Below are 144,179 nucleotides of genomic sequence, written 5' to 3'. Positions count from 1 at the left end.
TTGAGACAGAGCGCAGTGGAAAATGGGTGTAAGTGACAATCTTGTATACAAAAATTGTTCAAATATTATCATGTCTTTTAATACATGTATGAGGGGTTTAGTGTAACTCATGATTTGGTCTAAAAGTCCAATTTACCTTCATAATACACACAGGTTATCATGTACAAGTAAAAGTTTATAGTTTGGCCTCAACAATGCTTTAATTTAAACAACACTGGACAAACATGTTGACTTGAGAAACACCCACTTGCAAATTTCACAGGGGGAAGGAGAGGGAAGGTTTTCTGCCATCTTAGCCATGTTTTCTTCCAGGAAGAAAGCAAAATTTGAACAGTTCTTCAATTTGCCCCAACAGAGTTGCTGCTTATAACTTCTTCCTCATGAACTGAAAAACTGTAACCAGTGAATTATGACTGATTACTTTAATTTGTTCGCTGTTTGCAACGAAACAAAAGAAATCAATCAATCATTGAATTTTCTTTTCTCCTGGTTTGTCGAGTTTCTTGCAATAAGTTAATCTGTCAATTCATGTCTTCTTAAGACTGTGCCCCCATTTGCTACAGGGCATATGGGATGGTCCAAGAAATTGATGATTCTTAAGTAATGTGCTTCCTAACACAAACTTTAAGGTCTTATTGCACAGCTTACATGTATGACTATATATATAGATGTGCAAAAAGCATACCTACACATTTAAGCAAGGGCTATACTGAAAATTAATCCAAAAAGAAACTGGGGATACATTGTAACCACACATTTTTGACAGATGGTTAAGTTTCACTCTGAAAAATTTGACATTATTGTATGTATTTTTAAGCTTCTAATAAAAATTGTTGTTGTAGAGTATTGGGACAAGGTTGTCAAGAACACTCACTTTCCACCAAACCCTTCAACTGGTTTTGAGGAGAAGATTGATGAAAACATAATGCAAACAAATGGACTGCAAAAAAAGGCTAATTTCAAACCTCTATTTTTCGTCCATCCACTATAGTCCCATTCAGCTTTTCTCTCGCTTTCAAGGCATCGGCAGAATTCACAAATGTCACAAATCCAAAGCCCTATATATACAAACATTTTTGGTAGAATCAGTGATCCCAAGCTAGAAAGCATTAATTTTATATTTTAATATAAAAATATTAAATTCTAGTAAAATAATGATTTAACAGTAAAATGTCACTGTCTTTGTCCCAATAATATTATTCAGCATTAGTCAGTTAAATAAATAAATAAATAAACAAAGAAATAAATAAATAATCAGAGGTTTAGCCCCCAAGGAATAATTCTTGTTTAAAAGAACAAAAAGGAAGAAAGGATTTTTTGGGTTTGATATTCAACCTCAGAATTGAAAACTTCACCCAGTACAATGCACTTTTTTTAAATGAGATTCTGACCGTTATTTTTTCGGATAGTAGTAATGGAAGCAGCAGTAGGAGTAGGAGTAGCAGTAGCAGTAGTTCTCAGCTGCTCCCGTGTTGTTTCCTAGGCAAAGAAACGTTATCTCTCGTACCCAAGGGGGTAACCCAGCATATACATTTGGGTTGGATGATACTCCTAGTTACTTCATTTGACAGAGACAGGGCTAAGTTCTGGCCAGTGTGTGTGTAACCTGTGACTTGTATGTGACTTCACTATTTTCTTAGGGGTGGTTCAGTTGCCTGGGTATTGTTTGGGGGAGTGGGGGGGGGGGGGTTCTTGTCCATGGGGATTCTGGAGGTTTTTATAAAAGTTTGGCTTCATTTTCTCCTACCCATCACTTTAATATTGATACACGTATTGTACATAAATTTCTCGCAGCTACAGGATACACACCTTGGACCCTCGTTCATTGTAGATTATTTCACAATCTGCTAGACTACCAAATTGCTGTAAAAAAGATTAAATGAGTAGTAAGCAAAGCCTGTTTATCATACATCACACTGTACATGTATGTCAGGAAATCCTGAAATTAAATAATGTAATATTCTATTTAAATATCCACTAGCTGAGAAGTCACGTAATTGCAAAGATTCAGTTAACTTCATTTTGGGAAGTACAGGGATGACACTTAAAATTTAATATGTAAATACAATCACTTTTAATTCGAAATAAAAGATTATTGGTCTTATTTGACAATAACTAACCAACACTTCACAATTGCATTGTATGCTTTCTTTTAGTTGGTTTAATTTACATTTGTAACTTGATACATAATTTAAGCGATTTGGGCTACGGGCCTACAGTAACAAGCTCCAAATGATTTGAGTCTAAATAAAGTATATTTCAGATTATCACGTTAAGATGGTGAGGGAAGAGCTTATTAATTAACCGTCATTCAAATGAGGTAAATTATTAAAATAATATGAAAAGCAGCAAGGTTTATATCCAACAAAGTCAACTCCAGCCAAGCCAGGTCGCTATGCACACAACTGTAAAATGGGATATTTCCTACAATACATGTAAGTATTAAAGGCAATTCAAATTACCTGTATAATTTCAAATCAAATTACTTACTCCAAACATTTGCACTAAATCATGATCTCTAAATCTGAATGGAATATTTGTGACATGTAATCTCTTGGGTCCTGTGTCGCCATTCTGTATGAGGACTTCAGTTGGCTGAAGTTGGTGTGTCTGTGTCTGTAACTGTAATTGATGTGTTGTATCTATGGATGGCGGCACAGCAACTTCTGCATATGGTTGCACAGCTAGAGGCTGAGTGTATTGAACACCATTGCTGACCTGTTGAAAAGATTAAACACATCATTAAATAATAATTATAAGTTATTTAATAATTATATTACTTTTATAATAGTTGAGTCTTGCTCAGATAAAAACTGTAAGAAAATCTTCATTGTAAGGACACCAGCCCTGAAAGCTGTCCTAAGGAGACCAAACTCAAACAAGTTCTACCAATGTGACTAATCATTAAATAAAAATTATTTGATTAAAAAAGCCTAAAAACATTAACATTGGATTAAGTTTCCTTTTTGCTGGTCTAAAATTATTAATACATTCACTTTCATTTTAGGGCAATCTTTACATTTCAGTTTAATGTACACATTTTTTGAAAAGGTTTGTTACTAATTAACAAAACCGAAACAATATTATTTCAATGTTTCTAAAGATAAGTGTACTAATATATATATCTCTTGGCTATTCAAAGTGACACTACCATTTTAAGTTAAACCATTGATTATTATTAGTACAGTACTTAGCTGGACCAAAACTACAACCATACACATGTAGCATAATAATTCTAAGGCAGAGTGTGCTAAGGGACATTGTCTACCATCGTACAAGTCTCAGTATCAACATATACATTCTCATCACTGTTCTCCATGTTGTTGTTTTTTTTATGGTAATTATTACCAGGAGAATGTGTTTAAACATAAAAAATTTATCTTGGTGATCATTTCTTTGTTCTCATCACCTGTTTGTTTGATCAAGTGAGATTGTAAGGAGAAATTAGATGATGATCACTATTGTGGTTATAAAAGGGTTATAATTATTTCAAATACAGTAGAGTGTACCTCATACCCTAAAATTAACAGGCCAAAAGAAATACAGATGACAAAATGTAACATTTAATCAATAATCGGTTAAAAGGTTATTTCCTTTTCTTCTTTTTTTTCTTTTTTTGGGGGGAGGGGGGCGGGGTGGGGGTGGGGGTAGAAAACAAAATATTTAATGTCCATTTATTTCACATTATTTTAAGAAAGGATTTAAATTCAATATTTTTTTATGGAAAAAAGGAAAATACAAATTAAGTTAAACCTTTCATTGAAGTCTGCAAACCCTGTTAAATAATTCACAACTTCTTTCACCCCTTTGTGTCAAGAACAATTTCTTACTAACAAATGTTAATAATTAACAGGTAGACAAGCCAAAACTAACATAATTACCTGCCCACAGTAGTTTCAAGTCAAAACATATTAGGTCACTATAAATTAGATTGCTAAGTTCAATTACATGTAGGTGGACTTCAAGATATTTTCTCTCACAAATTAAAACAACTTCATTCTATCCATCAATTGTTGTAAAAATTCATTTAATAGGAGGGCTCAAAAACTTTCCTTTCAACGGAGACATGCATGAATTGCCAATAAAGTCAATTATATCAGTATACCCTGATTCCTTGTGAAGACAATGCAAGTATAGTTCCTTTCTATTCAAACACAAGAATAAACAATGAATTTGTATTTTCATCTGTTATAATATTGCAAATCACCCCTGCTAGTACATTCATTTGAAATTTATCAAGCAAAACTATGTTATGATAACACTTTGTCACAGTTAGCTCTATATCAAGAATTAGATTATGGTCTTTATATTAAGCTCTGCTTGGTTGATAAGGTTCTTGTCAAACAAAGATATGATTTTGGCGGCCCTGAGGAAAAGTACCGTAGGGAACTGGTCTATTAATTTAAGTGACTACAGCATAATAGAGAAACAGAAATTAAACAAGTATACCATATTTTCCACCGCTCAAACTGCGACATAATAATTATTACCTACATCATTCTGACGTGAACCATTCTATCCAGAGGATAGAACACAGATATAAGCTTCAAACAAAGATCCTTGCTTATATACAATGGTTCATGAACCATACAGTCATGTAATTTAGGTTTACACTAGCTCAAAAATACAACACTATCAGAGAACACTATACCTCCATGATAAAAATCCTGAGTTTCTTCCCTGACCCCTGCATGCACATGTAGTTTAGAACACTGCTAAACTCTCTAATGTAGTTTCCCCACAACATGTAAATAATTTAAGACCAGTGCCCCTACCAGCTGCTTCCACTTGAAGATTTAAGGTTCATTAATGTCTTGACCATTTTTGTCACAAAACAAAGGATGCTGCTACATTGAGCGTATTTTATTCCACAAACATACATGAAAATTATAAATTCTCAAGATTTTCAAAAACTTCAAATATAATCTAAGTTAAAAGTTGTTTAGTTTGTAATAGAAAAATGTTAATTATAAATATTAAATATGTACCGTAATCCAGTTCAACATTTTAACACAGCAAAAAGAGACATAACAGTACAATTAATTTCTTGTCACAAAACAAAGCTTAACATCACCATGATGTTGGTAGAATTTGCAGTGAATCTTGTGAACAAGGAATAGTTATACTCAGAAGACACAGTTACTACTTTTTGTGTACATAGCAAAAAATATTCAATAAAATGTAATTTACTGTGTAAAACGTGACGACCGCAACAACGTAAGTCTTTGTATGACAGCAACTGTTTTTCTTTTTTACATCTATAAATGAACTATTTTCACCTAGCTACAACACTTATTTGTGCTAATGAGGTCTATTACTGATCATGGAAAGAAATTAGGTTAGAAATTAAAACTAATGTTCACTTGATGTGTCTGCAATTACATTTAATGCGAGCAATTAAGAAATAAAATATAACAAAAACATTTCACTCGACCAAGATTCTTGTCATAAAAAATCAATAACTTCCATTGGAAAAAAATATAACGATTTTGTTTTGCATTAATCTGTTCTCTTTGCCCTCCAAATTAAACAATAATAATAATAATAATAATAATAATAATAATAATAATAATAATAATAATAATAATAATAATAATAATAATAATAATAATAATAACAATGATATTTAATGATGGGGTCCAACTCACCAAGGCGGTTTTCAGTGGAGCTCTCCTATATATATTACAATCACTGAATTCATTTGTACTTTTCTGTCCTTCTCTTAATTTCTGATAAGTTCAATACACAATCAACAGAAAAAACAAAGAAATACTATGTGGTACAACCAAAGATCTGCCATGGGGACCACCCCAATAGCATTCCAATCCCAAACTTTCAGTTATGCAGTCAACTCTCACCTTACGGACACCTCGCTATTACAGACACCCCAATAATATGGACAACAGCTAAATCCCTGGCAAAAATAGAGTACAGACGTTTGACTGAAATAAATTCCTGTTATTATGGACTCTTGCTATTAAGGACACTAACTCGCCATCATGAGGGTGTCCGCAATAAAGGGAGCTGACTGTACTTGCAAAAATGCCCCTTCAAAAAGAAATTTGTCACCATTGTTGACAAGCATTGTTTTCACAATGGATGAAATAGCTCATTATACTTTACATACATTGTACATGTATATAGCCAACTTATTCACAAAGACTACAGTCATAATCTCAAACCAAATTAAAAACCCATAAAAGGATTATCAAGCTGAGTACATTTTTATCATATTAAAGGTGATTTCGGTTAAAAAAAATCCAGACTGTGGGATATCAGCTTACAAGAGTTGTAACAAAAAGGAGTTGTTTCATTGGAGATTTTTAAGTCATTGTTACATTCTAATGTAGCTCAAATGATTTACTTGAATCAACAACCAATGGTAAGCCCACTACAAAGAACTCACTAGTTTAAGCCTCAAAAATTCCAAAACCAGTGTCTTTGTGTGAAAAGATAACTACACTGGACATGTCTAGTAAAATAAATTTTCTTTCACTTAATTTCAGTGATAAGAGAACGGAAATAGTGACAAAAAGCATGCATTATCCAGTAGAATGCATCAAAAGCCTTTTCCTATGTGTGAGAATTTTTTTATCTGATTGAACTGTAAATGAAAACAGCTAGTTGAAGAATATTCATGAATGTTATTCTTAAAAAGACCTCAACCATGTCCAAGCTTAATAAAACACATTGAAAAGAGATATGATCAGTATTAATGGTTGAAGAAAATAGGTTTTTTTTGCCTCATTCTATTTGTAAATTTTCCTTGTATATACTGTAATTGGTCTGATTCAAATACAAAATTAATGAAAGTTGTGGAGGAAACGTTTTGCATTTTACTAATAACGTTACGCCTTAACAAAATCCCTGCTTTTCATTCCCATCAACTAAATTTTCCCAGCAAATACTAAAACAGGGTTAACTACAGATCTGACATGAATTTACATAGGCCAACTACTCAACATGATAAATTCATTACCAAGACATAAAAAGCACCTAGAAACTGTAGGGTTATCTTGGCCAAAAAAAAAAAAAAAGAAAAAGAAAAGCCTAAGGCAATAGCATTGTGATCGCAAAACACACAGACAGAATTAATGATCTGCTGACATAGCATCAGGACATTTTACCATAAAGTTTAAACAAAATTCAAGACTTACATAAATGCTGTAAAAATCCATGTTGTCTATCAACCAGGAAATCAGTTTAAGAATGACAAAGTGTGAATGAAGTAAACAGCTTTTAATAATTAGGAAGTAAATGAGACACAATTACGCCTCCAGTTCTCATTACTTAATTCATTGCAAATTAGTTTCTGAGCCAATTACAGCAGGGGGTGAAAAACTAAGGTATACAGATGTGACTGAGGTCAACTAAATTACATACCAAGAGGGAATATAAGTACAGAGAGTGAAGTGTGAGACTTCATCCTCAAATACATGTACATTATACAGTAAATGCATTAAAGCGAAAAACAAAATTACTGTATGCTAATCACTAACTTAAATTTCTTTGTATGCTTAATTTTCTTTCTTGTTTTGCAGATTTTGGTTTATATACTTAATTTTAGATATTTGTTTTTCTTCATGTGGTTTTGTCATTTTTGTACAAATGTAAACTACAAAAACATAACATTCCAGCATGAATTCCAAATACTTTGATGCCATTGTGAGACAATAATAAAAACAACAGCAATTACTTATTCAACTCAAGGAAAACATTACCATGTACTTCTTAGCTTGAAATTATGTTTAAGCTTAATTTTGTGCTTATGCTTATGAAATATTAATTAAAATAACACCAAAAACAATATTTTAGATCATTAGATAAAAACTGTTCCTAATTAAAATTTTACACATGAAAAGCCATCCTTGTACAAATATTATCATTTTTCTAAAATCATGAAAGAAATATATTTTGCTTGGGTAGAAGATTGGAAACCACTGCAACAATGAAACTGCTATTTAATTTGAAACCTTCAACACATTTCAGAAACTGTTTAAATTTGGGTTACAAGTCCTCTTAGAATAGATGTAAGCACCCAAGTTGTAGCTTAAACATATGACTAGAATTTTATCAGATACATGTACAATAACATTTGAGTGTAAGTGCCCTCCACTACCCCCCCCCCCCCCACGGCCCACCCCCCATACATGTATACCCTCAAATCTCACATACAAATCCCCCTTCCAACACCAATCACTCCTGGCAAGATTTTAGCTTGAAGAGTATCCAGGTACATGTATCTTACGGGTGCTCACTTTTTTTAACAAAAATAAAGCTAAAATTCTAGGATTTGATACACTATGCTGCGGACAGAATTTTGAGCATACATGTACTACAGCAACTGCAGCTGGAGCACCAGGCATTACGCCGGCAAAATACTGACATTTTTGCAGCATAATACTGCATATGCATGTAATTTACAGCCCAGACGACAGTGTTACACTTTTGACAAAAGAAACTCATGCAATGAGATGTTAAAGGTACTACTTTCATGGACAAGTACTGGCCATGATTCTTCCATAAAATGCTATTCTACAACAATTTATACCGATAAATTGATTGCTGATTTCATTTTCTTACAGAAGTACATGCTCATCCAGTTAACTTGCAAACGGTTGCAGCAAAGGTTGGAGCGTGCAGGGGAAGACCCTGAGAGAGGAGGCATAATTTTTTGTCCAGCATTTCTTTAATTCAAGCACGCTTCTTTTGCAGCATAAAACAGTGCAACCCCATGTAACAAAATGCTAAGTGACCACAAAAATGTGTTCAATGCAACAAGGGTTTGTTATAAACGAAACGCCAACAAAAACAAATTTGTTGGTAGGTTGGAGCATGTAGGGGAAGAATCTGAGAAAAGAGGAATTTTTGTCCAGCATAGTTACTCGAATGCAAGCACAGTTTTTGGTTAGCATAAAATAGTGCAACCCCAGTGTTAAATGAAGTGCCATGTGACTATGAAAATGTGTTCAGTGTAACAGGGGTTTGTTATAAATGGAATGCAATTAAAACAAATTTGTGGGAAAATTAACAAAATCTTTGTTATATTGGGGTTTGGTTAATATTTATTTATTTGAGAAGTTGATAGAACCATATTAGAGACAGAGGTGATGAAGTGGCATACATGTCACTATGGTGCAGTCTTTCCTAACGAAATATGACAGATTAGAGATTTCCATCTCTACTAATCTGTTTTACCATCAATTTCAGCTGCATGATGACATGCATTTTTATTTTTTATATTTTGGAGCAAAGAAAGGTATACTAAATATGTTTAACAGGTTTCTGGATTGTGCTTGTTGTAACAGGGATTTCATTGTAACTGTATAACTTTAGCCGGGCTGGAGAAGTTGTTCATTATACCTGACACTTTGTCACATATTTGGGGTTCCACTACTGTACTCTGGATCTGTTTCCTATGGTGATGCCAAACAGCATAATAATTGATAATTTTAAGGTTATGTGTATCAGCATCTAGTCTAAGAATTCAACTAATTTTTTACAAATTTTAAGGAAGACAAGCGTGATCCCTAGCCACTCCAGGTTTATTATTATGGGACGTTTATTTAAACTAAAGTGAACATGTATATGGACACTACGTTATGGTTCCAGTCACATAATAAAGTGTATTTCGCACCTCTCATACATGTAAGTGGGCACCTCGTATAAGTACATGTAGACACTTGAATATCTTCAGAATCATGAACATTCAATTAAAGGCAGATTGACTTGTAAGTACAGTGGAACCTTGATTTAAAGAACTTTTACATAACAAAGTTCTTGGTATAACGAATGATATTCTCCAGAACATCAATTCAGCGAATCCTTGATACAAGGAATCGACTTCCCCAGTCCCTTGTCAATTCGTTAAATTGAGGTTCCACTGTACCTGTATAATTTGCCATTATTGTCATTCAAAACCCAAGAAGTTTTAGCATTCTAAAATGTAAGTAGTGACGCACCCAAGATCCTTGATCCTTCAAAAATCTGCCAACAATGATATCAAGTTGCTGGATTCTGGTCCCTTAGTGATTATTGTATATAATTCCTGTAAATGTTGTCAGTGTACTTTATGAATAATTATGTCATATATAAATGCAGATGTTACCAGGAAATTAAACAGAATTGTCTCGAATTCCAAGACTCATTAAAACCTGATGTTGATTTCAAAAATCGTCAGTAATGTCAGTATTACAAAATTTGCTGTTATGTATAAATAATTCTTGATCTAATCCTTACTGAATTCAGAATCCCAGTCATCTTTAAAGCTACTATTAACAGCACAGTAATGAATAACTGTATTTTTGTCTAAATGTAAACTTTTCTAACAAATCACGCACCGCCGCTGTCTGACAAGTAATTTTAACGTTGTTTGGCGATGCACAAGAATGTTTATGATTTCAAACCTGGTACAACTCTTGTGGCGGCATTGAGCTCCTACAAAGTTTGCAAACGTATTCTGGAACGTGCTCCATCCAAATCAAGTGGCAACTCAAACGATCAAGTGGTAAACAAACCAATATTTTGCCGCCTATACAAGTACGTCTGCGATTCTGTTTTTGATGCCTCGGTAATGAATACCGTTGAATGCGGAATTGTAATGAATATTTTCCCTCTAAATCGTGGACATTTGATATATGTCTGGGTATTAAAGTTCAATGAGGATGAGTTTCGCAGGTTATTTCGGTAGGCAAGAGATGCTTTTTATAACAGATGAACACGAAAGATAACTGGTTCGCAATTAGCTTTAGTTTGGACCCTACGATCACAACATGTCGATCAAGTTGGCCGAAGACAAAATTAAGTCGAAGCAGGCCAGCTGCAAGCTAGTAGCGGATGATTTGCTACAGGTCGTATTATCTACAGGTTGAGATAATATTTTTATCCGTTATATTCTCCCTGAAAATATCTGATAAGAAAAAAAGAGAGTCCGCTTATCGATGGATGCAAAGGATGCGGCCTCGATATATTTCACTAATCGATTTTTTGATCGCTTGTTTCTTGTAAACAGTACGTGAAACGCGGTAGAATTTGCAAAATGCGGAAATGCACGCCGCATTTGCCTTCACTGCCCAGATAAAGAATTCAGTGTCAAAACATTTTATTCCCAAATGCCTTTGAAACTAATGAACTTGAAAGGCAAGGAACTCATCATCTGATATATTAAATGTATGCAAGTCATTGAACGATCGATCGATTGCAAAAATAAAGAGCTTCTCATCATTTCTTCGTCGGTATATCAGAACATTAGTGCGTAAATGCAAATGTGTCAAAACACAAGTAACAATATTTTCAAAACAGTTTACAAATCTTAATTTGCCCTTGCAGCGGTTAAAAGATGCCAATTTGCAGCTGACTTCTTTCCGGCAATCGTACGCGCGCGCCTACGTGACCAAAAGATCTTCTAGAAATGAACATTTCCAGCACAAGGGGATTGAAAACATGGACGCCGATTTGAAGCTTTCTAATAGCACTTGACAGTTCTCTGTTGTTTTGAACCTTTGACAACTGTATGGTACTAGATCATGGTTTTTCTACGGGTTGATGAACTACGATAATTAACCAAATGTCAAAAGATAGAGGCAGCTGAACCGCAGAAGTCTTACCGGTTCTTGAGAGTTCGACGCGATTTCTGCGGCTCCATTTACCGATGAATCAGCCACAACCGACAGTGAGGGGACACCTTGTTGTTCCATCGATAATTCGGACGGAATCTGTCCGCAGCGACCGTAAAATGCAAAGAAGAAACCGAAATTTCCTCCTTGTCTACTTGCATGCAGACTCCACTCAAACTGTCCGGAATCGCGCCAATCGCCTTCCGCCGACCACATGGAATAGCAGTCACAAGTGATGATGGTAACTGAGGGAGGGGAGGGAAAGAGGGGTTATTTAGTTACGTTTGAAGATAGTTTCCCTTCGGTTTTAAAAGCGCAGCTAATCTACCAACACATTATTTTAATTAGATAAACGTCATGCACTTTTATAAAAGATATAGCTCTTGCCTTTTTATTTCACTCTGCTTAGTATTAAAATTTATATCCTCTCCATCCCCTGCAGAGAAACTGTTGCTACCCAAACCAACTTTGATGACACCTGCCCCGCGACACAAGATTACTGTATCGTAAACAGACGGGATTAAATGGCGAATTACCATACCGCATATTACTGGATTGTTTGCCTGTTTTGACAGCACGCTGTGTAAATTCAGCCAAAAATAAAAGAAGCCACTAACATGAAATATTTTACAGTTAACAAAGGAAAAAGGGTAAAATGGTTGAGCGGCTCAGTTGAGACAGTTCACTCGCCAAAACGATAGCAAAGATAACAGAGTGCTTTGTTTGACTGGGACTTTGCGTCAATATCGCTCGTTTCGATATATAAATATTTATTTTTATTATTTTCCTCCTAAACCGGCAAGTGTTTCTCGTTTTTCTTTACTTTCAAAGCTTTCTTTAACTTTCTAACTTGAGAGTCCAAATAATTCCAAAAGCTACCATGCAAAAAATAAATAAATTTGTGTGATAAGAAAGAAATATGAGGGCTCCAAGCCCTTAGGCCCCTTCTACGATCGATAATCCGGAAAATTTGAAAACGCATTTTAAATTGCCTTTCCGGCTTGGCTCTCCGCCCACGCTAAAACGCCTTTTTGACACTGAAGACGGATTCTCCAGGAAATCACAGGCAGTCCAAGCTCGGCAATAATAAAAGGATTTACATGATTTCTTCCTTTTTTCTTTTTTGTCTTGTTGAGGCCGGTACTTTCGTTCAGTGTTGCTTTTTTTTCTTGTAGTACGTAGCACGCACTGTTTTATACCATTTGCTTTTGTAGTGTTACGCAACATCGCCCACCGTTGCGATCTTGAAAAGACTACGAGCAGGCTCCCAGTTCTTCTTCTTCTTCTGAGGCCTAGGTCTGTAGCGCGCGCGGACGCGTGCGCGATAAATCTTCCCTCCTCTCCACTATTCTAATTTGCATAATTTTGACGGCCACTTTGCGTGGGTGATCTGAAGGAAACATTACGACTGCTCGCAGTCTAGAATTTGAAAGAATTTCTGTTGGAACGCATCGTATTTATATATAAACTAGATCGTTTACTAACTATAGCTGAATAAAATTGACTTACCTTAAATCCGTCCTCACGTTTTTATTCGTTTTTGAACAGTCGAAACGTGACAGACAAAAAAAAAAAAAGAAAACAAGAAACACACACAAAAAAACTTTGTTTAGTAGTCAAAAGTAAAGCGTTCATAATATACAAATCCAAACCTGATAGTCGGGAAGGGTTTTGGAAAATAAGACAACCTGTGGACCTAAACGTCCAGAACATTCAGACGTTCAATTGATACGGAGCACGCACAGGATGGACGTGAGGCTTGAGCGTGCGCTTCTTGTTCAGTGTGGAGAAAAAGTATTTCAAGTCAAGATCAGCACGTGTTTATGAAAACGTACTTCACGGCATCTTGCTTTGAACTCGTTGTTCAGAACCTCAATTACCAAGAAATACTAAGAAAAAAGGTACGTCTTGCCAGTCTTGTTTGCCGTTGTTTGTTTATTTGTTCAACAGTCAACTTAATATAACCCTGAGAGCTTTAATTCCGCCTTTTCGCAACTGTCAAGGTTAGGTCTTTTTCCTATTTAGTATAATTTCTTTCCGGATTTGAGTTAGCTGAAGATTTTCCGTTTGTTTAGGCTTTGTTGTTATGGTTTCTTTTTCACTGTGACCGGCGTTGTGAAAAAAGTTGCGCGCCATGATTCCAAATGTTCAACACATACCAAATATCGCCTCAGATTGGATTAGTTTAAAAAAGAAAATCTAAAGTTTTCCTCGGCAAAATGTCCATTCAAAATTTCTTATCACTGGGGCAAATGTAATGACAATTACAATGACAAACAATGGATAAATCGACAATAGATTTTTAAATGCGTCAGTGGAAGCCCGTTACCATTATTTGTGAATATATAGATACTATTTTGTTTATTCGTACTTTCTGCCTGCTCTAAATATTGACCTCACCACCGTAAAACCCTCTATCCTCTCCTCCCTCCTGTCCCAATCATGGAAATAATAAAAAAAAAACACTTCTCCTATAGTTATTCTTGGAATAATTGTAAGAATAACTATGGGAGAAGTGTTTTTCAATTATTGAGGTCTACTGGTGACTTTGACTGACGTTTCGACAACCTGTGCGGAAGTCATCTTCAGAGTTAAGTGAATTGTGGAACGTCAGTAGGTGGTATATATGCCTCTGGTTGTTAACCTGATTGGTCCACAAGGTCAAGATGTTATTGGTCGTTTGTCAGTAAGCCGTGATCTTATTGACTGTGAAGACTGTAAAAAGTGATTGGTACGTTTCGATTCGTCTTTTGTTTGTCAAAAGGCCGTGGGTCTATTAGTAAAATGTCTATTGTTTGTCTGTTCTGTTGATGTTGTCAATAAGTCGTTTGTATGGTGCAGGTAGTTGTAACGGTTGAGTGGCGTTTGTTCTAAGTTAGTAAACCAGATTTCTAGAGTGAGTCGTTGATAGTAATTTCTGGCTCGTTTGTAAATGGTGCTCAGCAGTGTGATTGTTAATATCACCATTTCTAGATGCTCGTTTGTGTTCAGTCAGTCGTTCATTTAAATTTCTGCCGGTCTCACCAATATAAGTGGCCTGGTAGTCGCAGCGTTTGATCTTGTAAACTACTCCCTTTGCTACGTTTGACAGAGATCTTCAAAGTTTACTTTCCTTGAGAAATTTAATGACTGTTTCACTGCTATTTCTTGAATGTGAAAATCTTTGCTGATTTTCCAAACGCTTTTGGTATTAATGATGAAACTAATTAAGTAAAAATAATCATTGTTATAAAGTACGGTGATGCCATTCTCATTCCCAGCCCTCATTGCACTAATCCAGCAAACTGAGCTTTATCTTGGAGGCCTGGGGTAGAGCATGATGCACTCTTTCCCAGTCAGCTCAGAGGTCACATTCAGTTGCACCCCAGGCCAAGGACGGCTGGAGATGAAGCTGCAGAGACGCAATGTTAATGTTCAGTCTTAACATTAAACAGATTAGGTGGCTTGACCTGTGTCTTTTATTAAGGTCATTACATTTTGTGGCAACTCAATACATGTAGTCCAGTAAATTAAACATTCTTTACTGAATCCTTAAAACTATTTATTGCATAACATTTGCCTTTTTTTTTTGGCTTCTTGCTTGAACAAGGTCAAAGCCAGAAATTTGCTTCTTTCAATAGCATTTTACAAATGCACAAGATGGCATTGGTAACTTGTTTCTCTGGATGTTTTTCTTGCATTTGCTCTCAGAAACAGGTTCACTTTGTATGATTGTCAAGGTAACATGAAGCTCATTTTTTTGCATCCTAAGTCAGTACTCCATATGTTTCTAATGTGAAAATTTAACAGTTCCAAGAAATGGAGAGAGCTCTCTGACATTACTGGCAATGTAATCTACCTCTTCCTGGCTTGGCAAAAAGGACAGTCCAGAAACATTAAGTACTTCAAGAGATGGGCAAGCCAAATTGATGTGATCCATTAGTAGGGACGTACAGGAGACAACATGTACTTCTCTGAGATGGTCACTACTCAAGTTGAGCTGACATGGTCCATAACAGTTCGTCAAGGTCAGTGACTCAACCACACCACACTGTTGAATGAGATCACTCACAGGGCAGTCAAGATTACAATACTCCAGGGATATATGCCGAACATTACACTGGGAGAATACTAGTGCTTTGAGATTACACCGCTTCAAAACAAGATGGCTGATTTTGACAGTGCATGATCTGTTTTTAAAATTCAGCTTTGTAAATTCAGCAGGTTTAACATGGTCCAACCTCCTTTCAAAGTTTACTTCAAGGTACTTGACTGTGTTGGCATCAATAGTGACTTTGCGAAGGTATGGTACATCATTAAGTACAACCTTGTTGACATCACGTGAAGATATTGACACAGCTTTTAAAATGGTGGACCTTGTCATTGACTTTCTGATCAGCAGATACTGCAGTTTGGGACAGCGAATGTCAACTAACGTTAAACGTTCACCATTGTCAAATATAGTGATATTTTCCAGTGAAGGAGCTGAATGCTGATCTAGTCGTAAACTTGTCCAGTACACCTCAAGCTCAAGTGATTTGATGTCTGGGTTTCTAACCAAAAGACTGATCAGTTCAGCTGGAATAAGAGCATTGCATCTTCTAAGTTTCAACTCATGCAAGGAATTTGCAGAGATTCTATTCAGGTTACGCACCTCAACACAGAGTAGTAGATGTAGTGTTCTTAATGAAGAGGCATCAATGTTCAGTTCACACACAGAGGTACATCCATTCAGGATCATCTTCTTTAGATGGGGGAATGCAAAATGGAACTCAGCAAAGTCCCCAATCTGAAATAAGTCCATTTCTGACAGTGACTTGGAAGTCAACTGAAGTTGCTGAATGGATGGCAAACCATGAATTTGATCATTCCCGTAACTAAATTTTTTCAGTCCTTGTAATTTCTTAACAGTGTCTTCAAGATCAAGGGCCTCCAACCGTGCTCTCTCTAGCAGCAGAGACGTTATATGACTGCTGTACTTGGAAGACACAACTTCCTTTACGGCATTTACTGAGTCTGACTTGATCACTGAATATTGCAAGCTGAGGTTTTTCATCTGAGGAAAACTCTCAACAACGTACTTTAAATCAGCCTCATTAAAAAGTCCATCTGGAATAAGTGAAGCTTCCAAAAAGACGTTCCTCAGCGATTTCTGGCATCTCAGCTCTCTGAGAAGTCTTTTAGACCAAGACATTCCAGCAATTTCAAGTGTATTCAAAACAGAAAGAGAAGAGGCGTACAGGAGGAGAATTTCGGAGAAAAGTTCGTGGCATTTTTGCAGGCGAATAACCTTCACAAAATGGCCAAATCTTTTGATGATGGTCTTGAATCTAATGAGAACACTGCTTTCGTAGCTGCAGTTCCTCGCATTTCGTAGGGTGACGTTTTCCCAAAGAGTAGGATCTGGATTTGTGAAGATAAGGCTTAGCCAATTCTTACACACTAAACTCAGGGCAAAGAGATCATCGTATATGGGGTGAAATTTCTTGAAAATAGCCAGCCAAAGTTCTGATGGTAAAGTGATTCCCACGTCGATACCTTGATCACCATCTCGCTCTACGGTGGCCATGCTTTTTTACCACCCCCCGTCTTTCATTCAAGATCATGTTAAGCCATTCATTTCATGGAAATTTCTGTGCATGATTTCTCGAAGGAAGGCGATGAAAAAGACAACAAGAGCAATTTTGCTACAGATTACTCAAGGGCGCCATGTTTACAGTCAAGCCTCGTTTTAAAGATTCAATTGAACTCCACTCTTGGGGAGAAGCTAAGCCCGTAAGTTTGGGCTCATACACATTCAACAGTTTATCAGACATTTTTTGGGTCAATTAGAGTGTGGCTTGAAAATTCATAATTAATTCATTTCCCTGTAAAATTTTTTCTTTAATTTGTGGAAAACATTATTTTTGTGCTGAGTTCCCCGTTGGAAGCGCAAGCCACCCCTCCCTTATTTAGAAGGTTTTCCATTGTCGGATACATGAAGCGGGAGTTACAAACCTCCACTGGTCGCCATCTTTTATTTTGTGCAAGCGCGAGTCAGTTCATTGTTTAATTGTCGCCGACAACGGCATATAATGTTTCGTTCATCCTTTGTCGAGGATACTGGAAATCCGTGGTCACCGTCTTCAACATATATTTACGTCGGATCTTTGCAAAATATTCAAACTTTTGCTGAAAAATGCGGCCATATCGACAGGGTAAGTTTATATTATTCAAGCTTAATAGGCCTTATCACGGTTTTCGACGCCATTTTGACGGGTAGGCAAACAGGCTTGAAATAACAGTGTTTGTATCGGAATCCAATGTCAAATAATTTTCATAAAACATCGCTTCTGAAAAATTCATGAATTGGAAACTTTTTGTACTAGGAAAAGGATTTTAAGAACAAAATTGGAGGGATGTAGCTGTGACAGAAAGCGTCCAGTCGAGTTTTGAACTTCCCATACATTTCCCTGTATTTTTTCCCGCGAACTATTTTTAGCAGCAGCTCACGGCTGGTTCGCCATACAGACAAATGTATGGAAAGTTCAAAACACGGCTGGACGCTCTCTGTCATAGCTACAGCCCTCCAATTTTGTTCTTGAAATAGTTTCTCTAGTACCAAAAGTTTCGAATTCATGAATTTTTTAGAAGCGATGTTTTATGAAAATTATTTGACATCGGATTTCCATACAAACACTGTTACTTCCAGCCTGTTTGCCTACCCGTCAAAATGGCGTCGAAAACCGTGATAAGGCCTATTGCATTTAAGCTTAAAGCTTACTGCTCGTCATTTTGTGCATTCTAGATTTTATTTGCAAGCCAGATATCAGAAAAGACAACGAAAGACTAGACTATATTGTTATTTCTACATGTCAATGATGCCAACCTCTGAAGATCTGAAATCTGGAGATTTTTTCTTCTGAGCACCCCCCCCCCCCCTTTATTACCCTCCCATCCCCCCTAAGCAAAATTGATGCACCTACCCCCCCCCCTCCCACCTTGTTGGCACAAAATTCGCACAACGCTAGAGCTTTTTTTGTCCTGCTCTTTAATTGGTTGAACGTTTATCCAATCAGAAAGTCGTTTATATTGCAATGATGACAAAAGCGTATTTTCTTTGGTTTCCGTCAAAGCTTGTGGCAGACTGGGTAAAACAGGTATGGGAATGAAGCCATGACACAATATTTCTTAAATTTATGGAACATTTGAGTTGAAATACTGGCCTATTATACAAATAAGCCGCCAAGTCGCTATTATCCGGGAGGTTTAGTCACCCGTACGGGAGACTAGGAGATTCGTTCCGTATCCGGGAGACTCCCGGATAATCCGGGAGAGTTGGCATGAGTGCATGTAGATACATGTAAGCTCAAAGTGCATATGAAGAGAAAATAATTTATGCCGATTTGAAAGGCCTTTCAAAGATATATTTTACTTGCAAAAGCGCTTTGTGTGAGCCATTGCCAATTCAGATTATCAGAGGTACATTACTGATGCCAAGTTTTAGTAGCATCACTTCAATATTTCCCCAGATATTCTTGCTTTTGTGATTTATCTTTGAACAAAAACAAAATATATCTTGAACTAGAGAAGATAATTCAGAAAAGAAAACGCCATTATTTGTCATTTTGAAAGGCCTTTAAAATAAGCATAATTTATTTCTTACTACATAGCCACTTTGAAAGCTTGTTTAAAGCTTAAAGGAGAAGTATCACGAAAATTAATGTCATTTCAAAATCCAAAAATGTTTGTTTGACAACAAAAACAAAAAATTATTGTCAAGTTTTAGTATAAATTATCACCCCAGTGCAATAAAACTGTCGATTAGTGCCTCTAGCCAGAGACAGAGTTGGTCGGAATGGATTGAAACTTGAAAAATCTTAGGCTAATGTTTTTCAAGTTTTCATATTTTTGTTTCCAAAATGCGCTAGAAAAGAGTACGAGTTTTTCTTGTCAAGAATTAAGTTGATTTCTCTCCTCTCCATGTTCTAGAATTATTTTGTAGGAAAGTGAAGGTCTTATTTCACCATTTTTGACGGAAGAGGTCAAAAACCCCATGATACCTCCCCTTTAAATCATTTTCTTCAAAGTAAGTAATTTTTTTGTCCTGCAGAGGAAGGTAAATACTGAAGAGATCACAAGAAAAGCAGATACAAGCTCTCCATCAGTGGCACTGATAAGATTGCTGAGAGAAATCACAAGACTTGGTAAAGCTTTGGACAAGGTAACCCCAATGGTTAATGATCACATATAGCATATACAACTAGTTTGGTTTACTTTGCATTTACACAGGTTTGTTTGAATTTTTCCTTGAAAATTTGGCATTATAATGCCCGGGGGGGGGGGGGGGTACTCAAAAAAATTCAGTATGGGGAGGCTCTGCCCAGAGGTCCAACCCCTAACCCTTTTATGTACCCCTTTTGTATACCTTCCATTGCAAAATAAGGAAAGGTCCTTTTAAGTACCTAAATGACAGATTTCCCAACCCTTTCATATACTTCGACTCGTGAAATCCCTACCCTTTCATATACCTGAAGGGTGAAAAAGGTACCCCTTTTGGGCGGAGCCTCCCTGTACAGGCCATTATAGAGCGTACCCCCCCCCCCCCACCCCCCGTTATAACGAGTACCAAAGTGGTGACTCACCAAGAAAGAACATCATGAAAACCTCCACTTGCCCAATATTAACCTCCTACTGCAATTTGTGCTGTGATATGGGACTTTTAATGTGTATTTTTTAAATATCAAAACACTTTTTTATTATCATAATTATTAAGCAGTAATACATTTGTAAAGACGTAAATTACACTACTAACACTACACGGCTTGCAATACTTTGCTTAGAATACTTGACTTACAATGAACTTTGTCTACAGCTAACAATACTTTACATCTGTTACCAAAAGCTATCTACTACTTACAAAATTATGAAGAGATTTTTTTCCTATTTTTTATTTGTTTATTTTTTCCTTTTCCTTTCCTGTGTTTATACAATACTTTTCTTTAGCAAACAAAACAAACAAACAAACAAACAAACAAAGCACAACTAAAAACGTGAAGACGGACAAAAGTACACGGCGTCACATATACTACTAGCCTTATAGCACTGCACTGCTGCAATTTTTGCTGTGATATGGGACTTTTAAGCTTTTTCCATATAAATCTCTCATTTTGCACCAGTTCAAAACTGTGGGAATCAGTGCAAGATTAGAAAATTTGTATGGAGGATTTATGACTTAAGGACGGTGCCTACTTTTGTTACTGCGCATACATTCTCCAAATCTCGAGATACTAGGGTTTCATATGGGTGGTGTGTTTTTGTGCAGTTTAAAACTATGAGGAGAAAGCAGGACTTAAAAGCATGTGCTCTTGGTATCCAAAAAGAATATTTGGGGTAGCAATGCATTTTTCAGAGATACAGTAATAAAGCTTCAATTTGGGAAAAAAAAATCTCTAAAAACTGCATGGTTACCCCCAATTTTCTTTATGGATTTCAATAGCCCTTGCTAAGGTCTGCTTTCTCTGCATAGTCATAAGTCACACAAAAATACATGTACTTCTTTAGTAGTAGGCATCATCCTTAAAAGTGCCCATATCTTAGCCTAATTTTGGGATGTTTCTCTCTGTTGCGCAGTTGGAGACTGTCACTAGTCACATGCATGTAATGACAATTTTTTTTAATCCATCTGTTCACCCTCCTACATTAAAACACTAAAAATATACAACAAAACCAATTGCAAAACAGTGTCAAAATACCATACCTAATAATCCCCTAGCATTACAACTCTTACATGTATTTTGTAGTTAAGTTTGCCATTCGTTTACAAAGTGAAATACAGGTACATAATAGAAATTTACTGAGTGAGCACTTCTATGGGTGAAATAAATAAATGAATAAATGAATACAGAATGATATATTATTTCAATCAGTGACACAGGCATACTCTGAAAAAAGAAATCTGAGTTCTCCTTACAGTGGTTGAAACCATGACCTTCCGATTACAAGTGTAAAATTTTATGCTCTTCCACTGTGCTACAGGAGACTCATGAGAGGAAGGCCATTATTAAAAAGTACGTTCATGTGACAAACATCCTGCATACAAGTACTGTTAGGATTTGCCACACTTGAAAAGAAGAAATCTGAGTTCTCTGAACAGGAGTTGAGCCCACCACCTTCTGATTACTTAAGTGCAATGAAAATAAATTAATGTTCAGTCTACCACTGAGCTACAGGAGACTCATGAGCAGGAGGCCGCTATTAAACACTAGGTTCATGTGACAAACATCCTGCATACATGTACTGTTAGGATTTTTCATACTTGAAAAGAAGAAATCTAAGTTCTCTTTAACTTGAGTTGAAGCTATCACCTTCTGATTGCTAGATTGGATGATCTACCACTGAATTGGGGCGTTTTGGGAACTAGGTTTTTGTTTTTCTAGGTTATTCACCAGGCTTACAATATACCATCATAGTCATTCTATTGCTCACATGCCACACATTGACATTGAAGTCCTGGCAGTTTGCAGGATCTTATGTTTGAGAGATAGCCAATAGCCTGTGATAACCGCCTCCTAAGATATAAAAATTGTTTCAAATATCAGGGACTGATTTAGATAGTGCAAGGTAAATTATTTTTCAACAGAATACACGAATCTGGGTTTGGGTTCTAAATACTAGTATTATTAATAGTAACAGTAATGTTATTTAAGAGATTTCTGTCTTGATGTCACACTTTTTTTACTTCCAAAGGTAAACCTTGAAATTCAGTGCCATTTAAAAGAAGCTGAAACTAAGGACATTACTCATGTGGACATACTAGGTAGGCTCAGTTGTTGTTTTTTTCTGCCATAAATTCAGTTCATTCGTCTTAAACTTGCAAACAGGAACTACTTCTAATCAGTATTGGTTTCCTCCATTTCTTGAACCAAGTTAACAAACATTGACTTCCATCAGCTTGTGCCAATGAGTGAGCTAATCAACCTCGCAAAGTGGGTTGAATTTATTCCCTGATTAGCACTAATTGTGCTTTCAGGAAGAGATTATATTGTAATCAAATGAGAAATGTTATTCCTCTAGGGTGATTTAACTATAAACTGCTGCTAATTGGCTTTCTACACTATAGCAACTGATGTTTAGGTTGTTTTTAAAGGGGACGTATCACACGAATTTGATATTTCAAAACCCAAAAATGTTTGTCTGTCAACAGAAACAAAAACAAAATTGTCTAGTTAAATTATCACCCCAGTGCAATTTTTAAAAACTGTCGATTAGTGCCTCTGGCCAGAGACAGAGTAGGTCGGAATGGATGGAAACTTGAAAAATGTCGGGCTAATCAAGTCCTCACATTTATGTTTCCAAAATGCTCTAGAACAGATCACGAGTTGTTCCTTTCAAAAATTGAGTTGATTTCTTTTCTCTCGTTGTTCTAAAATTAATTTGTAGCTAAGTTTTTAACAAAACTGGTCAAAAACCCCGACACTTCCCCTTTAATAATGCTGTGAGGAATATTATTTTGATAGCTTCAAAATAATGAAGCCAGCAAATATTTCTGACGCCAATGCACAGCCATGAACAGCTTTTGGTAATTTCAAGTTGTGTTGTTTTGCAAAACAACGTTAATGTGCTCCTCAAAGTAACAACATTATTCACCGATGTACAGGACAAAGATGCCATCAGTTAGAACGGATCTCTAGCCAGTTGTCAGCAGTCATTGAGACAAAGGATGAACTCATCTCCAGACTGCAGCAACCGTTTGTAGGTGAATTCTTGGAGATAGATGCCGCCCATCACAAGTAAGTAAAAAAAGTTTAAAGGGAAGTGTCACGTGGAGTTTGACCTTTTGCGGTTAAAATGTGTGCAATAATACCTCAGTTGCAAAACAACATTAGAACACCGAGCAAAAGAAATAGAATGAATTCTTGAAAGGGACAACTAATGATCTGTTCTAGTGCATTTTGAAGTCGAAAATTCAAGAACTTGAAAATAAATGACCTAACCTTTTTTCAAGTCGCAGTCCTTTCTGACCCAGTTCATCTATGATCAGAGACAATCACGACAGTCTTGTTTCAGTCAGTACACTGGAGTGGCACTTTTCGATAAAACTGGACCATTATTCTGTTAAAGGGGCAGTGTCACCAGTTTTAGCGTGCCTTCGTACAGCGTAAAAACATATTTGTATTGATGGGAATGTTAAAGTAATGGTTTAGTATTGTTAACAAATGCCCTACAAGAATACATAAGCTAGTATTTGTTATCTTTTGCCGCGGATGGCTTGGATGGAAATGGATTACAACTGAAAGAATTGGCCAATTTTTTCAAGTTCTTTCTGTGTATTTTGGAGAAACTGCTTAAAACAGGTTTATTGTTCGTTCTTCATTGAAGGATCAGTTGATATTTTCCTCCCGGTGCGAGTCTACGAACAATTTCATGTTAGAGAAAAAGTTCTACGTTAAATGTTTGAGTAATTTTGGTCAAAATACAGCAAAATCTCCGTGACGGTGCTCCTTTAATTCAACAACATTCTGTGTTTTTGAAACGACACTAATCTCAGTGATTCTTGCCCTTTAAAGATAGATGACCTTTATTTATACAAAATAAAATTTTAAAGCTTACAAGCTTGAGGGGTCGTGTAAAAATGTAATGCTAAAGCTAACTATTAGAAGACTAGAAGGCCTGGTGATTTGTCAACATATTATGCTTTTCGTAACGCCAGCTGCATCTGGTGGTACATATCCACAAAGCTCTTTGCATTTGTTGAGGTGACCGTCATTTAACACTGCATGTAGTGATGTTGAGGGACAGCCATCCAACTGATCCCTGTTCATAATAACCACAAGTAATTCCAACACGACAACGGTGATAATTGCTTAGTTTTATGATTAACATCAAGATTCCGTACGGTGCCAAGCAGTTTGATCTTAAAATAATTCAAACTGTAGTGTTGTTTGATTGTACATGTAGGCATCCAAACTTCTGGAATTTCAAGTCCATTCTCCCTGTTGATTTCGTCAGGGTAGAGTCTCATGATCATTCTTTGATTTTTTCTCAATAGGAACACAGCAGAGATTTTGCCTTTGATTTCCTCAAACCTTGCCAGTTTTCCAACATTACTAGAAAATGTTTCATGGATAAGAACGTTCTCCCTGGCAGATGGCCAGCTGGTAGGTGGATCATTTATACCTTTTTGGTCGAGTTTTTACAACCCTGCAGTTATTCTATTTTCCTTCCAGAGTTTAAACTCATTCGTCAGGATTTCCTGGCTAGTGTTTACTGGAGCAAATGGAAACTTGTCAAGGCTCACTTAAATAGCAACCAAATTTTAGCTGTTCTTCTCCATGCAAGTCTGTACAATTTCTCCTTCAGTTGGCAAAAACGGAAAACGACGGTGGTTACCATTAAATCAACCTGTTTGCTGTTCATGTTCGGAGCGATCCATGTGATTGATCGGCCGGGGGTTGCTGTCGTGAAATTCCAAGCGTATCTGCGAGGTGTTTTTTGGTGTTTTTTTGTCTGTTGTACTGTACATGTTTGTTTTATGTTTTAATTGTAGGTGGGGGTCCTGACCTCTATTGAGTCTTCATTTGCTGAGATTCAGAGCTTCTATCAAGCTTTGTGCCAGAGTAGAAACCTCATGTCACGCCTTCAAGAGGAGAATGCACTGTAAACAGTTACATCAAGCCGTATGATGTGTATATCATAGTTATTGTTTTTCAAGACTGATCTGTTGCCATGAATACTGTAGCTCAAATACAGTAATTAAAGGAGTTTTCAGGGAAACAGTAAAAGGTTTTATCAATTTATCTCTCGCCCTCATGTTGGCCTTTCAGTCTAAGGCAGACGTTCAACATATATCTAGGCGATTCATTGGTTATGCCAAGATTTTCTGTGGAATACACTGTACATATATCTTATTAGACTTTTTGGTCTGTAGTATCGCCTTTTACAAGTTGTGCTGTGTTGGCGAGGCTTAATACAATCAACGAGTAAATATAGAGCTATACCACACAGCCAAATGAACATCTAATAAGAGATTTATTATCAAAGTAGAGTGATTTCCAATTTTGATAAACAGTAAAGAATTATTAGGTAAAACTAATACAAGATGAGCGTGCGCGTAGGAATAACCAGCAAACCGGACCACCAAACCGGTTTTGTACTGCACAAATTACTAAGTGGTCGAATATCGCGCCGTATTAATTTCTACTCGTTTCGCACGTTATTCGAACAGTACTAAGTGGAGTTGGATAGTAAAGTGGACTGTTTTACGAGAAATTAGTATTATTTGGTGTACAAATATTATTGATTTCAAGACTGGACGTTTATGCCCTGGTTAGTACAAGGATCATGTTCAAATGATCCAAGTTCTAACCACTGCTCTACAGAAAAACCGTTAGTGAGCTGGGGTATTTTCTAGCCTCATAAATGTGTTACACGTCTTGTATGCTGCTAGGAACAGTTATGTGGTGATATCTATGTGCTAACTACTGAGCTCGTGACGAACTAGGTTATCTACAATGTTCATTGTATTTTTATTTCTGTATTTTAATGCTCCGAGTAAATATGACATCAAAGAAAATATAAAATTAATTTCAAGGATCCAAAAATAAGAAATTAAATTACACAGAGGCAGGGTGAATGCAACAGCCAATGGGGGCCAACATTAAATTAAACTCATCGTTAGTGGATGAGCTTGGGGGTTGGTGCCTGAAAGACCGGTGGTGCCACAGGTGAAGTGAGCTAAGCGAGGTGCGAAACCATGGCAACCCTGTGAGCGGCAACCACCCAGACCTCGCACTCCAAGTGCTTGGAGGGCGAAGGACCCGCGAACAGGAAAACGGAAACGCAACTGTTGACTACTGACAGAACCCGTCAGGACAACCATGACAAGCACCAAACGGTAGAGGAAAGGGATTTTCAGAAAACGACAACCTGTCACCAATAGGCCATGTGCTGCAGGTCCAGTTGATGGCAGCACTGAGCCACGAACCCCCCAAAGCAGGGCTGCTGAGAGCAGAAACGGCAGCTACAAGGAACGAAGGGTAAACGCAAGCGGGCCCGTCGAACCCCCACCACACGCCCTTGCTGGCAGAAGGGGGGTGGGGGCGTGGGGCGTAAAAAACCTGACCCGATGGCCAGGGGAACAACACCGGTGAAGCTTAACTTGCGAGCTGCTTAGACAGCGTAGCTAACGACTCTGTTGGAGTTCTGATGTACAATTGATAGGCATTGCTTGACCAACGGCCCAGAGCCTGAATGAGATGATCCGGGACCCCATTTCGTGCTGCGACCGTGGCAGCGCCGATGCGGAAACTGTGGCTGGAAAAGTTGCCTTGGACTCCCGAGGATGACAATATGCGGCGAAGCCAGTCGGTCAAAAGGACCCGGGACAAGGGACGACCATCGCAAAGTAAAAATAGAGGGTCCTGTGCACCTCCCCGGATAGCTAGGTACGCCACCAATGCTCGGATGGCACACAAAGGATAGGAGCCTCGACCAATGTGTAGAAAGCACCCCTTTCGGAATGGGTCGGTCTTGGACGCTTTTATCCTAACCCTCAGGCAGGTGGGAGCAACCACCGAGTCAAACGCGATATCGGGCACCCCCAGATGGGTGTCGAGGGAAAAACTGGAAAGGTTCGGAACTGTGAACTCTGCAGAACGGAGAAAGCCAAAATAGGCCAAATTGCAAGCGGCCCAAAACATGCAGTGGTCTGGAATGCTCAGGTCCAACGACTTAAAGATGACCAGCATGATGTGATCTGTGATCGGTAACCGAGAAGTGGAGGGGCCACCTTGGGATCGCTTGATTCCCCGCAAAACCCGTTGGAGTCGCAAACAGTTGAGGAGAGGATCTGGAAAGCCTTGTTCGATGTGCAAGGACCGCACTGCAGATAGGTAAACCTTAATGGTGGTGTGCTGTACTGACCTGGCCAGGAACGTGGCAAACAAGCACAGGGTCCACTCATCAGCTGGGCAGGGAGAGCCAGATGAGTGAATCTTGCCCAACTGATGGCAGAAGTCGTAAAACTTTCTCTGTCCTGAAGCGTAGGAGTTTCGGGTAGATGAAGCCAGGCCCTTAATCAGGAACTCACGGCACTGGTCTTCTAGGCTGGAAGGGTCAATTCGTCCAGTAGGCTTTGCGGGATTGGAACTGGAGACAGCGAGGCCTGTGGAGCTAACCGTCTGAACTCCTGCCAACGAAAGCGAGAAAGGGCGTCAGCAATGTGGTTATGAATGCCGGGAACGTGTTGCGAGGTAAAGGTAAAATTGAAACGGGCCACTGATGAAAGCAGCTTACGCAAAAGCCGCATAAGCGCGGGGATCTTAGAGGTCCTGGACTGGAGGATGAAAACCACTGCCTCATTGTCGGACCGAAACAGAACGTGTTTCCTGAACCATTGGTGGCCCCAGACGCACGATGAGACAACCACAGGAAACAGCTCTTTGTACGCAATGGACTCTGGGACCTGGGATGGGCCCCAAGCGCCACTGAACCACTCATTCCCAAGGTAAGCCCCATAACCGAGGGATCCAGCAGCGTCTGAGGTGACTTCCACGTCCGTAGCGGCTGAAAGCCCGGGGAAAAGCCAAAAGCTGACTCCATGCCAAGCGGAAAGGAATTCGTGCCACCAAAGGAGATCTAGATGGAATTCCGTGTTTAGCCTAATTGGGTGATCGCGTTTGCGGAAGCAGCAAAGAAGGTCAATCATGCGCCTCAAGAAGGTGCGGCCTGGCCAAACAACTTTGGCGGCATGGTGTAGATGGCCTATGAGGGACTCTAACTGGCGCCTGGTACACCATCTGCGGGACCGCCAGGCATGAATCAGCTCTCTTAGGGCCTCCAGCTTCTCTGCTGGTAGCCTAGCAGCCTGCTGTTCTGAATCGAGCTCAATACCCAACACCACCATGCGAGTGGCGGGACCCACGCATTTGCCTGGGTGAAGCGGTAAGCCAAGCGATCCACAGACGGATAAGGCCGTACGTAAGTTAAAGGCGCACTGCTGTGCCCCTGGGGGGCCGGCGGTAATAAAGTCATCCAGGTAATGCATTAGATCTGAAACGCCATGTGAATTCAGTAGGATCCATTCCACCATGTCCGCTACTGCGCTAAAGATGTAGGGAGCCGAGCGAAGGCCGAAAGGCAGGGTTAAGTCCACGTAATATTGCCCTCACCACTTCAGGCCTAGTAGGTAACGATCAGCTGGGTGGATAGCAATGTTGCGATAAGCGGCCTCAACGTCAAATTTCGCCATCATGGCTCCCGGGCCGTACTTAGCCACCATTTGAATTATTTGATCCACTTTAACGTAATGCATAGCAAATTCCTCTGGGTCAATGCCATCGTTAACACTACTGCCGCTCGGAGACGATAGGTCCACAATTAAGCGCCATTTCCCAGGTTGGCCCTTCTTGGGGATAACTCCAAAACTGCTTACATGCAAATTAGGGAAGGGGGGATGTGAAAAGGGGCCCGCTACCCTATGAAAGGCAACCTCATTGGCCAAGTAGTCATCTATAATTTTTGGGTGCTGGAACGCTGAAAGTTTGTTCTTTCGGGCAGAGGACAGCTTCCGAAGGGGCCGGAACCCTAGTCTAAAGCCGTTCCGGAGGCCATTGAGGACGTAAGACACCTGCTGTGGCTGGGGGTGAGCTGTCAACTCCCGAGCAAACTCTGAGACATTCAAAGGACTTATAACCGTGATAGGCGGGAAGCACAAAGGCACTAGAAGGAAAAAATGCACATGCTTAGGAGACGCAACCCCAACGAGAAAAAGATAGGTATATACAGATAAAATAGCCAAAAATAAAAAAACTTTTATTGGCAATCACCCTATACAATGAGGTACAGATGCCCAACAAAGGCCCTAAAGGCCAAAAGCACAGTTGCGAATGTTGGCTCTATCGAAATACAAGTAGGAGACACATGTAACTAGCGAGATGGTGAAAAATCAAGCAATACGAAGCAAGTAACCTAAAATCGAAGTGAACTGCCATGGTGGCATACAAAAAGGCCCCTGCCACTGGAGAAACAACATTAATAAAGCAGAGCGGCGCGGAAAAAACTGGGGCAAGAAAAAAAAATTGCAAAGCTACAACAGTACATTAATCACGCCGGGCCTTGCTTGAAGCATGGCTAGGGGTGGGCGAGCTGCCGCGACGCTTGGCATCCCCTCGATCAGCTTTCTCGGCGCGATCATGGCACGTGATAGCCCGGTGAGAACCTGAGCACAGACTGCAGCGATGCGCGTAGCGACAGGGGTTGACTGGAGCCGTGCACCGCCCCCTGTTCCATGACTTGCACAGCGTACTTGAAAACGAGGAACCGGAGGGCTCAGAAGCCTCAGCTGGTTGGGCATATGACGATCCGCGGGACGACGAGCCAGCTGCGTGGAAGTTAAACAGCTGCACGTTCATGCAAGACCAATCGGTCAACTTTGTCGCAGCCGCATGTTCACGGAACGCTCGGTCATAGTTCAGCCACACCTTACCGCTAAAATGGCGATGTGTGCGCAAAATGAGGAGCTGGTATTGAGTTAAATCTTTCCAACGGTGGGGAAAGTTGGAAGATAGTACGAGTGAAAAGATGGAAAACGCTTCCATCCAGCTAGCAATGTCCTCGATGCGACGGCGCTGCCGTTTTGGTTGCGACGTCAAAACGAGTCGGCCATCAAACATAAGTTGCGGTTCGGGCTCTCGTTGTTGCAGGTTGGGGGCCAGGAGATCACTTAAATCCACGTATTTGCCGCCCACGATCTGAGCCACGAGCTTCGCTGGAACAGGAGAAAAACCTGGCCCGACCACGAACGACTGATCCAGGAGCGAAGCGGGTTGAGTGGCGAGCGCCGGAGCCTGTTGAATTACATTGCTTGGCGGAGTAAACGAAGGTGCAAGCGACATGACGGGCGCAGCGAACGTTTGCACAAACGAAGGGACAACAACACAAGAAGATGGCCTACCTTGTAACGGCTGTCCAAGAGGAATTGCACCGCCCGATGCCAAGAAACTCGCAGCCGAAGCATCTAAGGAATTTGAGGCAGGAACGCCCCCAGTACTCGCGGTCGGTACAGCACTCGGTACCGCTTGCACTTGTTCAGATGCAGGAATTTTTTTCGGCCGCCATGGCCGCTCGAACCGTTTGCGTAATCAGTGAAATCATCTCGGGCGATAAAGTGGGCGCCGCTGAAGCCGCCAAAGTCGTACTAGCAGGCGTGGAAGGCCGAGACGTCTCAACAGCAGGCGAACTTTCACATTGAATACTCGACGAACCATCCGCCGTAGATGACGCGTCGCCAGCGAAAAGCCGAGCCTGTAAACTATTGTGGGTGTTTCGGGACATAACGAAGACGTAAAAAGAGAAAAACTGGACGAAAAAACAGCAACAAACTTAAACAGCACAAGCTCCGGCAAGCGAACAGATGCGAAATGAATTGGCACAAACATGTGAGCTGTAAGAACCCAGGCGCCCCTGAAAAGTAGGGTGGCGGCCCCGCATCTCCCAGCCATGCGGGCACCGCTGACCAGCACTTGCCTCGATTTTAACTTTGCCTAAATTACATTTAGCCACATTAAAAAAGTGCGTAAAATACAGAAAGTACGTTAAATCAAAAACAGGAAGCAATAGTTAGACTGCGAATGATGTTACCACCAGTAGGCAAATGGTTTTTAACGAGCATGGATTTTCAGGATCATTGTTGATAGTTTAAGCGCTAGCATCATGAAAATAATTGAGAAGAGCAGACTATTTCGTCAAAATTAATATTAAATTAATAAACCAAAGTGTTCTAAGTCCTTGTAGCTCTTTTATATCTATTTCAAAAAGATGATTTCTGGAAGGTTGTCAGTCTTACATTTACAAGCAGTAGACTGTGGAAAGCTTGAATTTACGCTTAAGCGAGTAAATCTGCTTGTGTTACGGATTGCTGGTACCACAGAAGGATATATCAATTAAACCTTTAAACGGCTTAAAAAAAGAACATTTTGTCCACGTCCTCGTGCCAATAGCACAAGGGATGTAGATTCAGCTTTCTTGAGCGTTCGTTGTATGTTACGTCACGGGAAAAGGGTAGGCTCGTATGTGACATGTGTCCTGCATACTGTTATGCAGTGACAGTTATGCCGAAATTTTTGTTCAGTTAAAAATGGTTTGCAAACAAGGCAATAAAGGAGGTTCATTTCTAAAGAAACTGTGGTGCTGCGTCGGTGGGGAGTGGAAACGTGTGGTTTTATCAACTGAGTTGATAAGGTAATTTGCCACCGTAAACTGATTCTGTAACGGACGTTTCGAACGTTAGTCCATCATCAGAGCTGTACAGGCACGCAAACGATCCCGGCCCGCAAATGATCCCCGGACCGGAAATGGTCCCAAAATTAAACCGCAAATGATCCCCGGACGGGAAATGATCCCCAGATTGGACCGCAAATGATCCCCAATCGCCTCATCATAAATATAGAATGGAATGGACTCAGATTTGGACAGTGGATATCAACTTTATACACAACAATTTTTTTTCTTAATAACACTAGTCGTTATGTTTAAACTATCTGCATGCAAATTTCACATCTTTAAAAATTATAATATAGCAGCACAGTACAACAGAACAATTTACCTATAAACTGTAACATGCATGTATATGATTTACTTGTACCATTACAATGCCTAAAATGGGCAAGAATTGTACGAAACTCTTCCAAATTAAAAAAAATTAAAGAGCGGGTCGGACTTTTGCTAGATTTTTTTTTGTTTTGTTTTTTGTTTTTCGAAAAAGGAAGGAGAATCGGTCAATGCGCCTCAGATGGCGGTCAAATCTCGCCCATTATCGTCGCCTTTGTTCTTAATCGGATCTTAGTCTTAAGCATAACTTTTTAGCCTCGGTCGTCCAATACGTTATCGTGTAATATGTTGATTTTGTCTTTCGTTTTCGTTTTGCCGCTGATTGGACTCCCAGTCTTTCTTTAATATATATATATTTTTTTTACAAAACATACTGTCGTCGGCTTGGATCTGAAGAAGACCATTGTCCCCTCATAGACGCCTAGGGAATAGCTGTCAATTTTTTCTGCATTTTAGGCAAATTTGATCTTCAGTAATTCGCCCTTCTCCATACTTCAATTTTAATTCTTCGACTGACATCTGTTATTTTTGTGTCCACTTGCTGAAGGCTATGGAAGTTGCTTTGATGGGCTTCATGGCTCACCAAAGGAATGCTGTCGAAATCAGCTTCTTCTTGTCTATGGTTACTTGGGTAGATTAAAGATAAGCCTTCTGCAACCGGAATTTCGAAAATGTTCACCAGACCTGATAAGGCAACATAATCACCTCACTCGCGAGTAATCCGGGGACATCCGTCGAGGGTGCGTCTTCCACCCACTATGATTCACGAATTCTCTAAAGTGAATGCGTTCGGGATGGGAGTGGCTGGGTTTCTTCGGAGAAAGCTCACTACATCAGTGCGTGCGGAATTGTGGTACTCTCTGAAGAGGCTTTCCCATTCGAGTAAGTTGGCCTGTTCCAATTAAGCACTTTTGAGTTGCACTGTCAAAATTTGTTTCGTATTGTTCGCCCTATTTGAAAACTGATGAAAAATTTCGTACAATTCGAGTACATTTTAGGCGTTGTAATGGTGTACGTAAATAATGTACACAGGCATGTATGTTCCAGTTTAAAACTAAATTGTTTTCTTGCACTGAGCTGCTACATTATAATTTTTAAAGTTGTGAAATTTGCATACAGATAGTTTAATATATTTAATATAATATAAGATAGTTTAAATTGTTTAAATATAACGACTAGTGTTATTAAGAAAAAAAATTGTTGTGTATAAAGTTGAAATCCACTGTCCAAATTTGAGTCCATTCCATTCTATATTTATGATGAGGCGATCGGGGATCATCTGGGGATCATTTCCCGTCCGGGGATCATTTGCGGGCCTCTACAGAGCGAATCAAGGAATTGTGGGTTGTATGTGGTTGATATAGTGAGCAGAGGAGCTACGCTGTTGTTGGGAGCATGGTAACGAAGAAAACAAGTTTTCCGAGTATGCCTGTGTCATTTACTGATTAATACATCATTCTCATTTATTCACCAGGCTTAACATATCCATCACATAATTTCCATTGCGCATATTCCACACATTGACATTCCAATCCTAACAGTATGCAGGATGTTTGTCCCATGAACCTAGTTTAATGGCCTTAGCTCCCATGAGTCTCCTGTAGCTCAGTGGTAGAGCATCTGAACTAGTAATCGGAAAATCTTAGGTTAGACTCCTGATAACAGACACTCGGATTTTTTCCGAGTATGCCTGTGTCATTTACTGATTAATACATCATTCTCAAGAACAAATTAGTCGAATGAAACCCGTTCGTTGATTTCGTGTGGATTAGGAGTGCTGAAAAAACAAACAAACAAAAAAAAAAAAAGAACAGCAATAAAACACAAAAACAAAATCATGGCCTTATCTCCCGGAAGCTCACTTGTTTTGTGGCACGCAGTAACATTTCCTTCAAGGAAGAGAAATTTAATGGAGGAAAGAATTGAGGCATGAAAAAGAACATTTGCGAAGATTTGCGATCGTTTATTAAAATATAATGACATACTTGAAAGACCGGCTTCACTTAGCTTTTCAAATTTGATGAAGTCACATGCAAACTACCAATTGCAAAGATTGAAAGATTAGAAGAACACCATTTTACATTTTTTCCCAGTAACTGGAACTTTTTGTGAATGAGATATTTGAAAATGGTGCGCCATTATTGCAAGGACGTTGTATCGTCTGTTTTGTTCGGCTTCTTGGCAACGACAAAATGGTTAGACTGTAAGCTGTCCCTTTATGGATAGTAGAGCGGGAGAGCTAGAAGAGTGACGTGAGCCAGAAGAGCACTGCTCGGTCGCTTCAATTTGCCCGCCCCACCTTTAGAGAGGAACTGCTATCAGCGTACAAAAACGGTATATTCTTAGTTAAATTCTTACAGCTTTTAAACAAAATGAACCGAGAATATGAAGATCAGCATTTCTATTAGCAAAATTATCAGATGATAAAAGAGGTATGGGCTTGAGTTGAATGGAGTTTATTGGTTATGTGACAATTTACATGTATAATCGGAAATCATAGATAACCCTTGGAAGTGGAATATACGAAATACATATTTGAACTGCGGATAAAAGAAGAAATAATCATCTCTGTATAGTGTTATGTACGCAGATTAAGTAGTTGCGAAGTGAAACCCTGAAAAAAAATTCAGGATTGAATATAGGTGGATTGCATTGCCGCCATGTTGGTGGACAAAACAAAAGAATATTTGGTCACGTAGTTTGCGTATAAAAATGGAAGTTAACTCCCAAAGCTGAGGAGAAAAATCTTATTATTCCTATCCACCAACTTGGCCGCCATGACGTCACAAGCAATCCTCCAACTCAAACCTGATTTTTGTTTTTCATGTTTACACTTGGCAACAACTTAAGCTGTGCAAATAACTGCGATGGTCATTCACTTATTATAGATTACTCCTTATACCTCCTTAGATTGCCTTAGAACTAAATTAGGATAAATTTAGTATCTTCGTTTTCAGGTGAAGGGCATTTCGCAAGTCTGCTTTAAGGACTCACGAAAGCGTTCACCGACAACTTCAAACAGGGTATTACTAGTCCAGATAGCTAATGGAACTGCATTTACAACTGCAACTAATATGTGTCTTTTCCACTGTCTTCGCCAAACAGCCATGACAGCCATATTCTGAAAGTGAGTCTCAATGCCTAGAGAAAGGCTTGTGAAAAACCACTCAATGACTAGCTGAACTGAAACATGGACGGCAAAAGACTGTATTAAAGTTTGAAGGGAACTGTTTTGTAGGTAAATAAGTTGATACAAGTATAAGTAACCGTTAACAGCCACAATTGCAGTTGATTCAGACAACATGCTCATAATGGCGATATCAGCCATTAGTCTCTCACGGCGAGGAGTACGAAAACTTCCCCAAGGAGCTGATCGTCTTTTCCGTAGAGTGTGACAGGCGTGATCAATCAAAACCATTGTGCTTCGTTCTACGACTTCTGCAGCGCCGTGAATTATTCCAAGAATAGCGATGGATCTTAAGCTGTCAAGTTCCGCTTGTAAAACCCTAAATACAACCGCTGAACCGATATACAGTGGAGCCAACAAAACGTAAGAATATGCTGGATGAGTAATGTTATATAACCGCTGAACACAAATTCGGGTGATTGCTTTGAAGATGACGGCAATGAGAGGAGAAAATATGGCGATTAGTAGTTTGCCTTCTTTATTTTCTTCGCTGTAAACAGGATAAAGATTTCCGGCTATTAAGCTACCGACAATGAGAGGTAAACAGCCTGGTACGATCATTTGGAAGAACAGCGTCAACTTCTGTTTTGTTGACCGAGGGCAGAAGTGATTCGTGATAATGTAGACTTGCAAACACACACTTATTAGAAAAAGGGCATTGAGTGGATCCTTATTAGAAATCTTGGAGTGAGATATTCCAAGGAGTTGTAAAGAAACACGATAAAGAGTGTCCAAACAGTATGTCAGGAAACACAGCAAAAGAAGTCGTCCTCTCACCCCAGTTAACTGGAATGGGCGAAAAAGAAATAAAATATTTGCAAAGTACCAAATGTAAAGAAAGGCACAGGAAATGACACTTGAAATTGTTCTCAGCCATTGCACTTGTAACGGAATTAACTCTTTTGGTTGAAATTCACAGTTATGCTCAATTTTGTAACAGAGGAAAGAAGTCACTATGTATACTGTACCAACAAAGCAAGCGGTTAGAAGTGAAATCAGAGCTCCCATGTACAACGATTTACACACTGTTCGGATAGCGGACGGTCTAAATCGCTTCCACGCCATGGCTCTATCTTCATCTTTCTGATCATCCGGGGTTTCTTCGTTTTCCTCGAGTGTGCACGCATCAATAACCCTTACATGAAGATGCCTAGAAGTTAGATAGTCCAAACATGTGGCCTCTCTGTCGCTGTATTCTTGGTAAATAAGTTCATCAGCAGGACGGTAATACCATTCTCGGCCTGTGCTATTCAGTGGATTGTATCCAAAAGACTCTGCAGTGAATTCAGGTTCTTCTGGGTTGTAGTGCTCTGTCACGCCTCTTGTAAAACTGAACACGACGTGACCAAACACCTCTATCAGTGTACTGCTACTCATTTGAACGAACCTGGCACTTCCAGCTTTGTAGTCCTGGCCTCCAAAAAAACTTACCTTTTATCCGTTCTTGCTCCGGAAATATCGCTGAAGCATAATATTGCTTTTTCGGTATTGCTTTTGTAGTGCGCATACATTAACTTGGTACAAGCAAAGACATTTTATTTTGTGTGTAGGTTTTCCTCATCTTATCAATCATCATCATCATCATATCGTCCTAAAATTCTTTATTTAAACTGGAATCTGAAGTAGTTCTACGGGCTAGTGTCTTAGAGTAAAATAAAATATTACAGTGTGACAAAAGTAAGTATGTATTAAATTAACTCTGCTTCATCTGTATGTGCTGATGACCAGCTAACATCCTGTTTAAATCTTTGTCTTTATCATTCATTCATTCATTCCAACCGGATACAATACTGCCTTCCCAGCCAAGAGTAGAAAGGAACAAACAATTGAGAACATTAGGTTGCCTTATTCCCGAAAGGGGAGCAAGAGTTTCCGCAAAACGTATCAACATCGTGGTTAGGAGTTAGCTATGCTCTTCCTGTAAACAGCTGGTTTGATTTTTAGGAAAGCGCAACACGTATTGAGAACTATTATTGTACTTTTATATCGCTGAAAGAACGTAAACTGTTTCATTTTCTCGTAGCTTATTTTGAACACGCAGCATACTCTGACTGGTCTGCGTACATGTTAGCTCTTGCTAGAAATAGCGTGCTTTTGTTGTCGACAGGATTTCTTTATTTGATATGTGGTATCATGAATGGTTTGCTATAGCTCTTTTTAAAGGGCTTGTGGTTTTGATTCAGCGTTTGCCTTCCAGTGAAAAGATCATTCGTTTTAAAGCTTCAGGTGCTGCAGATACAAGAAATTTTAAAAACGTTCATCTGAATACTCGACATTTAGTTGTCTTGCTCTTGGGCCAGAAAAAGTAAGTTTTCTCTCCCCCCCCTCCTCCCCCTACCACGGGAGGCTTGTAAATAGTCTCCTGGTGTAATAAACTCAGCATTGCAAATGGATTTAAGGAGAGGATGGAGGTACGGGAACAATGATTTCTGGAAAGGGCTTTCGAAAAACGTATCGATCTCGTGTTGTTAAGTTAGCCATATTTTTTTCTATGAACAACACCTTTGATTCGCAGCCAGTTGTCCCGCACCAGTTGGGATTCTATTCTTGTGCCCTTGTTAGTGTAAATTTAGAAATGACCAATTTATGCTTTTATAAATATAAGCCCGAAAGAGTGTAAACTGTTTCATTTTGTTGTAGCTGTTTTAAATTAGGAATTTTATATGATTTCTCCTCCTAGAAATAGCGTGCTATTATTGTCTACTGGATTTCTTTATTTTATATCTGGCATCATGAAATTTTAAAACGGTCATCTGAATACATGATGTTTAGTTGTCTTGCTTTTAGACCAGAAGGATGAATTGAGCTTTTTTGTAGGTTCTTTATATTTGTGCTCAAGTATTCTCTCACCAACCCCCCTCCCCCCTCCCACGCAAATGGGTTTAAGCAGGGGAGGGAGGTACGGGAACAATGATTCCCCCACACGTAAGAATAGAGATAACAAAAAATGGAGCTTGTCCCAAGGCTTTTGGCTCTGAATGAAGATTTTAACCACGCTCTTGTTTAAAGCCCAGATCAATTCCCAAACCGATCCAAAATTGACTCTTGATCTGTTGGTAATCCACTCGTATGTTTCCATTTTTTCCTAAGTATGCAATTTTAAAACTATTTGAAATGGTTGTCTACCAAACCTCTGTGTATGCGCAGTGGTGTAGTTGTAAGCGCGTTGGACTTTCGATGGGATGGTCGGAAGATTGGAGGGTCGGTGGTTCTAGGCTAGGTTGGTGTCTTCATTTCTGTGTTGTTTCTTTAGATAAGAAACTTTCTTCCACATTGCCTCTCTTCACCCGGGTGTATACCGCTGACATAATGCGATGGACTAGCGTCTCATCCAAGGATGAGCACAAGTACTCTTCTTTTTTCCCCCATGCTATTGAAACCGGGTTAACCGGTTGGTTCGTGGCCTTGATCCGTGAGGATTCTCTCCGGGTACTTCTGTTTTCCCTTCTCCTCAAAAACCAACACTTCTAAATTCCAATTCGATCTGGAAAATGTCCCCAACTAGTTCTCTGCCCTAAATACATCGACACTCATTGACACTTAAATAAAGTGATTTATTTATTTTTAACCTCCGGCCCTGTGGGCCACTTAGGCTCGCAGTACGACGTTACCTTACCTTTAGTTACCTACCAAACCACTGCGTTGAAGACTTTCCAGTATTAATTTTCACTTTTTGATACACCCACATTCAGCAGTAAATTTTAATCAGTGTATCTTCTAACTGGATGTCCTAGCTTTCAGCTGTGAATTCATTTTGGAGTCGAAATTCAAGCAAACGTTCCATTCAGTTGAGTAACTGATTCTCTGTTCTCGTGACTGTTCAGGGAAAAAAAAATTTCTGTGAGTATCTACATGTTCACATGGTAGACCCTTGCTACAGTCCAAAGCTTTGAATTCATTCCTGTACGAGATGGAAATCCTATACCACATTCACTTAAGGAAGCAAAACACCTAAATTTGAATGAAATTTGAAGAGGTTTTAAGAAGGGATAGATGAAAGAAAATGATTTTTGGAACACTAACAGACAATTGATACCCACGCAAGAGCACCCCAGGTTGCTGGTGGACTAACTTGGTATCCGTGTATTAATTATTTACTTCAAATTCCAATTTTAAAACTTCACTAAATCTCCAAAATTTCTTATTTCTTTTAATTTTACCAATCTTTCTAGCAAAAACTACTCCTCCCAAATATACCCAAAAATCACCCAAAAATTCACAAAATACCCCACAATACAGATTCATGATATGATGATAGGGTTTCAGCATTGCTTGAAACGCGAGCGCGATATTTCCATTAAAGCCATGTCAAGTGGCGGAAACCCGCAGCCTTTGCGGGCGTTTATTTTTGTTTTGAAATCCTGCTATTGTTAAATGGCACACACTCATTGGTCAACTATTTTTATCGGGCATTTCCCAAACCCAGACAAGAGATTTCCGCCGTGTTCTTGCCTGGTCGCTGCGCAAACGAATTTGCGGAGTGAAAGCCCGGGTATTTTGATTGAAAGCACAAGTAAAGGAAGTAGATGAATTATTTGAACCAGGATCACCTCAGGAAGTAAATGCTTACGGGTCTATCGTTGATCGAACAGAATATTTGTTTCAGACGTTTTTGCGTAAAACGTTTTGCTTGTACTTTACCATTTTCGTCTCAATAGAACGCCAGAGACAGGTCAACATAAGTAACATGCCCATGTAAAGGAGCATGTGCTAAGAAGCGTGGACGAGGGCACTGTTTGTGCAAAGGGGCGAACATGGATTGCTCCGCCCGAGTTGTCGTTGCAATCAGACGAAATGTAAAAACAGGGTAAGCTCTGGCAACTTAAGCTTCTCCATCCTTGAAAATTTGATGTTTATTTCGTTATATCTTATTTTCCAGGCAAGTGAAACCCGTAGGAAGTGGAACCTGCAGGAAGCAGGCCATCAACCCTGATTGGGATTACAGTTCCACAACGAAGCGCAGTCCTCCGAAGCTCAAATGCAGGTAGGCAGATGACAGCAAAGATGTTTTGTTTAATGATGAAAAGATGTTCAAAAATAACTCAAAATATAGCTTTCAAACGGACATGCTTTCCGCCCACATTTACTGCTGAATCGAAGACTACATCTCAGCTGACTATTCATAATATTTTATGCAAAGTAAACAAAACAGACATTATGCCCGAAGGGGATTACTTGGGTCAACACCCCATTATACTCAATTCCGTCGCCAATTATATACCCCATCTTAGTCACTTTTGTGAAAATGTCAAGTTCACGGTCCCTACTTTCAACCCAAACCCCAAGAAAAAATTACTCGTCAGAATATTCTTACCCCACTACAGCAACTCTATTCAAAATGCAGCCCCAATGTATTCAGTCCAGTTGTGAATATACTACCCCATCCACCGGTACACTCCAAGTAGCCTATTAATGGAAGTATCACCCAATATAATTAAATTATGTCAGAAACCTACATTTCGTGCAATAAAAACCTGTGAACATGCAAAATGCTTTATTTTGAATAGATGGCAAATATACTAACTGGTCAAGTTTTACTCTGGTGGTTAACCAGTGCTCATCTTTGACCTCGACGTATTTTTAGACCCTGAAATATATATTTTTTAATTCAGGAATTTTTGGCTCCTCTCCTTTGAGAAGACATAGAATATCTTCCAAGAAACGTACTGGCAATGGGAAGAGGCAGCTTGGATTTTGCAAAGAAGCTGTTGCCAAAGAATATCTGTCTATTACATACCAACATATCGTAACAGTGCCTAAGTTCCGCTACATAGATGTCCAAAGACTGACAAAGAAATATAATATATAGAGAAATATATATCAGGTCAACGGTGCTTTCCCATTTGAAGTAACTCTAGCTACAAGCCCCGAACGTCGAAAAATTTACAAGGGTCTAGTTATTAAACTTTGTGGTTGACAGGCTGGGTCGTTGGTTTATATGTGCACACAAAAAAGAAACTAAATAAAGAAATGCAAAAAAAATTAGTAATCATCGTTAAATACTTCTGCATGAGCGTGCAATAACAAGGACTAGATGTTGAGCTACACGTGTGAAGTGTTTTTTAAACTGGCCTCAGAAAAGATACTGTACTCGTGGAGGCTTTTGAGGGAGATACTGCATGTTCATTGCCAAAGTAGCTGGGAGATAACTTTGACCTTGTTATTCATAAATCTACTTTACCCCACTCTCAGTGCAAGTAACTTACACCGATACCTTTCGTTGCATTAGAGAGATTTAGCTTCGCGTTTACTGCTAACGCCAAACGGAAACGCCAAGCCGCTGTTTGTTCTAAAATGCATGAACTTGTATTTCTCGTACTCACTTCTCTCTTTTTCGTGTTTGCTCGATAGCTGTCGCCTACTGGGTGGAGATAAGCTTAAACCAAAAAAGCTTCATTGTTTTTCATCAAAGAGAAAATTTCAGCCTGGCGTTTGCCAATTGCCGTAAACGCGATGCTTAATCTCTCTAATATTGTTTCACCAGTTTTTCTCTGAGACTGAACAATGTTTGATTCACGAAAACGGCATTTTACAAGGTTTGTTGGCTTCAGGAAAGCGTCCGTGTACAATTACTAATAGGTTAGTGCTATTCCACGTAGCCAATGGTACTGCATTCACAATGGCAGCTAAAATATGTCTTTTCCATCGTCTTCGCCAAACGGCCATGACAGCCATGTTCTGGTAACGTGTCTCGATGGCTAGAGATACGCTAGCGAAAAGCCACTCAATCACCAGCTGAACGGAGGTATAAATTGCAAATGACTGTAGCAAATTGAAAAAGGACTTGTTTGGCAAGTAAACAAACTGATACAAGTACAGGAAACCGTTAACAGCCACAATTGCAGTTGATTCAGACAACATGCTCATTATAGCAATAACAGCCATTAGTCTCTCACGGCGAGAAGTACGAAAACTTCCCCAAGGAGCTGATCGTCTTTTCCACAGCGTGTGACAAATGTGATCAATCACAACCATGGTGCTTCGTTCTATGACTTCCGCAGCGCCATGAATTATTCCAAGAATAGCGATGGATTGCAAGCTGTCAAGTTCCGCTTGTAAAACTCGAAACATGACCGCTGAGCCAAAATACAGTGGCATCAATAAGACATACGAAAATGCTGGATGGGTGACATTATATAACCGCTGAACACAAATTCTTGAGATTACTTTGACAACGACTCCAATGAGAGGAGCAAAGAGTGCTATTATCAGTTTTCGTTCCTTGTTTTGATTGTTATATTCCGGATAAATAAATGATGCTACCGTGATATAAATGAGGAAAACAACACTCCCTGGAACTATAAGTTGCAAGAAAAACATGAACTTTTCTCTTCTTCCTGACCGTATGCAGAAGTGACTCGTTACAAAATAGACTTGCCAAGATACACTGATGAGAAAGAGAACGTTAAGTGGAATCTTTTGGAAACCTGAGATGAAGGAGGCAGATGTGCCAAATGTTTGTAGGCCAACGCGATACAGTGAGTCCAAAGAGTATGTCAGGAAACACACAATGATAAGTCGCCTTCTAACCCCAGTTAACTGGAATGGGCGAAAAAGAAATAACACATTTGCAAAGTACCACATGTAAAGAAAGGCACAGGAAATGACACTTGAAATTGTTCGCGTCCATTGCACTTGTACTGGAATTAACTCTTTTGGTTGAAATTCACAGTTATGCTCAATTTTGTAACAGAGAAAAGAAGTCACTATGTATACTATACCAACAAAGCAAGCGGTTAGAAGTGAAATATGAGTTCCTGTGTACATCGACTTCCGTACCGTACCAATGACGGACGGTCTAAATCGTTTCCAAGTTCCTTCGTTTTCCTCAGGTGTACAGGCATCGATAACCCTTACATGAAGATGCCTAGAGGTTAGATAGTCCAAACATGTGGCCTCTCTGTCGCTGTATTCTTGGTAAATAAGTTCATCAATAGGATGATAATACCATTCTCGACCTGTGCTTTCCAGAGGATTGTAACCAAAATACTCTGCAGTGAATTCAGGTTCTTCTGGGTTGTAGTGCTCTGTTACACTTCGTGTAAAACTGAACGCTATTTGGCTGAGCAACTCTATCAGTGTGCTGCTACTCATTTTGTGAATACATTTCTACAATCGTAGAACTGCAGCTTTGTAGTCTTGGCCCTTGGCTTCCAAAAAATGTTCCCTTTTATCCTTTCTCGATCCGGAAGTGTCGCTGTAGCTTTTGGGCTATTGCAGTGCGCCAAATTATTAACCTTGTACAAGTATAGACTTTTATTTTGTGTTTACGTTTTTAATTCTATTTATTGACTTAGTGCAATTCATTGATTTCTACTACTGTATTGACTGCCACGAGTAGATAGCTTAACTGAAAAATAACTGCGAAAGGGTGGAAAACGTATCAACCTCGTTCACTGTTAAGTTAGCTATGCCTTTCCTGAGAACATGTTTGATTCGCAGCCGCTAGTCTCGCACATATTGAAATCTATTCTTGAACTCTTATAAGTATTAATTTAGAAATGAAAAAAAAAAAAGCTTTTATACTTTGAACCCTGAAAGAGTGTAAACTGTTTCATTTTCTTGTCGCTTTTTTTTTAAACTTGGAACACCCATTCTGCGTTCCTGTTCGCTCTTCCTAAAAAAAGCATGCTATAATTGTCTGCTGGATTTCTTCATTTTATACATGGCATCATAAATGAACCTGGCAGTCAAGATTCAGCTTTGCCCTTCGTATGAAACGAACGATCGTTTTCAAGGGCTCCAGATACAAGGCATTTTGAAACTGTCATCTTAATCTGAATACGCCACGTTGAGTTGTTATGCTTTCACACCAGGAAGATGTTTTAAGCCTGTTTTGGAGGTTCCTCATACTTATACTCAAGTTTTCTCCCTCCACATCCCCCACCCCCCTCACCCCCCAAATCAATGTTGGCTCGTAAGTAGGGTAGCGAAACATTGTAAATGGGGTGGAAGGGGCGGGGGGGCAGAGGGAGTATGGGAACAACGACTTCCTCTTGACGTACGATAGAGAAAACAGAAACCAAGACTTTTGTCCATGAATGCAGGTTAACCACGCTCTGGTTTCATAAGCAGATTATAACCCAAACTGTTCCAAATGGGCTCTTGATCTGTTGTTAAATACAGGTTCGACTGTATTTGGATTTTATTTCCGACATTTTGTGTTCGTCTTGAATGGAAACTGTCGTTTAATCTCTCGACATTTAAGTACTAGTTGTTATAAAATTGAGAGGCTTTGTAAGGACTGCTTCATTTTTCACGCACAGATCGATGTGAAATCTTGCTGAAAGGAGAATATGGTCAACTGGTATAGTGTTTATTATTAATGGGGCCAGGTAGATAACTTGGGACAGGAGGGAAACGAAGATGAACGGAACAATCTACTGAGTTTACAAGATACGAGAATGAGTTTTCGTACGAAATAAGAATCTTGATCAGATAGAGTTCCCAAATGATCTCGTAAGGACTGTGGCTGGTGTGACTCGTTTCCAAATAAGATTTTGATTTCGTTTCAGGTTAGCGAATACCGAACTATAGGGGTAAGGCGAGCTGAAAGGTAAACACTTCAAGAATTTTAAAAGTTCCATAAGTTCCTTTTAAAAAAAAGTTTAAAGGAACTTTTAAAGGAACTTAAAAGTTCCTTTAATTTCCCTTATCCGGAATCCCGATTAAATTTCCAACTCGAGAGATCACAACCTTAGGACAAGTTAGGTGTATCCGCCCAGAAAGGCAATGAATGCTATTGATATTATAAACAACACCAAAAACAACAATTTAATTCTTTACAATCGCGGTTAGCAAAGACTATCTATCCATTCCTGATCAGGATATATATCTTCGGCAACAGTACTCAGATGGTGCAGAGTATAGTGCTCCAGACTATCCGGTGTTCTTGTGTCAAATTCGAGTTCAGCGACGGTCAGTACTCTAGTATTTTGTTTTTCAATAAGCGAAAATTAAATGTAAAATGAATAATGGAAATTACTATTTCTGATCGTGAGAAGGTAAAGAGTGTTGTTGTGTAGTCGTTATAGATATTGGGTTCAAGCTCTCCCATAAATGGTCCTTATTTCGCTCTTCTAACAGACACCAAATATAAATATCAGAGGACCGAAAAAAGTATCGGTTGAAGTAAAAATGTTTGACAACTAGTCAGATAAATTCACTTTTAATTCTGCTAAAAAAATCTCGAGTAATAAATACTGAAACATAAGTCTATTATCCAAATCATTACACTACAAAACGTGAATTGCGACTTTCTTTCAACTAGTAAAACAAATATGGAAAGGTACATATGTAATAAAGATTACCAGAATCCAAAGACTTACAAAGTCTGAGGACTGGGTCATGCATTTTTAGAAAAGAAGAGTAATCTTAAAAATATTTGAAAAAATCTTAATGAACACTTAAGGTAAGCTGGTCTAAAAAACCTAGCATTATAAACTATGGGCGTTAGCATACGTGCAAGGAAAATACTTTTTCTATAGCGTTCGGTCCTGCAATTGACCAAGCACGGTATGTTGCTGTATCGAAGCGAACGGCCGTGAACACTAGCTCGGGATGGCGGGGTAAGATGGGCGAGGTTGGGAGTGCGGCCACTGGATCTAACGAAGGTCCTCATGTTTAGTTTTATCAACAGAGTTGCTGAGGTAGTTTAGCCACCGTAAAGAGATTGGAGTGCTGACGTTTCGAGTGTTAGTCTTTCGCCAGAGCGAATCCACCACAAAACATCAGCACTCGAAGCTCTTTACGGTGGCCAGATTACTTTATCAACTCTGTTAATAAAACCAAACATTCGTTTCCACTCACCGACGCAGCACCACAGTTTCTTTGGAAACTCACCCCCTTCTCAATTTGATTGAGTTCGATACGAGAACAGGACGTTTGAACCGGATCTTACATCTGCATCCATCTACTTTACCCGGCTGTCCGTGGCCGGTTAATGCAAACAGCTTCTACGGAAATCCTCTCGTTGAGGTTTTATTAGTTTTAGTTTCTTTTTTGTTTGTTTGTTTGTTTGTTTGAAAATGGTAATTGTTACGTTTACTTAAGAAAACGGCATTTTACAAGGTCGGTTTGATCCAGGAAAGCGTTCGTGTACAATTACTAAAAGATTAATGCTTGTCCACAAAGCCAATGGCACGGCATTTACGATGCCTACTAAAGTGTGCCTCTTCCATCGTCTTCGCCAAACAGCCATCACAGCCATGTTCTGGTAACGAGTCTCAATCGCTAGAGATACACTGGTGAAAAACCACTCAATCACCAACTGAACTGAGGTATAGATGACAAGTGATTGAAGTAAAGCGAAAAAGGACTTGTTTTGCAAGTAAACAAACTGAAACAAGTATAAAAATTCGTTGACAGCCACTACAGCAGTTGATTCAGACAACATGCTCATGATAGCAATATCAACCACTAGTCTCTCACGGCGAGGAGTGCGAAAACTTCCCCAAGGAGCTGACCGTCTTTTCCATAACATGTGACAAACATGGTCAATTAGAACCATAGAACTTCGTTCTAAAACTTCCTGCGGCGCCGTGAATTATTCCAAGAACAGCAATGGATTGCAAACTGTCAAGTTCCGCTTGTAGAACTCGAAACATAACTGCTGAAGCAAAATACAGCGGCGACAACAAGACATACGAATATGCTGGATGGGTGACATTATGTAACCGCTGAATACAAATTCTTGCGATTACTTTGACAACGACTCCAATGAGAGGAGCAAAGAGTGCGATTAACAGCTTGCCTTCTTTGGTTTGATTGTTATACTCTGGATAAATAAGGAAAGCTACGGCGATATAGACGATGAAAACAACACAACCTGTAACAATCAATTTAACGACAAACGTCAGCTTTTGTCTTCTTTAGCGTACGCACAAGTGATTCGTTACAATATAGCTTTGCCAAGACATACTGATAACGAAGAGAGCGTTGAGTGGAACCTTGAGGAAGCCTGTGATGACGGAGTAAGATATACCAAATGTTTGAAGAGCAACGCGATACAGTGAATCCAAACAATAAACAAAGAAGCAGGTCAATATCAGTTTTCTTTTAACCCCTATTAATTGAAATGGACGAAAAGAAAGTAGAAGAAGTACAAAATACCAAATGTAAAGGAAAGCAGCGGCAATCATGCCTGTAACACATCTCATCCATTGCACTTGTTTTGGAATCAATTTCCTTGGATGAAATTGACATTCGAGTCCAAACTTATAGGATACGTAAGAGACTAGCATGTATACTATACCAATGATGGTGGCAGTAACAAGCGAAATCAAAGCTCCAATGTACATTGATTTAAAAACTGTGTGGAGAACAGATGGTCGTAGCCGCTTCCATGCCATGGATCTATCTTCATCGAGCTTTTCTTCGTGTGAGCCTTCATTTTCCTCTGGGGAACATGCGTTTATAACCCTTACATCTAGATTCCTTGACGCAAGATAGTCAAAATGTGTGGCTTCTCTGTCGCTGTATTCTTGGTAAATCATCTCATCAACAGGTTGACAATACCATTCACGACCTGTGGTTTCTAGAGGATTGTATCCAAAAGACTCTGCAGTGAATTCAGGTTCTTCTGGATTGTAGTGCTCTGTCACTCCTCGTGTGAAACTAAACACGATTTGACCAAACACTTCTATCAGTGTACTGCTACTCATCTCAAGCAATCTTCGTTTTCTCAATTTTAGAGGTTCCCTTTCCTGAGACTCTGCAAAAACGTTGTAGACAGTACCCAAGGACGCCGTGTTTATAAAGGAGACATTCCTGCCTTATGATTGCTGGGAATGACATTGCCACTTACAGGAAAAGTAACCGCAACTGGAAAGGAATGAAACGGAAGCAAAGAGTTCTTAATGGAGCTGAACCGGCTTCCAATCTGTCGCGGTGAGGAGAGTTAGCTCTGCGACACTATAAATATAACATCTATTCTTTTGATAATCATCGAAGGACATTTTGCCAAGAACGGTTATTTCTGTTTTGTCCTTCAGCTGATGTGGTGGGTGTTGTCACAGCAAAAAATCTATTTTTGTATGTTATTTATTTCAGTTGGAACGAGTTTTATTTTTTATAATTTTCTTGAATAGAGGAAGAACATGCATGGTTTAATATAACTACATGAATGAAATAAAGTTAGTGTGGTAGTATGACTTCTCCAAATGCCTTAGCAAATCATTATATTGTCTGAGTACTGAAATAACTTAAAATGTTTATTGGAATGTCAGTTGTTTTAAGAAGCTCATGGTGGTATTTCCTGTGAGTCAAGAAGTGTGTTTTAAACGAAGCTTTTCATTAAAAAAGAATATCCGTGGCTTAGTCAACCTGACATAAAGTTCCAATTTAAGTCGTATTGCCAATAGGAAGCTACCTTAAGACGCGATGGTTTCAAAGGCTAAATATGTTGTTGATGAGGTAAGGAATATACTAAGCAACCTGAACTTTCCAAAATAAGTCAAAGGGAATTGTGGAAAGTGAAATTAAAACGTTAGACGCTGTCTATCCGATCGATTTTCTTGATCAAGATAGGATGAATTCTCTCTTGGCTTGATCTATTGTTCCTTTTCAAGTCCAGGGATGGCCTTATATCTACTGACACAAGAAAATTCCTGCGCTCCCTTGAGCCATGTTATCGAACTAGGAAATATGATCCCAATAACTATAATCAATTCATGAACACAATCAAGATTATACAAAATCATCTTTTTTTTTAGGTCTGCTGAACTATGGGTCCTTGTCATGGGAGATTAAATCAACCAACAATTCGTTAACTATGTTTAAAACTAATCGCCTCCAATTTTAGCTGTCTACAAAAAGAAACCCTTCAGTCCTCCATTCGTTAATTGTGATTGTTTTTAATTGTCTGCTGTGTACTTGTGTAATTGCCTATTTTGTAATTTTAGATTATCTTACCTTGAGGGAGTTGGGTCACAATTGGAAGCTCTGTTTCTTTCTCCTTTCACCCCCCTCCCCACCAACTTACTTTTGATTTATTTAGTATTAGTTAATATATGGTTAATTTTGTTATTATCTCTTTTTGTCATTGTAATTGTTGTGACAAATGCATCAAACTTAACTAAACTAAGCGATATCCGCTTTTATTAGATCTGGACTCAACCGTACTTTTGAATCATCAACCAAACAGCACTGTGACCGGATGCCATAGTAGGTGATTCTCGGTTCTCTGGGTAGCTGAATCGGTTTAACGAAAATAGATCGCCTCGATTTTATACGATGCAAGAAACGTATGAGTGTTTGGATAGGAATATCCTATATAATGTTCATATAAACTATTTTCATATGCGGTATCGTTTTCTTTCTGCAACCAAATGGAAATCAACAATCTAATTCAATCATGTAATACAAGAATTAGCTTCTGGAACGAAGGAAAATTCTCGATCCAGTAAAGCCTGTTTACCATTCACTATGTGAGCGAGTTAACTTCAAAAAAGCCCGTTTTTACCCCTGGGCATGGCAAGTTGAAAAATGCACGTGTTGCAATGTCTCAGTGAATTGAGTTTTTTCATGCCCAGAATAAAGGCACTTGTGAATCTTTCTCCTTTGTAATTGTTTAACCCTTTAACCCCTAAGGCAAAACGACATTTTCTCCAGATCCAAGACTTCAAACTCCATGTCCATGTATGATATACCATTTTAAAGCTACTCATGAGTGTATTTCATAACTGATATAATTATGAATGAGAAAAGTTATGGCTTTGAGATAAATGGCCTTAAAACGTAAAAATTTTACAGTTCAAAAACGTCCCAATCCTTGTGTATATTAGGTGTACCCCTGAACTAAGCTTATTTTGCAGTTCTCAACAAGTTCATTAATGTGAGAGATGTCTTAAGACCCACAACGTCTAGGGGGGAAAAGTTGAAAAGTCATGAGGGTGGTCAACCATATCATATATGGGAGGGGGTTATGGTTTTTTTCTTTTAATGAGTAGATCTTCACAACACCATCTTGGTGTCAAAAATTCATAGAAATCTGTCAAATATTGAAAGAGTTATGGCATTATGTGCCATTTGGCACTCTTAGGGATTAAAGGGTTCATTAATTTTATGTAGTAACGTTGTTTTAGTGTCGGGTCCTTCAGCTGTAATCTTATACTTGTTAGTCGGATCAAGGCTATTTACTTGTTCACTGAACTGCGTGATTTCGCCCTCGCTCATATTGCAGATAGAGAATATATTCCGTATACCTTTTCCACAATAGTGGTCGGTCTGCCTTGATACTGGCAAAGAAAGGGTTAGAGTTTCCAGTACATTTTCTCTAAAGAAGATAGCTTAACTTCCCATGCAGATACTTTTTGAGGAGGAGGAGAGAGTTTCAAAGGTCGGGAGATGATCAGTTTCTGGCAGATCGATAATTGGGACGTCATATGTGATCAGGATATAAAGCGCGATTCTTCTTTGTGTCTCTTTCTATCATTTCATCGTATTAACTTTTACGCAGGGTGGAAATTAGTTTCAAAGTGCCTCTGCAGTGGATGATTGAGCTATTAGCACTGATTTAATCTTTGATTCACTCTGACCTGAGTTTTAATATTGTTTTGATTTGGAAATTTGTTTTTTCCAATGAGCAAATGTCTGGGACAACTGCGACGACTACTTTAATATCATAAATCAACTACTTATGATATTCCTTAACAGTTTCAGTGAAATGCAGGAATAATTATGAAATACTCGCATCGAAAAATAATTGGAAGTGGTTCGTGACTCTCCCTTGTAAAAAGTTACCATACCTGTTAGCTGTTTGTTATCTTTATTCCCGGGTGAATATTGTATGACGTTTAAACTGAAATCTATTGGAAGTCGGACTTACTAAATGGGAGGAGGCAGTTCGACGAGAAGGAGAGAAGTCGAAGTTTTCTCCGTTTCTACGTTTCCTGTAATAAACAACAACAGAATAGCCCCTTCTACCCACGATGAATTTTTAGGGCCATTGCCGGTATCGAACTAGTATGTACGTTGGTCTCACTCTTATGAGGACCTTCGACCTCACTTTCTTGTGAGAATCTCACAGAAACCCCTGATGGTGGCGTTGTCCTGTTATTTGGTTACGTCAACAAGTAGAAAGCGTTCGTCTTACAAGGTCTCCATTCGGTTGATCTCATTTCCCGCTAATCATTGCAGTGTGAAGATCTCTCGTGAGAGTCCAAAAAATACCTTTTTGTTTGCCTGAATCTTACCGGAGAATCCCATTTTTAGTTGTTGGTCGCAGATGAAATGATTGTTATTAAGGCCCCATTCACACTAATGCGTTTAAATACGCATACTTTTTGATACGTTTTCGCCTATCATCCACTCAAAGTTTGGTTCCAAACCGTTATTGTTGATAAAAAACGTCACGATCAAGAAGCATGGGACCTAGGAACGCATAATTTCAGTCTCTTCCAGTACAGTTTAAATTACAGATATGAGTCAAGTCTGGTTTCTGTTCGACTTTTGGGAAGTAGAGTGTATTTCTTGTTATTCATTTCGTTTATGAGCTGATTTATCGCGATTTCTACCGGTTTTTAACGGCGCTTGATTGAACAATCAGACGCCACTAAAATGGAAAGTATGATTTCGGTCAACCGTGAAAAATAACATAAGAACTTTATTTTACGTGGCACTCCACTTAGCTAAAAGCTACTTTACAGGAAGCCCACAAATAAACAGATAAAATTACAAAAACAAAAAGAAAGATGAAAATTAGCTAACAATCTAAAATCTAAGAGTTTAAAAATCTAAAATATCCAGGCAATCCAATCATTCATGTAACAATACATGTGTGAGTACAAATTAAAATTTACAATTTCAAAAGCTAACCACGATAATAACAATTTTAAAATGCTGCATGACGAATACTTCTTAAAAATTCCTTTGTGCTCGGCCATGGCGCGAATCGAGTCCGGCAGCGCATTCCATGTCTTTGCAGCGAAGTACCGAAAAGACCTAAGACCATGCTTGGTGTTTCTTACTTTGGGCAATGAGAGCATGTTTGTGCCCCTTAAGTTATATTTTGTGTCCTTTACTTTGAGTAAGTTTGCAATGGGGGTCGGTGCCCTCTCCTGGAAGCAGCTTTTTATTCAACTATTATTCAACATCCACCCGGTTGTGATGATCTGAACTGATAGAAAAAGATTACCAAAAAAATTGGCTTTCGATAGTCAAATTATGATTGTTATTTTGTTGGAAATTAAAACAAAGCGATAATTCTTATCAGTCTAACAATTGTCATGTAAACGGCATCTTGCAGGGTTTATTTGATGCTTCGCTGAGCCGCCCATGTACAACAGCTAACAGGTTAGTGCTAGTCCAGAAGGCCATTGGTACCGCATTCACAATTGCCACTAAAATGTGTCTTTTCCATTGTCTTCGCCAAACAGCCATGACTGCCATATTCTGGTAACGAGTCACGATTGCTAAAGATATGCTGGTGAAAAACCACTCAATCCCCAGTTGAACTGAAACATGAATGGAGAAAGACTGCAGCAACACTAGGAGTGAATTATTTTCCAAGTAAACAAATTGATACAAATACAAGTAGCCATTAACAGCCACAATAGCAGTTGATTCAAACAACATGCTCATGATGACGATATCAGCCATTAGTCTCTCACGGCGAGGAGTACGAAAACTTCCCCAAGGAGCTGATTTTCGTTTCCACAACGCATAACAAATGTGATCAATGACAACCATGGTGCTTCGTTCTATGACTTCTGCAGCGCCATGAAGTATTCCAAGAAAAGCAATGGATTTCAAACTTTCTAGATCCGCTTGTAAAACTCGAAATACGACCGCTGATCCACAATACAGTGGCGATAATAAGACATAGGAATATCCCGGATGGGTTATGTTCCATAACCGCTGAACGCAAATTCGTGAAATAACTTTTAATGCGACTCCAATAAGGGGAGCGAACAGTGCTATTAACAGTTTGCCGTCTTTGTTTTCTTGTTTGTTATACGCTGGATAAATTAACGAGGCTACGATGAAGAAAGTAAAAAAGCAGAAACAACCTGGTACTATCATTTGAAAGAACAAAGTCAGCTTCTGTTTTGATCGTGTGCACAAGTGATTCGTTATCAAATACACTTGCAGACATTGATTAACAAGAAACAAAGCGTTAAGTGGAATCTTTTGCAAGTAAGAAATGTGGGAATGAGATATTCCAAGGGCCTGTAGAGCAACGCGATAAAGTGAATCCAAGCAATAGAATATGCTACACGCCAGGATTAGTTTTGCTTTTACGCCCTTCAACTGAAATGGGCGAAAGAGAAAGAACAGAAGTGCAAAGAACCAGATGTAGAGTAAAGCACAAGTGGCAACACCGGACATTGTTCTTATCCACTGCGTTTGTTCTGAAGTTGTGTTAACGGGCTGGAACTGACAACTGTGCACAGTTTCATAGGAGAGATAGGAGACTAGCATATATAAAAAACCCACTAGAATAGCAGTTACAATCGAAATCAAAGCTCCAGTGTACATCGATTTACATACTGTGCGGACTGCGGATGGTCGATGTCGCTTCCAAGCCATGACATTATCCTCACCTCGCTTATCGTCCAGTGCTTCCCTGTTTTCAACTGGTGAGCATGCATTTATAACTCTTATATTAAGACAGCTAGATGCTAGATAGTCCAAGCTTGCAGCTTCTCTGTCGCTGTATTCTTGGTAAATAAGCTCATCTACAGGATGATAATACCATTCTCGACCTGTGCTTTCAAGAGGATTGTAACCAAAAAACTCTTCAGTGAATTCAGGTTCTTCTGGATTGCAATTCTCTGTCACGCCTCTTGTAAAACTGAACACTATAGGACTGAAAACCTCTATCAGTGTACTGCCAGCCATTTTGATCAGTGAATCAGCGCTACACTATCACAGTGTATGTTTCTCAGTTTTCAGAGGAAGTGCTTTATAAGCTCAGATATTTATAAGGATGACGAAAATGAAATTCTGCCAATGATTGACATCATATTCCAGAAACCAAAAGTGTTGATAGACCTTCAGTTGATAGATAATTCCCAGACCATTTTTAAAATAATTCCCTCCAGATGTAAAACTTCTACGAAAAGAATAAGTTGATAGAAACCTGTTGTGAACAGGGTAGATAAACGACAGAATCTCGTGGTCTACTCGGTATCACATGTGGCGCCGAGATCTATAATAACAAGGAGCGATACATGGCGTTTATTCACGTTCATCAAGTCTTGTTTTACTTTCAACAACGCAGTTTCAGTGCTATTATTTGTCCGGTGAGCATATTGAAGCAAAAGGAAAAGGTGGTGCAAGGACATATGTTTTTGAAGTTGATTAGCCGGACAGCATACTCGGTCAGCTTGGATATATATTTTTTTAGAGATTACTAACGGTCCGATCTAGTTTTCTTTTAAAGGAGTGGAGTCACTAATTATGCTTTTCATTGTATGTATGTAAATCTTTATTTAAACACGGAAAATCATCAGTTAAGGTTAAGTTAAAAACTAAAACTAATTACAACTGCTTTACAAGATTGCTGTGTTGGAATCCGATATATCAGCTACCTTGGAGAGTAGCCAAATTAAAGAGAAGTATTATTTTCTTCATCACAGCAACATGACATCGAGGCAGTCAATGAAGAGTAGTGTAAAATGGGGATAGGATCGTAGACGCAAGATTTCTCTTTTTAAAGAATCTGGCAGGTTCCTTTTCTTTCTCAGAAAGACTTTCAAATGTATACGACAGTGCATATCATTAGATAAACCATGCAGCAAAATAGCAGCAAAGTAATTTTGATGCCGTATGGTAAGTAAGTAAAATCATTATAGTTCATTATGAACCAAAGATCTAATGTCAACAATTCTTGTGGCAGAAATAATTTCCAAAGTTATTCGCGAGTGTAATAGTTGTCAGAATAAGGGAGAAAAATCACTACGTGCTCAATCTTTGACAGATTTTTACTAGCTGTGAACAACTTCCGCTGATTGGTGATGTTTTCCGTGATGAAACGTTGATTATAATCCTGTAAGGACTTCTTCATGAGAAATCTGAGAAAATTTAAATAATTCCTTCTGACCTTGAATAAATGGATCCGGGAAGAGGTTTAGAATACCTCCAAGTTCATTCAGCAGACTGATTGCGACACTTTTCAGCTTTAATGCTATCGGTAAACCATGGAACACATGGATGAGTCGTTAGTGATCTTGTCTAACGAGAGAGCATGTTTGTCAAGCATCTTAGACATGTTAGAGTTACAAGAGCTTACAATGTCATGGATGTTTTCAGGAGTACGCGTCAGTAGCTACGATTGAAACGGGTCTTTCTTAAAGGACGTCATAATGGCTCTGACGAGCTACCTAAATGAGCTAATTCAGTATTGCGAGTTGGCTTGTTGATATTAAAATCACAAGAGACAATACAGTAGAGACAATACAGTGGTTAGAGAAGAAAGGATTGGGGTCTAGCAAGCGAAGAGAGTTGGAGTCGGACGATCTTGCTATGATCAGATATAGTAGTCCATGGGCCAGAGAGTGAAACCCTCCCCCCATCTCGGGATTTTTGCAGACATGTATCATTTTAAACCTCTACCCAAGGGTATTCCAAAAATCGACGTTTTCACTTGATCGATTCGTGGGTGTGGCCGTACGGCGCCATTCTTTTTTTTTTTTTTTATTTTTTTAATCATAGTGCCACAGGCTACCCAGCCCGGAATTTTACAAACATTCTCGTTAAAAGCTATTATCCATGGAATTAACACACAAAACTACGCATACTTACTGTTCACCATCCCCTCTGTTAGATGATACCCCAACGTTCACTTTTAAGCTTCAAAGTTGACCACTGCGCATGTCACAAAGTTCATTTAGCTTATACCTATCTAGACTGTCAGAGATAAGAAACCGCTCTGATTTTTTGGAAACTTGTTTCAGACATAACAGTAACGTTTGTCTCTTTGACATTTGCAAAATGAATGAAGCACCTCGCGGAAACGTTCTTTTTACTTTTGATTTTCGTTGCTTTAGAACTTTTAATCCTTAAAGCCTTTCCATTTTTTTTCCTCCTTCTCCATTACGCCTGTCTGTAAAGTTAAAATCCTTGATCGTGCCAATTTATCTATTGAAAGCTAAAACAACAATCAAAAGAATTGTATAAAACATCCAAAGCTTTAGGTCTCTGGTAAACAAACTTTATTTATTCATTTATTTATTTAAAAAAAAGAACCTGTTATGTACATGTTCAAAAACATATCTTCATTGTTTGTTTACTTGGCATGAATGTTTTGTTGTAGCACTTCATTGCCTTCCATCATGTGCAAAGAGACAAACATTACTGTTATGTCTGGAACAAGGTTCCAAAACATCAAAGCGGCTTCTGATCTCAGACAGTCTATGGCCGGTAAAGACAGGTTAGACGACATCTGCTCAAATATTCCAAGCAAATTTTTACCAGCCAGGTAAGGATACCATAGGTCATGCTATCAACGCTTCACAAATGTTTTCGACCAGTGAAACGCAAAAAGCCGGCATCTAGCAGCAATTCGGAGCCCGGACCGGATGCTGTCAAAAGGCACAGGTTGACAGGAAAGTCGACATCAACACCATCGCGCCTAATGCCAGCTGATAGGTACCTTCTGCGACAAAAACCATATACGGAAGTCCGGAAAAGAGGAGCATCTAGTCAAGCCGGTGTCACAAAAGCAGTGGAAGATTCAATAAAGAGGGCCGCAGAGACAAAACAAAATGGAGATATTCTGCTGAAGATACAGGGCATTGACTTAGTCGCCAAAGAAGCGCATTACCATGCTTCGTGTCGTAAAAATTACACTCGATCAGTAAACAGCTAAGAGGTCCTCAAAGAACAGGAATCAAATGAGGCCCCGGCAGCCATGATGGCAACTCACAAGGCTGCTTTCGACAATCTATGTGAGCATGTTAACAAATCAATCATATCAGGAGGTAATGTGGAGAGTTTGTCGATGCTTCGTGAGTGGTACCTGGCTTACATCCTACAAAACAGTCCTGACTGCTATAATCCTGATAATAAACTAGGGAAACTTAAGTTAAAGTTTGTTAAGCAGTTTGGAAGTTCAATCCAGGTTTGGCAACCAAATTACAGAAGCGAGTTTGTGTATTCATCAGACATCAAAACGGGGGAAGCAATCGGAGTGGCATTTGAAGTGGCGGCTTCTAAAACCAAGCGACTTTAAGAGGTAGCATTCACTTTTACGAAGAGCTATTCAAAGTGCGCACATCGAATCTGAAGAAATGCCATGGCCTCCATCAGCAGATTTTCTTGTGAGTGATAACGTACTACCACCGCCATACCTTCAAGATTTTTCTGTCCGGTTTACTTGCCGTAAAGAAAGATAGTTCTGCAAGTTGACAAAGACTGATATCTTCAGTGTGCCCAAGATAACTGTAAAGCGGTTACCAATGGACAGTGGACGATGCCAAAACACCTACTTCTTGGAATGACTTTGAGGCACTTGACTGGCAGTGCTGAGATTTTAACGCTGATTAATCGATTTGGCCATTGTGCTTCCTACTCGCGGGTTCTTGAGCTAGAAATAGCTAGGTGCAAAGCTATTGATAGACAAGAAGGTGTTATTCCAGCCCAAACATGAACGTAGTCACCCACCTGTGCTGGGACATCTTCGACTTGAGGGAGGAAAAGCCAGCGGGCGCAGGCACAATACATACTGCTCACGGCATTATCATTCAGGAAGTGTCAAAAGATACAAGAAATGATACAGTCACTCCTACAACATCTGATCAACCTCGAACAAAGGGCCGATCTGTTCGATGTTCCTCAGAAGTATGATGCCTGATACTGTATTAGAAAGCGCGGATCTGTTCTGAAATGTACATGGGGAAACTGGGTGACGAACATTAACCACTTTTACTACTTGTAGCACAATGGTCTGCTGACGATGGTGACGCGTAACCATTCGACCCCATCACCTCACGAAGAGTAGCAGTTAATAGTCGATACGTTGCGGACCACAGCCAGTGACTACATAGTGAGACAAGCAAATCATACTGATTGTTTACAATGAATGTAAAGAGGTTGCAATCTATTAAATCTAGTAAAGGTGCGTAACTGCTCTGTTTTATTTACAGCAAGGAAACATGAGTAATTTTTATACATCACTTTACATATACCCCTTGCACAGGCTGAATGAAGTTTGTGACATGCGCAGTAGTCAAATCTGAAGCTTAAAAGTGAACGTTGGGGGTATCATCTAACAGAGGGGATGGGGAAGAGTAAGTATGCGTAGTTTTGTGTGTTGATTCCATGGATAATAGCTTTTAAGAAGATTGTTTGTAAAATTCTGGGTTGGGTAGCCTGTGGCACTTTGATTAAAATAAACAATGGCGCTGCACGGCCACACCCACCAATCGAACAAGTGCAAACATCGATTTTTGGAATACCCTTGGGTAAAGGTTTAAAATGATACATGTCTGCAAAACTCCCGAGATGGGGGGAGGGTTTCACTCTCTGGGTCATGGACTATAGAGAGTGTAACCTATGACAAAACCCGGTATAGCAATTTTTATTACTTACGTTCGTTTACGCCTTTGTTCGTCGTTTCGTCCATCCTCCTTTTCAATGTTGTATTCCCCAAGAAGAATAATACGCAAATATTCACAGTTAAAACTCAACATTGTCACGGGGGGAGGAGGGGGGGGGGGAGTGAAGGCGAGGTAAAACTTAGCAATCTTCTTAAGAGTTTTGGCGACGATTGTAGTTCTGCTCCGTTTATCAATTCCGACTTGCATAAAATGTAGGAAAATGAACAAGAAAAGCCCACCATGTACATTTCGGTGATTTAGTTATTCATTTTCATTTTGTCAACGGTTACGTAGTGGGGCCCCCAGTGATGCGATTACTTTGCTTTTACTGAGATCACTGAGAAACGCCGACCTTTACAAAAGTAAAAATTAACACAAATTTGCTTTGTTTTGCTATAAGCTAAACGCGCATCGTGGTGAACGTCTGATTTTGAGTTTATCTAGTCATCCAATGATGCTGCACAAACGCTATTGACAGTTCTTAAGAAACGTAAAAGGATACAATGTTTGAAAGAACAAAATTAAAAACGATAATCCGGGTAAACGTTGAGACAGGTACTCTCAGGCAGCAATCCATTCTTCAATTTCCGTCATTTCTCAAGTAAACGGCATCTTACAACAGGGCACATTGGATGCTTCACGAAAGCGCTCATGAACAATGACTAAGAGGTTTGTACTAGTCCACATTGCCACTGGCACCGCATTAACTATCGCCACTAAAATATGTCTTTTCCATCGTCTTCGCCAAACAGCAAGGACAGCAATATTCTGATAACGAGTGGCTCTCGCTATAGAGCCACTTGTAAAGGCCCACTCAGTTACAAGGGATACTGAAGTGTGGATAGCAAATAACCGAAATAAATCGAAGAGGGGCTTGTTTTTCAAGAAAATAAATTGATACAAGTATAAGTACCCATTAACAGACAAACAACATGCCCATGATAGCGATAACAGCCATTAGTCTCTCACGACGAGGAGTACGAAAACTTCCCCAAGGAGCTGATGTTCTTTTCCAAACCATATGACAAATGTGATTAATCACAGCCATGGTGCTTCGTTCTATGACTTCTGCAGCGCCGTGAATGATTCCAAGAATAGCGATGGATTCTAAATTCTCAAGATCCGCCTGTAAAACTCGAAAGATAAGCGCGGAGCCAAAATACAACGCCGACAACAACACATTGTTATAAAACCGCTGAGCGCAAATTCTCGATATTACTTTGAGGACGATTCCAAGAAGAGGAGCGAACAGTCCAATTAACAGTTTTCCAGTCGCATTTTATTGTTTGTATGCTGGATAGATCAGTGAGGCTACGATAAAGAAGGTAAAGAAACAGAAACAACCTGGTACTATCCGTTTGGAAGAACAAAGTGAGCTTTTGCCTTGAACGTGAGCAGAAGTGATTGGTTAAGAGATAAATTTGCAGACATTGGTTTATAAGAAAAATAGTATTGAGGGGAATCTTTTGTACATTAGCAATGTTCGAATATGATATTCCGATTGCTTGTAGAACAACACGATAAATTGCATCCAAAGTGTATGTAACAAAGCACACAAGAAGCAGTTTCTTTTTTACTCCCTTCAGCTGAAACGGGCGAAAAAAGAAATAGTGTGAGTACAAAGAACCAAATATAAAGAAAAGCACAAGAAATCACATCAGGCATGGATCTAATCCACTGCGTTTGAATTGAAATTGAGTTCCTTGGGTAAAACTGACAGTTTTGCACCGTTCTAAAAGAGAGATAAACAGCCAGCATGTATAGTGCACCAACCATTGTCGCGGCTAGTAGTGAAATCAAAGCTCCAGCGTACATTGATTTACAAACTGTGCAGAGAGCAGACGGTCTCTGTCGCTTCCACGCCATGGCTTTGTCTTCATCTCGCTGATCTCCTTGTCTTTCTTCGTTTTCCTCTGGTGCACACGCATCGATAACTCCAACATGAAGACTATTAGAACCTAGATAGTCCAAGCTTACAATACAATACAATACAATACAATACAATACAATACAATACAATACAATACAATACAATACAATACAATACAATACAATACAATACAATCAATACAATACAATACAATACAATAGAATGCAATGCAATGCAATGCAATACAATGCAATGCAATGCAATGCAATTCAATGCAATACAATACAATACAATGCAATGCAATGCAATGCGCGCACAGATCAAAATTTTACTTCTGTGAATGAACATGCGACGTTCGATGGTGTTGTTTATTTCTGTTCATTTGAGTTTACAAAGCTTCTGACATTGTTCGAGAAACACTAATAATATTTGTTTTGTGGTTAACATGTATACCATATACCGCGGATACAACTTTTTCTTGAAGGCAAGCGAAAAAGAGTAATTACTTACATTCGATGAAGAGAAATTTACTTAAAAGACTTTTCCTTTAGTGTGTAGACGGCCAAGGTAAATAACAATGACCTTACATTCCAATAAATTATGGAATTTTCGAAGCAAAAGAATCTGATTTATTTGGACTACTTCCCTTTTCAGCCGCTTTGAGATGCTTTCGCTTTGCGAAAAGTTTTTTTTGTTTAAATTAGCATCATCTCTAATGCCGAAATTTTCACCTTCGCGCCTCTCCAGAAAATACCTTCTCAAGCCATTTCGGTAGGCTGTCAAACTTGCTGGCTCATATTCCTCGCCGAAAGTTTCTTTTCTGGTGTCTCTTTTCTCTAGAAAAAGGGTGCTCCAAGAGCTCTGCTTTGTTGTCTTTCATGGTTCTGGTCTGTCAATTTGATCTTCTTGTACGGTAGCGCAAGCGCTGAACGGCAGACTCGGTAATTTTTACAGTATTCTTCGCCGATTGGTTTATTTCAAATTTTTTAAACTCTTCGGCATCTAAGCTAGGATAACAATGCTCTTTTTTCGTTTTGGGGTACTGTTATTGTTGCTATTTTTATTCTCGCTTCTGGTTGTGAGGTCTATTCATCACTGTTTCCATGTTGTTGTCTATCTCGCGGCGGCAAACAAATTTTCAATAAAGTTTGCTGGTAAAATGTTTAAACCTACTAGCTCGTCTATTTTATCAATAATAGGTACTTTATGGACTGTAATTTTTTTTCTTTGCATTTTCTTTGTTTTGACCTAAAGGTTAAAGCCAAAATTCAAATAACCCGCCACAGAGAAAATTTCGTGTACGGACGACTACATTGGGCACAGTTTGACTGAGATAAGAATTTCTCTTTCAGTCAGCGCACGATTTGTACTTTTTCCGTTTACTCTCGCCAATAAAATGTTTGTATCGCGATAAAAAAAAAAACTAAATATTTTGAGACGACATTACGGCTTTATAATGATGGCGTTGAGAGAATATATATTTCGTATTAGGCTCCGCCACTTCGCGACTCCGCCCAATACGGAATATATTTCCTCCCAACTAGCCGTCATTATAAAGCCGTAATGTCCTCTTAAAATTGAATTTAGTTTATAATATTGTGAACTTTGAAAGGGGAGTAGAGAACTGCGTGCTATCTTACTCCGAATACATGGTGTCCTTAAGAATTCATCTGAATGTCGCTTAACTCACACTCTGCTAAGTTACTTTTAACCGACAGTGATTTCACCGCAATTCAAAGGTTCGAGGCAAATCTATATTCAGTTAAGTTTCAAAAAAGGATTCCACCATGTGGTTTTCGGTTTCGAAGCTGATCTTATTACAATAGATACTTCCTCTGAAGAATAACGAGTAGTATCCTGCGAAATCCTGCGGAATATCGCCTTACTCTAAGCCAACGAGGCCATAGGCCGAGTGGGCAAAAATCAGGGGATATTCCGCAAGATTGAACAGGATAATTGTTTTATTATTCAAGATATTCATAACAAAGCACCGTTTTATTGTACTTAGGAAACCTGGAGATGACCTTCATCTTGCCATTTTCCTTCCCGACACACGAAATTACGTATATCGCAGGATATCTGTTGACTACGGACGACGAATATCCAGTGCACCATAAACATATTCCAGGGCATTGCTACATTGTGTTGAATAATGACCATTGATGGCGGCGATCATGGTCGTAATTCGTTTTTCCTTCCAAAGCGATTTCACAAGAATCAGAAGCTCACGGAAAGAAGCTAAGTTTTTTGTCGACTTCTTGTCTTTATAAGTACTTTGCATTGGTCATTGTCCTCTTCCTTTAGAATACTTCTTAATTTTCTTCTTCGAAGAAAATTTTGTGGGCGCGTACACGTCGGATATTAGCTTAGTATATATAGAGGATATTACATGGCCGCGCGGAGATACGAAATTTCTCTTCGAGTGTTGAAAAAATATTTCACGAGTGAGCGCAGCGAACAAGTGAAATATTTTTCAAATCACAATTTTCTTTGTTCTTTGTTTCAAAAACTAAGGTTTGAAATTGATGTATATAAGCTTACAGTCAGTTGTATGTATCAATCGTAAACCAGGCCGCGGTTATGTCAATACAAAGTAAGACTTAAGCGAAAAGGCCACAAATAAAATATATATAAATAGAAAACGTATAAACAGGTAGGTCCCTGGTATAAACTTAAAGGGGAAGTATCATGGGGTTTTTGATATCTTTTGTTAAAAATGATGAAATAATACCTTCAATCAGCTGCCAAATAATTCTAGAATGACGAGAGGAAAGAAATCAACTCAATTCTTGAAAGGAACAACTCGTGATCTGTTCTAGTGCATTTTGGAAACAAAAATGCGAAAACTTGAAAAACATTAGGCTAATATTTTTCAAGTTTCAATCCGTAACGACCTTTTCTGTTTCTGGCCAGAGGCACTAATCGGCAGTTTTATTGTACTGGGGTCATAATTTATAACAAACTTGACACTTATTTCCTTGTTTCTGCTGACGGTAAAACATTTTTGCGTTTTGAAATAACAGCAAATTTGCGTGATACTTCCCCTTTAAGGCATATTAAATATGGTTAGAAATTTGGCTTGCAGTAACAAGTAAATCTGAACATACTGTTCTATTAAGCTTACTCCTGGCTTTCATCGCTGCGTTCAACTACCCTCACACAACTCGACGTCGTACGCAGTTTTCCTCTTTGTATTGGGATTTTCTTGTTCTTCTACGGATTCGATCAGTTTCTTATCTGTGATCTCGACAAATCTGCTTGTGCTTGTCTCCATTTTAGCAAAAACTTAACTTCGACTCGCGAAAAGACCAACTCAAAAACTCCCGAAAGATTTAACGACAGCCAAACGGCGGAAAACCCTTCGGAAAGCCACAAGTGCTTCACCAGCGCGCGAAAATACTGCGAGTTGATTGGTCAAAAATGATATCACACATGTGTGGATAAAAATGATATCGCCACTGGCGGGATACCGTTTTTATCCATTTGCTACCACTCGGTATACCACTAATAAAATTTTATATAATAATATTAGATATTTCGTCAGAATACGCGAATCTTACTGGCTGAATTGTTATTGCCTATTTTAAAGTGCCTATCACCCCTACCCAATTCCTTTCATTCTCAAAAGTAGACGTAGAAAGTAAGCCAAAACAAGCAAAATAATGAGATTTGAAGTTATTCTCGATTTTTAAAACGCGATCGAAATCACAATTTCCGAAGTTAAAACCGCGCCATTAGAGGACTGGCACTAGTGAGTTGTGACGTCGACCCGGTATCTCGATAACAAGCACACAACAAAACAGTAGTGAGTCGGAGTGAATTCTACGCGAGCTGTTTGGGTTTTTCTGGCCGATTTTTTTGCCCAAAAGCCGAACACTGATACCGAATCCGAGCAAAGGTACAACTCAGATGATTCAGAATTTTACTACAACTCTGGCTACGTGATTGACGCGACGATCAAGCACGTAAAATAGGAATGAAAGGCCTACACAACTCCTACTTGCATGTTTAGCGCTTCTATCTCAGTCTTTTGATCAATTTAGCTTCTTGTATGTTTACAGCGGGTTGGCATGACGATTTGAAGGATTTGTACGATAATCATAGAACAAAACCATGTGCTTAACTGTAGCATGTTTTGTATTTTGATCTCAAAGGACATTTTGGGTTTAGAGTTCTGCGTTTAGCGCCTGTTTATTTCACCTCTTGTTGTTTCTGTTTAGCCGCTGTCGTTCTTATGCCATTTCATTTTACTAAGTATTAAGATCTAGTTTGGCTCGTTTCAGTTCGCGGTCCGGTGACAGTACAGCTTCTAGTTAGGATTGAACCGTGTGATAATCTTTAACCTCCGAAAGCGACCGCTATTGTTGTTATCTTTGTTAGGATTCAACTGTGTAATTACATCAGTTGTTTATCTTACAGTTTTTGTATTGCGGGGCCCGGCCATTTGTTTTTGTGGCAAGATGTTGTGTCTCGAATCGTTGCTATTTGTTTTTTGATCCTTTCTCTAGCACTGTAGATTTCTTCGAGAGCTATGCAATGCGTGAAATTGAGGGCTTAAGTTTGTTTAGTTACGGCTTCGTTTTTGCATGACCCTTTGCATCGCCTCGCTTCGCTCCGCTCTGAGGTTTGTGTTGGGGGAGCTTGCTATTTTCTAAATATTTGAAATCTTTCGGTTTTAAAGAATATTTTACTGGGGCCCAAGGGAAGTGTAAATAAGCAAGACTTTTCCTATGAACAAGAAGCTTGCCTTTTGTCAACGAAACCACCACATCAAATTTTACTTCGCAGCAACATGCGGACCGCTGAGGAGACATTTTTCGTGGCGTGAATATAAGCTTGTTCATTTTGTCTTTTAGATGAAATTGGTCTGGTAGTAAGAGAAGCAAAACCGCACAACATTTGAAAAGCTGTTGCGTGTGTTATTTTTCAAAATATCTCGATTTCCAGGTAAGAAAAGCCGACCTTTTGAGCAGTATTTTGAGCAGTATGTCAATCGACCGAGATGTTCGATTGACTCTTTACGTCGTTCTTCACAGACAAATTCAAGGCTGAAGCTTTTTTAAAAAGAATGATCTGTTCTTCTTGGAAAGCCTACTCCCAAATTTATACACGTGGAATTGAGAAAGAAAAAGAACTAGCTTTATCATGTCACTGCGGCCCTTCATCCGCTCGCCAACAGACAGCAGTCTCAGAAGTAAGAGACTCCATTCGCCTCTTCGCATTCTTGTGAGTCTAGACCAATTATAAATTAAAATAAGTTTACTATTTCAGTAGGTTTGTTTTGGCTGCACCTATTAGCTTAAATAAAAAAATGGAAACATTTCTTACCGCTCGTTCACGTCGATGTTTGGCAATGGTATAAGTCTTGTCAGGGGTTAACTCTCCCCACCCTCTCGGGCTACTCTTCAATTTGGGTATATTACTTGCAACGTGCTGTGCCGCTGATCGCTTCCATTAGGAACTTTCTTCTGACATCGTCTACGATCAAAAATTGATTACCTTTCAGATTGCACAGGGAAAGGAAAAGGAAACACAGGAAGATCAGTAAATTAAAAATAGAGCAAAGACTTGGAAGCCATCCAGGCCATCAATTCCTCATACTGTTTATAAAACAATGTACATTGGAGATTTGATTCCACTTCTAACCGCTACTACCATTGGTACAGTATACATGCTGACATGTTACTTATAACTTACGGAACTCAATTGTCAATTTCACACCGCTGAATCAATCCCACTACAAGTGCAATGGATGATGACCATTCAAAATAGTGTTATATCTATTTTTCTCCTTATCTGTTTGGTAGACTAGATTGCAAATCTGCTTTTCCTTTTTTGCCATTTCAATTAATGGGGGTGAGGAGAAAACTGGTTCTAGTTTCCATTCTTGTTTATTGCCTCGATGCCGTATACCGTGTTTCTCTACAAGCTCTACTGGTATCTCATTCCGCCATTTCAGTCTCACAAAAGATTCCACTCAACCTTCTGTTTCTGACCAGCGTATGATTGCAAGTCTATCTTGTAACGAATCACCTGTGCACACGGTCACGAAGAGAGAAGCTGACTTTTTCCTTCCAACTTTTAGTACCCGGCTGGTTTTTTCTTTATTACCATTACTATAACCTCATTAATTTATCCAGCGTATAACAACCAAAACAAAGAAGGTAAACTGTTAATTGCACTCTTTTCTCCTCTCACTGGAGTCGTTCTTAAAGTAATCTCCCGAGTTTGCGTTCAACGGATGCATAACGCCACCCATCCAGCATATTCGCATGTCTTGTTGGCACCACTGTATTTTGGCTCAGCGGTTTTGTTTAGAGTTTTACAAGCAGATCTTGACCGTTTGAAATGGTTTGCTATTATTGGAATAATTCACGGCGCTGCAGAAGTCATAGAACGAAGCAGCGTGGTTTTGAGTGATCATATTTGTCACTATGGAAAAAACAATCAGCTCCTTGGGGAAGTTTTCGTACTCCTCGCCGTGAGAGACTAATGGCCGATATCGCCATCATGAGCATGTTGTCTGAATCAACTGCAATTGTAGCTGTTAACGGTTACTTATACTTGTTTCAGTTTGTTTATCTACAAAACAAACAAGTCCTTTTTTAATTAACTTGAACCATTTGCTGTTTATACCTCTGTTCAGTTGGTGATTGAATGGTTTTTCACCAGCGTATCTCTAGCGATCGAAACTCGTTACCAGAATATGGTCGTGATGGCTGTCTGGCGAAGACGATGGAAGAGTCATATATTTGTGGCGATAGTAAATGTGGTGCCAATAGCTATGTGTGTTACCTTGCTAGTTGTAGTACATGGGCGCGTTAATCAATCGGAAAGCCAGTCTTGCAAAATGCCTTTTTCTTGAGAAACTTGACCCAGTGTAGCAACACAGAGGACGCGCTGAGGAAAGAATCCGTTCAGATTTCTATGATTTCTGTCCACATTGGGCAGTCATCCTTTTTGAGAAATGAAACTCGATTAGTCAATTTCATGCGTGTTAGTTAGAAAGCAGCAAGCTGGATCTCTTTCAGCAGTTCCTAGTCCTGAAAGAGTTCGCGCGCGGCTACCTAGTCCGAGGAAGTGTGTTGTTATGATCGACTAGAATAGATCTACTAAAGCAGGCTTAGTAGTTGTTCATTGCAACTCGGCAGCCATTTGCTTATTGTAAGGCTCCTTCAAGTTTTTCGTTACGGGGTCATGTCTGTTGATTACAAGTCGGTAGTCTGCGAATATGATCACCTCTCATTACTCCCGGCAGGCAACCAAAATGTCGCTTGGGGTCAGGAATTGTTCGTTTACGTTTGGCAATGCTCGACATTGCCTGGCAAAATTAAAGTGGAAGAGCGTTTGTTTGCACATCAGAGAACTATAGTGTAAAGCCGCCGTTACACGTTGAAACTTTTAGCTGAAACTTGTGTGCAACGGCGAACGAGACTAGTTTCACGAAGTGGTGTTACACGGTGAAACTCTTGTTTTTTCACCACCCCCTCTCCCCCACGTATCTACGTGGCTACGCAGCTACGTGGCTACGCGGCTACGCGGCTACGTGGCTACGCAGCTACGTGGCTACGCCGCTAGCACGCTTCCTGTTTCCGCTCGTGGATTAAAGAACGAGATATATTCATGTGTAGGGCGTTTGTTTCGGCTCGTGGATTAAAGAACGAGGTATATTCATGTGTAGAGCGCTTGTTTCGGCTCGTATGCGTAGCTGCGTATCCACGTAGCTACGTAGCCGCGTAGCCATGTAGCTGCGTAGCCACGTAGCCACCCTTTTCAGCATTACTTTTGGATTGGCGGGGTATTCCCTAGTTAGCCTAGATTGGATTGTAACCACTGAGTGTCGACATCTTGAGATTTTTGTATGTGGGCCATTTTCCACGTACAGAGATGTAATTCTGTCCTCATAGCTCATTATGCGGCTTGGCTAGCCAATCAGAGACTTACTCTGGTACCTTAAGTTCGCCTTAAATCCCCGGGGTTTGGGAGGGGGGGGGGGGGGAACTCTCATATAAAATTGATGGGATGATCGTTGTATCTTTTAGCGGTTAATATTTGTGGCTTGGCACCCCTCAGGGTGTTGAAATCTAAAATTACTTTTCTCAGAGGCATGGTGGTGGTACTTTTTAGGGTAATGAGCCGAAAAATATGAAAGGAAGCAAATGTCAGCTGTCAACTGATTTGGTACCTCTTAGAGGTAAAAAAGTGTTCAGAGCATGCCCCCAAAACAGAATTCTGGTACCTTTTAGAGGTAAAATTTCCAACGATCATCCTCGTCACTTTCTATGGGAGTACCCCACCCTTCCCCCAACCCCTCCCGCCGGGCTTTTAAAAATCGCTTGGGTCAGAAAAAGCTCAAATTGCCCCTATAGGATAAACTTATCCATTTCAATAAAAACAAATATGAATTTGAGAATGATGTATCAATTAGTAAATGACACAGGCATACTCGGAAAAAATTCCGAGTGCTCCTATCAGGAGTCGAACCTAAGACCTTCCAATTACTAGTTCGGATGCTCTACCACTAACCTACAGGAGACTCGTGGGAGGTAAGGCCATTAAACTAGGTTCCAATCCTGGCAGTATGCAGGATGTTTGTCCCATGAACCTAGTTTACACTCCTAGTTTTTACAGTCAATCCACTTCACACTGGACCGTTTTTTTTTAATTTCAACGGAGTCATGTCAGTTTGAACCTCGCCAACGAGATTTCAGAGTTCCCGTAAAGATTTCCCTAGTTTTATTGACGGTTTAAAGTTACGAATTTTTCTTTACATTGCAGCATTAAGTATTCCAAGAATAACATATTGTTTCTCAAGTATTTTGAGACTTTTTTTTTTCAGTTAATCCGTCTTTTTCAGAACGATTTTCAGGGAAATGTTCAGATCAACATTCCATTCAAATGCCGGACATTACAAATAGGAATTTATTTTTATTTCATTCTCGGAAATACTGGTCACGCGTGACGTGGATTGACTGTAATTCCTTGGCAAGATTCACAACTAGTCACGATTAATCGATTATTGTGGAATCGATTTAAGGTTTGACAGTCAAAAACGCGCTCATTAGCAGTTTTCGGTTTCCGACTGGAATATAATTATCATGTCGGTCATCGCCTGAATATCAGTTTCTTCTGATCTCAGGTTTCAGTGTCATTTGTTAATGCCTTTCCTTTAGACTGATATCTTTCAATTCTCATTACATAACACTAATTGACAGTTTCGGTGGTAATATGCTATGTCACTCAACGCGAACATTTCAGTTTCCATCACTCATTTTAATTGTCATTCCCCAATTTCTTTAAGAGCACCAACTAAAACAGTGTTATTAATATTAATTGTTATACTGATTCAGTAATCAAAATGAGTGGCAGTACACTGATAGAGTTTTTTGGCCACATCGTGTTCAGTTTTACCCGGGGAGTAACAGAGCACTACAACCCGGAAGAACCTGAATTCACCGCGGAGTCGTTCGGATACAGTCCTCTTGAAAGCACAGGACGAGAGTGGTATTGTCATCCTGTTCAAGAGCTTATTTACCAAGAATACAGCGACAGAGAAGCCAGTAGCTCGGACCACTATCTTGGATCCAGCAGACTTAATGTAAGGGTTATCGACGTATGTACAGTGGAGGAAAATGAAAATGAAGCAATGGATAACGATCAGGAAGATGAAGATGGAGCCATGGCATGGAAGCGGTTTAGACCATCCGCTCTCCGTACACTTTCTCAATCAATGTGCATTGGAGGATCGATTTCTCTTCTAACCGCTACTATCATTGGTTTGTTATACATCCTGATCTCTTACTTATGCTACAAAACTTTACTCAACTGTCAATTTCAGACCGCAAACTTGATTCCAGTACAGGTGCAATGGATGAGAACTATAAGTGGCGTAATTTCTACTTTCTTCATATACTTGTGGTATTTTGTAAATCTCTGTTTCCTTTTCCGTCCATTTCAGTTAATGGGGGTGAAGAGAAAACTGGTTCTAGTTTCCATTCTTGTTTATTGCCTCGATGCACTTTACCGTGTTACTTTACAAGCCTTAGAAAAATCTCACTCCTTCATTTCAATACCGCTAAAGATTCCACTCAACGTTATATTTCTGATAAGTGTTTGTTTACAAATCTGTCTGGTAACGAATCACGTGTGTACGCGGTCAAGGAGAGAGAAGCTGACTTTGTCCTTCCAACTTATTGTACCCGGTTGCTTTTCTTTCTTTATTTCCATTATTGCAGCCTCCTTAATTTACCCAGCGTATAACAGCCAAAACAAAGAAGGCAAACTGTTAATCGCACTCTTTTCTCCTCTCATTGGAGTCGTTGTTAAGGTAATCTCACGAATTTGTGTTCAACGGATGCATAACCTCACCCATCCAGCATTTTCGTATGTTTTGTTGGCGCCGCTGTATTTTGGGTTAGCGGTTTCGTTTCGAGTTTTACAAGCGGATCTTAGCCGTTTGCAATCGATTGCGGTTATTGGAATAATTCACGGTGCTGCAGAAGTCATAGAACGAAGTACCATGGTTTTGGTTGATCACATTTGTCACACGCTGTGGAAAAGACGATCAGCTCCTTGGGGAAGTTTTCGCACTCCTCGCCGTGAGAGACTAATGGCTGATATCACCATCATGAGCATGTGGTGTGAATCAACTGCTATAGTGGCTGTTAACGGCTTCTTATATTTGTATCAGTTTGTTTATCTACAAAACAAGTCCCTCTCCGATTTACTAGAATCCTTTGCTACTCATACCTCAGTTCAGTTGGTGATTGAGTGGTTTTTCACCAGTGTGTCTCTAGCTATCGAAACTCGTTACCAGAATATGGCCGTGATGGCTGTCTGGCGAAGACGATGGAAGAGGCACATTTCCGTGGCAATTGTAAATGCGGTGCCAATAGCTATATGGACTAGTGTTCACTTGTTAATTATAGTACATGCGCGCTTTCATGAATCGTAAAAATCTTACAAAATGCCTTTTTGTTGACAAAAGCGAGGTGTAGCAGCAATACACAAGAAACGCTGAAGGAAGAACGTAAATTGTTCAGATTTCTTCTATTTCTTTATCGCTATTCCATACCGTCTTTATTCCATGAGAGTCCCAATTTAGCAGAGAGACTCGATTAGTAGTTTTATTGATTGCTACTTTGTAGGCAGCAAGCTGGATCTCTCTTTGTTAACAGGCCCCAGGCCAGGTCTAAAAGAGTTCGGGCGCGGTGTCCTAGTCTGTAGAAGTGTGTTGGTATCATGGATTGGAAAAAAATCCACTAAGGTACACTGGGTAATCTAATGTGCATATAATTTTTGAAATACCATTTAAATTCATCCTTTCCGGTCGATATTAAATTTAAGCAAACTATAACCAGTTTACACAATAGAGAAGAATAGTTTGAAGTCCTTGTGGATAAAGACGTTTAGAATAATGATGCAGACTTATTATATGGAATAGTTTAAAATAATGTGTTAAACAAGGCAGTGAGTCAAATTTACATTCGGAAAAAGGGCTGAAAGCAAAGATGCAGCATCTTGAACGGCCATCGATGAGTACAAAACAAAATTAAATTGTTTTGGTTGTGCTTTATTTAGAAACATACTCGAGTATTCTGAATAACTGAATAACATAAAAAAGATTATATTCTTTATATTATTATTGTCAAAAGAATAAATGAGCTAGAATTAGTAGACGCTCCCGATGGTTTATTAGCAGCACGCATGAATTATTGAAAGTACGCAAATTTAATGACATTCTCTCAACTATCGAAACAATGGAGTTTTCTGTCGAGAAAACATTGGCCAATAGTTGCCCCTCAAAAAAAGATAAAAAAAAAATAATAATAATAGTAATAATAAAAAAATACTAGCCCTAAGACGCTAGGTTTAAAACGTCAACTTTCTAATGGGCCGAGACAGAAACATTCTATTGTCTTTATTGTTCAGATTAATTTTCTTCCGAACAAAAGTCAATGAAAGTGAAAATTTTTAGTTTATAAATTTGACCCTTAATGCAAGCAATCTGTTTGCTAATGAATTAGAAAAATTAAAGGCAGCTCTTTTTTTCCTGAGAAGAACTGCCAATCTGGGATCTTTCCCTGGATGGACTTCTGTGGCCTGCTCAAGTCCCTCTGCGAGTGAACACTATCACGTCTGCTGTCAATTTTTTAAAACCAATCAGATATCGGGAAAAATTTTGCTGTGAACTATAATCCTTAAAGACAGCAATAAAGCTACCTTTGTAAGTATCAAAATGTTTGCTGATCTCCATGGTAGTGAATACTTCATTTCCCAGATTCCTTTTCCCTATAAACGTGGTTGAGTTGTTGCAATTTTTTTATAATAAGAACTAATAAGTAAAGTCGATGGCGGATTAGAAACAAGAACACTGGGGTTAATTATGCGTTGCTTCCTGTTTAAAAATAAACCAAAAATCTTAATAACATTTGTGCAAATCGACCTCACTTGATCTGACGGTTTCAGTTTCTAGTTCAGTTTAATGCCCATCATCGCCAACATTTCAGTTTGTGATATTACTCTACAACTTTGAATATAAAATGGCTTCGAGAATTTAGATATTTTACTTTAGTTGAGTTTCCAAAAAATAAGCCTGATCTGAAATTCGCACAGATAAATAGATCGAGATAACATCGTTACGATATCTTTCATTATTAGAGTTATTTAGACTTAGAAAATTCTAGCTTGTTTCCAAATAATTAAACTACAACAAAAATATTCAATGTCTTGTCAGGTGTTTTGAGACCCAAAGCATGCACATGCGCATAGCTGACTGCAAGAGACAGTAACCAAAAGCAGAAGATCGTCTCAAAACACAATGAAAACTCGCCATTTTTAAAACAAATAAAATAGGTAGACCACTTTTTCCTTGAAAACGCAGTCAAAATGTTCTGTGCCTTGCGAAGGTAAGACAAAAATTAGCTCCTCCAAGCTTTTTGGCGGGCCCTTTTAAATTGGAGCAAACATGGCACATATTACAGTGATTAGAGGTGAATCTAGTCTGTAATGACAAACACTTTTTGTACAGATCACTTGCTGAAGTATCCAACACCTGTACACTGATAATATCTGGCCAAATATTTTTCTGATCAAATGTGGGGCCTCTGGTTGCAACAAGAGTAACATAAATAAACTTTTGACTGGTCTATATAATTTTTCTGTACATTTCTCATCAACTTTCTTACTGTTACTTTCCATTAAACCAGCAAAGATAGTGATATTAATATTACTTGTTATACCAATACTTTAGTCTAAATGGCTAGGAGGACGCTGATAGAAGTGTTTGGTCACATCGCGTTCAGTTTTACACGAGGAGTGACTGAGAATTGCAACCTGGAAGAACCCGAATTCACTGCAGTCTTTAGGTTACAATCCTCTGGAAAATACGGGGCGAAAATGGTATTTTCGTCCTGTTGACCAGCTTATTTGCCAAGAATACAATGACAAAGAAGCCACAAGCCTGAACTATATAGCATCCTGCAGTCTTCAAGTAAGGGTTAACGACGCATGCTCACCTGAAAAAAACGATAAAGTACACGGAATACTGTATTTCGTGGACTGGACTGTAGTGGACTGGATTTGTAAAACGAGGACTTGTAAAACGAGGACTTATAGAACGCGGATTTGTAAACAGTCACAAGAAAAGAAACAAAACAAAAGCAATTTTATTTGTTTGATGATTTATTATAAATCATGGCAAATTCTTTCGACTTTATACTCATAGATTTTATTTTCACTATCCTCCATGTCGCGCCTTGCATCCGGCCTGATTCACACCCCTGAAGTCAAAAAAGACGATCGCCTATTTTAACCTTCTTTGCAGACTCAATTTATACCGCCAGTAAATTTTCCGTCTGTAACGCAGGCTAGCTTCCTTGGGACACGGTTCTTTTCCTTACGTTAGTTTTTGTGTACCAAAAGACGTACATTGCTTTACACGTGTTAGTTAACCGCGTCATAACAGGCACAAAATCAAATGTTATCACAGATTATATCTTAACCAGAACTGCATGGTAAAACTGGTAATTGATATTGCTTATGACAGGTTATTGAAATTCTCAAGAATCACGACAGGTTCTTCGTATCCTTTCTTTTCTCTCCTCCCTTGAATTCGTTGACCTTTGACCGAAATAATTATGCATGATTTAATTTTGAGCGCGAAAGTTTCGAAAAGTTTGTACTGCGCGGGGTAGAGATGGCGGCTTTCAAGCTTCCGTCTCTCTCTGAAAAGCAAAGACGCCCTTTAGAGCTTCCAGAATTCTCATGGAATTCCATAATGATCAAAGAAGAGCTGGGAAGCGGTAGGTTTGGGTCCGTTTATTTGGCCGATTTCAAAGTTTCTGGCGAGCAACGCAGTGTTGTTATCAAGACATTGAAAGGTGAATGCGCAGAATCAAAGCGACACTTTCAGAAGGAAGCTGGAATTCTAAACAGTGTTAAAGGCCACAGAAATATTGCTCGTTGTTTGAGATTTTGCCAAGAGCCTCAGGCGATAATGATGGAATATTCGTGCTTCGACTTCGGTCCTTTTGGCGTGGAAAAAAAGGTGTTTATGCTTGAAGACTTTGTTCATTTTGTTGATGACAAATTTGACTTTTCATTATTTGCCGATGTGTTGGTAGTATGTGAAAGGGACGTGGTAACAGGGCTAGAGGTTTTACACAGAAGCAGAATTTCCCACAGAGACGAAAAAGTCTTAACTAAGTTGCATTTACAGTATGATGATTGCAGGCTATAGATTCTCCGAATTTCTGGGTCGCTGTGATTAATTAAACATGCGACAAAAGACATTTGTATAAAAGACTTGTACATTATCTCCTTGTTATAACCGCTGCTTATTTCAGGTTATGGAACCAGACATGGCTTAAAAAATATTGATGTGAAGAAATGTCTTCTCTCACCGTAGTTTGGAAGTTGTTGTTCTTGGTCATGAAATTCGAAAATTTAAAGTTATGACGTTACTAGCAAGTTATGGATAAGGGGCGCCTTCCATTCAAGAAAAAAAAAACCGGTTCAAGATTGCGGAATTTTTGCTGGTCTAATGGAACGGGTCCCTGAACTTGTGAATCACGTGAGGAGGCACATGGGGCATGCTGGGCTATTTGAAAATGTTTGAATGTTTTCGCGGCTTCAGAGGAAGATGATGCCGAGTTAAACTATTCTGTTAGCAACAGCGAAGACGATTTAAGAGCAATTCTCCAGGAAAGTGAAGCAAAGTTGGAAATGAAAATTTTTAACCCCCCTTCATTTTTTGTGTGGAGGTAGGTTACCTGGAGGGATGAAAAAAAAAACAGCCATATTTGGATCGGCAGGTGCTTTGTTGCCATGGAAACTGCACTTGATCACGTCGGCCTGAGGTCTATGTTTTAACCGAAAAATTCACTCTCAAATAGTAAAAATAAACGAGTCTGGTTCTCAAGTACATGTCAACCAATTCAAATGAAATTCATACAGATGGTAGAACCGCTCTCCCAGTTTATAAAATTTGCTGTTAGAGTATTTTGGGTTCTATAATCAAGAAGACCTTAGTCGTATTACTATGTTGCTTGTCGGCCATTTTGACAAGAAAGAAAAACAAGCACAACCATGTTCGTTATTTCTCCGAAAGTACTCTTTCCACATAAACTAAATTAGCAGCAGGGCTTATATAGATATTGAAGTTTATAAATATTATAAAATCTATTTGGGCAAAATTATATTCTGGCCATGGGTGTTGAAGACATCCGAGGCAAGTTGCAAAAAATTGCAAAATTGGAAATGTTGAGGTGTCCAGTATTTGGTTCAAACAGGCTTTAGATGGAGAATATCAGCTTCGGAGGTTTTTTCATTCATCTTATCTGTTATCTACATTTGATTGATTAGGTTTTGGCCAACCAATTTGATGAAATATAAATTAAAACAAAGCCTACCTTGCAACTTTTGGGAATTTCTTCAGGATGCTTTTGTCGTATAGGACGGGTCTCTCCTCAGTTCGGACGCTCCATTTTCTTGACCAAATCTTGCAAAGACTCTAGCGGAAAGGGCAAATCTAACTGGCTAGCCTCGCCGGACGTCTACTTTTAGACCAAAGATGATGATGCATTAACCCAAATAAAGAACAGTCGAACAGGTCAAACACAGTCGTGTGTCGAGTATCGAAATAATTCATCAATACAATCCATCCAGGAAGTTAAATAGATGCATCAAGATCACAGCTGAGCAAATGCATGTCTGCGACGATTCTGAATAACGTATTTGTCTAAATCGAGCCGTACATTCCGTGGTGCATGGTTGAGAAGCGAAGAATCGTTGTTTACGACCTGTTTACGACCAAACGTATGTAGACCGGAAATGCGAGTAGCAAAACTGCTGACCAGATGTAGTTTTAAATGCGATATACGCGCTTTTTGTTTGTTTGTTTTTGTAGCTTCGGCTAATTGTCGCAATGGCATTATCTCTTCTTTAGATATTTTTGGTACAATATATCATTGATAGGGGGATAAAAGGACGACTTTTGATCCGCTTTTATGACTGTTTTACAGTGGTGAATAAAGAGGACAAAATAAAAGCGCTTCACTAGTCGTTTTACGCAACCACATAAGCTGCCCATGTTTCCTGGGTTTGTTTGTTTGTTTGGTTTTTTTTTTAATTCATTGCTTATTGGATGTTAAGGATGGCCTGCATGTAAGATACGTCGCTGATCTGGGGCATTAGCGTACACATTAGAAGTTACGAAGTTGGAATTTTTGACCCACCTCTCCTCCAGAAATAAATAAGTCCTCTTCAAGCCGATAAATTTTCACATTCAGTTTCTAACACCTGCTCAAATTTTGGCATTTTTTCTGTTTATTTATTTATTTTTTTTTTGCTGTTGTTTTTTTTTTTGGTGGGGGGAGGGGTGACCGGACGTAAATTTGTGCCGTCGATCAAAAACACTGTAAGGGAAATTTGCATATCGTCGTGTGGAGGAAAATATCCTGGTCGGGACAATGGAAAGTTGGTCTCTTTCAAATCCCAAAAGGGACGTTTCGGTTTGTGGGTGCAGCGGAAACAATATAAAACTCAGTCAATGATTTCCAGGTACTTTGGATTGTTCAAAGGCATGCATTTGCTTTGCACAGCGATCTCGACACATTTACTTTACTTCCTGGCTGAATAATAGCGGAGCTTTCGCGCGCGCCGCAGGCACGCGCAGCGGAGCCCCATAGCTAAGAGAATTTGGTAACCCGTGAATGCGAGAAATTTCGGTTTGGATATGACGTCATTTCTGTCCATCCGACCGTCCGACCGTCCGTACGCAATCCCACAATGCTAATGCGCCCGTGTTTGTTTGGCTGGAAGTTGCATGGTGAGATAGTTTGGCAAGATGCGTTTACAACAGAAATGCTAAAGAACAAAAAACACAAAGACAATTTATACGTATTTGTTGGATATGTTGACAAATGTGGAAAGAAGAGAAAGAGAGAGAAAAAGAAAAAAAAAAAAGCGGAGACGATCAAGCAAAGTTGAACGTGGAAGAGAGCGACGGATAGCAAGTTAGAGCAGGCCGACCGGAAAAGAAAAGTAAGCTTAAGCTTAAAGAAGCCTCACATTTGCCTATATCACCCGTTCGTGATCAGTTATGGTAACTTTTAGAACTCTAAAATAGCTTTACATAGACACTTTAATCGCTTTCGATACCAGCAATATTCGAGAAGTTAATTTTGAAAAATTTGTTTCGTGGCCGTGTGTTTTTTCGTTCGCAGCGCACGGCCCTTAAACACGGAACGATCCTATAAAAGGGAAGGACACGCCCCCTTTGAAGCGCTTTGTTGGCTTCCAAACGGATCAGTATAATGGTGGATGACGTCGGTAACGGTCGAGGAAAAAAGAGCGAAGAACTATCGTTTGTAAAATCGAAGAGGGAATCGATTTTACAAAGTGAAAGTGGCAGCAATAAATTTTAAACTTCTATGCACAAGTCAAAAATAAAAACATCTAAACACATTTCGTACCTGATCATGAATATTTGCTAATTCGAAAAATCACCAAAGATATAAACAAAACACGACCCGATGTTGCTCTCATGTATCTTATTGATGAAATGATAATGGCAATGGCTCTCACATCAGTATTAAAATTAGCCAGTACCAAATATATCCTAAGTTTTATTATATAAAATAAGCAATAGAGAGGCCGGCTTCAAAAAGATTATCAGCTCCGTCGTCTTGCGTGCGATCGCTCGCCGCTTGAGACACTTCACTTTTCTCCTCCGGTTCCCGCTCCGTTGTTTCTTTTAGGCTTCGCTTCCGCGACGGATGTTACTAAAAGCGGGAACGGGGAACCGGGAACGGGGAACGGGGAACGGGAGTCTGGGAACAAGTGTACAGCGGTAATCCCTAAAAGAATTCAAAATAGGCTATTTAATGCAACTTAAAGAGCGCCTTTAAGGTTTATCTCAGATTTTTTAGGCAGATATTCAGGGTTAAGTTTCATAACAGGAATTAAGAGTGATTGTCAGTAAGAATCAGAGAAATCGTGGCCAGGGTCAAAAAATCGATTTCGCTTATACTTTGTCAGTTTGAAGGCCTAGGTAAGTAACTGAAGGATATACAGTTGGTTTTTTTTAAAAATATTCCACGGAAAACTGTCATCTTACGGGAAGCTCGGAACTCGAAATTTTACACTTTTCAGCTTCTCGCTACACAGACGTTTACATAGCTGCAAATCTTTCCTAGGTATAATTGAATACATTGATTCCTCGTCAGTCAAAACATTTTGCAATTACTTTCATCTCTACTCGTTTGTGAGCGAACTGTGCTCGGATTAAGCAGACACACTTTTCTCAATTACGCAAAAGTAAAATAATCCAAACCCAGCGAGGAAAAAAGCTGACCGGTAGTGGCTCAAATGCTCTGGTATTTTAACAAAAGACAGTTGATTTTTGGGTTTGCGGTTTTAACTCTTTAGGATCTAGCAGCACTTTCGCACGATCGCCGATCAAAGTTCAATAAAATTACAATTCAGTGCCTTTGAAATCTACAACTCTCCAGCGCGTGTAGAGAACAATGCAATATTTGCTTTTCGTGGGAGCAGTGACTTCCGATTGGCTATCGAATGGTGATCAAGCTTCTCATCCTTTATAAAATTAATGTTAATTGTTCCAGATTGTACTGCTGTTCTGACTTATTTTAAAACAACGCATATAAATATCTGTTTGTAGTCAATTCGATCGTGACACAGATTGGGGAGCGAGATAGATTTAATTTCATCTCGTGGTAATTTTGGTGTTTGTTAGTTTGTTTTACCTGTGAATACAGTAGTTAACATCAATATATTTTATAAAACGTTAAAAGAGTTTAAACCCTCATTTTTATATAACCTTTGGCCGAGGAGTTAATTTATTCTATTTTGCCTTTTTATGTAGAGTTGTAGATTTCAAAGGCACTGAATTGTAATTTTATTGAAATTTGATCGGCGTTCATGCAAAAGTGCTGCTAGATCCCAAACCGCAAACCTAAAAATAAATGACTGAACTGTCTATTTTGAATTCTTATAGGGATTTCCGCTGTACAGTCGTTCCCAGACTCCCGTTCCCCGTTCCCCGTTCCCGGTTCCCCGTTCCTGGTTTTAGTAACAATATAAACATCCTTCCGCGACTTTGTGTCTTTACTTATCTCTCCCCCACTAAACGACACAAAGGATCGAAGCGATTCCATCTCGGAAGCCGGTTTAAGAAAAACAACCTATTTCGAGACAGAATTTGTTTATCCTAATCATTTCGGAAATATCTCGAAAGGATAAGATTTTACCAGCCGATAAATGAATTTCCGATCTCAAAATAGACGGATAACTTAACTTTCTAAATTCTTCTCCTGTAGCCATATTCGTTGGATTGATTTTCAACAAAATAATTCGAACTAAAACAGCTTTTCCGTCACGTCCTTTCGAATTAATGTTGCGGGAACTTGAACGTGCTAAAATAAGATTTTTTGGTAATCAACCAATCCGATACGCGCGTTTTGGATTTTTGATTGACAGTCTGAACCGTTCAGCCTGGTCTTATAGGATCGCTCCGTGTTTAAGCTTACAAATGTGTTTGTAAACAAACACAAGTTTCAAAGCTCTGAAATAATTCTACCAAACACCAAAGAGTACGTTTCGGTATTCTCTTTTTCTTAAACTTAGAGACTAGAATTATTAAACTGATTAAGAGCAGAATTGACACAGTTTTTAATATCCAATAATTTTTCGCCGGGAGCTTACTTGCTCTCGCAAAAAATACCATGTTTACGTGATTACGACGGCCGTTTCAACAGATCATTTGTAAACCAAAAAGGTTTCTTCCCGGAAAAAAATCGATAACTTTCCTTTATGTTACGTGTTTCAAGCTTTACACAGATATTTTAATCGTTTATTAAATTCTCGATACCATCGATATTCGTGTCGAAATTAATTTTTGAACATTTTCTTTCGTGGCCGTGTTTTTTTCATTCGCACCTTTCGGCATGTGTTTGTAAACACACATAAGTTTAAAAGCTCTGAAATAATTCTACCAAACACCAAAGACTATTTTCCCGTATGCTCCATTTGTTAACCTTTATTTAGAGACTAGAATTATTACTGTAGGACCAGAATTGACACAGTTTTGGATTTCCAAACATTTTCCCCGGGAGCTAACTTGCTCTCGCAGAAAATGTCATGTTTACGTGATTCCGACGGCCGTTTACAGATCATTTGTAAACGAAAATGCTTTCTTCCAGGCTACAATCGATAATTTTATTTCTGTTATGTGTTTAAAGCTTTACGCAGATGCTTTTATCGTTTATTAAATTCTCGATGCCATCGATATTCGTTTAGAAATTAATTTTTGTACAATATTGTTTCGTGGCCTTGTTTTTGGGGACTTTACGCAGCGCCAACGAAAACGTCACTTGAAAATACAAGTTCGTGTTACTTGTACTACTTTGCGCTTATTCCAATTTGTTCAACTTATACAATGTGGCCGAACTATCCAGTAACAGAACTGGTGGGAACAGTGTTCAAGTTAGCACAGAGAATGAAAATTTACTGTCATGTGCTCACGTTCTCCATAAAACGTTGAATTTGGGCATTTCACGTTGTTGTTTGGCCCAGGATGGCAACGAAATGTATCAAAATTTGTAATGCACGTGCACAGCATTGTTTAGCTCATTAAGCCTTTTCTTTATCGACGTTTTCGTTGCCGTCGGCGTCGTGTTTGTGTAAAGTCCCTTTTTTCATTCACACCACACGGCTCTCATGCGTTTGTAAACAGACACAAGTTTAAAAGCTCTGAAATAATTCTACCATACGCCAAAGACTATTTTCCCGTATTTTCCATTTGGTTGACGAGACTAGAATTATTACTATAGGAGCAGAATTGACACAGTTTTGAATTTCCAAACATTTCCCCCCGAGCCGGTAACTTGCTCTTACACAAAAAAATATTATGACCTGTAATTCGACGGCCGTTTACAAATCATTTGTAAACGAAAATTCTTTCTTCCAGTACATGTATTTCCTTAGATTGGTTCTCGCAACCGTTAAACAGAGATCTCGACTCGTCTTGAAAAGATGGGGAAAACCACCTGAGAAAATCCGAGTTCGGCTAAAGTGCCTTGAGAAATTTTAGCTATCTGGCAGACAAAAAGATAGACGGAACTCGTACAAAGTAATTGTTCTCAGAAACATCAGATCTAGAAACGCTTGAAAAACCGTTTAGTTTCATAAAAGATCCAGAGTTCTTGCAAGCAACAAGGCACTAGATGTGTTTGTCAAAACACTGAGGAAAGATCGTGAAATTGCTTGCGTAGTAAACAAAGAAACACTCACCCGAGAAATCGTTGAAAAGCATTTCCAGTCTTTCAGCTAGGCCCACCTGACACAACAAATCCTTCGCAGCTTCAAAATACTGCTTGGCGTTAGCTTTTGGAGCTAGAAATTTGTAGGAAATCTTGCCGGAGCGATTGGCTCACAAGACGAGTACTCAATTTTTTACTGAGCTTGATGCAAAACGCTCTCGATTTCATTCAAACTTGAACAAAGCTGCCACTTTCATTCATGCCGGTCCGCGCGCTGGAAAATGTTGCAAGTTTATTTTTTTTTTGACAAATAAAGTTCAGCTTTTCTGCTATAAATGTGTGCTTTGTCATCAATGTGTTTAATAATAAAACAATTATCCTGCTCCATCTTGCGGAATATCGCCTGATTTTAGCCAACTCGGCCTACGGCCTCGTCGGCTAAGTATCAGGCGATACTTGTTCCGCGCGATTTCTCAGGATAATTGCTAATTGTAAGAAGAAGTAGCGAGTTGAAAGCACTTGCATGGTCGCCATGACTGATTTCAGTTTCTCAACTGAACAAATGTCAATCCTATCCAAGTTTTTAGCTTTGACACAAATAATCCGGCTTTTGCTGATTCCTGTAAGAAACACGAAAACTAACGTTTAGGAATTCCCTTTCTAGCTGCAGCACTTGATTTCCATGTATTTGTGGTACAAACAACCCGGCTTAAACAGTCGAACACCAAAGAACTTGAAAGAAGTCGTTGTTTCTGGACACAAAATTAAGAAAGCAACGGAATGTAGAACTGGCGTGTTCAGCCAACCTCCATTGTAACAAATCCGCATTCAAAAAAAATTTGCCCTCTGCATTGCATCGTTATTGTCTGGGCAGTTTGCTGCATATGCACTAAAAGTATAACTGCAGAAAGGATGAGGAACTGGTAAGGTTATTACGTTCATACACTAAGCAGATTTTTATAAATGCTATGAAAAAAATTGGAGCTCCGCTTTTAGGCTTGGCTAAATATATATATTATTGATGAATTTAAGTGCTCGACGGCAGAAATCGCAAGCATTACGACCATGTTTTGGACTTAGTCAACTATTCTTTGTCAAGTGTATGCGGGCTACTTGTATCATCATCCCTGGTCTGAAACACAGCAAACTGGATATTCGATGGGAGTAACTGTTAGTCTGCGCTACATTTAGTCAAAAAGACGGGACGTGCGAAGGAGAGATACTGGAGAGAACCACGCGACGAAAGCATCCTGAAGAAATTCCCAAAACCCTCAAGGTAGGTTTTGTATCAATTTATAATTCATCAAATTTGTTGGCCAAAACCTTATTTACTAAATGTAGGTAGCAGACAAGATGATAAAAGATACTTTTGAAGCTGATTTTCTCTCTCTAAAGCCTGTTTGAGCTAAATACTGGAGCTCTCAAAATTACCAATTTTGCAATTTTTTTGTAATTTGTCCCAGGTGTCTTCAGCACCCATGGCCAGAGTATAGTTTTCCCCAAATTGATTTTATGATATTTAGAAACGTCAATATCTATGTAATCTCTGCTGCTAATTTGGTTTATGTGGAAAGAGTACTTTCGGAGAAATAACGAATATCGTTGTGCTTGTTTTTCCTGCTTGTCTAAATGGCTGACAGGGAACATAGTAGGACGAGCATTTTCTTCTTGTTTATAAAACCCAAATTATTGTAACGGCAAATTTTATAAACTGGGAGAGTGGTTCTACCATCTGTATGAATTTCGTTTGAATTGGTTCACATGCACCCGAGAACCAGACTCGTTTACTTTTACTTTTTGAGAGTGAAACTTTTGCTCAAAACATGGTCCCAAGGCCGACGTCATATAGTGCGGTTACCATGGCAACGATACATCTGCCGATCCAAATATGGTTGAATTTGTCTATCCCCCAAGGTAATTGCTCGTAATCTTTCTGTCCGCAGTTTCCTTTTTTATGCGGAGAAGTTTAGATCGTGTAAGCTGATATTTCAAAGCAACGATCCCTGCTTATTTGTCGGGGGAATTTAAAAGCCATTTCCGCATGACTCGACAAACATGTGAGTTGTTGGCTCAGGAGATCATGAACACCGGACGCATTCCAACTGGGAACACATCCGGGCGGCCTACGATTCTGCCGTAGAAGCAAATACTGCTGTTCCTATGGAGTGTAGCAAATAAAGAGCCCTGACGTACAATTTCAGACAAAAAACCACAAGCAAAACATTGATACACTTCCGTAGCCATTTTGTTTGCGGCTCTTTCGGCTTACGTGACGTTTCGCGCTCGGCCGGGGAGAGTAAATCCGACACTCATCACGAATGGAACACAGAAAATTCGGTAATTCCGGAAATTCCGGAAAGAAGGGTAAGCTCAAAAGGTAGTACTAAATTTTTGGAAGATCTTTCCGGAACTTTTCCCGTTCCATTGGATTTCTGACCCGAAATCTCGGAAATTTTCACTGAATGGAAAGCGCCCCAGGTTGTTGTAAATCAGAATTTCAAACATGAACATGCAGTCATGCTGTTTATGGCAAACACCCTTATTTTCAAATTTTGCTTTACAGCTATGCTTTTATTCCATATGGGATTTAATGTTACCGGCTCTCAGTATCGTTCTCAGTACGATCAATTTTTTGCCACTGTTTGAAAGACCACTTTAGAGACGGTGAATACTAATACCGAAGTATTTTGTGCGGTTTATGACTATGCGGGAAAAGCAGATCTTAGAAAGGGCTATGGGAATGCAAATAGAGAATTGGGAGTAACCGCGCATTTTTCAGAGATAATTAAGCAACAATATTCGTAAAAAGCACCAAAATATAAAGCAATGTGTGTCAGTTTTTCCTAAATTGAAGCTTAATTATCTCTGAAAATTCATGGTTACCTCCCAGTTTTCTTATGGGATACCAAGAGCACTTGCTAAGTTCTGCTTTCTCCGCATAGTTTTAAACCATGCAAAAATATTCCTGTCTTAGTGAGCACTACCCATAGGAAACCCGAGTATCTCGAGAAATAAGATGCGCAGAACGTATGCGCAGTAAGAATAGTAGGCACCGTCCTTACATCGGAAAGGATGATAGATGGCCCATATAACATGTAATGCAACATAAAATTAAAATGCAGCAACATTTGATTCAGTGTAGAAATGTTTTTATGAGAGATTATCGTTTCAATAGTTTGATTCGTTTTTCAAATTCAGTCCAGTCCTCTAAATACAGTATTCCATTTATTTTGCTGTCAAGCGATTCTTACGTATTGAGTCTGTAGATGAAATCCACTTTCCTGTGGTGCTATTTATTATGCTGTACAAGGTGATTTTATACCTCTTGAGTCTGTGGATGAAATCCTAAAGTGTGACCATTCAAATAAAATCTACATGTACTTAGCAGTACTTTCCACTGGTGCTGTTTATAATCATGGGTTGTACCAGGTGGTCTTACTTTAGAGTCAGATGAAAAATAGAAAGATTGTAAGAATTATATTTTTCAGTTTCTGGCCACATAAATTTCAGAATTTTCAGTTTCGATTCAACAAAATTAATTTTTATTGATTCTAAATTCAGCTACACTTGTTTGCAGTAACCTTTTTTATGGGACAAGATGAATGTACATGTTTCTTGAAGAATTATGATACATTTTACAAGTCCGCATTTTAGAAATCCTCGCTTTACAAATCCTCCTTTTACAAGTCCGAGTTTTACAACATTACAAATCTTCGTTTTACAAGTCCGCGTCTAACAAATTCTCGTTTTACAAGCCCTTGTTTTACAAATCCACCTTTTACAAGTCCGAGTTTTACAACATTACAAATCTGCGTTTTACGAGTCCGCGTTTTACAAATCCAGTCCACTCCAGTCTAGTCCACGAAATACATTATCCCTATCCACAGTGGTATGGCTTAGGAGCGTTCTGGTCTGAAAATTGGAGAGACGTTGATAATTTTTACCAAATAAGGTCAACGTTTGGAGATTCGGTCAGCAAAACTCCATCAAAACTTCATAGGAGTAATCACCCTCCTCCCGAAAGGGCTAAGAAAAAAAGGCAGTCTGGTTTTTATAGGATTTCAATATGTTATTTCTAGTGAAAGTCTGAGAGGACCGCCGACAGGCCAGGAGTCTAGGTATATTGCTGTTAGTTTAGGCAGCAAAATTATTGGTAACGCCAAGTCCGACATGACCATGTTGACGATGAAATAATTGATTAGTTTTCTTAATGTTCAGTTGCCACTATTGCCTGCAAACGGAACATCAAAACACAAGCCCTTTTATTAAAGATAAGGTAATCAAATTAAAGTACATTGTCAATAACAATATTAATTATTCTTCATTACGAACCGACAAAGCAGGTAAATAGTCTTCTTACATAATAGAATTTTCTAATGCATAATTAAGGAATATCTTCAACTGACATTCACTCTTTTGTTACCCGGCCTTAAACACGAATCAGTGTCAATAGAATAACATTTTCAAGGCTACAAAGGACACGTAAATTAAGATGTTCGACTACATATACCCTATTCTTGAATTTTTAGATAAAATACAAGCCGATTTTTACTTGTTGCCTTAAGTGCAAGCAATGAGTAAAATTTCCGCGACTATGATTTGTTAAAACATCGGTTAAGTTATTCATTATTCTACATCATGTAGCTTTTTCTGCTACCCAGCTATACCCTAATGAAACCAGGGATACGAGATCTTCTTCGGTGACATCATCAAAATAATGTAGTAGAGGAATTATAATTGTAATTAATCTGTACAAAGTAAGGTTCTGCTTTTTGTATTTGTGGACTTATGCGAGGATGGCTCCAAAAAACTTGACAGCTATCAACCCAGAATGCTCTGGAGTGGAGAGCGGTTTAACTCAGTGTGTATGCCTTGTTCGCTCTATTAGTTATCTCTTACGTCACCACCGTTTTTTTTACCATTTAGTGTGCAGAACAGGTGTCATTTATTTATTTATTTTTTATTGCATTTTTTTTAATTAGCGGAGGCAAACGCTAACCAAGCGCTGACCGCATCTCACGTGCGACAGGAAGGGTGTGACTCGCGCTCCTCGCTTTCCTGTGCTCGCCTGAAATAAAGCATACAAATAACGCTTGTTCTGTTTCTAAGAAGGGATATGAAAAAAAAAAAAACTAAGAAAAAGAAACTCTCATCTGCGAAAAAATAAAAAAAAAAAAAAAAAACAACAAACAAAAAAATCCTGATGTGGAAAGAAAACAGCCCCTCCGAGTCACTGCTGTAGTCTTTGTGGAAATGAAAAAGCGGAAATACTAACGCGAGATCGTGAGAACTGAGTATTAAAAATATTGTCATCACCATTTTAAACATTAAATATTTCACAAGTCGGTCGGTTAACGGGAAGCACAGTATATTGTTCGTTTGTCTTAAGTGGTTGTTTCGTAGAATACTTCAACATCGGTGGGAGTGAACTTGTAGCTTCCTGCATAAAATGTACAGGAAAAACCAGATGAAGAATAACCTGGGGGAAGGGAGTAAGTGGAGCCACAATGGGTGTAAGAATCTCGGTTGCTCCCTGCGTTGTTTGATATGTAGATGTCGAATGAGCCAAACGTTGGTCCGTAACCATAGCAGCTGTATACAGCGGGTCCAATTGGTGGCCCGTTCACCAGTAGCTTAACAGGAGCGTAGCCATTGACATTATACAGTGAGAAGATAAATGGTTTAGTAGAATAAACCGCACTACAAGAACCTTGGAAAGGAAAACAAACACAGTTGGCTTACCATTATTGTGGAAAGATATTTTTATATATAGATAAGGGTTAGTTTCTAAAGAAACTGTAGTGTTGGGTCGGTGGGGGAGTGGAAACGAGTATTTGGTTTTATCATCTAAGGTAATTCTGCCACCGTAGAGAGATTCTAGAGCATTGGTTTCTTTTTACAGAGAATAAATCACCTTATCAACTTAGTCATTAATAAAAACAAATTTATATTTTGTATATCATTCATAATTACATATTGACATGATTTCATTTTATATTAGCATAATTACATAATGTCATCCTCTAACACAAAATAAATTCATAATTACTTAATTGCATAATACTTAACTGCTGCTTTATCTAAACGAGAATTAACCACGAAAAAAAAAAAAGAAAAATTTAGTTGAGAGATTGCGAATTACGAATACGACTCCAGGTGATAGTCAAATAAAGCAAAAACAAGACAACAAGACAAGGAAAACAGCAACAATATAAATCACTCTTTTCTTAATGTATTGTTGTTGTTTCACTCGGTCTGCGATCCTTAAAACGTTTCTGGAAGACTTAGGAAACAAATATTGTACCGTCAAGTGGTCACGGCTGAAATGTTGATTGAAGATGTTATCCAGATGAAGAAAACAAAATCACCCCTTGCTTTGATCTTTGTATTTCTCGTCCATTTATCTTTTTTTACTTTCATGCCACTGGATAAAAAATATAAAATTGCACTACGAGGCTAAGTGGTCCACACTGCTGGGGATTAACCCGGTTTCTGTTGCAGAAACAACTGGGTGTATTGCTACTCCCCTCTGGATGGGGTGTTAGTCCATCGTACAGTTATCCCCAGCAGAATGTCGAAATCGCCCATTTATAGACCTGAGTGAACAGAGATAATTCGGGGAAAAGTTTCTTTTTCTAACGGAAAATGACCCAGCAGTGAAGAGACCAACTCAACTTCGAACCACCGACCGTCCGATCCGTGCGACCTGGTAACTACTACACCATCGCGCCTCAACAGATTTCTCTGGATGACCTTTTTCGTGTCCATGATCGCGTCACACTTTTAGTTGATGAAGCGTTCCCCTTTGTTTAATTTTTTTTTAGAACTTTACTTTGTGAAGTCCATTTTGCACTCCTTTCTGTCGTCAAATGTGGTTATTTGCTTCATTCTTAACACATGTTCAGCTTAAGTACAAACTTAATAGTTGCCATTTTTCCCGAATTAAGCGCCAACGGTACAAGACATCTAACTCTCAAGCGCCGTCGTGGATTAAGCGCCCCTTTCATTTAAGTACTCCCCCCCAGCACATCCCCCTCACAGCCAAAATTTTATTATATACGCGAAGTGTGCTTATTCCGGGAAATACTACAGATATGACATTTAGGAGAGCAAAATAGAGAATTTTTTAATTACTATATGTTTCTAGTATCTTTGAGCGCTTATCAATGAAAATGAACGTGATGCCACCCACCTACAGCATTACAGAAATAAAGGAACACAGATCCAATTGGGGACGTACACTGCAGCTAACTCCCAAGCCCGCATATTAATTTCAATATTGACCGCTGTAGCTCACGATAACAAGCCGTCATTTATGATTCTGCACTGAGGCCTATGCAGAAAGGGCATTTGTTCCTTTTAATTTCACTCTAGTGAACGCGTATTTCACCTTCTTGCTCCAGTTGCTCAAAGAGGGATAACTTTATCCAGCAGAAAAAATGAATTAGTCGTAGTACAATTTATTTTCTGGAATGTAATTATTGAATAATTTTGATAAGAGTGTTAAAATAGTCTCTTCCGTTGTAGAAGAAAGCAAGCGACTCTGAGTAATTCTGAGTATATTATGATTTCACCGCTCGCATGTATCGTAAACACGTGCTTGAATCACGGCTTACAGACCAGTCCCGCTTTATTTTCAGATTGCGCATGCGCTCCACAGCAAAAACCGGTGTGTGAAGAATGTAAGTTGTGGAGCTGCGAGTTGCGAGTTGAAGTTACGAGATCGCAGCAAACCTAGAAAATAAAAATATTTCTAATTCTAGTGAAGACAACATTCAAACGTTAGGGATTGCAAAGACGTGAAACGAACATTTCAGAAAAAAAGAAGCAATAACTCCTTAGTGGGTACTTTGATTTTTTTTATGGTGTTTAATCCGCTAGGTTGCACCCAGAGTGTTTTATTCTTTGGTACAAGAATTGTTAGGGATCTGTGTCATTATTTTATAAATTTCAGACTAGTTAAAACATTGGACAAATCCGATAAGTTCTTTTATTTAGTTCAAAACTTCAGGTTAGCATTCCCGTCACTTTTATAATATTAAGAATCCAGCATAAAACATTATACCCGCTATAAATAAAAGAAGCGTCTTTGATCGATAGACCAAAAAAAGGATTACAAATAATTTGAGAAGTTAAGGAGCCGATTGCGATTAAAAAGCCTGAATGTAACGCAAGTGCTATCCACAAATGATACAAGCGAAACAATTTCAAGGACTTTGCAAACATGAGAGTAAAGTGTTGTTTCCATTTGATGGCTAACGGTAGTAGCGATCGTATGGAAACCTGGTCTGTAATTCTTTCCATCGCTGACGATCGCTATCGATCGCAAAAAAACTGTTATCAGCAATCGAGCGATCGTTAGCGATTCACTATATATTAATATAGAATTAGTAATTTTTATTGATTGCCTACGCCGGCATAAGCTTCCAGGAGAAGAAAAGTTAATTAATCATGAAAAAAGGTTGTGTCAGAAACGTGCGAGGAAAGTAATGAAGTTGGTGGAATTTCGATACGTTTTAGTTTTTTTTACTGGCAATCACGATATACATTTAATTTCCATAATTGGCAGGACAATTACCCCTCATTTTCTTGTCCTATTTTGTTTGGATTCCATTGTCTACCAGTTCAATTGTTGTGTTTTAGGTATTATAAAAGTTCACTATTACATACTTGAACAAAGGCAGTGTTGGTTGGTCTGAATGGGTATTTGTGTATTAATACGGAAGAAGGAAGACACACAGTTGATCAGAGCAACTCTAACTGTCCTTTCTGTAATTTACTGTGATGTTACTTATACATTGTACATGATCGGGTTACATATCAGATGATTACGTGAAGATAATCGATGAAATAATCACTGCAATTTTTTTTCTTAGAAATCCCTGGTGAATCGCCTTTCAATTCAAATCGGGATGTGTTGGTGATCCTGAGAACAAGAGGCATGCAATCAGTTTCCATAGTCGAAGAAAAAGAGCCTAGTAACTGTTTCACTGAGCATTCTTAAGATTTCACGATGGAACTGCAAAGCTCACCACTTGATTTTGCTGAATTAAGTTCTCAGAACAAAACGAAAGCTGTATTTATGTAAAGTAGTCACTTGGTGGCTGGAGCAAAAGTTCTACCAAAGTGGTTGCGTTGTGAGAATGTTTTTAAAAATGGCATGATGAGAAAACATTAATTGAACTACCAGTTTTTATTCGCAAAAAATTAAAGAGGCCCCATAAGAGGTTATAGGGATAAGTGATTTTCATGCACTTAAAGATACTGGGTATTGGGCGGGAGGGATGATGAGATACAGGATATTAACGAGATCCTGGGATGACGAGCCGTCAAAGTAGTTATTTTTGTTAAAAAAAAAAAAAAATGACTCTATGATCAATGTTAAAGATACAGAACGTCAGGTAAACTGTTGTATGTTCCTGTGAAATCTTGGCCATTCCTTCCTCTTCCTCAGGGATACTTCGATTGTGCGCTGGTGTCCTCGGGCAACATTTGTAAGGATTTAGTTTCGCTAGGCGCGAGTTCCACTCCTGTCCAACATAGCACAAAACGGGTTGGTAGGCGGGCTGGTAGGCTTAGCGAACTCAACTTGTTTGCCATCTTGTGTTTTTTGGAGGATTCCTTTAATGCATAAATTTAGAGCCTTCATCAAAATCAAAAAAAAAAAAATGTACAGATGTTTGGGGTACTCTTATGTATAAAAATGACGGGAATGCTTGTGAAAAGAACCATAAAAGTAAAAGGGGCTTACTTTGCGGCCGCTGATTTTTCTTAATTGTACCGTAAAGGTATTAAAAGAAAATTAGTCGGATTAATCTATGGTTTTGCCTCTAGATTTATAAAGCAATTATATAGATCTCTTACATGTTGTTTTACTCAGGAAGGTAAACGTCTCGGTATTTAACTCAATAAAAGAAAAAAAGTTCCCCCCCTAGGGGTTATTACGCTTTTTTTTTTCTAAATTGTTCGTTTTCTCGTTTTTGCTATCCCTAACTTAAGAACGAAAAACTGGAACAGCTTTTTCCCTCCCCTCTCCCCATTTTTTTCCCCTTGCACCAGGCCTTTACGAGTCTCACAGCTCCCGCGCTCTCGAATAATAAAAAAAAAACAACAACAACAACAACAACAACCACTTAACTACGCATGACAATTTATGTACTAGATAAAATATGAGCGGGAAGAGATCTGTATGGCCGTTTACAATTGTGAGCCGAAGGCAAATTGAATGCAAAGTATTTTTATGCGATTCGGTCATTGAATATTCATGTCAAAATATCATAGTTCCCACAGGAGAGAGAGCACGGCACAATAGGAGGTAAAACGACATTTATAGAAGTAATATATTTTTTTGATTTTGCATTTTAATCAATAGAAATTAGATGGGCAGCAGTTTGTGTCAAAAGTTAATTCTACTGTTTAATAATCCATCAACCCCAGCCTCTCCCTGCTATCTATTCAATTCCTCTCCAATTGTATGACAAGATCTCAAATGCTCTTGATAATAAGAAGGTAACTTTGGCCTTTTCATTGACTTATCTAAGGCCTTTGATACAGTAAATCATGAAATTTTGCTCGATAAACTAGAACATTATGTGGTACGTGGTATTGCTTTACAATGGTTCAAAAGTTATCTTTCTTATCGAAAACAATTTGTGCAATATAATGGTTATAACTCTTCATCATTAGATATTACCTGCGGAGTCCCTCAGGGATCTATCCTAGGTCCCCTATTGTTCTTAGCATATATAAATGATCTATGTAATGTGTCCAAGGTCTTAGAGCTGATCTTATTTGCCGATGACTCTTATATCTTCTATTCACATTCTGATGCTTCCTATCTTAGTTGTAAATTTAGAATTGAAAAAGATAACATGTTGGCTTTATACAAATAAGCTATCTATTAATGTTAAGAAATCTAATTTTATATCGTATTCAGACCCAGACAAAATAGGCAAAGACTTGATTTAGCTTTTAATATTAGTAATTATTTGATTGATCGTGCTAAGGAAGCTACTTTTCTTGGTGTAACTTTGGATGAACAATTAACATGGAAATCACATATACATAATGTTGCAAGGAAAGTGTCTAAAGCCATAGGTATAATTTATAAATCAAGTTTTTGCCTTAATAATGCCGCCTTACGGACACTTTATTATAGCCTTATCTATCCGTATTTATCTTACTGTGTGAGCGTCTGGAAAGATAAAAGTACCCACCCAAGGGTTATTGCATTTCTCGATTTCTTCTTCTTTTTTTTTTTTTTCTTGAAATGTTCATTTTCACGTTTTTGCTATCTCTAACTTAAAAACAAAAAACTGGAACATTTTTCCCCTCCCCTCTCCCCTTTTTCTTTTCTTTTCTTGCCTCAGGCCTTTAAGCTCCTGCGCTCTCGGAAAAGAAATAAACGCATGCTAATTTTTGATAAAAAGAGTCGCGGACTACGGCGAATCCATAAATCTTATCGTTGAATATTTAATCCAAAATAATAAAAAAAAAAAATTAGTGAAAATGGCGATACCATAAAATGATACTTACTTGGATTAGACCAAGACACTTCAGTGTATCCACCAAATATGTAGGTGCCGACTTTTATTATAGTAACAGTGGGACCCTTTCCATCACAGTTGCTGTGAAATGTAGATGCTGCCCAACCATCTGTCATAGCACGTCAACACCTCACGAACTTACTGCGGAATGAACTCTGGAGGACTGGATTTAAATAAGATGTCAACTTGTAAAGGTACTTGCTGTTGAGGCCACTAAGAATATGCGATGCAGCGAGTCCATCTAACAAGGGTAAAGATAAGGAAAAAAATCAGATTACCAAGTTTATTGGTTCATGATTTCTATTTGTAGAAGCAAAGTATATGAAATTCGTATATAAGACATGCGGACGAAAGATTAATAAATGAGAGATCATTGCAGTTATGTACGTAGCTCAAGGAGCCAAGAAAAGAAATCTTGGAGCAAATTCAGCCTTAAGCGTGGTTTGAGCCTATGAAAGCGATACCGGTGCAGTGCTGTACCAACTAGGAGCTGGTCAATATGTGAATCCGTGGTATAACCATAGAGGTTAAAAGACGGAGGTGGACTATACGAAATTCATATGTTTAAAGTAACACGTCAAAAACCAGTGCGAGTGGTTCAGTCTGGGGCTCAAAACACCCATAAACACATTAAACAAGAAGTTCGGGAGTAAGGAATCATCGAGTTTGGATCTGAGTTCGAGTTCGAGTTGAAATTTCGAGTTGGATTTCCGGACCAACTTGTTAAAAGTATTTTTGCTAAATCAATCTCTGATAACGTAATTCTTGCTTTTGCAGTTGGGTACACGATCAACGCTTGCAAACATACTTTTCGTCGTTGTTGCTGCTCTGGTACGTTGGCGTTCGTTTTCTCTCAAGTGGCAATCTTTCATGGCAAGACAAAGCTACGCATGCGCTTGCCTGGCTACTATGCAAAAATTAAATTCAAATCTCTGTTGGCGGGGGGGGGGGGGGGTGCACTGATATCACCCCCGCGGTAAGCACCTAATTTAGGATAGGATAGGATAGGATAGGATATGATAACTTTATTTATTCACGGTTTTTCCATCAGCTACTTAGATTATCATTATTAACTACCTATCCATCTACGTAACTAGGATTATAAAAAGTTAAAAATATAAAAAAAAACAAAGCTAAACAATACGTCCTGCTTTTCTTGGAGGCCGTGTTTAAAACATCTACTTATAACTGTGGCGACCAATTTAGTCTTAAAATCATTTAAGGAAGTTGCTTACCGTAATTCTATTGGCAAACTGTTCCACAACTGAGCTCCACTGTATGAGAAACTGTTCTTTATATAATCAGTGCACGGTTGTGGAAGAGTAAGCGTGTTTTGAGTATTCCTTAAATGATAAAAATTCAAATTATCGCGAAAAACAAAGCTTGATCTTAAATATTCTGGTTTCATCCCATTCAAAGTTTTACACATCAAAATTGATTTTTTATCCAATCTTTCATGACATTGTTTTCGCACCTTAGTGCCCGGAACAAATCAATCCAAGTTACTATCATATCTAGCGGACTTCAAAATGCGGGCTGCGCCATTTTGAAGCTTTTGAAGCTTATCAGGAAGGCCTTTGTTACAATTTAAGGCCAAGACAATGTTAAAAGTGATTAAATGTAACCTTTTCTAATGCAACCTCTAAAGGACATACAGGGGGCTATAACGTCCTCCTTTGCAGCATGTTAAGGTAACATTTCAAAGAACGAGATAAAGTTTGCAAATTCTAATTTTATTGGAAAATCTGACTGACCCTCAAGCAGTTGCGTATAAAGGAAGGCGACAGAAAATAGTTACTTGCCTCTTACTTTTACTATTTTAGTCAAAATTATTCTATCTTTTCCAGCTGATGACTGGTTGTGGATCACCAGAAGCGCGGCACTTTAAGGTGAAAGTGTCTTCCACTGCTACATGTAACTTTGACGGTGGCTTAGTTGTGAATCGAGGAAGAGAGACAACGACTAATAATGTTTTCTTTTCAGCGATTCCTAAAAGGTTTGCTGTTGAACAAAAATATCCATCCGAATCACTTTTACGAACATGCAAAAGTTGCAATCCACCGTTGTTGTACCTCACCCTCCCCTGAGGTAACTGACCAGATGACTTTCTCCAGTTAACCACTGGTGCCGGATGTCCAGTCACATGGCAGGTCGGAAAGGTAAACGTGCTGCCTTCAATGGCGTAAAGAGGTCCCTGATGTAGGGAGAACAACAACAAACAACATTTAGATTAGATAAACTACATAATAATAGCCTGAATTGTAATAATGATAAGCAGAAGAAGAGGAAGAAGAAGAAGAAGAAAAGAAGAAGAAGAAGAAGAAGAAGAAGAAGAAGAAGAAGAAGAAGAAGAAGAAGAAGAAGAAGAAGAAGAAGGAACGAAAACTAACCTAAGATGCATCCCAGTTTGACTGCTTCTTAACAATAGGCAACGACCTTGGGGGGGGGGGGGGGGGGGGAAAGGCCTCCGTTCAAGATAATATTTATCAGGCTTTTTTTACGTAACTTCTCATCCGCATTTTGCAACATTTCTTTTGTTTCGTATGCATTTTTTCATTCTCCACGGGTATATTACAGACTCACAAAATGACCAGAGGTCATGGTACCGTTTCTAATTCAGTTAAAGCGTAACTTCTTGTTTCAAGTTTTCTTTTGAAAGCGGCTAGATTTGCTCATATAGCTGTGATTGTCTTTCTCCTCATAAATCCTGACGCTAAACTACAATCCTGGCCAATTGAAAAAAATATATATTTCCTTACTTTTGCATCAGCAGCACCGACATCGTAGCAAAACGCCGCTTATTAACGTATCCTCCATGCTTCCTGTTCAGTATTGGTCATCAGCACTTAGAGATGTTGAACGCATTGATTCGTTTTTAATCACCAACATTTTAAGACTGAGCAGGCAGGGGAAGGGGGTCACCGAGGCCTGTGTTCAGCAGAGCTGGCCAGAACTGACTTTTATGCTTCGTTTTTACCTTTGCTTTTTTTAACCAGTTCATCGGAATTTGTGTGGCAAACTAAACGTTTAATGGGGCAATGGTTAAGGATATTACATGGAACTGAGGGAAGCTAAGGAAGTGAATAAGTAAACATTACGGACATTTGTGCATATTTTTTTTACGCAAACAAAAAAATATTCTAGGTTGTCGAGTGCATTCCATCATAAATTAAAGAAACATTTTAACTACAGCAACAGTCACATGTTCCTTAATTAGTCCCAGCTGTATTTGGGATTCTTTTCTTGTTTCGTAACATGGAGCATTAGAGCATGCATTAGAGCATTAGAGTAAGTGGAACTGTTTTGTCTTAAGAGTTTTCTTCATTTTTTTGCATAAAATTACGACTTTTAAATTTCATATCAGTAACAGCCCTAGAACTCTTGCTCCTTCCCGTTGTTTACCAGCAGATACGGAGACCCAAGAAACATGATTGGTGTGACAGGCGGTTATCCAAGTGACGCAAACTAGATTTAAAAAGTCGTACTCGTACTCAATCTCGTAGTCGTAGTCAGATCTGTAGGTCCATAATTAAACGGCACAAGAAAAACTGCTACGTGAATGAACTTACCATTTACTACAAGCTGCACCAATGCCTCTGACTGTCCTAGGATATTTGATGCCAAACACTTGTAATCTCCCGAGGTACTTCCTGTCACGCTTTGTAAGATTAACTTTCCTCCTGAATCCGCTGACTGCTTCAGATCTGACTTACTCCATACAACTGTAGGCTCGGAATTACCAGTGACTGAACACTGAAACGAGGCTGTTCCACCTTCGTTTACTGTCAGTTTCGTAGGAGAAACAGCAACAATGGGAGCTGAAATCGATTAACCAGGCTCTCCTTTAGCTCCAGGTATTCCCGTAGTTCCTGTGTCTCCTTTTTAGCCCTTAGGCCCAGGAAGACCTCGAAGCCCGATAGTTCCCATGGCGCCTTGTTTTCCGCTCTTTCCCGGTGGTCCCATAATACCTTGGTCTCCTTTGTTCCCAGTTCTTCCCTTCTGTCCCCTTCGGCCTCGGGCTTCTTTTGTCCCCTTGGTCCAGGTGGGCCGGGAGGGCCTGGGGGACCTGAAGAACACGCCCCACCTATTGATTGGCAGAGTTGTAAAAGTTTGATTGTCAGCGTCGTATCCACTGTGCTTTTAACTTCCGTCGTGATCCTGGCTGCATCAGCTTGGCGTCTGTTTCTTCGAAGTTTATTGAACTGCGATTCTTGAAAGAGAAAGGAAAAGGATTAAACACATTGTTCTCAGGCAGTAGAATGTCAATGTCTCGTTGAACGAAGATGCTTTGAAGAATGCTCGAAAAGTTTTTTTTTTTTTTTAATGAAAAGAGTGCGGTTATTTCTTCCAAGGTCTGCAAATTATCGTAATAATTTTGAAAAATATAAATGCGCCCTAACCGTGTCGCACCTAATGAAAACGTTTTCTCCACTGTAATATTTCTGTGTAAAATAAAATAAGTTTACTACTCAAACTCATGCATTGACGAAGTCTTTAATTATCAGACGAAACAAGTAGGAAAATAGCACTTGAGCCAACAAGATTTCGCTGTTTTCAGTGCTGCTCACTAGTTATTTGTCAACAATTATCTTATTTTACTTAATTTAGCACAGGATTTGTATCGCTGAAATGGAGCAAGCTGTTTTGATCTTTACCGTGTAAATTTGTCAATTGTTTTTTTTGTTGTTAATGTCGTGTTGTACCGGGTGCTGAGCAAACCATTCGACGTCTCAACTCTCAAAAGTATTGTTAAAGTGCGTTCAAGTTAGGTCACAACTCTTGAAAGGATTGTAACGTTAGTGGAAATATTTGTTTGATTATAACAATATTGCAAAGTACCCAGAATTCCTAAAAAGTTATCAACAAGGTATTTTTTTTATTTCAAATAGATCTTTACTGAAATAATGAACAAAAAAGTTCTATAATTTTTTAAGAGAATTTATATGATATTTGGTGGACACCCTGTTGTCGGAGTGTCAAAGTGCTGAATGAGAAGGAGTTAAGCACTGGTGGACAGATTGTTGTATGTCAATTAATGCGAAGAGGATAGGTTTTGTTGATGAAACGAGGACACTTCGTAATATTACACTTAATGACATTACGTTACCAGAATTTTGTATTTACATTTACTTGTAGTTAAGGGGGGACTTAGCCTAAATTTGAATGAAATTTGAAGAAAGAAAATGATCTTTGGAACACTAACAAACAGTCGATACCCACGCAAGAGCACCCCAGGTTGCTAGTGGACTAACTTGGTATCCGTCTATTAATTATTAACCACAAATTCTTATTTTAAAACGTCACTAATTCTTCAATATTTCTTATTTCTCTTAATTTAACCAATCCTTCTAGAAAAGCTATATACCCAAAAATCACCCCAAAATTCAAAAAACACCCCACAACATAGATTTACGGGATGAACATAGAATTTTTGGATCGCTTGAAACGTGAACGAGATATTTCCATTAAAGCCATGTAAAGTGCGGTAAAATGGCGTTTACGTTAAGTACCCCCTTAAAGGACTGTGGGTTCGTATCGCCTCGTGCGTTCACGCCTATGTGCGTCTTCTATTGAAATGATGAACAGAGGTATATTTTTAAATAATTATACATAATATTGTGAACACGTAATCATCGAACCTGCAAAAGACCCGTAAGTTCATAGTGACAGGGTAAATAAGCAGAATTGAAATCTCAAATATTGTCTCCATTGCTTGTTCCGAATCTCTTTTCATTAGAAGTTACATGACGCTGGCACAAAGGCAGAGTCTCAGAATTTTTTTAAAGCGACATCTATCGATCTTTTAGTCAACGAGGGGGTCCCAAGAGCACCAGAACTTGCTAATTTGTTTTTCGCTCGGGCACTTGAAACGATTTTATTTACTCTTTTCATTACCCTCACCGCACCCCTCCCCCCAGAAGAGGAAATGGTCCATCCCTAATACCACGAGAGTAAACTTAACAATCGTTCGATGTGTCGCAAGTTCGTGTGCGTGAATATTTCTTATTTTCTCTTGGCGTAAACATAACCAGAAGGATAAAAAATGTTCTCTTTCTTCTTCTTCCGCGTGCGCTTCTGCAATAATCACGTGACTAAATCAAGCAAAACCGCCGCTTCAAAAGAAAAAGGGGTTAGTTTCTAAAGAAACTGTGCTGAGAGACTTATATTTGATTTGGGTACAAAACACCAAATTTTCAATGGTTTTCAATAATGGTTTTCAATAATGATATAGACATAGACATTATGACACGAGGAAGCACAAGATCTTACGTCAAGTTAAAAACAGCGAACCGTGATGGCTTAAGCGAATATCCATGGGGTACTCTCACGGCTCACTTCAAGTTTCTCTCCCTCTCCAAATAAAATACACGTTTTTTAGAGTTAAAAAATAGCCTAAATAACACTTAAACAGCTCGAAAGAGGATATTGGGGGTTTTGAGAATATCAATTTGGCGAACTACACGAGCCCTCCAACGGTTAAACCGAAGTGCAGACATTACAGTTAATGTTGTTTTTACAGTACGGAAGATACGGTAAAAGAAAAAACAGAAAAGAACGAAATGAAAACAGAATATCCCAAGGACTTGCTGCGACACGAACCCAGCAACACTGTACAAAGAGGTTGAAAAAAAAATAAACAAATAACAAAAAGGTAAAACTGATCATGACGATGCGGATCTATTGAGCCACTGATTAGGACGTCCACAGAGTTTTTTGTTACATTTGCGAACAACTACCACTTATACCCTAGGTATGAAAATCAATGAAGCAGATCACTTCAGACGTAATCCGAAATATCATTACATTAACCTGTTCAATTCACGAGTTCGCTCACAGAGTGCTTTAAATTATCCTTGTGTTTCCGCTTATGCTTATGTCGGACCATTTTTCACGTGGAAATAAACAGTCATCACTCCACTCTACTTTGTTTTCGCCTAGGCTTTGCAGTCCTTACTTAACAAAATTTCACGACAATTTGGTTGTCTTTCGGAACCAGGATGTCTATGCTTATCTTTTTGAAATGCATTTTAAAGATGGAAAAAACAAATAAACAGTACCAGGAATTGAATTCTCAAAGAACTTTCGTTTGTAAAAATATCACGATGACCGATGTCCTCCATCGACCAACTGAGTACAGTAACATAAAATTAGTTCTAACCAAGATTTATGCCCTTCGAAATTGAAACGATTTTTGTACATATTATTTAGCACACAGCAAAAACATGTCTTGCTCATTGTTTCTTTTGTTTTTTATCGTATAGGACAGCACGCAATGGCTTCTTGTAGATTTTTTACATTACGTCGGTCGTAAGTTATTATGTACACTGTTTTACAATGTATTTACCTTTGCGGCTAAATTACGTAGCCTATGCTTTGAAAAACAAGCGGCACATTTTCTGAAATCGTTCTTACACGAACATTACCACTAACCTACCTTGAGCATTCTCGATGATCTTAATGACGTCTGGATCGCTAGACGATGCTTTAGGGTCCGCGACGTTTTCAAGAGCGTTTATTCTCTTCTTCTGGTCTTTCAATTCCAATTGCACCTTTAAAAACCCGCCACAGTACAACAGAATGAATAAAACTGAAATAATCGAAGCAAAGGATGGCGAACTCTGCTTCTGAGCCGTCATGTTTGTGATTTCAACAATCCGCACCTCTATACAATGCAATGTTTGTCGAATACTGTTTCAGCCCGATATGCGATACTCGCATCACGAGCGTGGATGCTGGGCAAAGTTTTTATCCTATTTATCATCTGGCTTCTCATGTTATGCGACACAAAGTTCCAATCCGTTTAGGCAAGCCAGTCTCTTAATTGATATCAAAACAAATGAGAAGGTTCCAGAGTTCATGGAGGACGTGCTTACTCGCCAACTCTCTTTTCGCACCCGCGAGATACGTTCTTTATGTGGTCCCTCGTGCACGTTGCTGTAACGGTTCAGCGGCCCTTTCCTGACCTACCTGTAGTCCTGAAGCTGTCCTTAAAAGAAAAGGAAAAAAACTTCAAACTATAAACCACAATTTTCTCATACCACAAGAAACTCCATCCAGAGCGTTTTATCAAGTCAAGATTATCGTTATTGGGGGGTGATTGTCTTGAGCATGACACGCCGTTTGTTTCAAAACTGGTTGGTATTTTTATAGTCACTGTTTATCATTTCGAAGTATCTCCTCTGTCGTCCAAATATAAATATTACTAATCCTTCAAATGCTTGCTTCCTTGAGTTGTTTTCAATTGCAATGAGTAGATCTGTTGCATTAATAATTAGTAATCATTAGTTGTTTGACATTGTGTTCATTGTACATAATCGTCCACTTAAATATCTTTCAATCAACTATTATCTATCACTGATTGATCAGTCGTGTTTCACTTTTGTTATCATTTGATTATTTCAATGGATAAGAAGTGTTTCCCTCGATAAGCTGTGATGCACTTGATCAGTCAGTTTAACTGAATTAGCTTTGTCTTAATCGGTTAATAGTTGGGTAAATCGATTAGTTGCGTTTCACCCGATCAATTTAGTTTTTATAAGCGGCAAGTTGTGTTTTTATTTATCAGTTGTCTTTCAATCGATCAGTTGTATTTTTATCGATCAGTTCTGTTTAATCGATCTGACCGGTGTTTCAATAAATCCGTTGATTTTTTTATCGATCATTTGTGTGCCAATCGATCAGTTTGTTTCAATCAATTGGTTGGGTCTTTCATATCGATCAGTTGACCAGTTTCTTGTGCTCTTTTAAGTACAACTTCAGTTTCACGTATAATTTCATATATTCTGCAGGCATTTACCATTATTAACCATTATTTAATGTTTCCAGCATTGTACAGTGCCCTTTTTTTCTATTAATATTTCTTACTCTGATTAAAACACACTGAGCTGATCAATGAAATCATACCACGACTGAACAATTACCTTGTGAAATGGATCCCAAGATTTCTGGAAACTAAACCTTGGTTCACACTTGTGACATAAGCATAAGCATAAGCATAAGCATGATAAGCATAAGCATAAGAATGTGTAGTGTGAACCAGTGCGACATAAGCATAAGCATAAGCATAACGAAGCAGCAGTGTTTGATATCAGCGGAAATATAATTGAAAATAGTGCCCAATCTCTGCCGGCTGATCTGCAGTTCTAAGATGGCGTCTTCTACAGATTTTTCGGAAAAATTAGCCGAAGCTGTTCGCATTTATCCTTGTTTATACGACAAGGCATCACCTGATTTTAAGGACAACAAGAAAAAAAACCTAGCCTGGCAAGATGTCGCCAAAGCCGTCGGCATAGAGAATGGTAAGTTGACATGATTTGTCTGAGTACTCAGCCTGTATGAAGAGTTTTTCGAATTTCCCGCTTGTCCAGGATCAAAGTGTCGATCAAAGTCTGAAGCCCAATGCGCCTGCGTATGTCGCCTTTCTTATGCTTATGTCACAAGTGTGAACATTCTTATGCTTATGCTTATGCTTATATCACAAGTGTGAACCAAGCTTAAACAAGTGATATGCCATGAGGTAACTTGGAATTTTTTGGACATTTTTAAGAACTGGTGTGTCATAGATCTCTTAAACCTTTGTATTTTTAGGAATTTGAAGTTATTCTTGAATTGCTGTCCATTTTAGGACTAGGAATTTGTGGGAAGTTCTTGAATAACCTGAATTGCAGTTCATTGATTTTTTTTCTCTTGGTTGCTATAATGACTAATAGTATTTCTGGGAATTCCTGGGGGTAACAAGACTGTTGTAATAATTTTCAAACACTCAGTTCTGACATTAATCGTAAAAGAGGGCTTTAATTTTGACTTTCTTATGCTTGAGATTCCTGTACTTAAGTGCTAGTTAAGACAATGTACTATCAAGTGAAAACTACTGACGCATTTAAATTGAAAACAAAACTCACACCAACCATAGTTTGCTTTACACGCAGTTTACCTACGGTGTTTTCGCGCGCTTGGAACCGGAGACATTTTATTTTTATGCGATTGCAAATTCTGGTAAAGTAATGTTGATTTTCATAACCTGCATGCGTTTCCCGCGCTTGCCGTCTCGAAGACGCAAAAAAAAACAAACAAACAAAAAAAATGGCGCGTTGTCAAAGGCGAACTCATAGTATTGCGAGTAAAAGCGAGAGTGATTTCTTATAGATTTCTCATTTCAAATTTCTTGGCAGCAAAGCGAAAGTCGACGGCAGATCGTAAAAGTTGCGAAGTGAGAAACCACGACAACTCTCGTAGTGACTATCGCGCGACTTTCAGCGACTCCTGTGCTTTTTTATTCTAGCATTTGGAGACATTGTTGGCACGGACACAATTTAATGAAACACATGTCTCCTGACTGTTCTTTCAGGGGAATTCGTAGTCTGCGGAATCTACAGTGCAATAATGCTTTCTTTGAACGTTTTTTTTTTTTAACTACTGGAGTGTAAAGTGTGCAAACAGGTTTTGCCTTCACAAACGGAAATACGGACGGACGGGCAAACTCTTCAAAATCACTTAGGTAAAGGCCTTTTTCCTGGGGAAAACTCGCAGGCTGAGGGAAGGACCGATATCTCTTATCGCAAGCGAATATCTCTGAGACAGTAAAACCACACAGGACTTGGCTCCAACGTAGGGTTTAATACCAAGACTATAACCTCGCGTACAGTCAAAACATAACTGAGGATGTAACCAAGCAAAATCTTAGCACTCGTATTTAAGCCAAGGCTAGTGAAGCGATTCGAATTACATCATTACTAACGAGTTAGATTACAGAATACAACAATCATTTCTGAAAGTCTATTGGACGAAACCTAAACTTATTCTGAAACATTAATTACTTTCAAAAGTTACACAGGTAGACAACAGTTTAACAAAAGGCTAGCCCAGATTACAACAACACTTCAACGCTCCATTACAGTTTAATTATCTTGTGGAAACACTTTACGCCTAAATAAATACAACAGGTTATGTTTACGGTTTATTGTACTTGAAGCTAAGGAACTTAATATTTTCTACGTCAGTTTTTATATTTTTATCAGCGAAAGAGAAATAAACTAGTAAATATCTATAAATTACCAAAAGTATTGTTCTCTTCATTAAGATATCTATAAATCCTCTCATCACAAAAGGGACAAACTAAGTCAACCTCGGGACAGCGAGTTAGTGTCCTTAATAGCGAGAGTCCGTAAGCGGGAATTTATTTCAGTCAAACGTCTGTAATATATTTAAGCCAGGGACTTATATTAGCAGCTGTCTGTATTATTGCCGGGGGTTTCCGTAATGGCGTCAGTGGTGTCCGCAAGGCTAGCGTTGACTGTATAAGGTTATTGGACACAAGCCTTAATTTTTTCTCTCAAGGTAAGTGCCGAGGTTTAAACAAGAGTTCAACCTTATGACCCTAAACTATTGAAAACCCTGAATAAGGTGCACAAAACAGATCTCAGTTCAAATTCAGTTGTCACTATTACCTGCAACGGTGGAACATTAAACCACGAGCTCTTTTATTAAAATTAAGGTAATCAAAGTACATTGACAATAGCAATTTAACTATTCTTAATTACGAGCCGACAAAGCAGGTAAATAGTTTGCTTACACAATAGAATTTTCTAACGCATAATTAAGGAATATCTTTAACTGACATTCATGCACACAAATCAATGGCAATAGAATAACATTTTCAAGGCTACACAGGACACGTAAATTTAGATGTTCGAGTACATGTACCCTATTCTTGAATTTTTAGGTATAATACAGGCCTATATTTCACTTGAAGTGCAAGCAATGAGTAAAATTTCTGGGGCTATGATTTGTTAAAACATCGATTAAGTTATTCATTATTCCACATCATTTTATTCCACCCGAGGGAGAGCCAAGATGGACGGCAGCGTTTTTGAGTAGTCCGTCCTGTGTAGCTCTCCGCTTTGTAATAAATGGCTGAAAAGGTAAGCGAACGCGACGAAAGTCCGCCCATCACTGGAGGGAAGAGAGTTGAAAGGCCTAGTAGCAGCAGCTCGCCCGAAATTCCTCCAAATAAGACTGCAAAGACTACAGAACACATGGTCGAGCATGCCGATCTGTCGAGTATCTGGATCGCACTGAACAAGATACAACGGAACACTGACGAGCTTCTTAAAGAGAACAGAGCTTTGCGCAAGCAACACGAAGAACTGCAGAAGTCGCTAGAGTTCCACATCGACAAACTGGAAAAATTAGAGGCGGAGAATAACAAGCTGAAACAAGATGTGAGCTCGCTTAAGAAAGAAGTTCGCAAAGCAGAAGATGAAGTTGCCGACTTAAACGACGATCTAGATGGTCTTAAAAGCGATCTGGACACCGCTATATGCCAAATAGACGATTTAGAACAATACACTAGAAAACATAATCTCGAAATTCACGGCATTCCTGAGTCTTCAGAAGAAAATCTGTCTGACAAGATCATCAAGCTTGGAAAGGTTCTCAATGTACATATTGTCAACAATGACATCGACATCTGTCATAGAATGGCCACGAGAAGATCTAACGGCGGTCCAAGACCAATCATTGTACGATTCAGATCATACAGAGCCAAAAATGAACTCTATAAATCCAAGAAGTACCTGAAGTCAGTAAGTTTAAACAACTATTTTCATAATGCAGGAGCTGTTTATATTAATGAGAACTTAACTAACTATAGGCGTGAACTGTTCGCTAAAGTAAGAAAAGTTAAAAAGATCAACAACTGGCATAGCGCCTGGACCTGGACCATTGACGGCAAAATTTTCGTCAGGAAGTCCCAAAGCGATCAAGTACATAGAGTACATGAAGTTGAAGATTTGGACAATATTCGTTAGGTTATAATCAAATATTTTTCTTTCCCACCCTCTCCCACATGTAACATAACATTATTCAAACGTTCCCTTTCAAAACCCTCGCTTCCCTTTCGCTTCATCAATTAATTATTTAAATTTTGGCGGAGAGTTTTGTAGGAGGGTTTTGTCTCTTTTCAACATGCCTTTAAAAAATGGCACTTATTCCCTTCTATACATTAAGCTGCTTCGCAGTTTAATTAGTGTTTCTATTATGTTAAGTGTTAGTTGCCATAGTACACTTGTTGTACTCATCGCGATTTGTACCCGCCTTACTCAACGTATTGTAAATTGTTGTCAGGGCACCATCTGCACAAAACATTTACATCGCAAGGCTAAACGCTATCGAACGTTGCAAGCTGTGGTTCATGAATTGCGTTAGAAAGAAATTCATAAATCTAGTGTGTATATGACCTTAAATGCTGTTTCTCTTAATGCAAGAGGCCTCAACAAATCTATCAAAAGAAGAAAACTTTTCCGGTGGCTTCATATTAGAAAATTTGATGTAATTTTTCTGCAAGAGACGTACAGCGACGCTAGCTTGGAAAATTTTTGGCGAGCAGAATGGGGAGGCGACATTTTCTTTGCGCACGGCTCAAAACACAGTAGAGGTGTTATGATTCTTTTCAGTCCCTCACTCAGTAAAGAGGTGACGAATGTTACTGCGGATAAAAACGGCAGATTTATTATTGTAAACACCACCGTCAACGAAGACGAATTGTGCCTCGTTAATATTTATGCCCCAAACGACCAAAACCAGCAAATTTCTTTTTTTCAGAAGATAACCGATTCTATTCGTGGCCAGCAAACTGACAAAATTCTTATTGGTGGAGATTTTAACTGCCCACTGTCCGCTTCCGATAAATTTGGAGGTAAAGACATTCAATTCAAAAAAAGTGTAATACATTCGATCGACGAACTCCGTTGCAACTATGACCTAGTCGATCCCTGGCGAGAACAACATCCACATGATACACAGTTTACGTGGAGAAATAGCTCCGGGAAAATCAAATGTAGACTGGATTTCTGGCTCATCTCGAAGCATTTATTATGCCGCGTTTCGAAAACCGACATTTCCGCCTATCATGATTCAGATCACTCCCCTGTCACCATCTCGATCAAGCCTGAAGACAAACAAGAAGAAAGAGGCCCAGGCTACTGGAAATTTAATAATTCACTCTTAGAAACTGAAGATTTCGTCACAAAAATGAGCTTCATCATCAAACACGCCACCCAAAAACACAAGGATGTTGCTGATAAAAGGTTATTTTGGGAAATGTTGAAAATGGAGATCCGGATATTTGCAATTCGTTTTGCGAAAAAGAAAGCCAACGCTGAAAGAAGTACGGAATTGAACCTCCTCCAAAAGCTAGAGAAAATCAACTCACGTATCGACGAAACCCCAGAAAATAGCTCCCTTGTAAACAAGGCTAGAAAACTCAAGATCGAATTAGATGAAATTGCGGTGCAAAAAACTAAAGGGTCTATTATCCGGAGTAGGGCTAGATGGTATGAATTAGGAGAAAAATGCAACAAATACTTTTTTAACTTAGAAAAAAGAAGTTATGTAAAGAAACATATAACAAAGCTGAAGACACCTGACGGTAGTACTGTAGAGGATCCAAAAACTATATTAACCGCCATGAAAAATTTTTACAATCAGCTTTACACCTCTCAAAACCAGCTTTCAGCTGAACGCTTTTCTACCTTTTTCGATTGTGAATCCTTACCAAAACTCGACAGCACAAAGCAAGACCTTTGCGAAGGTCTGATAACCGCAGAGGAATGCCTTGCCGCGTTGAAAACGTTTCAACCTAACAAGACTCCTGGCACAGATGGGTTAACAGCAGAATTTTACCTTCGTTTCTGGCCCGATGTTTCTGGTCCTTTGATAGACTGCTTCAATCACAGTGCCTCACTAGGAGAACTTTCTATCTCTCAGAGTCAAGGAATCATCTCCCTGATCCCAAAAAAGAATAAAGATCCTCTTCTGTTAAAAAATTGGCGCCCTATTTCTCTTCTAAACACAGACTACAAATTAGCAACCAAATGTATTGCGAAACGTTTAGAGAAAGTACTTCCGTACTTGATAAACGGTGATCAAACTGGGTACATCAAAGGTAGATTTATTGGTGAAAATATTCGCTTAATTTCGGATATAATTGAACAATATGAAAACAAGGACGGAATGATACTTTTCCTTGACTTTGAAAAGGCCTTTGATTCTTTAGAATGGGACTTTCTCTTTAAAGTGCTTAACACTATGAATTTCGGTCCAAGTTTCCTCAACTGGATCAAAACGTTTTACACCAACATTTCTAGCTGTGTTGTAAATAATGGCTACTCGTCGGAATTTTTTTCTCTCCAAAGGGGTGTTAGACAGGGTTGTCCTCTTTCAGGTTTACTCTTTGTTCTAGCTGTGGAGCCACTCGCCCACCAAATAAGAATCGATGAATCAATCAAAGGACTTGAAAACGGAAATAAGATCACTAAACTCAGTATGTACGCTGACGACACCACCGCTTTCATTCGCAACGATTCATCCGCGGTGTCCCTACTAACTCTTCTCGATCAGTTCGGTGACCTTTCCGGCTTGAAAATCAATAAGTCTAAAACCGAGGGTCTTTGGCTTGGTCCTTTGAAAAGCCGATTAGGCAAAGAAGAACCTTTTGGCATTTCATGGCCGAAGCAATACGTCATTGCGCTTGGAATCGCTTTTCCTTATCATGTTCAGGTTAGGAATAAAATCAATTTCGACGAGAGGCTTGCCAAACTCAAAAAAGTTCTAAATACTTGGTCAAGTAGACATTTAACGATCTTAGGCAGAATTGCCATCGTCAAAAACTTAGCTCTCGCCAAACTTGTTTATAGTTGTTCCGTATTAAATGTTCCCAAAGAATTTGTAAAAGAAGTCAACAGCAATATCTTCTCTTTTATTTGGAAATTTAAGCCAGATAAAGTCAAAAAAAAAACTCTGACCGGCCCAATAAGCCACGGCGGTCTTAATATGCTCAATTTTGCTGACGTTGTTAAATCGCTCAAGACTTCGTGGGTTAATCGTTACTGTCTAGCAAATGACCGCCATTGGTGTGCCCTCCTTGATTCGCTTTTAGGTAAGGTCGGTGGAACTCTCTTATTTCAATGTAACTACGATCTTAAATTACTCGACCTCAAAAATCTCTCTGTTTTTTATAAAGACGTTATAGCTGTATGGCAAGAGCTCAATTCCAAAGATCCACGTAACGCAAATGAATACAAACAAGAAATCATTTGGAACAATCGGTTTATAAAGATAAACGGAAAATCGTTTTATTATAGATCATGGGCTAATGAAGGCATTTTGAAAATAAGCGACCTCCTAAACATCCATGGCCAGTTCCTTTCGTTCGAAAACTTCAAATGCAAATATAGCGTTCGCTCTACTTTTCTCGATTATGCTGGTGTTCTTGCGGCAATCCCTAAAATTTGGAAAAGCGAAATCGTAGGTAATCTCACTAACGGCGATAACGAACCAGTTCCATCCCTTGACATCTCCTCTACAAAAAAAGCCCGTGCGATGCTTGCAGAAAGATCCTTTTCTCCCCCCATCGTTGAAATCAATCTTAGAAAACAAGGGTTGAATGTAAAGGCAGTATACGAGCTTCCTTTTAAAGTCACAGTCGAAAACAAACTGAGAAGCTTCCAATTCAAACTAATTCATAACATCATACCCACTAATCACTCTCTTTACAAAATGAATATAAAGGCTTCTCCAGAATGTGAACGCTGCCTCTTTCCGAACGAAACGCTTATTCACATGCTTTGCGAATGCCCCGACGTTAAAATCTTTTGGAAAGACATAATGATGTGGTGGAATGCTAAGCGCTCTGACAACATTAGTCCTAGGAATACTGAAATCCTGTACGGTTACAAACCTGAAACGACCACCTTCTACGCGTTAAACCATTATCTTCTTATTGCTAAATATCATGTTTTTCTTGCAAGAAACCAGTCTGAGACTCCAAATTTAAAGGTCTTTCTTGCCTTACTAGACAGCAAGATCAAATGTGAAAGACAAATAGCCATTAGAAATTCCAATTACGAAAAATATAGAGCTAAGTGGACCACTCTCAGCAACTACGATGCGTGAAGCACTTTAAGTATGAAAGTTGAGTAAGGGGAATCTTTTATTATCTCTTGTATGTGTGGGTGGGGTGCGTGTGTGTGTATGTGTGTGTGTGTTGTGTTAGCATCGTATGCAGGATGACGTAGCACGTGTATTTATTTCGTAATTAGTTAAAAAGAATACAAGCAATGTAAGTACAATTTCTGTAAGTAGGTCAAGCAATGTAATGTAATGTAGTAATAGTAGTGTAACTCAAATAGTCATGTAACGTAGTATTGTTTGTACGTGTCGTTGCTATGAATAAAAAAAAAATAAATAAAAAAAAAAAAATGTAGTTTTTTTTCTACTAGTTAGCTACATAGGAACGACAAATAACGACAAATTTGCCACTTTACCTGTTTCACTAGTATCTGAACTACGTAATTATAATACCCGCAGTGCATCTTCTAATTAAATTTTCATAACTTCTTTCAGAACAAATCTAAGGAGATTTTGTCCAACCATAATAGGAAATTTTTTTTTGGAATAACATTCCTCAAACAGTTAAGGACAAACCTACTAAAAGAATGTTTAGGAAAGCACTCTATAAATGTTACCTTGCTCAATATTGATGATACATTCCTTGCTCATTATTAATGACACTTTACTTCAATTATTTTCGTTTCTCTTCGTTTTTTGTTTTCCTTTCGCTATATTTTTCTCATTTTTTTTCTATTCTACTTAGTTACTTTTCTTATCAATTTACTTTATTTAAAGGGGCACAGTATTAGTTTTACTAGAGGTACCCCTCTACTCTCCTCCCCCTATTTGAATTGAATTTGAATTGTATTTTTAAGCTGCATGTTATTCTTTTGTATTATTCTGTTATAGTCTATATTAATGTAATAGTAAGGGTGGAGAGTACAAATAAAAATGTCAAATGTCAAATATATACTAATGAAACTAGGGATACGGGATCTTATATAGCGTTGCGCTGTCATATTTTACGTGTTCTCCAGTGACATCGTCAAAATAGTGTAGTAGAGGAATAATAATTGTAATTAATTTGTACAAAGTAAAGTTCTGCCTTTTGTATTTGTGGACTGCTGCGAGAATGGCGCAGAAAAAAATGGACAGCTTTCAACCTAGATTGTTCTGGCGTGGAGAGCGGTCTAACTCAGTGCGTATGGCCTGTTCGCTCTATTAGTTTTCTCTTACGTCACCCCCGTTTTTTGCCATTTAGTCTGCAGAACAGGCGTCGCTTATTTATTTATTTATTTATTTGTTATTGCATTTTTCAGGCGAGCTGAGGCAATTGCGAGGCAAGCGCGCAGTGCAAAGTCACATACGACGGGAAGGGCGTGACTCGCGCTCCGCACTTTCCTCTGCTTGTTTATCCTCCCCCTAAATAAATAAATAAATAAATAAATAAAGAAAATAAAATAAAGCCAGACCCCTTCAGAGCAAACCAAACATACTGTGCCGCCGGTTAACCCAGTGAAAAGAAATGTGGCAAAAAAAGTAAAGACGAAAGAAACAAATCCCGATCTGCCACGAAAAGGGACCCACAGAGTTACTGTGGTTGTCTAAGTGGAAATGAAAAAGACAAGATACTATGGCGGGATCGGAAAAGCAGTCATCACCACTTTTAAACATAAAATATTTCAGGGGTCGGTCGGTTAAAGGGAAGCACAGTATATTTTTTGTTTGTCCTAAGTGGTTGTTTCGTAGAATACTTCAATATCAGTGGGAGTGAAAGTGTTGCTTCCCGCATAAAATGTACAGGAAGAATAAGATGAAGAATACCCTGGGGGTAGAGGGTAAGAGTGGCCACACCTGGTGTAAGAATTTCGGTTGTTCCCTGCGTTGTTTGATATGCGGATGTCGAATCCGCCACCAAATATTGGTCCTTCATTAGAGCATCTGTATATAGCGGAACTGGTCATCTCTGACTTGATCTGCACCTTAACAGGAGCGTAGCCATTGATGTTATACAGCGAGAATATAAATGATTTACTGGATGAAACATAACCGCAAGGACCTAGGAAAGGAAAACAAACACAGCTTACCATTATTGTGGAAATATATTTTTATATAGAGATAAGGGTTAGTTTCTAAAGAAACTGTAGTGTTGGGCCGGTGGGGGAGTGGAAACGAGTATTTGGTTTTATTATCTAAGGTAATTCTACCACCGTAGAGGGATTCTAGAGCTCTGGAATTTTTTTACAGTGGATAAGTCGCCTTATCAACTTAGTTAATAAAAACAAATTTATATTTCTTGTATTATTTATAATTACATATTACATGATTTCATTACATATTAGCCTAATTATATAATGTCATCCTCTAACAAAAATTAAATTCATAATTACTTATTTGCATAATACGTTACTGCTGTTTTATCTAAACGAGGATTAACCAAAAATAAGGAAAAGTTTAGTTGAGAAATGGGAAATTACTGCAAAGGTAACTATTGGCCAAATAAAGCGAAAACAATGGTGTCTTCTCATGAAGTCACAAAAATTTCGAAAACGAGGCGCTGTTATCTTGGAGGAGTGGAGGAGTGATGTTTTATTCAACATGGCGGCTACTGGAGCGTGTCCCTCTGAGAAGATAGCAAATGTCAACCTTATTTTGTCTACCTATGACGATTCATTACAGGGCAACATAAGGAGAAGATATATAGAAAAGTTATCTGTAATTGGCCTTGATCCTTTCCTTATTCCGCAAAAGAAATGCACTCCGGAATTCCTTCCGCCAGTTGACTAGTGTGATCTTTTGTCGTCTCTGGTGCTAGATACGAGTTTCTATACCAAGTAACAATTCAAGAACTTTAGAAGTTTGTTTGCTTACAATCATATGGTGTCAGTGTTTAATACAAGTGTGCTGGGACAAACGATTCGAGATAAATACGTGGTTCTTGCAAAAGTGAGACATTCGCAAAGAATGAATGATCCTCACGTGCAGCTGTGGATAATAGCAAACAAAGAAGGAACTGTTCTATCAGGGCACTGTGCTAGCTGTATGGCCGGACTGGGCAGGCGCGTAGGAGGGGGGGTTCGAGGGGTTCGAACGAACCCCCTTTGAAGATCAATAATGGCGGAAGAAAAACTTTTAAATAAAGTTCCTGTGGTCGAAATACATCAACCAAAGAAAAATAGAGATATAAACCCTTTCTTTAAGCCTTATGTCTTATCCTCAGTAAAAATAAAAATTGTCAAGAACCCTTGGAGATTAATTAAGTAATGACGTTTCATTTTTGCGGTAAAACCGCATCCGCCCGAAAAAGCCATAGAAAAGCAAGCTTTGTGATACGTTTTGTTCCCTGAATGCGATTCACTTCAAACTTAATAGTTCAAGCCTTGTTGAGTTTCACGCGCAATTACGTACAAGTTCGCCTGAGAACATTCACTTGTGAATGTGAACGTTCCATAAGTGCAATTAATGTGGAGGTTGAACAACTACATGAGGTGTACCATGGGAGAGAGTAGGCTGCCCGCCCTGGCTCTAATGCATATCAAATATGATATGCCTGTCAATCTTGAAGAGATAGTCAATTTGTTCGAAGGCCTACACCCGAGAATGATGCAGCTTACCAGCTTGGTGTATGACTATCAGCAGATCGAATAGCTATCAGAACTTGACAGGGCGCGGAATGTACATTGAACTTTCTTGTTTAAGTGGAAACAATTACGCCGTCGAAATGATGTATGTAGCTTAAAAAGCTGCTGTAAAACAAAAGTTGTGATTTGCCTAAAATGGGTCTCAAAATGCAGGAAATGAGGTTTCTGGGAACCTAGATTTTCAAAAATTTCCGGGGGAGCATGCCCCCGAACCCCCCTAGAAAGAGCGCCTCCGGCGCTCAGCAAGATTTGGGGCTCGACGAACACCCCTATCGAAACCTTAGCTACGCGCCTGCTGGGAGAATGCTGTTCTCATATTGCGAGTGTCCTTTTCTATATTGAAGTGTGGACGATATTAAATGGCAAGCAGATAAAATGTACCTGGCTCTTGCCTACTGCAGTCGAGCAAGTCGACTACACAAGGATCAAAGACATCAACTTTTTCTTCTGTAAGGAAACCTAAAACTATTTCCATTGAAATAGTTGATTCCCCAGTTAGTGAGCCAAGTCCTCCATCCCACACCTCCACACCCGCATGTCCAGAAGAGGGAATATCAGCAACACAAAAACCTTCTGTTGATGAACTGAATGCTTTTTTATCATTCTTTGAGTGAATGCAAAATTAAACCGGTATGTTTGAGTTAAATTCATCCGTTTAATGAATCATTTATTTCAAGCACAAGGGACATTAAGGCAGTTACAGACTTGTTTGATCCCAAATATCTATATTTGTCCTATCCTGAACTTGTTAAAGAGTGTTAAAAAGTTGATTTGAACCTATCTAATGAAGACGTTCAGTCAATTAAACAATAGCATGTGCCAACCCCATATGCGGCAAAATATCTACATTTCACCCTTCCTGTTTGGGCAACAAAGTTAACATGGTATTGCCCTCATTGTAGAAAGTTACCGCAATTTACAAGGCCATATTGCAAGAAATTGCCAGAAATGAAAGATCAGTTCCTAAGTGAGGCAGCAAAACTACAAACTATCTGCACATGTCATAAGAAAGCACAAGCAAATGACAAACTGTTGAAGAGTCACAATGAAAAGTGCTCTCACGGGAAATTTTTTCATTTGTCATGCATGGCATATAAACGTTTTCCAAGCAACGCTAGAACAACCTGGCTTTGCTATGAATGCAGGACTGTCACAGTTAAAAGTAGACCATCAACACCTGCCCCAAGTGATACCGATTTAGAAGCAGAATCAGCTGGAACACTCAAAAGGGAACCGTCAACACCCAGAAATATTGATGATGATAGTGATTTGAAACCAAAATCAACTGCAACACCCATCGACAGCAGTGCAAACACGATTAACATCCCACATGATACAAACCTTGAAGAAGGATCAACTTCAAGTTCCGACTCGGATGTTGTGTTTGTCAAAGAAACTGTTTTTACAAATGTTTAGAGCACTGGCTCACTGGGGACTTTGACTGATCGAGAATTTGCATTGTTTGAGGATCCTCGGGGCTGGTTAGATTGTTGCATAATCCATCAGGCACATATCTATCTTAAACAGCTAAATCCAAACACTGAGGGATTTCAAAGGCCAACTCTGGGTCCAATCAGAGCCTTTGATATTGTTGCTGGCTGAAGACTGGAGGTAACCACTGGATTTGTTTAAGTTCAATAGGTTGCACTAATGGCCATGTTAATTTATATGACAGTTTTTTTCATGATGTTGTCCGTGACGACATTGAAGAACAAGCGGGAAGTCTACTCGGGCAGGAATTCGGGGTTAACGTTGTCCCCGTTCAGCAGCAACTTAATGGATCTGACCGTGGGGTATTTTCTATAGCTTTTGCCACAAGCCTTATTTTTATGCAAGACCCCAAGACTATTCAATTTGACATCCCGAAAATGTGTCCCCACTTGTCAAGATGTTTAAAGTCTGCTAGAATGGAACCATTTCCAACGGTTGACCTTCCATAATGGCCCATTTTGTCTAACTTTTTGTTCAAATGTACATACCAGTATAGATACTCTCATTGTTATTAACTATTTGCTACAACCTGTCATTATTCATCACAGTAAAATTTCACTGATTTCCAGATAGTAAACATTTAAATCCGAGTAGTGAATGAATGTTAAGGTAGAATGAATGGGATAAGTCATCTTCAGTGCAATTTTCAAATATTTCAGTGCATATATTTTTTCATCTTTTGGACTAAAAAATACTGACAATACTCTATCGAAACATATAGGTGCATGGAATAAGATTCTAAGTGATTCTTCATGTTCAGTTCTCCTTTTCTTTCAAGAACTTAAAAGAGTGAAGACAATTCAGAAGGAGATTCTATCTGTCAGTATCAAAGTCACCTCAGCCTATTTTCTTTTCAATTGACAATATGGTTAACTTTTTAAGGTTGAGTGGAAGCATTTTTTCCAAAAGCTAGAAATATACTTTCACTCTTGCTGCCTCTTTTCACTCCAATTTTACACAAGTGGATCACACCATCCATGAGATAATATCTTTGTTGACCATTGTATTCACTGAATAACCCAAATTACAGTAACTGTCATTGGTGGAAGCACGGCTGGGGCTGACCATGTTTTGGTATCTACTTAATAATAAAAAAAATTGGGTTTGCTTAATACAGTGCTATTAAGTTTCGGGCTAACTTTATTAATTTTGTTAGACCACTGACCGGTCACTCAGTGAAGAACTCAATCAAAATTAACGATACGAGGACAAAGGTTGACAAGGGCAGCACGTACTCTGATTATCTTATCAATCAGTGGAATTTTGCTTTTGTCCTCGGAGTTGCACATGAGGTAGTCTGTTGACAGGGTACTTTGTAAGATCGTATATTTTTGTCTCAGAATTCCTATCACTCTCTCCACATAAATTCTGACATTGGCATTTTGCGTGTCTTTTCTACATCGACTGGATCTACTGGTTTTTGCCCCTGGTAAATGCAGGTATGTTAAGTTCTGCTTGGTGGAACCACACCTGCTCATGAACAGTAAAGCCTCTATCTGCGAGGACAAGATCCCCTGGAAGTAATTTTTTAAAACAAACACAGTTCTCTGTTAGAAACCTGTCTGAAGTATGTCCCCCCAGGCCTCACTTACAAACGATATTCAGTTCCTTGTGGTGTTATTCCAATCAACACTTTTGCTGTGTTATGACGCTTGTAGTCATAAAATTTCTGTGCCCTAGCTAAAAGATTTGATGGTGTATCAATAAATATCTACAAAAAGTCGATGATCACACTTGTTTTCAGACCAAAAGAATTCATGAAACATTTGGCATTGTTCTTTGAAGCTGTTCTCGGCTTGGCCAGGAAATTAAAGGTGATAAAAGAACATCCATAATGGTTAACCACGTGAGGAAAATACGTGAAACAACAGGTCCTGAAACATGAAAGCGGTAAGCAAGGTTTTAAAGTGTGGAACAGCCAGCCGTAGTTTTATCAATACCAGAACAAACTCCTGAAATTTACTCAATTACAGGGAGCGTCTGATGACATGTGGCGAAACAAAAGAGAACGTTTTCATTAAAACTTCAATCGAGTGCAAACCAGTATAAAAACGAAACATATCCCTCGAAGAAATCCTGTTAAGTTCAAACACGGTGGATTTTTCCGGCAGCCAAGGTTTCGGTGTTTCAAACATGTAGTAACAGTCCTCTGTTTGAGTGCACCGTGAAAATGTGAACTCGCTTGGATCAGTTTGCGTGACAATGCTATTTTCATTCTCCTCCTTATCCACAGTCGCAGCCAAATATTCTTCTCCTTCAACCTCGAATGAATATCCCGGATTCGCTCTCCGTCCCGTCCCGATTCACCTTCTTTCGGTATTTTTACTTTAACAGCCTCCTGTTTCTCGCGTTCCCTCACACGTTTACGTCTTTCTGTTAGCCTCTGGGCCCTTTCTTGTTGTCTTTCTAGTTTGTCCGCAGAGTTATTCAACTTGTTATGTCCCAGATGCAAGCTTGGAATCCAATATGGATTAAATTTATCCCAAAGGGACGCTGCTTTTCCTGAGTGAAAGTGAATACCGCAAAAACGGTCGTGCTCAATGATCCTTCCTGTCAAGTCATCACGACTTATGGCTGCTTACCATATCGTTTGTCGTTCAGTCGCCAAAATTTCCGTATGGTCGCCTTGACTAGTAATAATTTTCGGCACTCTACAAAAACTAAGGTCTGGACGCTTATTTTCTTCGTTAGAACATCTGACGACGAAACAAAACGAAGGCATCGCGTGAGATTTACTCCCCCAACATGGCGACAAGCAATTTTTCGCCTACGTCATAGTCATATGACCGAACAGACGCTATATTACAAAAGAAATCATTTTTTTTATTTTTAATTTGTTGTTATTGTTTCACTCGATCCTTAGAACGTTTCTAGAAGACTACGGAAACAAATGTTGTACCGCCAAGTGGACACGGCTGAAATGTTGATTTAAGATTTAATCCAGATAAGGAAAACAAAATCCCTCCAAGCCTCGCTCTTTGTATATCTTGTTCGTAAATTTTCCTTTTTTCTTTGACGTCACTGGATAGAAATATAAAATCGCACTAAACGAGCCTAAGTAGCCCACACGGCCGGAGATTAACCCGGTTTCTTTAGCAGAAACAACAAGTTAGTCTGCTTGTTGGTTTTCACGTTTTTTAAAATTGCGCATGCAATAAGAAGTTTGAGTCACAAACACTTAGATATGACCATGGTCATCCCCTGTCATAAATAGCCAATTTTTCTTGCTCGATGTTTATACATCCTTTTTAGACCGAAAATAACAAGGTAAAAGCAGTGTAGCGCATCGAAAAATAATCGGCTTTGTTGGTAGCTTGCGTTGCGGTTGTTTCCTAATTTTACAGCGCACGAAAGCTTTCGGAGAGAAATAAAAAAAAAAACCGAAAAAGAAAAAGGAAAATAAATAAAACTGGAGCTGTTTTCCCCTTCAGCCTTCACGAGCCTCCTGCGCCCTTGGAAATGAAAAAACTACTACGCGGGCCACTTTGTTGGTAAACGTTTTTGGCTGACTACAGCGAATCCATGAATCTGATCGTTTAATATTTAATCCAGAACAATACAACAAACTGAGCGCTACCATAAAATGATACTTACTTGAGTACCAAGACACGTCAGTGTATCCACCAAATATGTATTTGTCGACTTGTATTATAGTCACAGTGGGACCCTTTCCATCACAGTTGCTGTGAAATGTAGATGATGCCCAGCCATCTGTCTTAGCATGCCAACACCTCATAAACTTACTCCGGGATAAATTCTGGAGGACGGGGACTAAATAAGATTTCAATTTGTCCAGGTACTTGGTGTCGAGGGTGCCAAGAATGGAAGACGCATTAAGAGGACCTAAACAAAAGGTCAAAGTTCAATCTTTGAAGAGACAGACTTAAAAAGGTTTTCTTAAAGTATGCGTAGCAAATCGCCAACACCCCCACTCATTGATGCTATGACTGCTATAGTATGTATGTATGTATGTATGTATGTGTGTATATATGCATGCATGCATGCATGCATGCATGCATGCATGTATGTATGTATGTATGTATGTATGTATGTATGTATGTATGTATGTATGTATGTATGTATGTATGTATGTATGTATGTATGTATGTATGTATGTATGTATGTATGTATGTATGTATGTATGTATGTATGTATGTATGTATGTATGTATGTATGTATCTATTAAGTATACACTTTCTTCGCATTTGTTCCCACATTTGTGGAAAGAGATTGTTTTTTACTAATATTTTGGATATTCCTTAACACGTTGTCTAGTAAATATGCGTTATTGCCCAAGCGTGAGGTCAAGATGGCTGGATATTGGCCAAGTTCTTTTTTTGAGTTTTTATGGACCGAGACGAAGAATATTAAAAACGAAGTATCAAAAATTAAAAACGTGAGCTTCTTCGGTGAACTTGAGGAAAACACTTTTATGAACTGCTCCGGCTAGACACTTAACGCAACTTTCACTACGCTATGATTTAAATACAGTCATTGCAAACCTAGAGAACTTATCAATTTAGCACTCGACTTGAGACAATAAGTTTTACAAAATCAATCTGTCTAAACACAGAGCAACTCACCGATTCAACTCACATTCACTGTAGCTGAAACAAATTTTTCACTACACCAGCATGATTCCATTCTCTTTCCTTTCCTTTAGGTAAATGTTGAGAGTTAAACGAACATTTTTGTGAGCATTTTCCCCCAGAACAACGAGAAAATCGAAGAAAAGATTGCATTGTTGCTTGGGATTAAACTTTCGATGCCAAGCGGACGGGCAACGGGTAATCGCGAGCGGGCAAGATAGCTTCATCTTGCCCACTCGGGTAGCCAATCACAGCAAAGGATTTTACTCATCTTGCCCGCTCGCGGTGCCAGCCATATAATAATAGCAATTAAAACACTTACTCCCGAGAATGGCAGCCATTAAATTGTATTGTGGTCTGTCTTACAAAATGAAATCAGTACGATCTAGATGTATTTCTTAGTTGTTTTTGAAAAACACTTTTCACTCGAGCTTAATATGGTGTGATTATAGCCATCATCACGTATAACAAATAATATATACAGGAAAAAGTTTTTAAATTTCATTGTATGCTTTTCGCCTTAGGGCTTGAAAAATGGAAACAATCTTATCTCTGACATAATAATATTGTTTTCATTTTTTCGCGCTCTTAGGCTCTCCTTGTGGGAATAAATGTCTTTTGTTCTCCGGATTTGCAAGGTCAGTCGAATGGTCGTTTATTCGGGCAAGTTCGGTCATTTGTTTCCCATTCATCTCGTTTATTTTTTAGTTTGGCTTTGTAGTTTTATTTTTTCAACTCGCACTCGTGTTAGCGCCGTAGATTAGTCCGTCTCTGCCGAGTGTATATGCGGGTTAAGTTGATCCGACGTAAGCTCTCTCGATGAGCATTTAGTTGTCTTAATTATCGTGTTGAAATATTGTTTAAATAATTAAAAAAAATGAAAGCTGACTAGTAAAATTATCCAGCTTTGTTACAAAACGTTTTCACTGGGTAATTATGATATCGGTAGCGGCTTCTTTTAGTTCTCAGCCATCAATTGTCAAATTCTACTGTCAATCAACTCGCCCTGACAGAAGTGGATCCAGAAATGTCCCCAGCAGGAAATTGGAAGATGAAGGAGTGTTGTTAGAGTGTAACAAAGAGTCACTCAGTCGGTCAGTTACTGACATAAGTATTCAATCAAGTATTTAGTCGAGTCAGACCAGGTCTTCCAGTAAGCGATTAGTTTAGTTCGGTTAGTGAGTCATTTGTTCAGTCAGTCATTTAGTCACGAGTCCGTCAGGTAGGCAGCCATTCAGCGAGATATATATTTAGGCATCTAGTCAGACATTCCGTTGTTAAATCGCTCATAAAGGTGATTGGTCGGTAGTCAGTCCGTAAACCAGTCACTCAGCCAGTTTATAATTTTGTCAGTCAGTCAGTCAGTCAGTCAGTCAGTCAGTCAGTCAGTCAGTCAGTCAGTCAGTCAGCCAGTCAGTCAGTCAGTCAGTCAGTCAGTCAGTCAGTCAGTCGGTCAGTCAGATAGTGAGTCAGGTAGCGAGGCTGTGAGTCATTCATTCATTCATTCATTCATTCATTCCTTCATTCGTTCGTTCGTTCGTTCGTTCGTTCGTTCCTTAGTTCCTTAGTTCCTTCCTTCCTTCCTTCCTACCTTCCTTCTTTCCTTCTTTCCTTCCTTCCTTCCTTCCTTCCTTCCTTCCTTCCTTCCTTCCTTCCTTCCTTCCTTCCTTCCTTCCTTCCTTCCTTCCTTCCTTTATTCACTCAAGCTGATAAAAAGCTAACTAACAAGCATAAAACTCGCGGAAGTCAATTAACGTGATAAGAATACGCAAGAGACAATTCATTTTATGGAATGATTTTTGAAATTTATTTTTATTGTGCGTACGGAATCAACGATAGTTTATTGTCAATGCAAGTTCTTAACGACCGCCTGTAATTCAAAACCGCTTGCACTCAAAGGTCACGTAATTATATTTCTTCACTGTCATGTAACGTGAACTTGGGCTGCCTTTGTGTGTTAAGGCGAAGGTCAGCCCATGATCGGCTATAATACAGCAGGTGCACCCTTCATGGATTTACCCGTTTATCTCTCCTGGAGGCCTGACTACGAAAGATAGTGAGAGTGCGGGTTTGGCTATCGATAGATTGGTCAGTAGATTGGTTGTATGTTGTACTGATATTGTGTATCTACCCTGCAGTTTTAATAAATGAATTGCAATCTCGATGGTCATCCTCTCTTGCCGTTGATTGAAATTGAAATTAATGGTTGGTAATAGAGATGACAACCATTGCATAAAAAGGTGCTAGTTTACAGCATTCACGGTTTTGTTAGCATCTTTTTGATATAAATTAACGAAAACGACTTCTCACCGTTACAAGTTTTTCCATCTCCAGTAAAACCGGTTTTGCAAGAACAGAGATAAGAGCCTTGCGTATTTTGGCAGTTCGCATTGACGTCACAAATGAGGGTAAAAGCACTGCATTCGTCAATGTCTAAGAAAGCAAACAGCAATAAAAGCATTATAAAATCAGAGTTAGGTTATGAATATGACGAAAACAAACAATAAAACAACTGATACCTTTCAAAATTCTCTCTTACTGACAACTACACAAAAGAGCATACGGTTAAAGAGGCGCCGTTATGGCGATTTTGCTGTATTTTGATTAAAACTGCTCAACGTTTGACAAAGAACCTTTTTTCTAACATGAAATTGCTATTACAGGAAAAATATTATAAACTAAATTCGATTTTGAGACGGCATTACGGCTTCATATTGACGGCGTTGGGAGAATATATATTCTGTATTGGGCTCCGTCGCTTCGCGACTCCCCCCAATACGGAATATATTTTCTTTCAACTAGCCGTCATTATAAAGACGTAATGCCGTCTCAAAATCGAATTTATTTTTTTTATCGCGATAGTAACATTTTGTTGGAGAGAGTAAACGGATAAAGTACAAAAAGTGGGCTGATTGTAAGAGAAATTCTTACTTCAGTCAAACTGTAGCCATGGTAATATCAGTGTGCGAAATTTTATTTGTCCGGGCGGGTTGTTTGAATTTTTGGCGTTAATTTTATGTCAAAACAAAGAAAATGCAAAACTTTACAGTCCATAAAGCACTTATCATTGATGAAAGAGACGAGCTAGTAAGTTTGAACATTTTACCAGCAAATTTTATTGAAAATTTTTTACCGCCGCAAGATAAACAACAACATGAAAACAGTGATAAATAAAGCTCACAAACAGAAGCAAGAATGAAAAGAGCAACCATACTAATACCCCAAAAAACAGAGCATTGTTATTCTAGCTTAGATGCCGTAGAGATTTAAAAATTTGAACGAAACCAAGCCGCGAAGAATACTGTAAAAATTACCGAATCTGCCGTTCGGCAAGAAGATCAAATTGACAGACTTGAGCCATGAAAGAGAACGCAGCAGAGCTCTTGAAGCAATTTATACTAGAGATAAGAGACGTCAGAAAAGAAACAGATCCTTTTGATTTGAAAATGCCATAATTTGTTGGAATTTAAGGTTATGTTATTTACCGTGGCCGTTTTCACACTTAAGAAAGTCTTTTATTCATCGAATTTATAATCACTCTTTTTCGCTTACCTTCAAGAAAAAAGTTGTATCCCGCTGTATATGGTACATGTTCACCATTCAACGTCGCATGTTCATTCACAGAAGTAAAATTTTGACCGGTGGGCGTTAAACCCATTTAATTGCCTTGCTGTAATGACAGTTTTTGAGCCAATCAGAAACTGTCATTTTGAGACGACATTATCGCAAAATAACGTCGTCTCAGCGCAATGAGAAGATCCCCCAGGATCGCGATAATAGGGAATTTCTCTAACAATAACAAACCATAATCGGGTTTTAACGAATTTTCTACAATACACAGTGAGAACTTGAGTTACAGGCAGTCGTCGAGAATTTGAAGGTTTTACAAGACTTTGTAAGAAAATAAAATACCCTTGTTCCCAAACTTCAAATAAAGCTATTCTTCAACATTCACTTCTCACCGTTGCAAGTTTTTCCATCTCCAGTAAAACCGGTTTTGCAAGAACAGAGATAAGAGCCTCGCGTATTTTGACAGATTGCATTGGCGTCACAAATGAGGGAGGACACACTGCATTCGTCAATGTCTGAGGAAGCAAACAGCGATAAAAATATTATAAAATCAGAGTTGAAATTTATACAATAAAGAATTGAAAAATTGTCAAATACTTGTGAAATGTTCGTGGCTAGTCTGACGCGCAGTTTCGTCTCGGCCAATTCTCTATTGTATAAATTTCAACTCGTGTACGTGCGGTTGGGAATCCTTCTGCGATAGAGGGCCAGACTGCTAACATCTTGAATTTGCGAACGGGACTTTGAGCGCGATGCTCAACGAGTTTGCCTACAAATTCTGAAGGTCTTTGAAGAGTCTCTTGGCCGAGACGAAACGCCGCGTCAGACTAGCCACGAACATTTCACAAGTATTTGAAAATCAGAGTTAGGCTACAAATATGACGGAAAACAAACAATAAAACAATACCTTACAAAATTCTCTCTTACTGACAACTACACAAAAGAGCATACGAGGACTCATTTCTTTAAAGAGGCGCTGTGACGGTGATTTGCTGTATTTTGGTCAAAACCGCTCAGTCAAATTTTTCACAAAGAACCTTTTCTTTTTCTTATAAGAAATTGCTATTACACGAAGAAAATATTAGAGGATTTCTCTAAGAACAACAAACTATAGTCAGGTTTTAAAGACTTTTCTACAGTACACAGGAAGAACTTAAAAAAATTGGCAAAGTTTCCATCAAAGCCATCCGCACGCAAACATAACCAATACTAGTTTCTGTGCACTAGTAGGGTTCAATTGTTAACAAAACCGAACCATTATTTTGACTATTTGATCGATTCAAATATATTTTTTGGTTATTCAAAGTGACACAAAAAAATAGGTGACACTGCCCCTTTAAAAGCGATTTAATTTATATTCTGTTATCGGTTTACTTCTTTATCAGCTTTCAGCTGAGCTGTAATCACAGTATTTTTGAATGTCACAATAATTGTAAAAGAATAGAAAAATAAACACTGCTTCACGAATGAAATGACTATGTAATATTTGTCAAAATTTGTCCTGCAGTTTGGTCTTGGTTTTGGTCTTGGGATTCCTGTCCAGATTTTTTTCTTGGGAGTCGGCTCATGATCATCGAGTTTCTGCACGATACCGACGTTCTAGTTCACAAGATTTTATTCACTAAACCTTTTCCTCTTATTAATGTACCTTCCGTCACCATGTTGCAGTGAAAAAGAATTGCCTTTCCAGGTACGACTGAATCAATCCAGTATTGTCCACTATCGGCTTTTCCTGATTCACTCGCCTTGATTTCTGAACAAGATTCGGCTGGCAGCTCAGGAATAGACCCGAGAGGAACTGTAGAGGAACAATGTTTCAATAGTAACGTCTGTTTATTATTCTGGGAGTTTTAAACTACATTATTTGTATTTGTATGTGGCTTAGACTTCGACTGTATCAGTTTTGCAAAGTAAAGGTTCAAAGCACTCAGGCAAACACTAAAGTTCCATGTACACAAGGAAATGCTCTTGTAATAAGATTACTTTGACAAAACTTTGACAAACTGTTATAGTACATGAGAAAATTTGCCAAAATTTTCGTGACGTTAACGTCTCTTTTGAAGAGCTGGTATACCTATTTATTTACTCCATATGTCTGCTCGGTTGCAAGCAACCGTACCCAAAAATCTGTAGGGGATCAGTTTCACAGAAATTGTGTTGCTGCGTCGGTAGCGGGCGGAAACGAATGTTTGTTTTTATTAGCAGGGTTGATAAGATAAAGAGATTCGAGTGCTGACTTTTCGAGCTTACTCCTTCGTAACAGCGAATCGATCGCATTTTTAGACCATTTGAAGTTAGTTTAATTTTGTCGTCTATGTTAATGTTGCCTAACAAAGTAATCAAAGATTCTCCCATGATACCAGGAGACTCTTGATTCGGTAAATGATGAGAACCGTTTACCACATTTTACATAAACTTCTTTCCAAATCTGTGGAAACTTTATCCTGGAACCGAATGGTGGACCCTAGGAACGAGATTAACTGTTTTGTGTTCAACTCCATAACTTCCTCAAGGGTAACCGCAAAGATTTCTGAAAATCTTTAAGGCCCATTTTGGAAAATTTACTAAAAGTTGTGCGAAAGTTTTTTTTTTCTACAATTTTAAACTTACCTCTTTTCCAGTCTCTTCCGAAGTAATATCTGTCAGAGTTTGGAACATAATCCTCAGGCCGGGCTTCTTTGGTGCGATTATTCAACTCGCAAATTCCTTCCGAAATGACGAAATTGAAGCTTTGGCATCTGTTTTCTTGACGACACACAAACAAGCACTCGTGTCCTATTGCTGCCACCGTCTTCTTGTAGATGTGTCGTTGTAACATCATTCCGAGGACGGACAGTTCAGCTCCACACTGTTGTTTAGTCGCAAAAACTTTATAGACCAAACCAAGCAGTGAACTTAGGTACAGAAGCTGTGTAAACGCAGCCATTTTGTTCCACCCGTCGAAACCCGAAATACCTGCAATGACCACGCAATTCATTGAGATTCAACTAAACGTAGTTGCATATGAGCCACATGGCAACGACGTATTGTAAAATTCTGCATATTTATAAATTACACTGCAGGGTTATTTGAAGTCACTGTGTGAGTAAACTTCCAGTTTACTAAAAATACAGAGTACTGTTTTACTCAATTTATGAGTAGATAACCAGTTTACTCAAAATAAAAAGTCAGTATGGATGCATTTTTCCTGATTAGTTTTACCTTCAAATTTGAGTCAATTTTACTCAAAAGCTGATTAGTTTTACTCATGCTGCTGAGCAAGTTAACTCACCCAGAGTAAACTTACTCAATATCACGAGTATTAATTACTCAACATTTCTGCTACAGTTTACTCGCTATAATGGGTCACTGTGGATGCAACGATTTACTCTCAATTTTGAGTTCAGTTTACTCGGATTTTTTTTTGCTGTAAATTCGATTCTGTGGATGAACCCCTCGAGTTTGTAGAAACTAGAACCCCTTTGGTGTTTTAAGTTTAATGCAGAGAACTTTGAAAGAGCTTTACAAGGGACAAGGACGGAGCCCGCTTCTGCTTCTACTTTTTCCTGTAGTACTGGCGCAGTTGAAAGAAAAGCATTTCTTGTACTTTCAATGAAAAGTTCTTCTAACAATTTCCTTTAACGTACCGACCACTCAAACGGAAGCTGCTGAGCTGTACTTTTATTTAGACGAGGTCCGAGTGTCAATATTTTGCAAAATATATGTTTTTGTCGCTTGATATTAGATGGTTTTGGAAACGAACGATAACAGGTGCATAGCCTTAAATGATGACACTAAGTTTGGCATTTTTTTGGGTTTTGTTTCATTAACGTCATGAGGATGAAATCCTTACATGTGGCAACAAAAAGAAGAAGCTACTGATAAGCGCATTTTCAGTGTCGATTGATAATTTGGATTTTCTTGGCATTCTTTGAATTAGAAAGCTTAAAAGGTCTACAAATAATTCAAACCCGAACTCCAATAAAGTTAAATGCTTGTGTCGTTTATACCGTTCTAATGTTATAAGGTGGAGATTTAAATCCTGTTTTGAACGTGTCAGGCATTTTTGAAATAATAGTCCCAAAGTGCATATCAAGCAACACCCCCTGCTATTATATCAACAAAGCTATACATCTTGTTTCCAAAGCAAACGCTGAAGATAACTCAAAGACCAAAGTTAAATTCAAAGGAACTTGTTTGACACTCAGCTGGTGATCATCAGATATTCCATTGTCTTATTAATTTAGAAGTCACTATGAAGTACCAACTTTGCACGCGTTCAATTGAGATACACAACCGCCTCGACGAGATAGTTCCACACAAACGGTTGAAACTCTGCCGCAAGCAACCGACCTGACGATGTCCGACTTCAGAAAGGTGTCCGTTTTAAGAATGCAAATTTTGACATTTTTGGAATGATAGTTTGAAAGTACATATCAAGAAACACCCCCCCGCTGTTATATTGACAAAGCTAAAAGACGAAAGTGAAACAAACAGCTTCTTTCAAATTTTGGTACACGTACATGCCAGTAATTTTGAGACATCCGAGTAAACACGGAACCTGAAGAAAACAGATACTTATAAGGCCTAATTTACTTTATATTCAAGTGGGGCTGAATGCTATTCAGCCTCAGAAAGAATAACAAGAATCTCCGTAAGCCAGCCAAACAATCAGACAATGAGGGCTCCATAGCAACCATGCATCTTTTTAAAAGTCTTCATTTCAATAAATCAATTATTGGCCGAAAACGAGGAGAAATGTTTTATCTACACAAGATTTTTGATGTCCAAAGTAATGTATATATTTCTTGGACGACCTTCGAAAACGGATTGAGCTACTCAGCTGTACTTTCATCTAGGTGCGGTCCGAGTGTCAATATTTCGCAAAATAAATGTCTTTGTAGCTTGATCTTGGACGGTTTTGGAAGAGAAAGGGTAATGGGTGTCTGGCCTTGAATAGTGACACTAAGTTTGACAATTTTATTTTGTGTGATGATGTATTTAAACAACGTCATGTGGACGAAACCCTTACGCGTGATAACTAAAAAGAGAAGATACTCAGTAGCACATTTCATATAACAGTTTGAGTTTCGATTGATAATTTGGATTTTCTTAATATTCTTCAAATTAGAAGGGTTAAAAATATTTCAAATCCAAACTCCATTAACGGTGACATTCTTGGAGCTGTTTATCCCGTTCTCGTGTCTAAAGATGAAGATTTTAATCCTCTTTTGAACGTGTAACGAAAACAAGGCGATAGTTACAACTTTTCCACAAATTAACGTTTCTAAACCAAAAAACGAAACAAGACCACAGTTCTTTACCTCAATTTCCTTAGCTGGTGTATGTTTTTACGAACTGCAGTTCTGTATTAAAGAATTTACAGGAACTTGTTTGACACTCAGTTGGTGATCATCAGATATTCATTGTTTTGTCTACTCAAGACTAATAATGTCCATCATGATGTTTTTTTTTTTTTTCGAAGACCCTCGAAAACGGATTCTTTTTGATTGCGACAGAAATACAATTAAGAACATGATTTTGACGTTCTTAAGTGAAGATTACTGTGTTCATAGTTCCCGGAGATTTATGCCCTTACCACGAAATTGACTTTACTTTGGGAGGATTTGAACCCACGACCTCTGGAAATTAAGATATGAAAGTGGCGGCAATGAGGATATAGAAAACACCGTTGTTTTTTGTGTTTGGGTTTGCGTTGTCTACTCCCTCACTGAAACGACTAATAAGGATCTTCTCAATTTATTCTTTAAATACTGCCTTGATTAACCAGCTCCATGCATAGCTTTGTTCCCAAAAAATACAAATTTAGGGCCAGTCTTATTTCAAGGTATTCTTCAATTTTCTTGGAATTCACGGTTTAATTCCAAATGCGTTCATAAGCTACACATTTGTTCATCTTTAAGAACATTTTTTCTTTTAAAAACCTGAAATGCTTAAGCTTTAAAGTTGGTTTATCAAAATTCGTTGAAACGTTTCTAATGGATCATACCCCTCTTACCAGCAAATTTAAGAACTCTTTGGTTGCCATGTTTACTTAAGTTTCATTAAATCACTCAGGGCTGGTGTCAAAGAGTGTCATGGCGAGTTGCATTTGGAAATCACTGAATGCCTAACGAACACTAGGCTTACTATCGATTCAGCCTTACCAAAAGGTACCCTTCAATTTTCTTGAATTTTGTTTAATCTCAAACGCATTCTTGAGCTACATATCTTGTCATCTATACGAACAGTTTTTCTTTTTACAAACCTGTAAAACTTGACCTAAAAAGTTCATTTATAGAAATTCGGTGAAACTTTTGTAATATATTTTTTCCTCCCACCAGCAAGTTGAAGAACTCTTCCTTTCTCGTGTTTATTGAATTAATAGGCCTGTGACAAAAAGTATCATAGAGAGTGGCATTTCGAAATTCACTGAATTCCGCACAAGGACTAGCCTTACTATCGATTCAATTTTTTTTCGTTAATGGTTTAATACATTTTGTTAGGGAAAAAAGAAGTAACGTTGTTAAAAGGCAGAATATAATTTAACACTCCGCCGTTTATAGTTTACTTAGTTAAGTTTTGAAGACGGTTTGTCGATCTCACTAAACTATTCCAGCGTTATACGTTTTGTGTGCCATGGGCACAGAGATCAGTTTTTCACCCTGAAGGAAATTTAGTTTATCTAGTATTGTTCTTACCTTCGAGTCTGTGGATGAATCCCTGAAGTTTGTAGAAACTAGGATGCTCGCACTGACTCAAAAATTTCAAGAACTTTCCAAAAGCTTACAAGGTTCAAGAACGGAGCCTGCTACTGCTTCTTATTTACTCCATAGCACAAGCGCTGTTGAAAGAAAAACATTTATCGTACTTTCAAGGAAAGTACTTCCAACAATTTCCTGTAATGTGCCGACCTCTCAAACGAAAGCTGCTGAGGTGTACTGTTATTGAGGTCGGTCCGAGGGTCAATATTTCGCAAACTAAATGTCTCTGTTGCTTGGTGCTGAATGTTTTTTGATGAGAAAGGATAACAGGTGTATGGCCTTAAATGGTGAAACTATGTTTGGCTTTTTTTCTTTTGGTTTTCTTTCATTAACTTCATGAGGATGAAATCCTTACGTGTGGCAACAGATAGAAGAAGCTACTGATTAGCACATTTTGTAAGTCGATTGATAAATTAAATTTTCTTGATATTCTTTGAATTAGAAAGCTTAAAAAGACTTGAAATAATTCAAACCCGAAGTCAAATAAAGTTAGATTCTTGAGGCTTTTATCCTGTTCTCATGTTATAGGGTGGAGATTTTCAGTCAAAAACTAGGCTATATAGTTGCAGCTTGTCTACAAATCAACGTATCACAAGCGAAGACGAAAGTTGACGAAAGTTCTTACCTCAATTTCCTCAGCTACTGTTTGCGTTTTAACCCACTGCATTTGCTAATTGATTCTCTCGTTTTTGAAATCATAGTTTTAAAGTGCGTAACAAGAAACACCCCTGGTCAGTTATATTAACAAAGCTACACCTGTCGTTTCCGAAACCGGAACGCTTAAAACAACTCAAAGACTTAAGTTGAATTCACAGGAAGTTGTTTGACTCTCAGCTGGTGATCATCAGATATTCAATTGTCTTGTAATTAACAAGTCACTATGAAGTAAAACACGTTCTAAAACCTTGCGTTGTATTTTAAAATAGCCCGACTCTGGTAAAAAATGCGGCACTTTTATCGTATTTTACAAGATTTGCATCAATTGGCTAGTCGTATGTAAAACATTTTAATAAAAAAAAGTAAATTTTACCGAATTCGAACGTAGGTTTGCAATTTTTTGGTAATAGAGGATAATGAAAGGATGGATGAGAAAGGATAACAGGTGTATGGCCTTAAATGGCGAAACTAAGTTTGGCGTTTTATCTTTTGGTTTCCTTTGATGAACGTCATGAGGACGAAATCTTACGTGTGGCCACAGAAAAAGGGGCTACTGATTAGCACATTTTGAGTGTCGATTGATAATTTGGATTTTCTTGATATTCTTTGAATTAGAAAGCTTAAAAAGTCTTGAAATATTTCAAACCCGGACTCAAATAAGGTTACATGCCTGTACCGTTTATACCGTCCTCATGTTATTTGGTGGAGATTTTCAGTCTCTTTTAAACATGTAACAAAAACTGGGCAATGGTTGCAGCTTGTGAACAAATCAACGTATCTCAAGAAAAGACCAAATAAGAAGACAAATTTTCCTCAATTTTATTACTACTGTTTGCTTTTAACCAACTTCAGTTCGTTTTAAGTCATTTGTTTTTGAAATAATAGTTTTAAAGTGCATATTAAGAAACACCCCCTGCCTTATACTAACAAAGCTATACACGTTGTTTCCAAAGCAAACGCTGAAAGCAACTCAAAGACCAAAGATGAATTCATAGGAACTTGTTTGACTCTCAGCTGGTGATCGTCAGATATTCAATTGTCTTAATAATTAAGAAGTCGCTACCAAGCGAACAACTTTGAACGCGTTCAATTGAGATACACAACCGCCTCGAAGAGATAATTCCATGCAAACGGTTGAAACTGTGCAGCAAGCAAGCAACCAGACAATGTCCGACTCAGAATGACGTCCGTTTCGAGAATACAAATTTTGAAAAATTTGAAATTATAGTTTAAAAGTGCATAACAAAAATCCCCTCCCCCTGCTGTTATATTAACAAAGCTATGAATGTTGCTTCCAAATGAAGCTTGAAAATTACTCAAAGACCAAATTAGCCTGCGAATACAGCCGCCTCTCGTCGCTCCTGGATTCCCGATGAGAGGCGACTGCATTTGCAGGCTAAGACCGAAGTGAAGAAACAGCTTTTTTCAAATTTTGGTACAGGTACATACCAGTAATTTTGAGACATCCGAGTAAACGCAGAAGCTGAAGAAAAGATACTTATACAGCCTAATTTACTTTATATTCAAGTGGGGCTGAATGCTAATCAGCCTCAGAAAGAATAACAAGAATCTCCGTAAACCAGCCAAACAATAAGACAATGAGAACTTCATGGCAACGATACATTTTTTAAAAGTCTTCATTTCTATAAATCAATTATTGGCCGAAAATGCGGCAAATATGTTTTATCGGCACAAGTCTTTTGGTGTCCACCGTAAAGTATTTATTTCTTCGAAGGCCTTCGAAAACGGATTGAGCTACTCAGCTGTACTTTCATCTAGGTGCGGTCCGAGTGTCAATATTTCTCAAAATAAATGTCTTTGTAGCTTGATCTAGGACGGTTTTGGAAGAGAAAGGGTAATGGGTGTCTGGCCTTGAATGGTGACACTAAATTTCTCAATTTCATTTTGTTTGATCATGTATTTACACAACGTCATGAGGACGATACCTTTACGCGTGATAACTAAAAAGAGAAGATACTGAGTGGCAAGTTTTATTTTTAATAACAGTTTAAGTTTCGTTTGATAATTTGGATTTTCTTAATATTCGTTTAATTAGAACAACTTCATATAATTGAAAACCTAACTCCATTGAAGGTGACTTGCTTTGAGTTTTTTTTTTTTTTGTTATGTTAGAAGATGGAGCTGAGATTTTCAGCCTTTTTAAACATGTTACTGAAACAAGGCAAGAGTTACAGCTTTTCCACAAATCAACGTGTCACAAGCATAAAGTAAACAAGGCGGCAGTTCTTTACCTAAATTTCCTTAGCTACTGTTTGCTTTAACCATCTGCAGCTCATTACTTAACAGCCTATGAAGTAAAAAAAGAAAATCGCGTTTTCTTAGGTTAACCATATCTTAATAGGAAATTATAAAGGAAATGCGCTATGAAATGTAATTTTTTTAGCCGTACAGAGTGTCCCGGAGACTGAGGAACATGCCGTTTAGCGTTTGGTGACGTAGGAAATGCCTCAGAGATTTGTTTACCACACTCCTCACCTTCTTGCTACACAGACTCACCCAATATTTATCGCTTAAACTGTTGTGCTCAGCGTTTCCCCCCCCCCCCCACCTTTCCCCCCACCCCCCCTCCAAAAAAAAAAATATTGGACACGGACGAAGTTAATCCCGTACCCAGATCTCTCACGGTCAGGCGGAAGGCAGATTTCACATTTCGACATTCCCGAACCGACTGAGATCAGGGTACGAGAATAGGACGAAGCAATATTAAGTAATTTCATGCAAAATGGAAGTTGTTGCAGTTGTTCGACGGTATGCGGATCATACAGGGGTCGAACAGCTCAAGAATGAGACGAGGACGTAGATAAAGATGGCCACACCCCTACCATTCTGCGTGTTTGATTCGATGGCTACGTTTCAGTGAATAATTGCCTAGTACTTGGACTTATTTTTCCGAAATGAAAAGGCGAAGACTTACTTAGTTTTTTGGAAATTGTCTCCTCAAACTCTATCACGATTTTGCTCGATTTGAGAATGCAAGAGAGCACAGATGCGGCAAACGGAAATTGCACAGGCCCGTCAAAAACTCCCTTGTTATGGAAGTAATTGTTTAAGTATCGAGCCCTTACACTCACAAAACATGATTTTTCTGCGATGACCAACAGGATGGTCCTTACGTAAGATGTGAAGGACGGTGCCTACTTTTGTTACTGCGCATACGTTCTGCGCATCTAGAGAAACTCGGGTTTCCTATGGGTGGTGACTACTATTGCGCGGTTTAAAACAATGCGGAGAAAGCAAAGAGTAGCAAGTGCTTTTGGTATCCATAAAGAAAATTGGGGGTAACCATGCATTTTTCAGAGATAATAAAACTTCAATTTGGCAAAAAACACCATGCATTGCTTTGTATTTTACTTCTTTTTAGAACAATTGTTGCTTAATTATCTTTAAAAAAATGCGTGGTTATCCTAATTTTCATTTTGGATTTCAATAGCCATTGCTATGATCTGCTTTTTCTGCATAGTCATAAACCGCGCAAAATACTTCGGTATTAGTAGGCACAGTTGTTAAGTTGGGGTTGACACACCTAAGCGACCTTTAAAAATAGTTCGAATTTTTCAGACTATCGTTCTTATAATCTTCAATCGCAGTAACATTAAGTGGGGCAATCTGATTAATTTTTTTTTTTTGGAAGCAGGATGTGATTTAGGAAAGAAATAAGACAGGGATAAAAAGCTAGTACACTCGGTACTAACCAGTTGGACGTCACGCGTAAGCACTTCGTGTTATCAACAGACTGTTTTGGTGTCACTCTATTAATCATTGACCTCAAATTTATCACCTTAATACATGTTGACCTTGTAATAAGATCGTTTTGGCCGCGCGCAACATGGAGACCCTTTCCGGCGCCAAATTCGAACCTTTCAGGGATAACAATTGCGGATACAGTAGTTTCTGTTCGGTAAAAGCCACATATTCAGACAGAGAAATTCAGAAACTATCAAACTGTGATATATACTTTTTTACTTCATAGTTAGTCATTTCAGAATGTGTCGCCTGAGTAAACGACACTACAAAATATCGCCCCATGTAACGGAATCCACAGAGGTATTGGATTCCGGATTCCATCCCTCTGGATTCCGGATCCCAACCCTTTGGATTCACTGGATTCCGGATTCCAAGCCTCTGGATTCCGGATTCCAATAATTTGGAATCCAGATTACGGCGTCCTTGGTTCTACTCGTATTTTCAGCTCTAGTGTGCTAATTTAAACAAAACACATACCTTTATGTCATATTGTAGTGGAACAATAAGTCATGATTCCGTTGGGAAAAAACACCGATACCCTCTCATAGAACAAAACATTTCGAAAACGTCATTCTGGCAATTCCTATATACCATTTACATGATCAACAAATATCGAGCAAGGTCACATGTAGTATTTACTGGCAATTCCTATACCGTTTACATGATCAACAAATACCGATTGGAACAACAAATATTGACGGCTAATGTTCAAACTTAGTTACAATATATTACGTAACTTTCTGCATAAATCAGTGGCATCAATGGAAAGTTCAAATGATGCATAAGCTATAAATCTAAACGTTCGTTCCCTTAGTTTATTAGGAAAATGATTTCCCTTAGAAATTAATGCACGTCACAAAAATGAGAAAGCTTTTTTGTCATTTGATTCTTAGGAAGTGCGTTAACTAAATTTAAAAAGTTCTACTCATCGTCCACTTGAGCGTTACAGTAAAGATCATGATGAGCGGCGCTTTTTGAAAGGGTTTTGCTTTTGAGTCTTTCATTAAGCATAGTTGCAAATGGTTGCTAATTATATTAAAGCCTGGTTCGTTTCACTAGCGAAATATGCACAAGTATTTGCATAACATCGCTATGTCATTGTCAAAGCGGGCACTGATATAAGCATAAGTATAAAAGCTTAAAAAAATCCAAAATTTCTTTTTTTGTTAATATGCTTCCTATTATGATTATGTTCCTCTTATGCTAGCGAAAACCACATATGCAAAGCATAACCAGAAAGGACTATTACATCTAATAATATAACAATCCTTCTTGGTCATTTCGCGTAAGCTGTCACATGCATTTATTAAAAGGTGGCTGTTCAAAGCATTATGCTTATGTGTGTATTTTGGGCCTGTTTTTTTTTGTTTTCGCTTTCGCTTCCGCTTATGTCCCTAGTCAAAACTCACAAAACTAGGCATAAGGAGGGCGCTTTATTTCTTCCATCCCGTGCATGAGACTTGTATAATTGTCGCTACCAAAGATTTTGTATCAGATCGGAGAATATCACGGCACGACCGCACGACCGAAGGAACAGCACCAATTGCCAATTTCACGGTTGTTTTTCCGAATTGGGGGCTTCTCGTTTTTCTAAGACTATAAAAAGGGTGATTGTAGACAATGTTGCGTCGAATTATTAAATTTAGATTATTCGTGATTATTAAGTTATCGAAAGTTAGCTATCATAGCTAACTGCTCTAACTGAACTCTGAGCTAGAATTAACAGTTTAATACGTTTAATCATTTCTTTGCGTCGAAACGTTTACTTGTAAAGAGTCAAAATGGTGTTTAATTCTACTAGTAATTCAAACAAAGCACCGGACATATTTGTTCTTTAACCATCAGTTTTACTTGAGTTTTACAGACCATTGTTTTTCTGAGTACGTCAAAGACCTTAGATCGCTTAGCGCTTTGAGAAAAAAAATAAAACGAAAAGCCCATAAAAATGAAAGTAGTAGGTTATGTTGGAAATTAACCTGGTTACTGCGTTCCCCTTGCGTTCCGTGTGCGTTCCCTTAATTAATATTCCTAAGGGTCGAGTCCATGACGTCATCTATTGTTATAACCTAGGGAAAAAATGCGTTCCTGCATACTAATAACTGTCTTCCTCCATACTAATTAAGTGTCTTCCTGCATAATATTAACTGTCGAGGTTTACTAATGAGCGTCACTCTAGTACAAAGGAAACTATAGACATGCCCAGGCTTGCCCGCTCTATACCCACCCTGATTGGATCTTAAGATTTATATTGTCTGTTTTGAATAAAAAGCGGTTAGATTTCGAAAGCGTCATTCCTTCATTCAACTTAAACTCGCTGGGAAAACTTTTTCCGATTTTTAAAACGTTAGTACCGTTGAAAATGGCTTTTTTCACAAACGTTGTTGATCTTCAAGCTGCCTTGAGCGCTTGTTTAACTGTCCGCGACTGGGAGGTGTTGTTTGAAGCCCCGTTTGCTGGGAAAATTTATCTCCGATATTTCAGGTTATTCGTGACGATTATCGATCATTACCGTCAAAAAACAAAACACACACACACATATATACACAAAGTGGCGCTGAAAACTCTATATTTCAAGTTTGTTTGACTATTACAAGACCGTCTTCTCCTACCTATCTCGAGGAAATAAATCAAAGGCTCCTGTGAGCCAACTCGTGAATGCAGATGACACATAGTAATTGAAATTTAGACGGCTACGGAAACTTCCTTGAAAGCTAAAAGAAATTATATCTTTGCCCGATTATGTAACGAAAAATAACCATTCTTGTACTATAAAAATGATTGTCAAACTGTTCTCTACAGATTTAATAAGATTATTTTGATGCGCCGATTAAAAAAAAAAATCACGTGTCTCTTTTTTTTTTCAAAGTTCATAGAAGCACGCCATGTGCGGCTACGTCATGCAAATTCGTGTCCCCGATAGTCCGGGGCTACTGGATTTTGCGATCGGGCTAGTGGATTCTGACCATCACTTGCCCGGCAAGTGAAGTTTTTTTGGGAATTAAAATTACAAAATTACTGTAGGGCAAGCCGATCTCACAAAGGGAAATATGTTCAACAAAGTATCGCATTACATTTCATGCCCGACATAAATGCGTGAAATTTTTCCTTTGGAGTTCAGTCCACGCAATCGTCAAGTAAAAATAATGAAGTATGACAAGCTCTTGCTAAATAAGAATTATTTATCGACCGCGTCCTTTTGCTTTCCCATAAATTACCAGTTGTAAATTTCGAAAATGAAACATTTTTTCCCTTTGAAACCTCTATGAAAGCTGACAAGATCTTAAAGTGTTCATTTGCATAATTTTGTTTACGACGTCAATGATGCGTGACATGGCACGTTCCACTTTCGCGTGAAAACTGACAAATTAAATTATTTTTTAATTAAATTATTTCTAAATTAAATTATTTTTAATTCTTGAAAGAAACCGCACTTCGTAGAAAAAAACGAAAAAATCCTATAACTTTGCTCAGATTCAACGAAAAATCTCCATTCTTACACTAAAATGATTGTCAAATTATTCTCTACAGAATGAATGAGAGAATTCTGACGCGTCGTGAAACAAATTTTTACGTTTTTTTTTTTTTTCACTAATTGAGTTTACGACCCCGGACTTTCTGAAAAACTGAAAAAACTTGAAACTTTGCTCAGATTGAACGAAAAATCTCCATTCTTGCACTAAATGATCGTCAAATTATTCTCTACATATTGAATAAGAATTTCCTGATGCGCCATGAACAACAAATGTTCGCGTGTTTTTTTCCACTAATTGAATTTAAAACTCATTCACTGCGCACGCCCGAAAGTTAACGACAAAACCGACTGATCGACTGATCGACCGACCAAGTCGAGAGTCAGCTATCGCTATAACTCGTTCATTGCGCATGCGCGCATTCACGAGTTAAAAACTATTAAAGTCACGCACCGTTAGTCAGTTAATTATGCGGATCCACGAGTCTTAAGTTGTATACAAATTAGTTCAGTTCTGCTGGAAAAACCCAAGGGAGTATCTTGACGCATTAGTATATAATCAATTTTATATAACTTAACAAGGATCAATTAAAACACGCGACTTATAATTGCTAGCAATAGAACCAGACAAGAGATACCGTTTAAAAAACTTTATTAAAAAACAATGAGGAAAAAGAGTCAAATACTCAGCGATTTGAAAGGAAAAGGAATGAAAATGAATCATTTGACTGACTATTACAAATCCGTTTTTTCCGTTTTATTTCGAGGAATAATAAATATTCCTTCCGTGTCTACACAATTTTCCTATGGCCTCTAAGCCAAGAGTTCGACTTTCTTTGTTTCTTGCGGTTTGCCTTGTTCTTTGAAGTCGGTCTTTTAGTTTTTGCTTTAAAAGAAGCCTCAATTCTCCGCTGTCTTGACAGTTCGTACACCGTTTCTTGTGTCTGTGCTGGATTGTGAAAGTGATTTTTTCCGGAATTATCCGCTTCACTTTCGTAAACGACGACTTTAACTTTAGGTTGCAGTTTCGCCTCTTGTAAATACTGTCTTCGCTGTATGTGCCCTAACTGATGAACATCCGCGAGATGGTTAGCTAATCTGACAAGGTATTTAGCCCCGCACGATGGAATCGGACAGTTTCTGCAAACTCTCTTGTAAACCATGTTGACAGTTTGGTGACTGAACACAAATGACATCTTTTTCGCAAATAGTCAGGTTATATAGAGTGTCAGAAGGGCCAAACACAGACCAGAAAGGCCATAACCAGGCCAAACACAGGCCTGAAAGGCCATAACCAGGCCTGAAAGGCCAAAACAACGCCAAAAGGGACAAAAGGAGACAAACGGGCCATTTGTAGTTATATGTTTTTATTATTATTATTATTATTATTATTATTATTATTATTTATTATTATTATTATTATTATTATTATTAGTAGTATTATTATTTTTCTCAGACACACGCGTGGGTGTCGCGCGTCGCTAGTCACGCAACAGCTCTCAACTTTGGAATCATCATCTTTATTTAAAAGTGTCATCACAAATAACAGTGTTTAATTAAAAAGTTTTGATCTTGCTTTAGTAATTTGTAATTCAAATTTCAGATTTTTTTAAATTTTTGTACAAGTTTACCGATTATTGTTATTATTTTCAAGTCATCAATCAACACACTTAAAGTTTGCTTGTTTACAGTTTTATTGAAATGCAACAATACAAAGATCCAGGAAATAAAAAAAAAATCCATAACAGTCATAGTAGGTTTAGTCTTGATCTTGTGGAATGGGCTACTTTTCGTACAATCGATTGAGTAAGAATTTCCGCTTATCGATAGCAAGTTCCGTCGATTCCAACCAATCAAATCCTTCTGTGTCTTTCAGCTCTTTTTGAGTTTCCATCACTTTTTTGAAGGTGGGATCTTTTTTCATTGCACGCATCCATTGTAGATTCTCTAAGAGCACTTTTCTCAGCTCTTTTCTGTAAACAGGAACGAGAGCGTTTACGGCTTTACTACGAGCCACATCTTCTGAATCGCCGTTTTCTTGGTATTGATTGATCAAAGCGTTAAGCTGGGTCTTGTGGCGGTTCTCGGCTTCATCAAGAATGCGTGACCACGGCTCTAAGTTTTCTGTTTCTTCTTCTTGGGAAGACTCCGTTCCTTGACTAGAAACTTCGCTTTCTTGGGAGAAATCGCTTTCTTGGGAGAAATCGCTTTCTTCATTGTCTTCATCATTTCCAGCACCTTGTTGCAGGTATAAGGTATAGTTTGTGCTCGTCATCTTTGGTTTGAACCGCACGCCTTCTGACAGGAAACTAAACTTCAGAAAGTAACGCGTCTCTTTTATAGAAAATTGATGAAGGCGGGGTTACTAAGCGTTCTCCTTCATAAATAAAAGAAGACCAGAAAGGCCATAACCAGGCCAAACACAGGCCTGAAAGGTCATAACCAGGCCTGAAAGGCCAAAACCACGCCAAAAGGGACAAAAAGAGACAAACGGGCCATTTCTAGTCATGTGTCTTTATTTTCTCAGACACACGCGTGGATGTCGCGCGTCGCTAAGTTTTAATTGTCTTATAAGCTCTCTGTGATAATTCCCTTGTTCCGTTCATGGTTTTGAAACAGGTCGCTAATAGTTTCCGATATTCTATTTCAATATCACCATTCTACACTTTTTCGAGGGTGTTTGGGGTTCCAACAGTAAACTTGCTAGCCATGTTGTTAAGGAACTGACGGTCTGAGAATCGAAGTCGATGAAGATTTCGCATAAAATAGATTGCGTGTAGCCGGTTCGGGTATTGTTATCGACACTGACTGTGGGACTACCCAATCAGAGTAGGTGTTGGATATGACTTATTGTTTCTCAAACAAAAGACACACGAGATAATTCACATGCAAATTTTAGAGCTCGAGTCAAACATTTGTTAAACATAATTAGTGACTAACGCGGTGTAAAGATGAATAAAACTTTATTTCACTCAAAACCTTTAAAAATCTTTCAAAGGATCTCAAGACAGCTCTATGTCCACACAGACGGTAATGCAATATATTTAATTAGAACAAACAGGAAGATCTTGGTTCCTTATATTGTTAAGCATAGCAATACATTTTGATCTGCGTAAATCTCGTGCAAAAGCTCTAGAATAAGAAGATAACTGTTTATCTCTTTCTATCTCTTCATGTTCTTCGGGGCTGATGACATAACCTTCAAAAGGTACGTGTTTGCCTTCAATATGCCTTTCATATAAAACCTTCAACACTCGGAAACTTGCGTACTTGAAATACGCCTGACGCAGCAAATCGTCTTTATCTAAACAAAGTGAAGGATCTGGGTCGTCTCGAGAGTCTTCTTTCATTTTTTGGACATAAAACTTGTAAGATTCCCATACTTCGTCCATCCATTTTCTGTATCTAAGACCGTGAAATATTTTAGGACTTCCTAGACTGTTGAATCCGTTGTCACACATTAAAAATCCTTCGTCATATTTGCGTGCATGGCGCTGGCGCTGAATAAGTCCTTTCTGTTTAACCTCTTGGCGATGATTTTCAAACATCTCCTTTATCTCTCTATAAGGATGAAATCTCGTGAACCGTGGCTGAGGTGAATATGAGAGCCGCTCCTTGATAGCATGCGATATTGAAAAAGTTACACTCTTTTTTGTGGCACGTCAGAAACATGCGATCCTGGCTCCACGGTTGTTTACTTTTTCTCAATGCTAGCTTGTTAGAACAATCACAGACCAACTGAGCTGCATACCTTTTCACATCAGAGTGTGTATGATGTGCGATACGCTCTATGTACTCTTTCCATTCTGAAGCAGGGGCAAACATAAAGCACATTTTCTCGGGACAGTAAACATAGCTAAATCCTTGGGCTTTTTCTACCAATTCTAACGTTGAGCGGGGATGAAACGGGCAGAACTGACCGGGTAAGGAACTCGCTTTATCTTTTGTCGACAGAGGTGTAGCGCTCGATTCGACTTGCACGTTTGGAACCATCCTTGCGAAATATAGCAGCGATAAAATAATCTTTACTCTAGTTGAATGATAACGCTTTCAAATTTTGCGCTGTTTTTATTAACTCTAACAATAGAGTCTTGACTATCCAATCAGGGTGGGTATAGAGCGGGCAAGCCTAGGCATGTCTATTGTTCCCTTTGTATTAGAGTGACGCTCATTAGTAAACCTCGACACTTAATATTATGCAGGAAGACACTTAATTAGTATGGAGGAAGACAGTTATTAGTATGGAGGAACGCATTTTTTCATTAAGTTATAACAATAGATGACGTCATGGACTCGACCCTTAGGAATATTAATTAAGGGAACGCACACGGAACGCAAGGGGAACGCAGTAACCAGGTTAATTTCCAACATAACCTACTACTAATGAAATAGTTTTTAATTAATCTACCTTTTCGACGATTTACTTTTCTGATTTAAAGTCGTATATCAACGGATCAAAATGAAAAATGGAGCCCCAAAACTACAGAAAACTGTTCCCTCGCGTTTTTCTTAAAGTCAACAAAGTTCCTTCTGCAGAAATGTCGAGAAATTCAAGTATCAACAAGTCATTCAAGCTTCTAAAGTTTCATTTTGCTTCTAATTTTGGCTTCAACTACTTTTTGCTCTGTTCTAATAAATACTCTCAAGAATCAGACTCGGGATCGATCGAGAAGTCACTTTAATTTCGATTTGAGGACGGATTTTGTTTTCGGATTCTTTTTGTCTTCACTTATCCGACACGTATTTCTTATTACAGCCTCAATCAATCATATAAACAATATCTCGAAATATTTTAAAGCTAGACTTCTGTAAACTTACCTGTCTTCCTTTGATTAGTGCTTTCCCATAACCCGGAAGTGAAGTTAAAAACCACTTGGTTCGACTTGATACACTTCAAAATAAACTTCCGATGCAAGCACTCGAAAGCGTCAACGAGCGAATCTTCGAGCATCTTTTTTGTCGCATGTGCTTTGAAGCTGACGTCATGAGGAAAATATCCCCCCAGGGAGGGGTGTGTCCTGCGTGGACAAGTTCGAACACGTGTTTCGAGTGTTGCAAGTGTAGAAGAGTCAGAGGTAGACCGCTAAACGGTGACTGGGTAGAAAAATGGAAGAATCTACCAAGACAATTCCACACAAGTGGATTCCGACACAAGTAGATTCCGGATTCCAAAACTTTAGTGGATTCCGGATTCCAGCTCACTGGATTCCGGATTCCAACTTAAAAAATGTCCTGGATTCCGGATTCCAACATGAA

The 144,179-nt window shown here is 38.6% G+C and overlaps 10 protein-coding genes and 6 pseudogenes across 13 annotated transcripts in view; 4 read left to right on the top strand and 12 right to left on the bottom strand.

Moving 5' to 3' along the window:
• LOC146487947 (RNA binding protein fox-1 homolog 3-like) overlaps positions 1-11,834 on the bottom strand; it is an 18,920-nt gene extending 7,086 nt beyond the window's left edge. The window contains exons 1-4 of one of the 2 annotated variants that reach the window (XM_085124855.1): positions 11,607-11,834; positions 2,491-2,718; positions 1,810-1,863; positions 966-1,058 (exon numbers count right to left, since the gene is read on the bottom strand). In XM_085124855.1, the coding sequence (XP_084980981.1) occupies positions 966-1,058; positions 1,810-1,863; positions 2,491-2,718; positions 11,607-11,831 (600 nt within the window). In that variant the 5' untranslated portion in view covers positions 11,832-11,834. Of the gene's footprint in view, positions 1-965; positions 1,059-1,809; positions 1,864-2,490; positions 2,719-10,406; positions 10,587-11,606 lie in introns of those variants that run through there. The other variant, XM_085124864.1, reaches the window with a different exon arrangement.
• A 3,221-nt stretch (positions 11,835-15,055) lies between these two features.
• Positions 15,056-17,369, bottom strand: LOC146487946 (uncharacterized). Its single transcript, XM_085124246.1, has one exon. It carries the CDS (start codon positions 17,161-17,163, stop codon positions 15,385-15,387), a length of 1,779 nt encoding a protein of 592 aa, XP_084980372.1. The 5' UTR covers positions 17,164-17,369; the 3' UTR covers positions 15,056-15,384.
• Positions 17,370-17,611: 242 nt separating this feature from the next.
• LOC146487945 (uncharacterized) lies at positions 17,612-25,357 on the top strand. The gene is made up of 6 exons (XM_085124834.1): positions 17,612-17,791; positions 19,687-19,797; positions 22,323-22,392; positions 23,233-23,365; positions 24,625-24,733; positions 25,123-25,357. The coding sequence occupies exons 1-6, from the start codon at positions 17,669-17,671 to the stop codon at positions 25,234-25,236; spliced, it is 660 nt and encodes a 219-aa protein (XP_084980960.1). The 5' UTR covers positions 17,612-17,668; the 3' UTR covers positions 25,237-25,357.
• A 1,050-nt stretch (positions 25,358-26,407) lies between these two features.
• LOC146487944 (uncharacterized) lies at positions 26,408-27,436 on the bottom strand. Its single transcript, XM_085124844.1, has one exon. It carries the CDS (start codon positions 27,320-27,322, stop codon positions 26,729-26,731), a length of 594 nt encoding a protein of 197 aa, XP_084980970.1. The 5' UTR covers positions 27,323-27,436; the 3' UTR covers positions 26,408-26,728.
• A 1,951-nt stretch (positions 27,437-29,387) lies between these two features.
• On the bottom strand, positions 29,388-31,068 carry LOC146487943 (uncharacterized; annotated as a pseudogene).
• A 3,179-nt stretch (positions 31,069-34,247) lies between these two features.
• LOC146487942 (uncharacterized) lies at positions 34,248-36,927 on the bottom strand. The gene has a single exon (XM_085124235.1). It carries the CDS (start codon positions 36,745-36,747, stop codon positions 35,137-35,139), a length of 1,611 nt encoding a protein of 536 aa, XP_084980361.1. The 5' UTR covers positions 36,748-36,927; the 3' UTR covers positions 34,248-35,136.
• A 4,769-nt stretch (positions 36,928-41,696) lies between these two features.
• Positions 41,697-43,525, bottom strand: LOC146487941 (uncharacterized). Its single transcript, XM_085124222.1, has 2 exons — positions 43,146-43,525; positions 41,697-42,854 (listed from the first exon to the last, which is right to left on the bottom strand). Exons 1-2 carry the CDS (start codon positions 43,462-43,464, stop codon positions 41,884-41,886), a joined length of 1,290 nt encoding a protein of 429 aa, XP_084980348.1. The 5' UTR covers positions 43,465-43,525; the 3' UTR covers positions 41,697-41,883.
• A 1,990-nt stretch (positions 43,526-45,515) lies between these two features.
• On the bottom strand, positions 45,516-48,498 carry LOC146487940 (uncharacterized; annotated as a pseudogene).
• Positions 48,499-51,955: 3,457 nt separating this feature from the next.
• Positions 51,956-54,899, bottom strand: LOC146487939 (uncharacterized). The gene has a single exon (XM_085124205.1). The coding sequence runs from the start codon at positions 54,208-54,210 to the stop codon at positions 52,594-52,596; it is 1,617 nt and encodes a 538-aa protein (XP_084980331.1). The 5' UTR covers positions 54,211-54,899; the 3' UTR covers positions 51,956-52,593.
• A 4,608-nt stretch (positions 54,900-59,507) lies between these two features.
• Positions 59,508-64,054, bottom strand: LOC146487938 (uncharacterized; annotated as a pseudogene).
• Positions 64,055-69,726: 5,672 nt separating this feature from the next.
• LOC146487937 (uncharacterized) lies at positions 69,727-72,192 on the top strand. Its single transcript, XM_085124198.1, has one exon. The coding sequence runs from the start codon at positions 70,139-70,141 to the stop codon at positions 71,732-71,734; it is 1,596 nt and encodes a 531-aa protein (XP_084980324.1). The 5' UTR covers positions 69,727-70,138; the 3' UTR covers positions 71,735-72,192.
• Positions 72,193-87,946: 15,754 nt separating this feature from the next.
• LOC146487936 (uncharacterized) lies at positions 87,947-94,224 on the bottom strand. The gene is made up of 2 exons (XM_085124707.1): positions 94,098-94,224; positions 87,947-88,272 (listed from the first exon to the last, which is right to left on the bottom strand). The coding sequence occupies exons 1-2, from the start codon at positions 94,222-94,224 to the stop codon at positions 87,947-87,949; spliced, it is 453 nt and encodes a 150-aa protein (XP_084980833.1).
• LOC146487935 (uncharacterized) lies at positions 94,102-101,817 on the bottom strand (annotated as a pseudogene). The gene is made up of 3 exons (XR_014867694.1): positions 101,544-101,817; positions 97,678-98,318; positions 94,102-94,349 (listed from the first exon to the last, which is right to left on the bottom strand). The product of XR_014867694.1 is annotated as an uncharacterized LOC146487935 (transcript).
• Positions 101,818-112,668: 10,851 nt separating this feature from the next.
• Positions 112,669-131,698, bottom strand: LOC146487932 (uncharacterized). Of its 2 annotated transcripts, XM_085125553.1 has the most exons (8): positions 131,658-131,698; positions 130,970-131,112; positions 126,900-127,244; positions 125,938-126,087; positions 124,682-124,804; positions 123,030-123,152; positions 119,725-119,973; positions 112,669-113,057 (listed from the first exon to the last, which is right to left on the bottom strand). In XM_085125553.1, exons 3-8 carry the CDS (start codon positions 127,213-127,215, stop codon positions 112,729-112,731), a joined length of 1,290 nt encoding a protein of 429 aa, XP_084981679.1. In that variant the 5' UTR covers positions 127,216-127,244; positions 130,970-131,112; positions 131,658-131,698; the 3' UTR covers positions 112,669-112,728. The 2 variants fall into 2 exon arrangements, with proteins under 2 accessions (XP_084981679.1, XP_084981685.1); XM_085125559.1 differs by lacking the exon at positions 131,658-131,698 and having other exon boundaries at positions 130,970-131,253.
• On the top strand, positions 113,597-115,452 carry LOC146487934 (uncharacterized; annotated as a pseudogene).
• On the top strand, positions 115,455-116,579 carry LOC146487933 (uncharacterized; annotated as a pseudogene).
• Positions 131,699-144,179: the final 12,481 nt, after the last annotated feature.

Source organism: Pavona decussata, unplaced genomic scaffold, assembly GCF_977016875.1.
Source record: "Pavona decussata unplaced genomic scaffold, jaPavDecu1.1 SCAFFOLD_12, whole genome shotgun sequence".
Taxonomy (NCBI): domain Eukaryota; kingdom Metazoa; phylum Cnidaria; class Anthozoa; order Scleractinia; family Agariciidae; genus Pavona; species Pavona decussata.
The sequence above is the reverse complement of the archived record's forward strand: the minus strand, read 5'-3'. Positions and strand labels throughout refer to the sequence as shown.

What these genes read in the sequence shown, in the direction of transcription:
- LOC146487946 (XM_085124246.1), bottom strand. Translation starts at nt 17,163, where the DNA reads ATGGCCACCGTAGAGCGAGATGGTGATCAAGGTATCGACGTGGGAATC.
- LOC146487945 (XM_085124834.1), top strand. Translation starts at nt 17,669, where the DNA reads ATGTTTCGTTCATCCTTTGTCGAGGATACTGGAAATCCGTGGTCACCG. An exon ending in AATGCGGCCATATCGACAGG is followed by an intron (nt 17,792 to 19,686) that starts GTAAGTTTATAT and finishes TTTGTCCTGCAG; the next exon opens with AGGAAGGTAAATACTGAAGA. An exon ending in CCCTGGCAGATGGCCAGCTG is followed by an intron (nt 24,734 to 25,122) that starts GTAGGTGGATCA and finishes TTTTAATTGTAG; the next exon opens with GTGGGGGTCCTGACCTCTAT.
- LOC146487944 (XM_085124844.1), bottom strand. Translation starts at nt 27,322, where the DNA reads ATGCTGGTCATCTTTAAGTCGTTGGACCTGAGCATTCCAGACCACTGC.
- LOC146487942 (XM_085124235.1), bottom strand. Translation starts at nt 36,747, where the DNA reads ATGAGTAGCAGTACACTGATAGAGGTGTTTGGTCACGTCGTGTTCAGT.
- LOC146487941 (XM_085124222.1), bottom strand. Translation starts at nt 43,464, where the DNA reads ATGAGTAGCAGCACACTGATAGAGTTGCTCAGCCAAATAGCGTTCAGT. An exon ending in GTCCGTCATTGGTACGGTAC is followed by an intron (nt 42,855 to 43,145) that starts GGAAGTCGATGT and finishes CATACTCTTTGG; the next exon opens with ACTCACTGTATCGCGTTGGC.
- LOC146487939 (XM_085124205.1), bottom strand. Translation starts at nt 54,210, where the DNA reads ATGGCTGGCAGTACACTGATAGAGGTTTTCAGTCCTATAGTGTTCAGT.
- LOC146487937 (XM_085124198.1), top strand. Translation starts at nt 70,139, where the DNA reads ATGAGTGGCAGTACACTGATAGAGTTTTTTGGCCACATCGTGTTCAGT.
- LOC146487936 (XM_085124707.1), bottom strand. Translation starts at nt 94,224, where the DNA reads ATGACAGATGGTTGGGCAGCATCTACATTTCACAGCAACTGTGATGGA. An exon ending in AGTGTCTTGGTCTAATCCAA is followed by an intron (nt 88,273 to 94,097) that starts GTAAGTATCATT and finishes TTCCTTTCCAAG; the next exon opens with GTTCTTGTAGTGCGGTTTAT.
- LOC146487932 (XM_085125553.1), bottom strand. Translation starts at nt 127,215, where the DNA reads ATGGCTGCGTTTACACAGCTTCTGTACCTAAGTTCACTGCTTGGTTTG. An exon ending in CTGCAACATGGTGACGGAAG is followed by an intron (nt 124,805 to 125,937) that starts GTACATTAATAA and finishes TTGCTTCCTCAG; the next exon opens with ACATTGACGAATGCAGTGTG. An exon ending in AGATGGAAAAACTTGTAACG is followed by an intron (nt 119,974 to 123,029) that starts GTGAGAAGTCGT and finishes CCTTTTGTTTAG; the next exon opens with GTCCTCTTAATGCGTCTTCC.